The sequence below is a fragment of the Dermacentor silvarum genome, chromosome 8, assembly GCF_013339745.2.
Source record: "Dermacentor silvarum isolate Dsil-2018 chromosome 8, BIME_Dsil_1.4, whole genome shotgun sequence".
Taxonomy (NCBI): Eukaryota; Metazoa; Arthropoda; class Arachnida; order Ixodida; family Ixodidae; genus Dermacentor; species Dermacentor silvarum.
In genome coordinates, this window is record NC_051161.1 from 145451022 (window position 1) to 145583901 (window position 132880).

General features: G+C 48.1%; 2 protein-coding genes across 2 annotated transcripts; one reads left to right on the forward strand and one right to left on the reverse strand.

Moving 5' to 3' along the window:
* Nucleotides 1-31400: 31400 nt before the first annotated feature.
* On the reverse strand, nucleotides 31401-93732 carry LOC125947419 (thiol S-methyltransferase METTL7B-like). The gene is made up of 3 exons (XM_049672112.1): nucleotides 93581-93732; nucleotides 75702-75851; nucleotides 31401-31742 (listed from the first exon to the last, which is right to left on the reverse strand). The coding sequence occupies exons 2-3, from the start codon at nucleotides 75810-75812 to the stop codon at nucleotides 31527-31529; spliced, it is 327 nt and encodes a 108-aa protein (XP_049528069.1). The 5' UTR covers nucleotides 75813-75851; nucleotides 93581-93732; the 3' UTR covers nucleotides 31401-31526.
* Nucleotides 93733-118523: 24791 nt separating this feature from the next.
* Nucleotides 118524-121093, forward strand: LOC125947737 (uncharacterized). The gene is made up of 3 exons (XM_049672997.1): nucleotides 118524-118725; nucleotides 119807-119920; nucleotides 120613-121093. The coding sequence occupies exons 1-3, from the start codon at nucleotides 118538-118540 to the stop codon at nucleotides 121091-121093; spliced, it is 783 nt and encodes a 260-aa protein (XP_049528954.1). The 5' UTR covers nucleotides 118524-118537.
* Nucleotides 121094-132880: the final 11787 nt, after the last annotated feature.

A 132880-nucleotide genomic window follows, 5' to 3' on the forward strand; every position in this document is an offset into this window, starting at 1 on the left:
TTTTTTTTTCAGCCAAACGCACTCGACGTCTTTGGAGACTCTTTAACCCTCCGTTCGTGAGCCATGCATATGCCGTCGATAGCGGGATAGCACAACGGCACCGATGGCGGGAATGCACCATGAGCTTCCATTTAATTGCTATGACAATAATAAACTGTATTGGCCGCCATATTGGCCTGATAACTTTTGATTCTCTTATAAATTTCGTGCACTCGACAACCTCCTTCAGAGCTTGAGCGGGAAACATATGAAAAGAGAGTTGAAAACGCAAGCCCATGTCACTTGTGTCCGATAAACAAAGGCATGTGACCGGCCACGACCACACAAGCTTTTGTTGGCCGACCTCTCGGATAAGCCATTTGAAGTCATACATGTCGACTTCGCCGAGCAGAAAGGAAAACTGCACGACTGCGCAAGACTCAGTCATTTTCAATTGTAGTAACTTGGTGTAACGAAACTATGGGGCAGCGCGCTGACCATAAATACGGAATAAGTGTCACAGCTCGCCTTGACAGAAAATATATTCTCAATTGAAGGCTGTAATAAAGGAAAAACTAATTTCCCTAGCGCAAGCATTCAGAAGTGGGCAATCAGCCATGGCGTCACAATTCGGAGTTCCGCTCCTTATCACCAGCTGGCAAGTGGGCTGGCATAGAGGGTCACATATACGCAATTTAAACAATTCAAATCTGTATACATAATTTTCAAAGGCGACGAGAAGCAGCTGTGGCTCCCCGTAATAGCACCCATTAAAAGTACCCTTGGGTACCATGTATATTTTGGTGCTCATGATGAGGTTTCATACATGACTAGACGCAGAGCAGAGAATTTCAGACAAGTTACTGCTTACAGAGAGCTGTAGAACCTCTGCGGAGAGATGCAGATTTAGAAAAGACATGAAATTTTACTTTGGCATGCGGCGTCAAGGTCATATACTGAGAAGTTGGACTACGAGATCTACTGGACATTCGGAAGGGACTACCGGCCAGCGAAGCGAAGATTCTAAGAGCTATTGACGTTGTAAAGTTATCAGTATACAGCAAGGTGCACTTAAGATTGTGGAGTACAAGAATAATAAACATTCAGAGTTTGCAGCCATGAGCAACGTCCTTCGTTATCACCCCAAGATAGGTGACGCCGATAGTAAGTGTAAGCAGCTATCCGAAGAAGAAGGTGAAGCAGCGCTAGTTAGGTACACATAAACAGCCATGGCCGTCCAGCTGGCCTTGCCATTTTTGATATACAGGGCTTCCCAACTTTCATGCACCAATATTTAAAAATATGCAAATGTTACGCAGCTGGACGGGTAAGGTTGTTTGTCGTGTCTTGGAGATACTGAGATTATTTCTTGCATTCCGCCTAATTGCACAATTAGTCTTCTTTATTAATCAACTTCTCAAATATTAGATGAGAATAATTACCACTGATAAAATGGTAGAGTAACATGAAAAACTCCCGATAAAGCTTGCTGTTGCTACATAAAGTTTCATTTCCGAGCGTGAAAGCCCACGAATGCACGCAATCTTGCATTTGCATAATTTTAAATCTTTGTGCATGGGACCCGCTGTATATATATATATATATATATATATATATATATATATATACAGGCTGTTTCAGCGAATACTTTCATAAATTCTTCAAGGTTGCCTGTGGCAGATAGCACAATTCGACTTCATGAGCTGGTCTACTCGAAGAGGCGGGCATTACTTGCAGCAGACATTGAAATGCATACTCGAATAATTAGCAAAAAAATAACTAATTAAGTTTTTAACTAATTCCCTGATGGCTCATATTGCAATTTACAAATTGTAGCTGTGGAGTTCGCAAGACGGATCCACTTGGACAAAATTCTCGGGATGACACCCGTTTCGAGATATTAATTCCCGAACTTTGCGGAGAAATGCATTGGCGTTCCAGTAAGGTTATTAACAAAACCTCGCTTTATGCATTGAAGCACAAAATTAACTCTCGCCCTGGCTTCCGTCGCCGACATGATTCGGCACTGTCGCACTTTCGAGCAACTGAAGACGAGGCGCATCACGCCGAAGTTTAGCAGGCTAGCCAATGTGACGACAGTTGCAAGCGTAGAGAGCAACCAGCCCCTCGATCTTGCATCAACGATCCGACAAATAGTTCGGGAAGAACTCAGCCTGCACGCGCAAGTGACACACCCAGGCACTCATAGCTTCCGCCTACCACCAGATTTCGAGCCAAACGTGGCATCCTTCTCCCCGTATACTGCGGCAAGGGGCATTGAGGATTATGAACTCGCGCCCCGACAGCAGCCACGTCTCTACGACAGAGGCCCTACTTATGACGCTCAGCCACAACGAGAACAGCCGCGTTTTTACTCCCGAGGCCCTGCGACTTCTATGAGGCCGCGCCAAGAACAGCACCGACCCTATTACCACGACGTGGCTTATAACCGATATAACGGATTTCAGCGAGCAGCAGAGACACATTATTCACTAGACAACGAACTTTCTCGCCGCCCGCCGCAGGCTAGCATTGGCTTCGAGGAAGATGCTGTCAAGCGCGACCCTCCCGTGCGCTACAACTGCGGTTCCACAGGCCATATTGCTCGGTATTGTCGCCAGGGCCGTCAATCACGAAGGACACCACCGATGTTCTCGCCACACGGAACCCGTACTTCATATGGCTTGCGAACGACCGATTTGCTTCCAATGCACCGCTTCTCGCGCGCGACCAGACGCAGCGATTCGCCAGCATCTGAGCGCAGTTTGACGCCACCAAACAACCATCCCCGTCGCTCTTCGTTCCCTCGGCGCCGTTCTTCCTCACCACCGCCGGGAAACTAGCATCCGCAGCCAATGGAGGTGAGGTCGCCGGACGGTGTTCGGAAGAAATACCTCTGCCTGTTGTGATGCACAAAAACAAAGTGAATGTGTTTATTGACGGAATACCGACCATGGCGTTAGTTGACACTGGAGCAACTGTGTCTGTGATGAGCCTCGCTTTCAAAAACCGTCTAAGCCACAAAGTTATGTTTTCTTGGAACGGCGGTATTACCTTTCGTGGAGTAGGCGGCGAGTGGCTTCATCCCCTTGGTGTTTGTGCTGTGAGTGTTTTGTTGGCTGGGATTCCTTGTTCTTTCTCGTTGTTCACACGATGTTATTCTTGGTATCGATTTTCTTAAACAATGTGGTGCTTCCGTGGACTGTGGTTGTGGCGAAATATCGTTAAACAAGTTATTTATACCAGCACGTCCCGAACAAAGCTCGCGTGGGGAAGATAGGGACACAGACACACTCAATGTTCTTGATGAAGTGATTGCACCAACGTGGTGCCTGACGTATGTTCGTGTTTTTGCAAATACTGTTGACGCTGATTGTGTTGACCTTGTAGTTAGGCCTCTCCACATAAACTGTGCTAAAAAAAGTATACTTGTGCCCTACTTAGTCGTGTGTATGACGAAAGGAGTCTCCAAATTGTGGGCGCTGAACTGTTCATCCACGCCGGTTGTCCTCCCTCGCGGTATGAAAATCGCTCTATTCGATGAAGCCGCATGTAGCTCAATAGCGGCACTAACTGCGGACGTCTCTACAGCTTGCTATCCTTGCGATAGATCTGGCTCGATCCCGATGCTAGTGAGCACAGCATCTCAAAGTACCAGCTGTCGCAAGGTAAGAATGCAAGAAAATGGCACGTGACACATGTGCCAAACTTTTCGAAGAGCGCCTGTGCGCCTTTGGCATGATATAAGCATGCGCGTGATCGCGGCCTAATTTTTTACAGCATTGGGATGCTGTGCAGTAAGACCGAGGCTGGACGTCATCACGGGCCTCACATTTCTGTATACCATTAAAGGTGGCTTTCAGCCGCTCTGTGGGTATCTGACAGAAAACAACGCGTGATGAACGTACACGAACACGGGCAAGTGGGCTCTCAGAATGAAGTATTTCAATTTGTGAATATTAACCGAACATTTCCGTGGCTAAAGAGGGGGTATGCCTCGGAAAGGCATACCTCTCAATACCTTTCGTACATGTGACAACTCCAGAGGCTTTTTGTTTGTTTGTTTTTTGTTCAGATGTCAAATGTTTAGGCACATTTCCTTGTGGTCGTCGTGTGCGAATAAATGCAAGGCAAGAAATGTAAATCGTTTTTCTTGACTTACTCCTGTCACACGTGAATATTTGTTATCACTTGTATCTAATGGCATTAGATACATCAAATGTAATTATGGACCTTGCACTGCTACATGACAATATATTACGTCACTTCCAGACGATGGCAATCACGATGCATCGGGACAAGAAGGCATACAAGAAGCTGCACTGAATGTGCTCAAAGTTCTTATATATATATATATATATATATATATATATATATTTGCGGATATATAAATATGTCCACGAACCTTGTAATACGTTTTGTGCTCGCGCTGGCTGCACTCACGATACAGCGCTAAACGTGACCAACAGTGCTCTTGACAACGTTGCTAGGAACAACAATTCTTATTTGTTCAAGGCCACTATTCGGAGAAGGTATTCATTTGGTGCAGAAAAACTGTCGAATGAGTTCATCGAAGTCATTCGTTTACAAAAGTAGTTGTCCTCTTATGACATTATATATCTCAGCGTAGCAGCCGACCAATGTCATCAAATGCCAATGTCATTAGACACAAATGACAAGAAAACTTGTCGAGTCACCCAGTTTTTCTTTTTTATGTCTATTTATGGTATAACCGTTGTTCCAATGTCTCTTTTCGATACCACTGATGGTACCACAACAACGGGTTTCAATTTCTGTTTGCGGCCCTTGCTATCGCATTTAATATTTGCTTCAAACACTCTGCATCACGGCATTTGCGGCATTTGAACCTCTTACTCTTCGGCGACAATTAAGTTTCCTTCCGTGGTGATGGGGGTGTCGCCGCTCAAGTTCAGGTCGTTGCTCGTCCGTCGCTCCTGATGGCACCCTTGTTGATCCGGGCTCCTAGCCCTCAATCTTCCGTTCGTTGTCAGGCTACACGTTGCATACAAGGCTCGCAACAACTCCTCCGTATGTACACGTTTATTTACATATGTACATTTCGCCAACAGCTCGCGGAGTCATCGACTCCAGCTCTCTCATTGCTATCCCATCGCTCTCTCCAAAACATGGCCGAATTCCCCCTTTTAAGCAATTCGGTTCACACAAAAATTTCATTCCTCCGCCCCTCGGCAGCGTAGGCCGGACAACTCTAACAATCACAAGCAGTTTTACAAGCACACAACTGTCACGAACCAATGGTTATCTCCAATCAGCCCAACAGTTTTCTTTCAGTCACTCCTATTGGTTCATTTCGCTCTTTCCCGTTTTCCTCTGGCCAATCCTTACATTTTAGCTTCACTTCAAAGCAAACACGAACAAATCAAAATAAACAAACCAGTAACAGCAAACAGCAACAACAAAGTACACCAACAAAAGCCAGGAAACGAATTTCCCTTCCAATTTGAATCCGTTTGTTACCCGGCCCATGCACTCGAGCAAGCTGCAAACTAGAGGATGCGCCGTGTAATTGCTTGACCACAGGCGGCGGCCTGCTCTACGCGACGAAGACCACCTGAGCGACGCGACTCCCATCTGCCCATTAGCCTTACAAGGAGCGCTGCCGGCGCGTGCCCTTTTATCCTTTGTCCTGCTCCCCCGACACCGTGGGTGGGGGGGGGGGGGGGGGCGACAACAGTGACGATCGGCAAGTGACGCGTTTGTCGGCACCCGTTTGCCATGGTTGACGGTTCAAAACATCCTGCACATGTGGTCCATGACCATCGGCTCAGCGGCGCCCGCCACCCCGCTCTAAACGGCCTATCTTGCTAGCCGATAGCGCGCGGCACTCCCCGGGCCTACACACATATGGAAACGTTTCTGTAACGTCCTCCTAGTTAGTTTTCATGCATACCTACACACACATGGAAACGTTTCTGTAATACCCCCCCCCCCCCTGGTTAGTCTCCATATATACAAATAAAATATCCAAGTAAAGGTCGTCGAACTTAACACCTCCCCACCCAGAATGCTGTGGGGACACCTGATGTACACACGGCATTGACACAGAATGTTCGGCGACCGCACAGGTAATCCGAAATCATGCAGACTGTTGAACATCATCAAGGCAACTACAGGTGTATTAAACTACTCCTGCCCTCAGTAGCAAAACAAAGTAATACACACAAATAAGGGAAACAAACACACTTGACAAGAACAGTTGAGCATGAGTGTATGCTCCTACACGACATGTACACAGTCTGGGTACCATCTCGCCTGTCTAGTGGAACACCATGTCGTCACTGACACATCTCCCCTTGGGCAAAACAAACCACCCGAGCAAAACTATATGGTTGTACCACTCGTCTCTCGGCGTACATGAAGTTGAGAATGTACACCACCGTCACTCCGCTATGATGTGGCAGACTGCCTACTGGCGCTCCATCCTCGACAGGGCATCTGCACATTTGTTTAGCGTCCCTTTAATGTGGGGGGATTACAACTCTTACATTTACATTGAACAAGGCCAAGCTCCACCGTGTGAGGCACGCTGCCCGTGCGCCCTCTGAGACTCGCCAGTCAATAGAAACTCCTCTGTCCATGTCTGGGACAGCCAACTCACTTAACTTGCTTAGGGCTTTCTTTACCTCGCCAAACGCCCACTCCGCGTCCTGATTCCACGGTATAAGGTAAGGCTCGTCCTTGTTCCCAAGGTCGCTTAACTGACACCCCATTATGGAGTAAGATGGAATATACTTGCGATAGTGGCTGGACATTGCAAGCATGCTTCGCAAGTCTTTCTTTGTCCTTCGAGATTTTAGCTGCGCTATTGTGCTTATTTGTATCGGATCCGGCGATTGTATAATGGGCCGTGCATGCTCCCATGCTTCCGCTAGCGACCCATCACTCCTTTGCTCTTCTGCAAAATTAGAATCAATGGCAGACGCTGGCTCCACGCATACAGCCATCTTCTCCCCCCTTTGACTTTCTTTTGATTGCACTGCAAACGCAGTATTCTCCTCCCCGTGATGCCGTGTTATTTCGGCCTCTGCCCGTACTATTTTCACCGCAAGATCGGCTGCATGGTTACTCGCCTTCTTTAAAGCATCGTACACGTCTGGCGTTAGCAAGGCGTCCACGTCTTCAGCCAACTCGTCAGTCATAGCACATAGTACGGACAAGCACGGGTTAGAGCCTACATCGCCTGCAGCCAACGCCAACGGTACACACCCCATCTCTGCTGAGACTGAGTGTCCGAATGCCCCTTGCAGGTGAACCGTTCCACTGGCTTCGATACCCACTGCTTTGGCGACAAAGCTCTTTCGAAGGACTGTTATGGCGGCCCCGGAATCCACAGAAGCTCGAAAATGGTGGCTACCACACACAACGTCTATCCCCAACCGGTTCGACGCCCTGCCAGCATCCCTTTCTCTCTGCTCATCTCTTGGCGTCTGCTCGCACATAGCCTTAGCCGTCAACACCTTATATAGTTGGCTACTGCCTAACTCCTTCGGTTTAGTTGTTAGGCAGTTCCATTGAACATGGCCAAGTTCATCCGACTCTGGCATTGGGGACAGAACAGCCTTGAGCTCTTCCGCACAACGCCCCAAATTTGTACTATTAGCACGCTTCCTCCCCTCGATGACTTGGCACTGCAATTTCAGTTTTTCCAATTCGATTTGTAACTTGAGAGCTTCAATCTCCAGCCTTTTTTCTTTTATTCTCATGCTAGCTTCGTCGCTGCCACTGGTGCGCGGAGTGTGGTGGTCGTCCGAGATTGGTACGCCTCTCTGATTCCAGAATTCTGAGTTTACCCCCGAAACAACATCGACTCGAGTTTCTGAATTTCCCTCGGTGACCGATACCCCACCTGCCAGTAAAGCCTGAGACCGTGTAGCGACAGACATGAAGGCCCACAAGACACAACAAGAGGCCCACCTGAATATGCTGTGCCACGAACGTTCCGCAGTCCTTCAGTTGATCCCACGATCTCGACCACGTCGAACGGTCACTGGACAGGCGCTAGTCCAGGGAAAGTTCAGGCCACCATCACTCGGCAACACTCGACGGGTCGCTGAGTAGCTCGCATCCAATGTCTCGTTGGTTCTCTTAACGCTGAATCTTGCTTTCGAGGCCTCTCTCTTGGATGTCGCCTCGTCAATGTGGTTTCTCTCCCGTGATTCTTCCTCTTTACCAGCTCTAACTCACAGAACTTCGCTCTTGCTTGTAAAAGGAAGTTTTGATGCTTGTCGAGCCGCAGCTCTCGGGACCTCTCACTTAGATGACGTCCCGCTCACTTGTCGAGCCGTAGCTCTCGGAACCTCTCACTTAGATGTCCCGCTCACTTTTCGAGCCGCAGTTCTCGGAACCTCTCGCTTAGATGTCGTCCCGTTCACTTTTCGAGCCGCAGCTCTCGGAACCTCTCGCTTAGATGTCGTCCCGCTAACTTTTCGAGCCGCAGCTCTCGGGACCTCTCACTTAGATGGCGTCCCGCTCACTTGTAGCCGTAGCTTTCAGAACTTCTCACTAAGATATTGTTCCGCTTACTCCAGAGCTTGCATAAGAGGAGTGTCGCTCACCGAGTAGCAGAAAGTTGCCTTGACGATCCTGTCGACTGCGCCAGTTAAGTTTCCTTCCGTGGTGGTGGGGGTGTCGCCGCTCGAGTTCAGGTCGTTGCTCGTCCGTCGCTCCTGATGGCACCCTTGTTGATCCGGGCTCCTAGCCCTCAATCTTCCGTTCGTTGTCAGGCTACACGTTGCATACAAGGCTCGCAACAACTCCTCCGTATGTACACGTTTATTTACATATGTACATTTCGCCAACAGCTCGCGGAGTCATCGACTCCAGCTCTTTCATTGCTATCCCATCGCTCTCTCCAAAACATGGCCGAATTCCCCCTTTTAAGCAATTCGGTTCACACAAAAATTTCATTCCTCCGCCCCTCGGCAGCGTAGGCCGGACAACTCTAACAATCACAAGCAGTTTTACAAGCACACAACTGTCACGAACCAATGGTTATCTCAAATCAGCCCAACAGTTTTCTTTCAGTCACTCCTATTGGTTCATTTCGCTCTTTCCCGCTTTCCTCTGGCCAATCCTTACATTTTAGCTTCACTTCAAAGCAAACACGAACAAATCAAAATAAACAAACCAGTAACAGCAAACAGCAACAACAAAGTACACCAACAAAAGCCAGGAAACGAATTTCCCTTCCAATTTGAATCCGTTTGTTACCCGGCCAATGCACTCGAGCAAGCTGCAAACTAGAGGATGCGCCGTGTAATTGCTTGACCACAGGCGGCGGCCTGCTCTACGCGACGAAGACCACCTGAGCGACGCGACTCCCATCTGCCCATTAGCCTTACAAGGAGCGCTGCCGGCGCGTGCCCTTTTATCCTTTGTCCTGCTCCCCCGACACCGTGGGTGGGGGGGGGGGGGGGCGACAACAGTGACGATCGGCAAGTGACGCGTTTGTCGGCACCCGTTTGCCATGGTTGACGGTTCAAAACATCCTGCACATGTGGTCCATGACCATCGGCTCAGCGGCGCCCGCCACCCCGCTCTAAACGGCCTATCTTCCTAGCCGATAGCGCGCGGCACTCCCCGGGCCTACACACATATGGAAACGTTTCTGTAACGTCCTCCTAGTTAGTTTTCATGCATACCTACACACACATGGAAACGTTTCTGTAATACCCCCCTGGTTAGTCTCCATATATACAAATAAAATATCCAAGTAAAGGTCGTCGAACTTAACAGCGACCATTTATGTACGTGCCCATGAATCCCTCCACATTTGAATTCCTTACACGAAGCGGTGCAATATTTCCTCATGATGAATTCTGATAAGAAATACTGCCAACAAAATATGACAACGTCTTAACTTTGTCTGTCTTTTTTTTTCTCTTCCCCCGCTGCCCCGTGCACAATTTCTATTCGTTCCCTCTTTTCTCTCTACCTACGTCCACTTGCACGAGCATCGGGACGATGCCCGCTTTTTTTAAGAGAGGGAAAATGCCCCCAGGTCACCAGGTGCGGCGAGCGCTAGCAAGCATTCAAGCAAAGAAAAGAGAAGTTGTTCTTAGTTCGACCATCTTCTCGGCTACTGCTCGTCTCTGCCACTTCAGCACTTCTCATAAAGACCTTCTGTATTACGTGACAATATATACATTCACCTCCCCTTAACTTACATTCAAGGGCTGCTGGATATCGTATCTGGTCCACTCAATCGGTCCCCTCTTCGTCCCATCTTCTACAAGCACGCCCAAAAAACTTTGCAGACAGATTTCAATCGCTCGATATAAGTAAAAAAGAAAGACCTCATCGGGCCTTGAGCAGTTTTTTATTTTACTTGCTGATGGCATTTGATCGTCTGGCAAGCAATGCTTGGCACTTTTCTTGAATAATTGCGAAGTTAGTTCTATGTACATTAGGCAAGTTAATGGGTGTTTTTTTAGGCGTGCTTTCGAGAAATATTGTTTTATGTGAATATGAGAAAGGCGCGTTGCCAGTATTGCGCCTGGACAGTTTCTCACAACAGCAACGGAACACTTTTGAAATACAGAGGTTATTGAATGCTGTCGTTGCCTGACAATGGCATTCAGGGCCAAGGTAAGCGTTAAGTGCAGTCACGTTGAGCGGTGGGCGTCCAACAAGCAAGGAATAGACAAGTCCCTCCAGACCCTGCCAGACCCTTGCAGCGACAAACACGTCTTTCCTGGCATGTTTGAACTGTACCAGCCTTGCCGTAGACTTGCCTTCAAGCAAAAAAAATGTTGGTAGTCCTAGAACCGAGTACAATAATGCAGCAGCAGTGTGGCGTTTATCAAGAAAGTGCTCCACGTTCTTTGTACCGATATACAGGGTGTTTCAGCGAACACTTTCAAAATTTCTTAAAGGGTTGCTATGGCAGTTAGCACAATTCTAGTTCTTGAACTGGTCTACTCGAAGAGGTGGACATTAGTTGCACAAGAACTTGAAATGAATAATCGAATAATTAAGATAAATTCTCTAATTAAGTTTTTATCTAATTACCCGATGGCCCATATTGCAATTTACAAATTGTAGCCGTGGAGTTCGCAAGGCGGTTACCATTGGAACGAATTCTCGGGATGACACCAGTTTCGAGAAATTAATTCCCGAACTTTGCGGAGAAATGCATTGGCGTTCCAGTTAGGTTCTTAACAAAACGTCGCGTTATGAATTGAAAGACAAAATTAACTGAAACGCCAATGCATTTCTCCGCATTGTTCGGGAATTAATATCTCGAAACTGGTGTCATCCCGATAATCCGTTCCAATTGGACCCGCCTTGCAAACTCCACGGCTACAATTTGTAAATTGCAATATGGGCCATCAGGTAATTAGTTAAAAACTTAATTAGATAATTTCTCTTAATTATTCGATTATGCATTTCAATTTTTTGTGAAAGTAGTGTCCGCCTCTTCGAATACACCCGCTCATTACCTAGAATTGGGCTATCTGCCACAGACAACCTTAAATAAATTTTGAAAGTGTTCGCTGAAACACCCTGTATATTAAGCCCAGCGTTGTACACGTTCCTCTAACACAGGAAAGAAAGCTCGTTCCTCGTTCCTTCGCAATATTGAAACGAGTTCCTGTTACAAGTTCGTTTAGTGCGAAAGGAATGCGTTCCAGTTACACTTCGAACATTAGAACGTATCGTTACATTAACGTTACATTTTATGATTATTTTTTTAAATGTAGTGTCGGATAATCCTGACGCGAAATAAAATGGGCAATTTAAAACTCTCATCGAACTACGAATGTTATACCAATTTGTACATCGCCGGCAACAGATTATTTGGACATAAAAAGCATCCGAGGAAGCTCCTGTAAGAATTTTTTCAGGGAGCACCGGATATACTCGAGAGATTTCTCACTGCAACTTTTGGGCTTGTCTACTACAAGTGCAAAACATATGGCCCTTTCCACTTCGGTCTTCAATTGCGCAGTCAGGATACTGTGCTTGAGATGTGCAAATAGAAAGTTACTCACATAAACCAATGTGATTAAATTTCTTGCGTAATAAACCACATCGTAAGAAACAATACATAGGCGTTTAATGAATGCTAATTCAATATTGCAGTATGAGTGGGAAGAATAAATGTCCAGAATACATAGTCGCAGCTTAGTTACGTCCCTTCTTTGAACTCAGCAAGAGTTGCATCTCGATGTTGTTGCCTGACAGACGAACCCGTTTTTCAAGCGAATTTTGCATTTCCTCACAAGTGTTGGCGGTGGTGGTGTCACGTTAAAACCCTATCGAAAACGTGTCGAAAACTCGCGTCTCGTTCGCTTGGCATATACCAAAATTTGCCGGAAGGATACGAATGTATTACTAACATGACTGATACGCCATGACATCAATAACATCACACACTCATCAGTTACGTCACGATTAACGATAATAAAATCACGCATGGCGCATACCCGCATTAGATACGCGCGTATGAGCCACGGACAAGAATGAAAGGAAGGGTGGAAGGAAGGTAAGAAAAAAAATAAAGAAAGGAAAGAATGAAGGAAAGAAGAAAGAAAGAGAGAGAGAAAGAGAGAACGACAGAAAGGATATCCCGTGTGGCTCATACCGGGGCCGCACATTTACGCTCCGCTCCCAGACTAGAGCAGGTGCGGGGAAAGCTGCGCCGGTGCCGGATCATGTGACGCGGTCGACCAACCGAGGTTGTTTGTTGTGTCACGGGGATGGAAAGGAAATGGGCTTGGCGCGAGCTCCGTGGGGCTTGCCTCGCCTCACATCAGTTTCGGCGTCCGGACGGGAAGGCCCACGCGTGGTGCGTTCCATCGAGGAACAGGCTGCGTTTGAGCGACGGCGCTGCGACCTCGCTCGCGAAAGGGGTCGTCGTCGACGGGTCGATTTTAGCGTGAGGGCTTCCGAAGCCCATGCGAAACGTCAGCGGAGAGCCGTGCACCGTGAGTTTAGGGCAAAAGAAGCGGAACGCCTGCGACAGCGTTGTCTTGCCACAAGCTTCGCTTACCGCCATTTTCTCGACAGGGGAAAGGCTGATGATTTCTCGTTATCACTTGGTTGGCATTGTTTAAGAGCCGTTCCACCGAAGCGCTTGAGGGTACTGCCGTGTTGTCCTTGAGGAAACTTGGTTCAATCCCTCGAAGTTCTTCATCTGCGACAGCGGGTACTGAACTGGTACCACCAAGTACCACGACAGCTCATCCTGTGCCTCAGCTGGAAGGGTTTGGTGCCTGTGAGGACTGGAAACTTTCCATCCGCTGCGAAGTTACTCGAGTGGCGGTGCGATCCTGACATCATGGTGCTTTTGCGGCAGGCCCCGGCATGCTGGCTTGGAGGAAATAAGCTACAGGAGGGAGCATCCAATCTTGAAGCCTAGCAATAAAAACATAAAACAGAGTTCTCACGAAAGAAATGTCTAACAGTCACGCGACAGGCAAGCGGTAGATCTTTGCGACTCACGTGGTCGCCCATCCGCCCTGCATGACGTGCTGCGTAGGTGCGTGCGTCTGTTCAATGCCGTGAAACGTTTTCAGAAGGAATGGCGCCCCCTCTGCCGTTCCTTCATAAGCGTAATGAGTTACCGTTACTGTTCCACCAAACCTTAATGGAACGGTGGCGTTACTCCGTTCCTCCCAAAAGGAATTGGTTCCAGGAACGTCGTTCCTTGGAACGCCGTTCCGTACAACACTGATTAAACCTTAGTGCTTGAGAAACAATGTTACGTGTTCAATTTTTTGCCTGGCCAATGGTGTTACACCTCATCGGCAGGTTTGTGACGGAATTGCGCTGCTTAGAATCTGCACAGGAAGTTGGGTTGTGGTACTGTAAATCTCTGGAAGCGTTGCTTGTTCTTTTCGTTCTTGAAAGCCGCCTGAAAAGGTCTGCGCAACTCTTATGATAGAGGAATTTTATTGTGTTTGTTATTCGCAACGTGGTGAGCCGATAAAAGATATGCGCCTTCCGTGTGAAATTCAATACACCTCTTTATCGTCAATGTTCTTGTGACGTAAGAGATACTAATGACAACAAAACAGAAATGATAAGGCTGCAGAGGCTAAGCACGTGGGGTTACGGCTGTCTGTATTTTACGCCCCGCAGGGCCAACTGGAGTTCCCTAGGTGTGGGTGTGTGGCGTCAGCACTGACCCAGAGCTCCAACACCACACCCGTAATCCACACCGTGGCAACAGGTTGAAAGATAGAGGGATAGAAACTGGGAACTGTCGAGGGGGGGGGGGGGGGGGGGCTCAGCCGACGGGTCCTCTGCCTGCCGGTCAGGCAAAGCGTTCCGGGGCCTTGCTGCGTCTACGAGGGTGAACCTCAGCTATGTTACAGAACCCTTAATCTCGAGCAAATGGTATGGATCATTCACTTAAACCCAAAACATGATCGGCCCCTAAAGAGGGGTCGCACCGCAGAAGTTCACAAAGAAAAGAACCCTGTGTACTTTACGGAATTGCTCATAATTCTCTCAACCATCGCTGAAGTTCCAATCACCACAAAACCTGTCTTTTTCGTAGCAAGACGCATTTAGAGTGTTGCAGGTCCTGAATGCAAAGCCAGGGAACTCGCTTGACACTGGGGAGCAAGTCCCCGCCGAAGTCCGCACGCCTCTCGTACATAGATGAGGCTAAGATCATCTAGCCTAGCTTCTAAACTGGTTGGGAACGAAGCATTCCTCTCTGATAAGCCTGCCGGCCCCCTAAGCTCTTTGCAAGAGCCTATGGAGGTAACGGCTGGCCCATTGGCCTTAGCGCCGAAAGAACGGCACGCTGCAGTCGAGTACGGAAGAAAGGACAGGCAGCGAGTTACTGCCCCAGATAAATATTCCGCTCAGTTTGAATAACATACACAACACTCTTGCTTTTAATTTTTTTTCCTTATCCGCAATGACTACACAAATAGTAAAATACAACGTTAGAGGTGTCTCATGAAACACTAATGACATTCAACAAATTTCATCCGATTTTAAACCAAAGGTATTCTGTCTTTAAGAAACTCACCTTCGTCTACAGCGTACCAATTTCTTAAATCAAAATATGTTGTTTTAGAAAGATCGCATAAATTGTGTCTATCCCTCAGGAAGAGTGGGAATTGTAGTAGGCAGATCCATTCCATGTCAACATGTGAATCTGCATACGCCACTTCAAGCTGTAGCCTTGCGAGCGATTTTATTTAGGAAGTGATAGCAGTTTTCTACTGACCTATACCACGAGATCCGCAGTTCGCAATCTACGGTCTCGACAATCGGATCCATCAGCTTACTTCCCCATGCATTCTTGTCGGTGACTTAAGTGCTCACATTGGGCAGGTCAACATGCGATACTAGAGGCAAACTTATTGAGAATCTTCTGATGTGCTCCGGGGCATGTTTTTGTTTTTTCAAACACGGCTTGCATTTTACAATCATACGCACAACAGCTAATCCTTTCTCCAATTTCTGCACTAACCAGTAATTAAACATTCATATGGAAGTGATCATTTCCCGGTGTTACTAGCGACAATTGAAGAATATATATATTCAACACATGCAAAGCGTTGGTGTCTACGTCGTGCAAACTGGGATACATTCAAGAAGCTTTTTCCACCCTTGCGCTTGACTCAGTACGACCTCTGGGAATACAAGAAATGACCACATACCCGACAGACCACATAACGCTGCATGCGAATCCATCCCTCAATCTTCGGGCACTCCAATCTACCCGAAGCCTTGGTGGGAAGATGAATGCGAATAAGCAAGATAGGAGCAGAATAAGGTGTGTAGTTTACTCACATGGTTCCCAACTCTTGAAAACCTAATAGCTCTTAAACAATGCATGACGAGTGGGAGACGTGTGCGTCGCACATCAAAAAGGAATAGTTGGTCCTGATACATTTCATCCGTAAACTCATCTGCCGACCCCAAGAAGGTATGCGACAGGGTGCGCAGGTTGAAATTGCAATCCCCCAGCGCCCTACCACTCGAAAATGTCGCGGGCAATACAAGACAAGATCAAGTCGATACACTTGGCGCACATTTTAAGCTCTACAAATAGAAGTGTATTGAAGACAAACGTGCAGGAGAATCAAAACCGATTCACCCATTCAGATGATCAGCAGAGAGTTACAATAAGTGCTTTACAATGTGTCAAAGGAAAGTGGCACTTATTGGCTGTAAAAGCTCAGCTTCAGGAGCAGACCAAATCACCTATAATATCATTATGAATCTGTCGGAAGAAACACTTGAATGAATGCTTTGTCTGCTTAATAAAATGTTCTCAACCAGGCTCCTTCACTGTGGAAAGAACCTGTTGTCGCTCCAATACTGAAACAAGGTAAATACCCATCAGTGTAAACAATTTGCAGACCAATAGCACTAACAAGCTGCTTATGTACACTTCTTGAAAATATGATAAACCGCTGCCTCAAGTCACTTCTTGTGTATAATGGCTTCCTTGAGCCACATCCAATCAGGCTTTCGAGCAGGGAGGTCAACAACGGACAACCGTGTCCTCCTAGAATCGTACATCAGAGATGCTTTCCTACATAAACAATACTATTTGTGCATATTTTCTAAACTAGAAAAAACATACGATACAACCTGGTATCAGGCAAGGCCTACGGATTCTTTGGTAATAAGTGCAATATCCTGAAAAGCTACTTTTCTGACACAGGTTATCTCGTCCAGGTTGGCAATGTTCTGTTGCAGATTTTTGTTCAAGAAAATGGCGTTCCGCAAGGCGGGGTGCTGAGCTGCACACTGTACATGGTAAAAATGACATCGCTCTGAGATGTGCTACTTCTAACACTATCCTACTCAGTATATGTTGATTACCAGTTTGAAATCGTGTAATTAAGCTATTTGTGAACGCCAAATGCCCCCCGGTGTGAATCTGTTGTCGAAATGGGCAGAAGAAAACGGCTTCATGAATAATGCAGAAGAGTATATACGTGCGCTGTTGTGAAAATTTAGAGATATGCTTGCAGATCCTAGTATTAGCATAAATGATCAGAGCCTGAATATTGCCAAGCAACGTAGGTTTTATGGCATCATTTTTGACCAAAAGTTCTCCAATATACCACACATTTCGCAAGCGAAAAATAAATGTATAAAAATGATGAACCTCTTGAAAATCATCTATCATCAGTCATAGGACAACGGCAAAAAGTCCCTCCTCTTTCTATGTAATAGTCTCATTTGATTGCGAATGGACTATGGCTGCATAGTGTACCAGTGTGAGACAAAAAAACCTTAAATATTACATAATCTCCCCGTACGGGCAACCATGGTGAGATGCGAAAGCATCGCGGGAGGTGCGCATCAAGTTTCCGTTTTGTTTCACTTGGCAACACAACCCAATGAAAGTTAGAGTGAGAGAATGTATTGAGAAGAGAGGAGATGTTTGTACAGGGTTGTTGCGTCTTTATTTAGAGAACGTACGTGATTTCTAGCGTCGGTGCGCGCGGTATCTTGAAGACGATGGCTTTGTGATCGGTGAAGTGTAGCGTGAATGGGTCTTGCTGCAGAGGGTATCCCTGGCCCGAAGTTCGGGGTCCGCTTGCCGACACTGACGTTTACGTTAGCTTCCCGAGCCTTCCTCTATTCCGCGGCGGTGGCGCTGCCGCTGCAACTAGCGCCGACGTTGACGTTGTTCATGGCGTTTCGCACATCGTTGCAGAGAGGGAATGACGGAAGCACAGCGCACGCGTGCTTTATACTGCGCCGCGACACTTGCGCCACCTACCGGCGTACCCTTCGAGAGAGTGAGAGAGAGTTATATGCAATCATTTGCTGCGCTGCACCTGTGGGGAGAGGGGGAGAGGGGAGGAGGAGAGCGCAAACCTGCGTAGGAGAGGAGAATGAGGGAGAGTTGCGCATGCGCAGTATGGGTGTGGACGCCGCAGAACGGACACTGCGCCGAGCATAAGATGCTCTCGCATCTAAAAGGTAGACACTGTACTTCACCAGGGCCTCAGGCTTACCACAGGCGCTTTCCGTACAAGCATCGTGGAAATCGTTTATGTAGAGTGTGACCACTGATCTTCTTAACGCATTATATAGAGTATTGTAGCCTGATTTAGGCCCTCAAAGTTCTGTCAGCTTCTGAGTACCCGCCCCTGTAATACATTTCTTGAAAACTAGTCTGTCACTGGCCTGTTCACTAAGAGCCCATCACTACCAGTGCCCTTATCGTTAAGAGTGACACAGCTGGTCTCCGACAGTCATATACCTCTGTTTGAAACATACTCAGAGGACGTGAGGCGGCTCGCACTGCCTTTGAGCATTTCTCTCATTTAGTGTGACATATAATTTGCTAAGTAAACGCTAACTTTGCACCAACAACAGCAATCACACAGCATTTTATGTCCCTAAATTACAAACACAATGCCGCCGAATTCTGCACAGATGCATAGAAAAGTAGTGGTTCTTGCTGCCGCTATAGGACTAGACTTCTTTGATGTCCACAGGTTAAATGTTCGCTCAAGTATATTCATAGCGTAGGCATGGGACATAAATATGGCTGTCGAACACAGGCAAGAAAAGTGCATACCGAAATCAGTTGTGTACAGAGTGCCTGAGCGTTGTGCGAGGGCCACACACGTGTAAAGCACATCATAATCCTGTGCTAAACACTGTAGTAAAAGTAATATCTACAGCATATAATCAGAAACTCGGCATAACCATCTGTTGGGTCGGAACATTGGGGTATAGCTGGGAATGAGAAATCCGATGCTATAGCTGGGTCAGTCGACATCAACAGCCCCTTTGCATCACGCTAGGTTCCATACCAAAACACTCGAGCACTAGTGCGCAAGAACTTGCTCGTGCACTGGCAGAAGGAATGGGATCTCCTATTCAGTAATAAGCTCCACACTATGCAACCACGAACTAGCTCTGGATACACTCTGTTCCACCAGAGATACGAGGAAGTGATTTTTAGTCGCTTGAGAACCGAACACACTTTTGGTGCACACTCGCACCTCCTCGCGGCTGATCCACGCATCTGCAGTAAGCGTGGTCATCCGATCACCGTTCTGCATGACACAATCGAATAGGACAAAATCGAGCAAGAAAGGATTCAACACTTTAGTTTCCTCTATGAGTCACATAGAACATTGTATCATGCATGCTGTTATCTCATGAACCCTCGATTCCTTTTAAACATGTTTGTGATTTTCTCAAGACTGCGGATTTTTAAAGGTAGTTTCAGAGTCTGCTTAATCCAGTCCTGCGTCATTGATGAGGCAGGTACTGGTGTAGATCAAATCATTTCACATGACACTGGGCATCGTTACTCTTGCCGACGCAAAGGCTAATGAATTCTCCTTCGTCACCACCACTGTAGCTATTTTAGCCTTCAGAGATAAAAATTTCATCTCCACCAATGGCGTTATTGAACTCTATAGTACTCTATTTTATTTTTGATGTGTTACTCAACGCTACGGTTTTTATTCCGACTTGAATACGCGGACCATCTTATTGCCATTGCCTTGAGCGGACCAATCACCATTGCTGTGGCGCTTTATGACCATAATAATCTTTGTTTAATTAAACACCAGAAATCATCATCATCATAATCATCACTGTATTTTACCATGTAAGAATGCCCTCATGAAAAGTTGGATTGGCACCCTAAGGAGCACTTCTGCAAAGATATTCGCAGCACTGTCGTCCCTTATTTTGTCGCGTATTCCGAAAATTTTTTCAGAAAAGCGCTCTTGAATCCTTCAGGTATCCATGTCTGGATGTAAATATATTAAGGACGCCAATATGAGGCATGACAATCTTCCGACCTCTAAACTGAGGATTATTTTAAAATGTACGGTGGTAGTCAAATATCACAAAACCTGTTTACAGTCATCCATACCAATCACTAGAGAATGTAGAGCCGAAAGTGGAAAAACTGCAATTTTCTTTTCAGAAGGAATGCTAAAGATTGTCATATGCTAACGGTAAATACGCACTTAACTTTGTAACACATGTTCAATTACTTCGTATAATTCGACAGATAAGTGTGGTCGAGGTAGAAATTAAAGTCGAAAGAACACCATAATTAATGCTTTTTTACTCTTATGCTCAAAAACTAAGAAGGCACTATTTTCTGAGTACTCGTTTTATTATGTTTTTGTTTTCAGTTGCTGGGAGCCTCAGAACAAGACTGCAAAGAGAACAATAGCCGGATGTGTGCGAAGAGGAGATAGAAGTGCGTATCGCGTCAATCCCGCTAGTTCGATAATTCATATTTAACCTTGCGCGTTGACTCTACACCAGTGTCTGGAAAACAAAAAAATGCGGGTGTCTGTCCTCTCAGTATTATTGAGGAAGCTTGGCTTTTGAAAACTTGTCGCAAAGTTTGAAGACTTGGAAATCGGACACCCCCGCTCCCCCCCCCCCCTCCCCGAAGAAAAAAAGGCAGAAAAATCCTGCGTTTTCCCGAACTAGCAATTAGGCTTCAGTAGCAAACTGCCGGCAACTTGGGGATATCGTAGAAATGCAGACAAATATACACGCGCAAGTTGACATCAGCTAGCGCAAGACAAGGGTAGTTGGAGATCACGCGGAGAGGCCTTTGTCCTGCTGCAGACTTAAATATAGGCTGGTGATGACGATGACAAGAGTATATGACGAACATAAATGATAGGTCATGACATGAATACCATTAAATGTGTGTCATGTAGGTCATGAAGTAGCCGTCTACGTCTCGGTGCTCTCATGGGTCAAAAATAAAAATAAAAAAAACAAAATGGCAGAGAGCCTGGAATTAATCATGGTAATCAATGCAACTATGTTATGATAGTAGCGATAACGATAGTAGAATACAGTGAAAATGACAATGACTCTGCGAAACAAAATTAACACTGAAACCGCTGCAACGGGTTCGGACATAAATAATAGGTCATGATATGCGTGTCATGTAGGTCATGAAACAGCCGCCTAGGTCTTGGTGCTCTCATGGTCGTTTCGTTAACTTGGTAGGCTACCCGCACACTGCTTCGCATATCATCGATTCCCACAGGGCGTGGGATCTGCCGTTCCTTTTTTTTTTTTTTTTTTTGCAGTCGTAGGTCATGTTAGGTCATGGTTCGCACTTTGAAATAGTTTTGAAGTTTTTTTACAATAAGTGCCAATTTACGATATGGCATACCAGCAGCTTTGTACCAGCCATCCACTCTGGCAGCACAATAGGATGTCTTTCGTTGCATGATAATCAACTTTGAAGTAGCCGACCTTTGTGACTTATCAGACCTTGCTCATCTTCAAAGACTTCCGTGCCATGAAGAAGCATCCTTGTCTTCGGAGGAATGCTCTTGCTCTGTACGATGTTTTCAAGTATGTGTTGTTGTTCTAGTTTTATTATTGTCTCAGAATTCTTCAGTTCCACAAAATTGAGATCTCCGATGATCGGTCTGTTTTTTCGTATATTCCGGATATACCTGAGAACCAAAGCTGGACTCTGAGTAAACGTATATATGTGCCATACTTCTCCGCGTTAGTCACTGTCGCATCTGACGTGCATGTGTGAATCACATAACTTTCACCATGCTAAAGGCACGTTCACACCGAAAGGGAGCGTCTGAGCGGCCAAGCAGGTTTTCAACGCGGCGTGTCGGCGAGCGCGCGGGCCTGTTCAGACCAGACGGCTTGCCTGGTTGACCGCGCCGCCGAGGAGGCGGAGCATCGAGCGCTCTCGCGGGGGACGTGTCGCCATCTCGTGGCGCCGGTCATCCGCCCGCGCGCAGATTTCGCGCCGAGATACACCAGCACTAGAGTGTACTAGAATATGGTCGAGTGGGACGAGCGGCTGGGGCGGCGCATGCTTTGCAGTGAGGCGCCCGACGTGGAAAAATACTGGGGCGGCGCTGCGGTCGAAGTGGATTGGGCCACATCAAGGTCGCGCCGTTCGAAACTGCTGGCGATAGGGCTCGGCAGGGTCATTCCTACTACTTCGCGCGCTGGTATTTGCGTTCGGGCCGATCAAATGGGGTTCATATTTGCATATGACATGTATTTATGCCTCAAGAATAAATTGCTGTTCTTTCTCTTATTTATTTCTTTTTTATTATTTTCTAATGCCGCTCGGTGATTGCGCGTGCATTGCGGCCACAGTGTCGGCTTTCATTCTACTATGTTATTGTCTTTGGAGAAAAAATATTTTCTCGTTCTTCAAGTAGCATGTATCTCTCGTGTGTATTGTTGCGCATATAGTTTTCCATCAGTAGGTCTCGTGAAACGCAGACGGAGAAACGAATGTAACCTTTCTGCTTGCCGCTTCAAACAAGTAAACAGCATGTATCTGCCCCATGCGGCGCTTTGTACTCAGATTTACGGGAAGCATTGCTTAGATAAAAAAGAGTAAACTGCAGCGCAACATTCCATTCAAGTTTCCGCCTTCCTCGCGTAACAGAGTGCGGAGTAATAGGTACGGGGTCATTTATTGCGGTAGGACCTCGAGCGCCGAAAACAGTTTTTGTTAGTCATTCTATATGCTCATCTGTGACCATAAAAGCCGTACGTGGAAATTGTTCCCCCTGTCAGTAGTTCGAAAAAAGAAAAGAAAGAGAAGGAAAGAAAGAAAGCAGAGTAAACAGAATGCAGAGTAATTGGTACGGGGTTATTTATTGCAGTCGGCCCTCGAGCTCCGAAAACGGTTTTAGTTGGCCATTCTATATGCTAACCTTTGGCCGTAAGCCGTACATGGAAATTTTTTTTTCCAGTCGATACTTCAAAAAAGAAAAAAAATGAAAAAAAGCCTGCGCGGTAGCCTAATTAGTGCATATATCATGAATAAGGCGTTGCGCTGCTAAACTGGAGCTCGCGGGTTCAATCCAGGTCACGGAATTCGATGGGAACGAAATGGAAAAAAGACTCGTTTACTTCTATTTAGGTGCACGTTAAAGAATCCCAGGTGGCAAAAACTAAACCGGGTGCCTCATAATCATATCGTGCATGGTTTTGCCCCGTAAAACCGAAGAATTTGCTTATATTAAAAAAAAGAAAAGAAAAAAGCAGGTGACTGCGTTCTTCGGCTTATTTCTGGGGGTGTAAACATAAATTATTCTCGGGTCTGATTTCCGAGAAACACATGTTACGCTTATCCTATATTTCATGCATAAATGTAATGCCGTTCCCAAATGTATGACCGCTCAACTCTGCAGCTTGTATAATATAAACGGCTGCGTTCCGTTATATATATATATATATATATATATATATATATATATATATATATATGTGCGTGCGTGCGTGTGTGTGTGTGTGTGTGCAAGTGTCATTGATATACTGTACGACGTCGCATAGTAATTTCCGTTCGAGTGTAACGCACAACAGCACTATTGAAATCTCAAAGGTCAGTGACTGCATGCAAGTGAGGACTGTTATTCCTAATGATTTTGCTCCCGGAGAGCCGTGGCTGTTGCGCATAGGCGCAGTTCCTGAGAGAATTAACGGACGGGTGTTAATAAGTCCTGCTTAACAAGTTCCTAGCTCTCATGCAATATAAACGTCCCGTTTTGGGGCAGCGTGTAAATCTGCTAACTTGAATCCGACAAGGAAAACTTTTTTGCCAGTCTCACCATGTTTGCAACCCATTAAAACTGGGTGCCCCATGTGGTACATACTTCTTCAACGAACGCAACAGATCTGCACATATCTGTGCTTGTATGTGAAACCTGCCGTTCGTTTGTTTCATTATGGTCGTTATGATAGTGCACCGGCTAAGTGAACGCAGTCGTTCAGTTATATATGTATCTATATAAAGATGGTTTTGCCTGCTATGAATATTATTGCTGCGAATGAGAGTTTTATTTGAAGTATTCACTAATAAGTGTGTTTGTTACTGCAAACACGTGCGCTTATTCCGGTCGGGAGTTCTCACTTTTTAAATTATTCCATTTATCATATTTGTAATTTTTCCCTTACATATATATATCGTAAATATACATGTCTATGTATACCCTTTGATTTAATTACCTAGAACTACATTGGTCATTTTTGGCGCCACGCAGTTAATAAACCTGGTTTATTTCACTCTAATATTGTTTTCTTCGATCATTGTCCCTGATCAATATGCACCAAGAAGAAGCGCGTGTAAAATGACACGATACCCATAATAAAATTTTCTTACGTAGCCTTCATGGTGCGGAGATACCATTTACTTTTAGAAGACAGTGGTAAAAACAGCAGTTCACCTGGCTAAAACTACATTTGGCACCGGCCGTGAAGAGTCATGGGCGCACCGAAGCAACTAAACCATTAAAAAATGTACTGCACAGAGGTTCTGCGAGAAAAACTGGGCGTCCGCCAGCGTCCGCGTAGCGAACGCGCGCTCGCTAGCAGACGACGCGCTTGACAACGACAGCAAAATTGAAGACGTGGCGTTGTATAATCTATGCCTCAATTATATATGTTTGGCAAAATGGTGTAAACATAAATTTACAGTTGAAATAAAGCGCTATTTTAAGAGCGTACTATGCGCAATCGGCCTCGGCGCCCGCAGCGAAAGTAGGTTGAATATGCCGCAGAGCGCGCCTCCACCCCAATCCAGTTCGCTCGCAGCGCCCTCGCACTATTTTTCCACACGCGGCGCCTCAGCGGCAGAGCGCCGTTCGGCCCACTCGACCATTGTGTAGTACACTCACCAGCACCACCGTCGTCTGGCTTTCTGATTGGCTGCGGCAAATCGGGAAGTTCCGGCGGGGCGGAAAAAATCGGTCCGAGAGCGAACGGGCTCGCCGCCTCGTTTTCCGCCTAGTATACCCGCTCGGCGAGGAGGTTTTCGCCGCTTTGCGTGCACCCGCCTGCCCGCTTTGGCCGCCCCGCCTTTATTTATTTGTACCTCAAATACCCCTTTCGGGGTTTTACATGAGGGGTGGGCATATCTAGTAGGTTACATTTTCGATGAACGCCTTGAACGATGAATGATTGGATTGGTGCACCGCTTCGGCAGGTAGTCGATTCCAGTCCTTCGCTGTCTGTACGAAGAGTTAAGATGAGCGGCGGTGCGAGCTGGGGGGGGATAAACAGCCTTTGAATGGCTATGACGGGATGAAGTTCGATGCGCAGGTATGATGTCGGTCTGGTGAGGCAACGAGTGATAAAACTTGTAAAAGAGACATAGCCTTGCTGTTTTGCGGCGGTGCTCGAGGGTTGGAAGGTTCAGAGATGACTTAAGTTTAGTGACGCTCGAGTGGTAAGAGTCGTCGGAGTGAATGAACCTTGCTGCGCGATTCTGTATAGATTCTAGTGCTGTCGCCAGGTTAGATTGGTATGGGTCCCACACTGAGCATGGGTATTCCAGTTTGGGTCTAACAAATGTTAAATATGCTAGTAGTTTTACTGAAGGGGATACGAGGCGAAGATTACGGCGCAGGTAACATAGAACACGATTGGCATCATTGCTAATGTTGCAAATGTGTGAAGACCAACCGAGGTTTCTCGATAGGTTAACACCTAGGTACTTATAAGAAGTGACGGCACATATTTCAGCACCAGCGATAGCGTATTTAGCTGAAATAAATTATTGGCGACGGCGGAAAGTAAGTAGCGACGTTTTTTTGATGTTGAGAGACATTAGCCAGTTATTACACCATGTTTCAATGATGTTAAGGTCGGACTGGAGTGAACGAGAATCAGCGTCGTTAGTAATAGGACGATATATTACGCAATCATCAGCGAACAAACGAATTTTCGAAGAACAACCTTTCGGTAAGTCGTTAATGTATATTAAGAAGAGTAGTGGTCCTAGGACCGTGCCTTGCGGCACACCGGAGATAACGGGTGATAGATTAGACGAGCATTGGTTAGCGAAAATGAACTGTTGACGGTTAGTCAGAAAGTTGCGTACCCATTGGAGAACAAGAGGGTTAAGATTTAGACGCGATAGCTTTAGGAAGAGTCGTTCATGAGGAACCTTGTCGAATGCCTTTTGGAAATCTAGAAAGAGGGCATCTACAGGTACGTTTTGATCAAGATGTGAGCTTATGTCATTAACGAACAGAGCTAGTTGAGTCTCGCAGGACATGCCGTTCTGAAAGCCGTGTTGATTAGGATTGAAAAAATTCGCGTATATTAGCAACTTTACAATATGAGAGTAGATTATATGCTCCATTAGTTTTGAACAAACACTGGTGAGGGAAATTGGACGGTAATTGTGGCACGATGACGATGGTCCTTTTCTTGGCACTGGAATTATCTTACCTATTTTCCAGTCCTGCGGCAACCCTCCAGATGATAATGATTGCTGAAAGATGTGACACAAAATTACACTAGAGATGTGTGCAGTGTTCTTAAGCATTTTGGAATTTATTCCATCGATGCCGGCCGACGATGTTAATTTGAGGGATTCTATTAGCTTGGTGATGCCGTATGCGTCAAATGTTATGTCTGGCATGGTTGGGTGGTTGAGGCAAGGACAATCTGGGAGGTCAGTGTTAGGCTCAGAAGTGAAAGCGGAAGAAAAGACAGAGTTTAGTATTTAACATGCTTTATGGTCAGGAACACGGTTATTGTCGTCATCATACAGCCTTCGGTGTGAACGTGCCTTCAGTGTCTTCTTCTGCTTCAGTTCTGTAGTTTTCTTTTTCAGAACGGACCATTTTGGACCATTCCACCATAATTCTGAGTTTATCAGACGCTCGACGCTTATACCTTTAGTCATCAAATCAGCTGGGTGTTCTTCACTTGCAACGTAATTCCACTCTGACAATTTCGCTTTTTCCTTTATCTCCTTCATCTGTGTCGCGTTTTTTTATTGCGATAGCAATTATATGGACACTTCAACCAGATTTCTGCCGTCGGCGTCGCCGTCGCCGTGAGCTTCCGTATAGATTCCAAGGGCGATAAAATCGTCGCCGCGCGCCGTATGCGCGAGCGAAAGCGCGCGTGGGACGCACGCTATCACGGAGGGCGAACTCCCCCGCGCGCTATCACGGAAAGCGAACGCACGGTGGAAAGCAAACGCGACCGTCGCGCGAAAATCCGAGGGGGTATGGCAGGGAGGGAGGCGGGGCGGCGCTGTGCTCCGGCACCAAAGGCGTATCTTGCCACTCAATCTCCCACGCGAAAGCAAGAAACGGGAAGAGGGGTGAGGGGGGGGGGGGGCAGCTTCTCCTCTGCCAACAACTTCTCTGCCCTTTGCCCGGCGGTGCCGGTCGCCCGCACCGTCTTATCTCCACACGGCTCTGACCTTTGTATTCGCTGTGCATTCGCGGCTCAGTTTCCGTTGAAGCGATAGACCGCGCGTGCCAGCGTTTTGACAGTCGTTGGCTGCGGTCATTCAGTGTGATCTATTCATGTTTGCTTGTGCGCGCTGACACCACGATTGTTATTTCAGTTAGTAAGCCAATGTGTCCAAGTTTATGTAGCCGATAAAACTACTGTCCCTACTCCGAATAGCTCTCTACTAATTTGCTATCGCAATGGCGAAACTGCGACATTTTTTTTCTTTTCGCCTAACCAACTTAGAACAACGGTCGAGTATGTCCAATATCTTGTTTCCTTTAGTTTTCATACATATCCTCTTTTGATATATTCAGAAAGGCGTGCTGATAGCGTCGCAGCCATCAGGTCGAGTCTTGCAAATACATTTCTTTCATGTGAGCTATTCGTCCTTTTGCTATGAGTAGCTCAGACTATTTTTAGTTTTCGTAGGAATTTATCAAGTAGGCTGCTGTTCCGTAAGCTTACGGGCTTGCATCGGAAAACAAATGAAGATCCGTGTGAAGAGGCTGGCTACCTTGGTTAATATCAAACCACCAAGGTATGCTGAAGTCCTGTATTAATCGCAGCTCTTGAATCCAGTTCCTCCACGACGCCGTTTCCTCTTCTGGTAGTGCGTCATCCCATGATGTTCCCTTCCTCCACATGTTTTGTATTTCTCGCTTAGCTGTCACTGTGAATCGAGTCAAGACGCCCAGCGGATCGTAAATTCTTGCTGTTAGCTGTAACATTTGCCTCTTCGTAATTGGACGACTCGTATCGATGTCCTTTATGTAAAAAGATGGGAGGTACATTCTATCTTCCTCGTAATTCCATCTGATGTCAAGTACCTTTATCTGGGTGGAGGTTTCCATGCCTATTGTATGTTTATATTTCGCTGTAATCGAGGCTCATTCGTTTTGAACTTTGTGAGTGTCATTGACGCCTCTTGAAAAATTTCTTTTCACTCTTTATAAAGTTTTTCGGCTTCTTCTGGTGAGTTGGCTCCAGTATTACGTCGTCGACGTAAATGTTCTTCTTCAGCTGCTTAATCGTTTCCAGAAAGCTACCTTCCAACTTACTTAGATGGTTTTGCACAGTTGCTGCAAGTAAGAAAGTACTTGGAGCTGTTCCAAACCTTACTCTTGACATTTTCCATGTTACATTTGCGTCGCTACCACTTGTAATTTTTTCCCACCAAATAAAACGCAATGCGTCTCTATCTTCTTCGTGTATTGAAATCTGCAGAAATGCTTTCTCTATATCAGCTGTCATTGCTATGTGATGGTGTCGGAAGTTAATCAGCATATGCACCAGATCACAATTGAGATTCGGGCCTGGTTCGAGGTTATCGTTGAAAGAAAACCCTTTTGACGACGATGAAGACGCATCAAATACATTTCTTTTCTTTGTGGTCTGTCGATCTTCCCTTATTAGTGCCTGATGCGGCATGTAGTAGCACTGTGCCATCGGTCTACCTTTTTCTTCGGCTACTTCTGCTTTCCAATATTTAAATAATCTCTAATCGCACTGTCGTAACGCCGGAGTATACTTTTGTCCTTTTGTGGCCGTCGAGTGATTTGTCGTTCTGTTCATAGCTACGTTCTTGTTTTCTTCAAATTCCATGTTATCTTTCCATGAAAGTGTGACAGAACATCGCATCTCTTCAAATTTTAGGTGCCTCTTGAAGTGCTGAATGACCTCCTCTTCTATTTTGGTTTCTTTCTCAGGGCACTTTATGCCTAGAGTTTCAATATCCCATAAATTACTGAATTCTGTCTCTATGTCAGAGTTATCCAAGTTGACGTTAAGTACCATTACGGTTGAGTTCTCCATTATTGTTGCTAATATCTTTGCTTGACCTTGTACTGTACAGCCGAATCTGGTTTCTGCTGCTGTCAACCTTTCATCTAGTCTTCGGATCCCACCAGTCATTACTTGCCAATACTGGTCTGATCCAATAAGTATTCCAATTTCTATGCATGATGTGCCTTTACATGAAACGTCAGCCAGCTTGAATCCGTCCTCTTCATACTTCTTTTGCAGTGAAATAGGCAGGAACGGTAATCTTTCTTTTGAAATTATGTCTACCTCCAGTGCTTCCAATACCACGTCATCACTACTGGAGGTACTTTTCAGTTTAACTTCAACTGAATTCATGACTTTCATTTTTACCTCCTCCGAAAGAGCCTATCGTGAGTCCTTTTGTTTTAACTTTACAGCCAAGTTTCTCAAATAGGCTTTTCATTATGAATTATCTTTGGCTGCCAGTATCCAGCAGAATACGATAATAACATGACTGCCTCATACCTTCTGCTAATGCAACTGCAGTCTGCAGAAATACACTTGATGAGATGTTCATAAACTGGCAAGTAGATGTTTTTTCTTCCTGATTTTCACTTTCACCCAGAGTACATACTGTACACTGTGCTGTCAGTTCTTTGCTTCGGCACATAGACGTCGCATGCCATCTTCGACACTGCTTGCACCTCATGCTTGCCTTACATATTTTAGCAGTATGGCAAGGCCTGGTACAGCGGAAACATCTGTTTGCCTCTTTGAGCTTCATTTTCTTATCTTCATAAGGCATAGTTTTGAGTTTTCCTACAGTCATCAGTATTTTGAGTAGTATTCTAGCAAAATATGCAAAACTTTGCAGCTGTACTTTGAAAATGAACAGTTCTTGTCTGCTGCTTACTCTCAGTTCTGTTGCCGTAGCTTTCTCTCCTGTCTGTTGACAATTCCTCTCTGCACTCTACATGATCTTCTATGTATTTCGTCAAGCGCCTAAGAATATCTTCTTGACGTAAAGCCACATTCTGATCTTGTGCTGAAGATCTGATCACTTCTCTTTGTTTTAACTGGAATGCAATGTACATATCCACTGGCAAAGCTCTTTTCAGGATCGGAATCAACATCGATGCATATGACTCGCTTTTCAATCCTAAGGATTCCAATCAACGTATGTGCGCTTGCACCTTTTGTGACAGCTTTCTGAAACCGTCGTGGTCGTTGCAGCTTGCTACTGTATTCAAGTTAGTTCTTTCATATGCATTTCTACCAGCACGTCATCTTTTCCATACCTCTGCTTGAGTAGATCAATGGCATTCCCATAGTTACTGTCGGAAAACTGTAGTCCCTCCACGACAGCTGCCGCTTTTCCGGTCAGTGGTGACAGAAGGTACGTAAATTTCTGATTTTCGTTCAAGTCGGTTTATTCGTCTACAGCTGTTTCCAATTTCCGATAAAATCTCTGCCATTTCATTTTATAGCCGTCAAACTTCATTATTTCTAGCTTTGGTAGCTTCACTATTGTTGCTTGCTGCGATTGTCTATCTTCGCCATTAAAGTTGGGTAGCTGCCTTGCTGTTTCCCGTATTTCTCACGTAGAAAAGTACGTGTTGATGCTGTGTAGAGCACTTATCTTTAGCTGGTACTCAGTGGTTTTTGCAAACTCCGAATCAGCTGTTTCGGGTGTTATGAACTGCTCCATCTGCTCGTCCGCTTTCTTTAGCGAGTCTGCAATACCTTTAATCTGGCTGGCTATCAGCGACATCACTGTAGGATCCTGATTCTCTTCCAGTTTCTTTTCAGCATCGCTCACTAGGTTTGTTATTTGCGTCCTCAGCGTTTTTCGCTTCTACAAAATCACTTCTCTGTTCATCTTGAATAACTGAGGAAACGGATAGTCGCTTACAGATTCTAGCGGCGAGACGTCATCTGAGTCTTGGTCGCCCTCTTTGTCCGTGCCGCTCCTTGCTATCGATGTGCCGTCTCACTGCCGTTGGTACGCTCTCGGTCCTCCTCTTCGACCGTCTTCTGTGGCCAGTCCGTCGTTCTGGTAGTCCGTGGCCAGTCGGAAGAGGAGTAGCCGCTAATCATGGTCACTGCACCATGTCGCAGAAACGAGACGAGACAGCTGCATTCTATGAGAACGAAATAAAGATTCTTCTTTTTTTCTCTTTATTGCGTTTTTAGCGCGCGTGCCTTTGGAGCCCGCCGTCTTCTTTTTTCTCGTCTTGTCCGCTCCCAAGAGTTTCAATAGCATCTACATTTATTTGAAATGTAAAATTTTGCAACGAAGGCATCTCGATATCTACACAATCTCAAGTTAGGCTTTTCATGGTGCCCAGAATTTTGTTGCAGTAGGCCTTTATTGCCGTAAACATGTTCAAGAATTATTATTCGTTAGGGCATGATAAGTTATGTCGTCTTTGTGCTAAAGAAGCTTTTATTTCGCTCTGTAAGATATATTTCCAGAAAATAGTAGTATACAATCGGCGTTGCAGTCAGTGGACGAGCATCACAACTTGATCCTGCGTTCATTATGAGATGACAATTCCTTACGCCTGACGGCGCAATATAACGTCGATGTCTGCATCAATGTAGTAGGCCATGACACGCGAGAATCCAGCATCTTCTATTTGCTGAACAGAGTCTCTATTCAGGTGACCGTTGCAGCACGTTATCGTCCACAGGGGAGTTACCGCATTTTGAACAAGCCTTTGCCACGTGCCACGATGAAAAGCTACGTGCTCCAGAAAGATGAGGGTACCGCCCTGAAATAACGAACATACATACATACATATATATTTATACATATATCTACTCTAATATCATGACAACATAAAAGATGCCGTAGTGAACTGCACGAAAATGCGTCTGTTAAGCTTTGGCTTGGTGGATTATTATGCCCCAACCGTGCTTATAGAGCGCCCTCCTCCGTAACAGACGTGATTTGCTTACTGAGCGTCTATTTTTGCAAGATAATGCTGGCACCAAGCGTGTTTCACGAAGCTTTCTTTCTACTAGAGAAACTATGATCTTTAAATTGAAGTGCGCAGTAAATAAATAATTTGCAGGAAGATTAAGAAATAATGAGCATTTTTAACATCAAAATCAGCCCAAGTAAATTTGTTGCATCAAATTTGTCTCACGTTTCCTCGTATTTTTTGTCCTGTGAGGTCTTGACAGCTGCAAGCTCAAGTAACGAGAGTTTTAAATAACAGTCTTTGCCGGTTGACACCAGTGGACACAGTGTTGCAAGTCAGGAGCAACATCCATGTGTGAAATTAAGGTACCGACGCATAACGTTTAGTATTGCTTTCTAGAACAGTGCAATATTGTCATGTAATATGCATTATTGCTCGCATTATCTGTATTACTGTTAATTTCCGTTTATGCAGAGCGGCCGATGCTTGAACAAAAATACGGGAGTAGTAATACAAGTAAATTAGGTCTTCCTTGAAGAGCCTGTTATGTGAAAAGTGGTGACGCAGAATGTTGTTGAACACTACATATTGTCACCCAGCTAGTACAGCTAGAATAGTTCACCAGCAACAGATAGGCAAAAAAATACGTCAGCCTTTAATAATGGCTGGACCTCGGAGAGCGCGCGCGCAACCACGAACTTCGTCGTTTTCGCCTCAAGGAGCCAGCGTCACCACGTGCCAACTTATTTGGCGTCATTGCTCCCCTCTCAAAAGCGACCGACCCGGTCCCTTCAAGGGCATGGGGCGAGCAATATGGGAAAGGGTGATAACATGGAAAGAAAAAAAAAACATACAGGAATGTACACAATGCTGAAGCGGTTTGTGAGGGTTCCTTATCCCTCGCGTGCGTAGTACGGCTTCATCCGTACTACGTGGACGACTTCAGCACGGGGACGGCGTCGGTTCGAACCAGGATCAGAGCTTTGAGGCACCACCTCATAGTTCACATCACTAAGGCGGCGTACAACTTCGTAGGGGCCGAAATAGCGGCGCAACAATTTCTCCGAGAGCCCACGGTGCCGGATAGGTGTCCACACCCACACGCGGTCGCCTGGTGAGTACTGGACGTTCTGTCGGGTCCGGTTGTACCGGCAGGCGTCGGTATTCAGCTGGGTGCGGATGTGATTCCGAGCAAGCTGGCGAGCTTCCTCTGCTTTCTCGACGAACTCTTCGGTGGTGCCATTCCTTATGGTTCCGTGGTTTACCGGGAGCATGGCGTCTAAGGGGGTTGTAACGCGACGTCCGTAAACGAGCTCGAATGGTGTAAGCTCGGTGGTCTCCTGCACAGCGGTATTGTAAGCAAACGTCACGTATGGCAAAATTTCATCCCATGTCTTGTGTTCCACATCAATGTACAGTCAACCACAAAAGTTTGCGGACCACGCGAGCGCGTGGCCAAGAGCCTCTTCGCGACACTTCCGCTACGTCACCAGCGATCGACAGCAGCGCTACGTTGAAGACGCATCCCTCCTTAAATCTATGGCCTGTCTATTTTCGCACTGTGCGCAAATATTTTCTACCTATCTCTTTCAACGAGACGCGCTCTTTGTTAGCCAGGGCTACTTGCTTATATTTTGAGAGCAGAATATCAGTACAAGTAATCAGACAGCGTATTCTTCGGCTGTTATCAGTTCTATTTTCGCGTAGCCACGCTGTTTTTTTTTTTTTTTTCGTGAGTGCGTGAGTGAGCGGTGAGGCAGCCATGGGACACAGATGCTTAGTCAGTAGGCAGAATTTTTCCGTTCCTCCCCCATCGCTAAGTGACAGTAGCGGCCGGGATTTGATCGCCTGCGCCCAGGTTTTGCTGCGCAAAGCCCGAACCACCGCGCTGCTATAGTGGTTACATTTAGAAAAATAAGAAATAATCGGGTGCGATGACTCTTTTTATAACCCTTTGCGACACGGCGTCCTCGTTTGGGGACTCGAACTTCGGAGGCGCGTCCCACGCCACGTGTTTCTTCAAATGACCTAAAACTCAGTGTGCACATTCGTGTCCGCTTCCTGATGGGACAACTAGCGGTCAGTTAACTTCATTGTCCTGCGTATTGCTGCAGATGATCACTTTGCTGGAGACACTACCATGTTAGACAATCGTTCGACGTGCCGCGTTTCAAGACCAACGTCAAGAGTATTTTTTTTCTCCGGTCGACACGAATACAACCGAAAAAGCAAGTGTGCATGCGTTTCGGGCCTAATAGTTGATTCTTTTTATGCAAGCATTGAAGCTGACGGATTTCAGAATAATTAGATAATGAGTTATACGCTAATTAATTTTTTTACTGAAACTCGCACAAAACAGCACATTGCTTCGTCTTCTTTCTTGGAATGTAATAGTTAGCGTCTTGAAATGATGCCATGCGTATTTGACGCATTTGCAGACAGTGCATCATAATTCGTGTCTGAAGGGGATGAATTTATTCACAAGACATTTACAGAAGTGTCATGAAACATAGGTCTCTCAATGATCTAGTAGGAAGTGAAATGTCCGCCGTTTTTTAGCACCTTATTGATGCGTGTGGGCATCGACTCGTACAAAGATTCAGTAATCTCCGGTCGACCGCGCAGGCTTTCCCATTCTTGTGCGATCGCTTGCCACAGCGTATCGGCCGTGCGGCCGCGGTTGGCTCGTGTGGACAGCCGTTTCTTCAACATGCCCCAGACATTTTCTATGGGATTCAAGTCGGCGCCACATGGAGGCCACTCAAGCTGGCAAACAGCATGTTCTTCTAGCAATGACTGGACGATACGTGCTTTATGGATCGGGCTGCGGTCGTGTTGAAAAAAATAGCAGCCGTCGCTGAAGGGACCGTCCAGCGCATACGGAACGAGATGTCTAGTGATCGCGTCGCAGTACCGTGACGCAGTGAAGGGCCCTTCCAGACGCACAAGGGGACCAAGTCCATATTTGCTGATTGCTCCCCACACGCTCACGGAACACCGTCCACTGGATAGAACACTCTGTGTGTAATTAGGCAGATATCTGCAAGAAATAGCATACAATTGGGTTCCAGCGGCGCGTCTAAAAATGTTGTGATTTCTCTTGCGTATGAACTTTATAATGCTGTTATAGAGTTGCAATAGAAAACGTGCAAACATCATTAGATAGTACTGAAAGACCCACTGGCAGCTTTTAATTAGCTTCAGAGTAAGTAGTACTATGAAACAATCGTTAATGTTTTCAACATAATACCACTACAGAAAAATCTCGTAATGTCCAAAAGCTCATTTTACGTAAAACATGTTGTGATGCAGAATTAGCTTCGTGAATTAACTGCCAGTACACTGTAAACACACCTGCAGTTTAGTGGACGCCAAACCCGCTTCCGTTGGTCCCAGCGCGTGGAAAAAGTTGACTCGTCGCTAAAGATGACATCGCCCCATTTCTCTGTTGTCCAATCTTTCATTGCTGTAGCGAACATGAGTCGTTCTTGTAGCTGGCTGTCTGAGAGGCAGGGCTTCTGTGCTGCTACGAAAGACTGCAGGCCAAGCTCACTCAGCCTTATTCTTACAGTCTCAGACGATACCGTGAGCGAGAGCGCTTCTCGGATATCCTCTGCACTTTGAAAAGGATCAGCCACGATGGCGGCCGTAATCAGGCAGTCCTCTTCCTCAGTCGTGGCCCTTGGACGCCCACTGCGCTCCATATCTGTGAATCTGTCATCGTCGCGGAAAGCTTGAATAATCCTATTCACGTCAGTCCGGCTCCTGTTGGTTCGGCGGCAGATTTCGCGCTGAGGTATTCCCTCTATAAATAAACGCACAATGTGCCTTCTTTCGTCAAGTGGAACACGCAGCGGCATCTTTCCAAATAGGCAATCACCACGTGGCCTGAAGCAAGTCTACTACGTTTTCAGCGACTGATGCGAAGATGCGCCTATGTGTGAAAGAAAATTTTCTATGGATCCGCTTTTTCTTTATTTTTGATGACAGTGAAACACCTCCCTACCCTTTCTCTCAAGACGCAGAAGCAGCAACACTCATTGGACCAAGATGCTGCCAACCAAAGTGCGCCAGTAAACGTCGCGTAAAAGAATCGTCGCAGCGCTTCGTGAAACTTATCTACCCACTGGCACACCAGTCGACAAAGGTTGCAGTGATTGCTCCGATACTGCTATCAAGACAGATATGTGGCGGTCTTATCGCAGACAGCGCTCTGCGTCAACACAACGAACTAACAATGTCATGCAGGGGAATAAAAAATTAACAGGCAGGCGAGTACCAAGAGGGCTCATATCCGGGAGAGCGCCCCTGTCGCCGCTAGGTGGCGTACCGCTAGGTGGCGCGGATAGGCAGTCTGGCACGCGCTCGCGTGGTCCGCAAACTTTTGTGGTTGACTGTACATGGATAGCATGTCGGGCAATGTTCTGTTCAGGCGCTCTGTTAAGCCGTTAGTCTGGGGATGATAGGCTGTGGTCCTTCGGTGGCCAGTATGCGTCAGCGTGACGACTTGTTGCAACAACTCCGCTGTAAACGCTGCACCGCGATCAGTAATGAGCACAGCGGGTGCACCGTGACGAAGGACGATGTTGTGGACGAAGAAGCTGGCGACTTCAGCAGCAGTTCCCCGCGGCACAGCTTTTGTCTCCGCATAGCGAGTTAAATAATCGGTTGCCACGATTATCCACTTGTTTTGCAAGGAAGACGTGGGGAACGGACCAAGAAGGTCCATTCCCACTTGCTGGAATGGCGCCGGAGGCGGATCCAAAGGCTGAACGAGGCCCGCAGGCTTGACTGGTGGGACTTTACGCCTCTGACAGTCACGGCACGTTCGAACATAGCGCTGAACCGACGAAAATAGGTGTGGCCAATAGTATTTCTGCCGTATGCGCGCTAATGTCCTCGCGAAACCTAAGTGGCCGGCACAGGGATCGTCGTGATACGCCTGTAAAACTTCCTCACGCAGCGCCGTCGGAGCGACGAGAAGGAACGTTTCTTAACTGTTCTCGAAATTTTTCTTGTACAGGACATCGTTCCGCAGGCAGTACGATGTCAATCCTCGTGAAAGTGGGCGTGGGACAACAACGTCAGCTCCCTCGAGATACCGGATGACTGGAAGCAGTTCAGAGTCTGCACGTTGGTAGTCAGCCATGCGCACCACGTCGACGACACCAAGAAACGGCAAATCGAGCTCCAAGTCGGAGGATGTCAAGGGAATAGGAGAACGTGACAAGCAGTCAGCGTCGCTATGCTTACGGCCCGATCTGTAGACAACAGTCATGTCGTATTCCTGGAGGCGGAGGCTCCAACGAGCGAGGCGACCTGACGGGTCTCGTAGATTGAGCCAGCAGAGCGAATGGTGGTCACTGATCGCTCGAAATGGCCGGCCGTATAAGTAAGGTCGGAACTTGCTGATGGCCCACACGACTGCTAAACATTCTTTTTCGGTGGTTGAATAATTAGCTTCTGCTTTTGTGAGACTACGGCTCGCGTACGCAATTACACGTTCTGCGCCGTCTTGACATTGAACCAGAATAGCCCCGAGTCCTACGTTGCTTGCGTCTGTGTGAATTTCAGTTGCCGCGGTGTCATCAAAATGCGCCAGCACTGGAGCGGATTGAAGGTGTTTGCGCAATTCGGTTAAGGCCTGCTCCTGGTCTGCCGTCCACGCAAAGGGCACATCTTGTCGCGTCAGTCTCGTGAGAGGTTCAGCAATCCTCGAGAAGCCTTCAACGAAACGGCGGTAGTAAGCGCAGAGGCCCAGGAACCGCTGAACAGCCTTCTTGTCATTAGGGTGAGGAAACTCGGCAACGGCAGCCAGCTTTTCTGGGTCTCGTCGTACTCCTTCGGAGCTGACCACGTGGCCTAAAAACTTCAGTTCCTGGAAGCCAAAGTAACATTTTTCAGGCTTGATGGTGAGGTTTGCCTTGCGTATTGCGGTAAGGACACTTCGTAGTCGGGTGAGATGTTCATCGAACGTGATGGAAAACACAACAACGTCGTCAAGGTACACTAGACACGTCTGCCACTTTAGTCCGACGAGTACAGTGTCCATCATTCGTTGAAACGTAGCAGGAGCGGAACAGAGACCGAAAGGCAGGACTTTAAATTCGTATAGCCCGTCGGGAGTCACGAAGGCAGTTTTTTCACGGTCACGCTCGTCCACTTCGATTTGCCAGTACCCTGACTTTAGGTCTAACGAAGTAAAGAACTCTGCATGACGCAGACGGTCCAAAGCGTCATCGATCCGTGGCAGGGGGTAAACGTCGCGTTTGGTGACTCGGTTAAGCCGTCTGTAGTCAACGCAGAAGCAGAGCATGTTGTCTTTCTTTTTTACTAGTACGACAGGCGACGCCCACGGACTTGTCGACGGCTGGATGACGTCATCATTGAGCATTTCTTCAACTTGACGCTTAATCACCTCCCGCTCCATAGGTGACACGCGGTACGGAACAGGCCGCGCCGACTCCTCTGTAACTATTCGGTGTTGCGTAATGGAGGTGCGCTGGACTCTAGATTCTGTGGAAAAACAGCCAGAGAATTCTGTCACTAGGCCCAGTAGCTGATCCTTCTGTACATCTGCTACGTCAGCATTAATGTGGACGAGGGTACTCAGGCTGGCGTGAGTTGTTGCATCCGGTGAAGTCACTTGTAACGTGCCGACGACGGAGAAGTCAGCAATGCCATTCAGAAAGGCCACAGCTGTACCTTGAGCGACGTGCTGATACTCATGGCTGAAGTTTGTCAGTAAAACTTGCGAGCACTTATTCTGTATTCGAACAAGGCCCCGGGCGACGCAGATGTGTATTTCGAGCAACAGCGGGATATTAGCCTCGGCAATACCCTCATAGTCGTCGAATGCGTCGCAGGTTACGAGGGTCAATACGCTGCTCCTTGGCGGCACCGTGATGTTCTCGTCGACAATCCTCAAGGCGTTGACATACGTGTCGTCAGTGCTGCTCCCTGCTAAGGCCTGCGCCGTTGAAAACGTTACCAGCGACTTTTGTAAGTTTATCACGGCTCCATTAGCCTGCAGAAAGTCCACTCCCAGAATTAGGTCCCTCGAACAGCTTGGGAGGATAACGAAATCTCCGAGGTACGTAAATCCACGAATGCTCACTCGCGCTGTGCATCTTCCTACCGGGGTTACCAGATGGCCTCCTGCAGTGAGAATCTGCGACCCAGTCCACTCGGTAGAAACTTTCTTCAGCTTGCAGGCAAGGTCCATGCTCATAACTGAGGTGTCCGCCCCAGTGTCGATTAATGCGGTTATGTCTTCGTCGTCTACGGTGACGGGAATGTTCGACGTTATTACCTCTCCTACGGTGTTTGACTGCGTCTGTACGTCTGCGTCGTTCTGTTTTCGTCGTTGTCGTCGTAGTGGAGGATCTTGCGCACAGTCGACGTCAGCGGCCTCACCTCCGGAGGTCGCTGAACTCAGTTTTCCCGAGCCGCCGGGCTTGGCGAGCGGCGTCTGAGAGCGCCGCGAGAGAAGGCTTGGCTTGGTGATGGTGACCTGTAACGAGCAGGAGACGACGAACGGGGCTCGTGCCATCGTTGATCACCATTGCGACGATTCGCGACGAAACTCTCTATTTCCGGCGGCCGCTCACCACGGACGAGGTCCCTTTGGGGCGAATCGTCTGAGCCCCACATGACGATAAGGACACATTCTGTAGATGTGCCCGGCTTCGCCACAATGGTAACAAAGGGGCTTGTAGTCTGGGGTGCGCCAGACGTCGCTCTTCCTAGTTCTTGCTTCAGCGATGTGCGGTGTGCTGCGAGGCCTGAACTTAACGTCCAATTGCTGAGCGGGGTGTACCATGCTATACGCGCTTGAGGGTGGTGGACGGCGTACTGCTTCTGCGTAACTCATTTCAGGACGCGGTCTCTGCTGTGGTGCCTCGTACTGTTCAGGAACATGGACGGCCTGTCGCACCTCGGCGCGCACCATTTCCGCAATGGAAAGTTGTCCCACAGAGGCAGCGGTCGTCTGCATCTTCTGCAGTTCCTCCTTGATGACAGCCCTGATGAGTTCTCGCAAGGCGCCGACGTCGTTGCCGAGAGTAACGGCAGAGAGTTCCCTTGAAATCACGGCGTCACGGTTGTATTGCCTGGCCCGCTGTTGAAGGGCCTTTTCCATGGTGGTGGCTTCGTCGTGGAACTCTGCCACTGTCGTCGGCGGATTTCGAATGAGGCCAGCAAAGATTTCCTCTTTGACGCCGCGCATTAGGTGGCGCACCTTCTTTGCTTCAGTCATAGAGGGGTCCGCACGTCTGAAGAGCCGATTCATGTCTTCTACGTACGCCGTCACTCGCTCATTCGGGCCTTGAATTCTCGACTCCATTGCTAACTCCGCCCTCTCCTTCCTGTCCGCCCTGGCGAAGGCATTGAGGAACTGCTGACGAAATTCTTCCCAAGACGTCAGTGTCGCCTCGTGGTTCTCAAACCATATTTTAGCGGAATCTTCAAGAGCGAAGTACACGTAGCGAATCTTACGCTCGTGGGTCCAGTCGTTGACGTTGGCGACCCGGTCAAAATGGTCAAGCCAGTCGTCGGCGTCCTCTGAAGCATTCCCGTGGAAATGATTCGGCGTCCGAATCTGATTGACGACCACGTGCGATGCTGCAGTAGCGGCAGGAGGTGGTTGGTTCGTCATTCTACTTCGTTCGGGTAGCAGACCGTGCTGTGGCTGGAGTCCCTGGAGACGTCGGCTGGTACGTACGTGCACAGGGGTAAGCTTGTCCGAACTACTCGCCGGGCTTAGGTCTGGGGTACGCTCCGGAGATCTTAACATCGACCGTACCCAGCACTTCCACCAGAAAATATCACCCAGCTAGTACAGCTAGAATAGTTCACCAGCAACAGATAGGCAAAAAACACGTCAGCCTTTAATAATGACTGGACCTCGGAGAGCGCGCGCGCAACCACGAACTTCATCGTTCTCGCCTCAAGGGGCCAGTGTCACCACGTGCCAACTTATTTCGCGTCAATATTACGATCTTACTGCTTGTTTCAGAGGGGCGACAAATTTTGAATACATTTGTTGAGCTTTTCCCCTTCTACTGAGCATCTCACCATAGTATTTCTGGTATTTATAGCACAGCAGTCTTCCTCCACCTAAGCTAATACCTCGCCACAATATAAAGCTGATGTTGACATATGGGTTCTTATGGCACATCAATAAAGCTGTGAAGCTTGCTGGCCCCGCCGCCATGACAGGTGCCTGCCATACATTGTTCTTTACTGTAAGTACTGGACGTTCCGAAAGTAAGTTTCGTCATTTTTTTAATGAGGATATGGTACACCAGGTGACACAAACAATCGTCATAAGAATCCATGTTCCTTGCTCGTTGAACGGTGGAAGGAGCGTCAGCGGAAGAGGAATGACGCATGCGCAGAGTGCCGAAGTAGAGAGAATATCAGCAGACCAGTGTGGCCGAGGTTATTCGAGAACAAATCAGTGGCATGCCACTAAGTGTCTGAATGGCAATCAGTGTGCTGACAATGTGGTCGCCAATGGTAGTGTGTGCTGTTTTCCGTTATGAATGGGCACATGGGACTAGTGCGTGTGTCCGTCATCCATGAACATCTACAGATCGTGTAAGGTGAAGATGTCATGTCACGTCAAATGGTTGGTCGCTGGTGTCGCATGTTCAGTGAAGGATGTGGAGGGACGCTGGTGGATTTGTGGATGTGGAGGGACGCTCGTGGATTCATGGATTTGGAGGGACCTTTATTTCGACCTTCGTCCTCCACATCCACGAGTGAAAACAACATTACTAAAGTACAGGACAGACCACACTCTTGGGACGTCACTTCCAAAACAATGCTGAGCTGGAGCAAGCAGTGCGACAATTCCTTGCATCGCAGGGTATATGAGTTTTGCCAAAGTGGTTCTTTCAGACTTACTGCACACTACGACAAATGTCTCAATGTCGGTGGCGACGATGTGAAAAAATAGTGCAAGGTGTGTAGTTCATGATGCCATGGTGTATTAAATGCGAAGCATTTCTTGGTGAAAATTTTCTACTTGGACACTGTCTATCTGTCTATCTATCTATCTATCTATCTATCTATCTATCTATCATTCATTCTAGCCGCCTACGTCTTTTTGCTCTCATGGTCGTTTCGTTAACTTGGTATGTACCAAAATTGGCATACTATGACAAGAGTCTATGACGAACATAAATGATATGTCATCACATGAATGTCATGATATGCGTGTCATGTTGGTCATGAAACAGCCACCTACGTCCTGGTGCTCTCATTGTCGCTTCGTGAACTTGGTAGGCTCTTCGCACGGTGCTTCGCATAATATCGACTCCCACAGGACATGGGATCTGCCGGCTTTTTTCTTTTTCGCAAAAAAGTTTCCGTGTGAAAATAAATGACCAAACTTACTTTCGAAACGTCCCTCGTATTTCTAATACAAGTACGACACCTCTTCAAAAATGTTTGTTCGTTTAATGCTTATGAATAACCTGACATTAGGCATTAGTCATTCCGAAAATCTACAGCCCCAAAGACCATTTTAGGTCTATCACTTTAAGATGACAAATATTTCCTGTATAAATAAAGAGTTATATTATCTTCTTATGATCATCTTCGTCAAAGTATCCGTGTACAGAGTTTCACTGCTAGTGACATGCGGCAGCGCATAGTTCAAACAACCCAGGGTTCCGGTGTTCACGCACATCATTGGAGAATCGAGGATGCGACATGCATTGTCCAGTGGGATACTTAAGAATAAAGTTCAATGAATCTGGGGCAACATGCTGTGGTAGTAGAAAACAAAAGTGCGAAGTACAACTTTACTAGATGCAAGTGGTCCGGCAGGTGGTCCTGCCTTCGGAGTATGATTTAGTTTACTCTCACGAACGCAGGTCCATCTGCCGAAACTGTGATATCGTATTAGTGACGTCGTGCAGTGACGTGCCAGCGTCCGGGCGTCAGTTATTACAGTGGCGACGAGGGTGGGATGAGGAGCACCAAAGGGCGTTCAAAAGCCTAAAGAAGTTGCTAACTCCAGAGTCCTTGCTGGTACATTTTAACGAAAGTGCTCTCTTGATATTGTCATGTGATGCGTCCCCGTAGGTGTAGGCGCAGTATTGGCTCACTGTGACAACTCGAGAAACTAGCAGCCGATTGCCTGCGCATCGAAGGCACTCACGCAGGCTGAACGGAATTACGCTCAGATTGACCGAGAAGCGTTAGCCGCTGTGTTTGGTGTTCGTCATTTTCACCAATACTCAGCCGGGCAAAAATTTGTCATTTTCACAGACCATAAACCGCTCCTAGGAATATTCTGGATGGAAAAACAGATTCCCGAAGTTCGGTCACCTCGAATGCTGCGTTAGAGTTTAATGCTGTCGGCGTATGAGTATCATCTCGAGTACCGCAAAACGCAGGACCACGCTAGCGCGGACTGTTTGGGCAGGTTCCCGGCCCCGGGATTTCATCAAGACGAAGAGGTTCCAGGCGATGTCTTACTCTTAGAAGCCGTAGAGTACCCACCAGTCACCGCTGGGGATATAGCATCGTGCACGCCCAAGACTTCCTGCTATCAAGCGTGATGAAATGGGTCGTTGACGGCTGACAAATCCTTGACGCATTGTATCCTGCTGTTGTGCACCGAAGAAGTGAGCCGCTGGCTGCCGAGGCAAAGGCGGAGGAGAGAACAACAGCTCGAGCTCGGGTCTCGCGCCGAAGCGATGGCAGTGCCTACAGCGCTACATGCATATTCCCCACTACAATATTATTATATATGCTTTCCTTAGCTTCATTGTCTGATGGCCTTCGTACGGTCATGATTAACAAACATTGAGCCCCTCGGTTCCCTTCTTCTCTAGTTCATTCACAGTGAGGGTCTCAAATCTGGCAGCTTGATGTCATTAGGTAGCATAAGAGGGTTCTTTAGCCGCGTGCCCCATATGCGACGCCTGCGGCACCCCGGGACATGTAGCCCGCTTCTGCGGCCGGCGTTTCCCGGCCTTCATGAGCACCGCGCGAGCCCCCAGCTACGGATACCGACCATTTCGTATGCCACAACAGCCGCCACCGGAAGTCTATGTTGTCGATGACGTAACAACTCCGAATTCACAGCCCTTTGGTGCTCGTCGCTCCCCTTGCCCTCGCCGCCGCTCTCTCTCACCCATGCGTCGTCGGCCCAGTGCCAGCATTACTGAGGCAGAAAACTGATTTCCGCAATTCCTGAGGCATGCGCGAACTGCGTCGTGGTCGGAACATCGAAGTCCTCGCTTCTCCCCCGCTAACATTATTGAAGTGTCAGTGGATGGCATCAAATCTTTTGCTGTCATCGATACAGGCGCTGCTGTATCCGTAATTAGTGAAAAGCTTTCTCGTTCATTGCGGAAAGTGACTATGACGCCTTCGGTACTCTCACTTAGAAAAGCCACTGCTCAACAAGTTCAGCCAGCCGCTATGTGCAGTGCCAGGGTTCTGAGTCGAGACATTTTGTGGTCGATTGAATCCTTTGTGCTATCCTGCTGCTGCCACGATGTGATTCTCAGGTGGGATTTTCTTTCGCGCCATCACGCCGTCATTGACTGTGCACGTGCTGAGGTTCAGTTCTCCGTTCTGTGCGATTTGTTATCTCACGACTTGCATGTTGATGATGTTAGCAGGATCTGTGTAGCTTCAGGTACTGACCTTCCACATCACATGGCTGTATTTGTCCCTCTATCATGCACATCGCTTGCCGACGCGATGGTCTTGTTCACACCCGCTGCCGTCTTCAGTCGCCGCAACCCTATATTGTTGTTTTCGCCCTCCTCAGGGTTCACAATGGTGCTGCAGAAATACTGGTTTCTAACCCAAATTCGCACACTTCGGCTTTGCGCTGTGGCGAGACTATTGGCATCATCCAGACTGTGGACGCTGACGTTATTGTGCATTTCCCTGCTGCCGACGACCTGGCTACATCTACCGTAACAGCACTGACGCCCCATGAGCCATCTGACCGGATCTCACCGGATGTTTTTTGTCGTTCTATGACCTCGACCCAACACAACGTGACCGACTCTTGACTTGAACAACGTGAGTGCCTCTTTTGACTTGAACCAAGCGTGATTAGGCCACACAAGTACCGTTTCTCACCACATTGATACAGGACGTCCCGCACCATTACGCCAGCGACCTGGCGTCATAGTGCGGGAATTACTGAGCAAGTTGAGGGCCTGCTTGAACGTGGTGTTATCAGAACTTCCTATAGTCCTTGGTCGTCTCCCGTAGCACTAGTTAACAAAAAAGATGGATCGATTCGTTTCTGTGTGGACTATCGTCGCCTGAACAAGATTACACGAAAAGATGTCTACCCTCTACAGCGCATAGATGACGCCCTGGATTGTCTACATGGTGCCGAATTATTTTCTTCTTTTGACTTGCGATCGGGCTATTGGCAAGTCCCGATCGACGAGTCCGCCAGCTCGAAGACAGCTGTGATTACGCCTTACGGCCTGTAGGAATTTCCGGTGATGCCATTCGGCCTTTGCAATGCACCCGCGACATTCGAAAGAATTATGGACAATCTTTTGCTACAGCTGAAACGAAAGACGTGTTTATGCTACTTAGACAACGTAGTCGTTTTCTCCCCTGATTTCACCACTCATCTCACTCGTCTACGCGAAGTTCTTACTTGCCTTGCCACCACGGGCCTTCGACTTAAGTTGAAAAAGTGCTGCTTCGGAGTCCGCCAGCTGACCATACTTGATCACGTCGTTTCCAAAGACGGCGTCCTTCCCGACTCTGACAAGCTTCGTGCTGTCGCAGAATTTCCGCGGCCGTCTACAGCGAGAGAGCTCCGAAGTTTTGTTGGTCTTTGATCTTATTTTCGTCGCTTTGTGCGCAAGTTTGCCTGCATCGTCGCGTCGCTGAAGAAGCTCATGACCTAGTGATCTACATGATTGAACTCCGGCATGTAACAAGCCTTCATCACTCTGCGTCGTCTACTTACCTCACCGCCCATTCTCCGTCACTACCACCCGAGTACTCCGGCCGAAGTTCACACCGACGTCAGCGGCGTTTGTCTTGAAGCCGTCCTTGCGCAACGCAGCCTCGCTTCTCGCAATATGTGGTTGACTCCCGGTCACTCATGCAATCCGACGAGACGCCACACTCGTCCAGACAGTGCCCGGTTGCTGCGCTTACTGTTTCTGACATGCCTTCCGAAGAAAGAAAATATCCGTGGATTGCATGTCTCATTGACCTTCTCACTACTTCTTCAACGGCTACATGCCCTCAAGCCCTTCGTCGCCAAGCCACCCACTTTGTGCTACGGAACGCCATCTTGTACCGCCGAAACTATCAGCTATACGGTCGCAAATGGCTGCTCGTCATCCCTCGCCATTTGCATTCCGACATATGCACGTATTTCCACGCCGCCCCATAACAAGCTCATGCTGGCGTCCTGAAAACGTACGAGCGGCACTGCCAGCGCTACTACTGGCGCAGCATGTATTCTTATGTGCGCAAAAACATTCGGTCATGTGCAGCCGGTCAGCTACGCAAGACAACTCCTCATACGACAGGCCCACTGCAACCTTTACCGTGTCCTGCACGTCCTTTTGACCGAGTTCAGATTGATCTTTATGGGGCCCTTCCATGCACCGCTGATGGAAATGTTCGGATAATTTTCGCAGTAGACCATCTAACGAGATACGCCGAAACTGCTGCACTTGCTTCGGCTGCTACTTGCGATGTCGCAGCGTTCATCTTACGGCATTTCATCTCACGGCACGGCGCACTGCGTGAGCTGCTCAGCGACCGAGGCCGTGTCTTCTTGTCAGACGTTATTATTGAGCTACTGGCAGCGTGCCGCACTATTCAGCGCACCACTACCCGTATCACCCACGGACTAATGGTCCAACGGAACGGTTCAACCACACTCCTGGTGACATGCTTACAATGTACGTTGCGTCGGATCACTCTAATTGGGACGACGTCCTCCCTTTTGTGACTTACGTATACAATACCGCCACTCAGGCTACCACAGGCTTCTCACCATTTTTTCTTCTTTATGGACGTCAACCATCCTCTACCCTCGACACCTTCCTTCGGTATCACCCGCACGCCTCCGAATTTACCCCGCTTTCAGAAGTTGCTCGGCATGCTGAAGAGTGCCGTCAATTGGCTCGCTCATTCACGTCGGATACCCAAGACATCCAAAAAATCACCGCTACCACGATCAGCCAACATAGTCCTTCGCCGTGGATTCTCACGTCTTGCTTCGGCTGCCATTCTAATTTCCAGGCCTTACCCCAAAGCTTGGTTCAAAATATTAGGGTCCGTCCCGGATCGTCGAATGTACATCGCCTGTGAACTATGTGGTCGAACAGGGGACACCATCTTCGGACAAGCGCCGCCGTGGCCGCGAGACGGTTCACATCAGCCGCCTGAAGCCGTACCACGACCCCCTCGTCGGGTCATCACCTTAGGTCCCCAGCATGGCTCATCTTTGCCGCGGGGGCAATTGTAGTGGGGAATATGCATGTAGCACTGTAGGCACTACCATCGCTTCGGCGCGAGATCCGAGCTCGAGCTGCTGGTGCCAAGAGCTAGGACTGTGCATAGGAAGCCACTTACGATCCCTCGCACGAGCTTCAATAAATGCTCCTTTCAATATATGTATATTGTAATGCGGTTTATTGACACCTCAAAAACGCAACCGTCTCAGTTGAGTGTCAGACATCGAGAGCGCGAGCCCATCTTCGTCGGCGTGCCGATGATGATAGTGCGTCCATAGAGCGCGCCAGTCTTCTTCGCTACAACTGCCCCCTGGATGAAGAAGGAGCCATCCTGGCCACTCAATGAGAGGAGAGGACAAGGGGGTCGTAATAGGGTTTAAACCTCTGGACGTGCACTGTCTCGCGTCCACGACGCCTCAAGTCAGTAATGATGTTAGCGGCTCGACGACGTAGTTGACTGGCGCCGTCTGTTGTACGAAGCGGTAGGGACCGTGGTATTGAGCGAGGAGTTTAGAGGATAGACCAGGGGTGCTTGAAGGTATCAGGGAGGTCGGTCATCATCGCGACAGAATTTTTATAGACTCTGCATGTCTTCCGCCGTGAACGAATGGGCCAGCTGACGGCATTCCTCGGCATACTTGGAGGCTTCAGACAGAGGCGTGCCCTCTGACGGGTCAGGCCGGTAGGGGAGAATGGTGTCGAGTGTACAGGTAGGTTACGGCCGTATACGAGAAAGAATGGCGAAAATCCCGTTGTGGCCTGTGAAGCGGTGTTATAAGCGTACGTAACATATGGCAAAACGAGGTCCCAGTCCCACCACAACGTCATGTGCTTTTGTTTTCTTGCGGTCGCAGAGCACTCGTCTAATGAATGTAACAATGTGCCTTGAGTCTGCTTTAGGATAATTTGTCACTCAGAGTCGCCGCTAGCCAGTGTGTCATTCCGTTCAATATCGACGAAGGGTTGAGCAGCATTGTCGTCCCCCCTACTCGCCGCCGACTCGCCGCGTGAACCTGGAACGGCGGAGTGACGGACGAGCATCGGAGCAGCTGGGCCCATCTCGCAACAGCCCCTACGAAGTACTTACAAGGACCACACAAGGAACCACTTCTGGCCACTGGACCCTGAATTGGATCGCCTTTGCGTTCCGTTCCTGTTTCGGCCAGATCAAGTGCTGGTCAGCGGCCGCATTGTGAAAGAGAGGGACATCACCGGCTACTGAAATTCGACGAGGGGCGGTCCCCGTCATTTGGGCAGCAGCGGCAGCAGCGGCAGCGCTCGACGGACACAACTGAGCTTTACTCTGAATCATGCAGGTTGGTGGCTACTTTTGCCTTTAAGTGCCTTGCTCTCTGCCGCTGCTGCCACAAGTTGTCTTATGTTGAACAGTGTCTAGTATAGATATTCATGCCTCAGTTGCGCTGTTGTATGTGCCGACTAGAACTTGACGAGGATGGCCCTCAACTAAGCTGCTGTGAGTGTAAATTTCTTTTCCATCTGGGCGTATGTTCAGGTGTCACAGAAGAAATGTTCAGTGCAAAAAGTAATAAAAAAAGTCATGGAAATGGAAATGTGGTACATTTAAAGGTGATAACTCAAAGTTGCATACGGAAGGACAAAAAATGGAAAAAACCATAGCGGAACACCTACTCTCATGGATAGGAAAATGGATACACTCTTGACTTTATCCAGCAAAGTGGAGGGTTTGAAAAGTTCTGTGCAGTTGTCTGATAAGTTTGATGAATTCCACACACGGTTGATTACTCAAGGAAAACTTACGAAGGAATTGACGAAAAGAGTCGAAGAACTTGAAAATGAAAGCCCTAGTAGGGATTTGACCCAAATCAAGCAAGACATAGATAATCTGGAATTTCGCAGCCGGCGCCTAAACCTCGAAATTCATGGTATCCCTGCTAGCGAAAATGAAGATCTCATGGCAAAAGTGAATGAAATAGCACTGAAACTTCAAGTGCCGACGGTGACTCGAAATGACATCACAAATGTACACAGGCTACGAGCCAAAGTAGGCAAGACACCCGGTGTAATAGTGCGGTTTCAGAACCAAGAAATGCGTGATAAATGGCTCTCAAAAAAGAAATTGCTGAACCACGGAACTGATAACTTATACGTGTGCGAAAATATGACTAGGCACTCCCGCAATCTACTCACAATGGCAAAAGAATGGGCAGCCGTGTCTGGCTATGCGTTTGTGTGGCACGTAAATGGAAAAGTGCTAGTGAGGCGCGCAAACGGTGAAAGCGCGGTTGTTGTCCGCGGGAAAGAAGATCTTGCACGCCTCAGATCATCTAATCTCTTGATGCAATAAAAAACAACCCGTCACGATTGTAGCCTAAAATGTTGCTTTCAGTTTCAGATTTTTCTCATGCTGTTCCGGAATTCAATACCAATAGTAAACTATCACTGTTTCACTTAAATGCTAGGAGTTTACGTAATAAATTCGATGAAGCGCAGTTAATTCTGTCTGACATAAATCATCCTTTTGACTTGATTTGTTTCACCGAGACATGGTTCACTTCCGACCATTACTTTTCACTAGAAGGTTACGACTGTGTCTCAGCTTCCCGATCTGGAAAACGGGGTGGCGGCGTGTGTATCTATATCCGCTCTGACTTGCCGTATCGAATAATACCAGAATTCAAAGTAATAAGTGACAGTCATGAATGTACAGCGTTAGAGTGCTTAGATATATTATTTTCTGTTGTTTACAGGCCACCGTCAACTTCTTTCAAAGATTTGTTGTCCTTCACAGAAAGATTGTTAGAAAAAGCTTCTCAGTTAAACCTTCAAACGGTCATGGTAGGGGATCTTAATATCAATGTAACCTCAGGTAATCCAATGTATAAAGATTTCAAAGAGATTTTAGACACACATAAATGCTGCAATGTAATGAGTGTCCTAAGAAGAGTTACGCAGACCACTGAAGCGACACTTGACCTCTGTATCACAAGTTTGGGCATTGATGATGTAAAACCGGTTGTTTTAAAATCAGACGTGAGTGACCATTTACCAATTTTTTTGTTTCCTACCGGGGAATTCATCACCTTGTTCACATGAAGAACACTTGGAATGAATTTACTCCAAACGTAACGTTGTAAAGTTTGCTGATCTTGTGTCGAATTTCAACTGGACTGTTGTAATGAAAGAGACTGACTCTAATAAGTCCTATAATATCTTCATATCTTCATTCATGTCCCTATATAACCAGTGTTTTCCACTGAAGCCTCGGAAAAAGCGCAGAAAACTGCGGAAACCGTGGATAACTACTGAACTATACGAAAGGATTAAATTTCGGGAACGCCTCTTCCAACTGTTCTTAAACACAAAAGATGAATGTGATCTTCGTGAATATAAATAGACGCATAATAAACTGAACATGGACATTAAAAGAGCTAAACCTGAATACTATATAAATAAATTTCTTAGTTCTGCCAGCAATTCCAGAGTCTTGTGGGATACTTTCAAGGAAATAGTAAACAAAAAACCAATGACCAGAAAGATTCATTTTGAGAAACCTGGTGTTACTGAGAGGGAGATCTCAAACTTGTTCAACAAACACTTTCTCACAGTGGGCTCCTCGTCAGATGATTCGCCTGACATACCGTGTGAAAATTACATCGCTGTAAATTGTCCCTCAACAGTCCTCTTATTCCCAACAGACCAACATGAAGTGCAGAGCATAATTATGTCTATGAAAGATAATTTCGCCTCTGGCCCCGACGAAGTTAAACCAAAACCACTAAAAGAGGTAAGTGGTGTAGTTGCAGTCCCACTGGCACACATTTGCAACCTTATTATGACAACAGGCGAGTTTCCAGACAAAATGAAGCAAGGAAGAGTTTCTGCCCTTCATAAAGGAGGCTCCTTTGACGACTTAAACAACTATAGGCCGATTTATATCCTCTCTATATTTTCAAAAATAGCAGAACACATTATTAACAAAAGAATAACAGGCTTTTTCAATACTCACAACATAATCACGAAGGAACAATACGGCTTTTGTAAAAATAAGTCGGTGGAAACAGCCCTTCTTAGAATTAAAGAGGAAATTATCGAAACCAGAAAATAAACTATACACACTAATTATCTTTTTAGACTTCAGGAAGGCGTTTGACTGCGTGCAACATGAACTCCTCTTGCGTAAATTACCCTTTTACGGTATCCGAGGTATAGCACTTCATCTAATTCAAAGCGACTTAACATCTAGATCACAGTTCACAGTAATAAACAAAGTCGAATCGGAGATGGAAACTATTAAATATGGAGTACCCCAGGGATATATTCTCGGACCTGTACTATTTTTACTATATATAAATGATATAGTAAATATTAAAGGACGTAAAAAGATGGTGCTTTACGCAGATGATACAAATGTATTTTTCCCAGGAGTAGACGCACATGAAATATGCGCTGAAGCAAATAAATGGCTTAAAAATCTAAATAAGTGGTTAACATCAAATAAAATGCAACTAAATATAGAAAAAACTAAGTATTTGTTGTTTAGGTCGAAAGGACCAACAAATGTACCAGCCTTACCTTTGGAATTTCAAGGAGTACCTATCCAACACACATCTACGATCCGATTTTTAGGTGTCGTGTTCCAAGAAAATTTATCATGGTCCCCTCAAGTGGATGCGTTAAGAACCGACGTATCTCGAGCCATTGGAATGCTAAATAAACTAAGATCCCTCCTCCCGCCTGAAGCAAAACGCAAAATCTACTATGCACTTGTACACTCTCGTCTGATTTTCTGCTCCTTGGTATGGTGAACAACAACCGAGACAAACCTTAATTATCTTTTATCGTTGCACAAGCGAGCTATACGAGCAATTGGAAACGTCCCCTACACGGAAAGCACTGCATCGTACTTTACCAGATATAGCATACTTCAAATAAAACAATTGTTGAAACAAAAATTATCTCTGGAAGCCCTACGTCAATACCGAGAAAACAGAATAAATTTTCAAGAAACCTATCCAGTTAAGCAGTCCCCTTATGAACTACGACACAGTTTAATAGTTAACACAAGATCACGCACAAATTATGGTTTACAGAGGCTATCATCTCTAATACCAGAACTCCTCAATAAGTATCCTGACATATTAAATCTATTTAATTCGAGAGTTTCTCTAATTCAATTCAGAAAGCAAGTTAAAGCCCTATTACTATTTGAGCAGATGTGAGATGTTAGCCCCTGAACCAATTCTCGGTATTAATCTTGTGTATTGTGTTGTATTTCATTGTGTATTGTGTAGATTTATTTCATTATGTGTGTGCATATGTATTAGGTTTTGATTCTCGTTCTGAAAAAGGAACTGCATATCATCTCTGTATTTGCATTGATGTTATTGTATCTGGGTCGGCCTATGATGTGTAATCAAAACAAGACTTGCTGCCTACGCTGTCAGGGTGGCACAACCTAGTCAGGCTCTCTCCGGGCCTTTTGTTGTGCCTCCTGAGCCAATTTGTATGAAAATTGTCTCGAATAAAAGAGAAAGAAAGAAAGAAAGTATGATCCGATGTCATGAACATAGGAGGTCGCCCAAAGTACGATTGAACCGCTCTGTTATGCCGTTCGTTTGAAGATCATAAGCTGTAGTATGGCTGTAGTATGGACGGTATGGCACGCAGTGAGAAGGGCGTTAAGAACTTCGGAAAGAAACGCACGCCCTCTGTCACTCAGATGTTCCAGCGGTGCCCCATGACGTAGTATGAAGTGATGCAGGAGGAAGGTCGCCATGTCGCGGGCTGTTGCTGTTTGCAGTGCCGCAGTTTCTGCATAGCGGGTATGGTGGTCGACAGCGACAATAATCCAGCGATTTCCAGCTGATGTGCAGGGAAGAGGGCCGTAGAGATCGATGCCGACGCGGTCGAATGGTCGGGACGGACAAGGAATGTGCTGCAAAGGACCAGAAGGACGAGGAGCAAGAAGCTTGCGTCGTTGGCACGCTGTGCACTAGCGAATGTACTTTCGCACAAAATTATACATGCCACGCCAATAAAAGCTGGAGTGAAGCCTGGCGTAAGTCTTGAAGAGGCCGGCATGGGCGTATTGCGGGTCTGAATGGAGAGTGGAGCATACATCTGTGCGCAGATGGCGGGGAACAACTAACAACCATTTGCGACCGTCGGAAGCGTAATTTCGACGATAGAGAACACGATCCCGCAACTCGGAATGAGAAGTTTGGCGGCGGATAGCGCGTGAAGGGCGTGTTGTTGAAGTGCCAGAAATGCAATCCATACGTGCCGCAATCCAGGGATCATTGCGTTGCTCCACAGCCATGTTGACGTGCACAGGCGAGGAAAACGCCGATTCGATGACTGAAACGCAAGTCATGTCACTTGGTGTAGGCGACCGAGAGAGGGCATCCGCGTCGGTGTGTTTACAGCCAGCCCGGTAAAGGACGCGTATGTCGAAGTCTTGTAACCGTAGAGCCCATCGCGCAAGGCGGTCAGACGGATCTTTTAAGGTCGATAATCAACATCTGTGATCACCAACATGGTGATCTGTAACGACGTCGAAGGGGCGGCCGTACAGGTAGGGTCGGAATTTTTCAAGGGCCCAGATGATGGCCAGGCACTCATTTACGGTGACGGAGTAGTTGAATTCCGCTTTCGTTAGTGTTCGGCTGGCGTAGGCTACTACGTATTCATCATGCCCACTTTTTCGCTGTGCAAGCACGGCACCAAGTCCTACGACGCTGGCGTCGGTGTGGACTTCCGTGGGGGCCGTGGGGTCGAAATGGCGCAGTACGGGAGGCGAAGTGAGCAAACGCCGCATAGGTTCAAAAGCATCGTCGCAAGCTGTGGGCCAAGTAGAAAGTCGTGTTTTGCCGCGAAGCAGCTGAGTCAACGGAGCAATGATAGAAGCCAAATTTCGGATAAAACGACGAAAGTAGCACCAGAGCCCGATAAAGCCCGATAAATTCTTTCAGGGACGCGGGTTTCGGGAATTCGGCGACGGCGGGAAGTTGGGAAGCATCAGGTAGTATGCCATCTTTCGTTACGATGTGTCCGAGTATAGACGGTTTCATCCAGCGCCACCGCGCTCTGGCAACGTTGTGCGCCGGCATCCGGCGCCCTTAGGAAACTTCTGGTAGCCGCTCCTTTTGCTCGTTTTTGCTGATATTTGTTCGCTCGCGATCTCGTCCTGCGCATATTCTGTGTTATTTTTCGGGTATATCGATATAAGTGCGACTTGCGGCATTCAGTGTGTTGCGTGACGGTGAGTAGCTCTTGGAGCATCGACTGTTTTCATTACGTTTACTCGTCAACGGTGTTTTTCAAATCTGGGAGCCTACAAAGAGCTCCCAGATTTGCTCTGCTCACTTCATCCAAGGTACGTTACTACGTGAAGTAGCCGGACTGCTATAATGCTGAGTAATAAAATTGCTACATCGCGATTGTTCTGGCCGTATGTCGTGTAACTCACGCGAGAGCAGCTCCACTCTCGCCCCGAGTTTGCCCGCTTGTCCAGTTTCTTGCCTCGACGTGGATTGCCATGCTACGAACATGAGTTTAAATTATTGTTTAGCGGGTGCCATGCTGCCGCCGTTTTATTTTATTGTTTTTGTATCTGGGGCACAAGTGCACTTATGCAGCTTTACTACCTAGGTACATGTGCGCATTGGTTTATCATGTTTAACGTCCCAAAGCGACTCCGGCTGTGACAGACGCTGCAGTGGAGGGCTCCGGATAATTTCGACCACCTGTGGTTCTTTAACGTGCACTGACATCGCACAGTACGCGGACCTCTAGCATTTCGCCTCGATCGAAATGCGACGGCGGGGGCCCAAACGGCGTCTTTCGGGTCAGCAACCGGGCACCGTAACTGCTGAGCCATCGCGGCGGCATGTGAGCATTTGTATCGGTATCGCAGAGCAGAATCGCCGAAAAGTTAGCGATTTCCGTGCATGCATGTAGGAAGTTTCGGCCACATTCTAAAAGCATTTACGAATTAACTGAGGCCAATTATGGATTGCAATCTCGTGCCCAACACTGCAGGTTTCATTTCGTTAGAAGTGTGGTAAATTCGTGAGCATTTAAGTTAGTCCCAATTCAGTTGACTTAGGCTTCTTGCACTAAATGACTTTTGAGAATGTACAATTATTTGTGAATGCATATTCAAAAGCAGAAACAAGGCAGATGACGCAGAAAACATGCTCACAATATACACATGCACAGCTTACCACCTCATCCTCCATTTTGCAGCAATAAAAGTGCCATTGCGAAATGCAAAAACGCCCGTGTGCTTTTGTTGTAGGGCACGTTAAAGAACCCCAGGTGGTCAAAATTAATCCGGAACCCTCCACTACAGCGGGCCTCATAATCAGAACTGGTTTTGGCACGTAAAACCCCAGAAAGAAGAAAAAAGTGCCATTAAAGTTTTTCTAACTTTCGGCAGTCCCATTACCTGTTTTGAAGACAACAGTCTGCGTTCATTGCATGTCCTCACTAAGACGCTCCGCTTGTGGGTCCGGGGTTGTAACTGAGTGAAGGTGTTTGGAGCCCGGTGAAAACGAAAATCGCACGACATAATCGTCCAGCGGATCGGGCAGCTCTCTGCCTCTAAACATCAGCTTTTGGTGATACGGTCTTTTGCTTCGGTGCTAAGCGCCTTAAAGTAGTCGCTCGTCATCTCAACAATATTCACCATGCAGAATCAGCTCATCACAAATTCCACGTACCAAGCAGTGCAAACATCGACACGCCGGCGTCACGTCGCGCATGCCTTCAAACAATATAGCCGGAAGTGCTTCTAGCTCTCCTGCCGGAAGTTCCGATAGGGCAACCAATCAGCGGCAAGCGAGGTTTGTTTGTAAACAGTGAAACCGTCTATAACAAGCTGCTTGGCTCCAAAGCGGCATTTCTTCAAGTTGAGTTGGAGGCCTGCCTCGGTGATGCAATGCAGCACTTGTTCGAGACGGTACAGATGTGTGGGAAAATCTGTAGAAAAGACGATGACATCGTTAAGGTAACATAGGCATGTCTTCCATTTTAGCCCATGAAGAAGATTGTCCATCCTTCGTTCAAATGTAGCAGGGGCATTGCAAAGCCCAAACGGCATAACGTGAAATTCATATAGGCCATCTGGTCACGAAGGCTGTCTTCGGGCGATCGGCAGCAACCATAGGCACTTGAAATAGCCTGAGCGTAAATCTAGCGAAGAAAAACACTCCACGCCTTGCAAACAATCCAAAACATCGTCTATGCGCGGTAAAGGGTAGGTGTCTTTGCGAGTTATCTTATTAAGACGGCGGTATTCAACGCAAAATCGAATTGAGCCATCTTTTTTCTTTAACAGGACTACAGGCGAGGCCCAGGGACTATTATAAGGTTGAACCACTCAACACTCAAGCATTTCGCTTACTTGGTTTTCAATAAAACGGCGCTCCGCGGGTGACACACGATAAGGCCTCTGGCGCAGTGCTGCGTGGGCACCGGTGTCGATCTCGTGACGTACAGTCGATGTGCGGCCTAGTGGGGCGTGTTGAAAGTTGAACGTAGATTGGTATTTCCGTAGAAGGCTGAGAAGCTGCGAACGCTCCGTAGGGCTCAAGAGGGCATCTACTAAACTATGGAAGACGTCTTGCGTAGGCTGGGAACAAGGCAAGCTATAAAGCTTGACTTGTTGCCATTCAACGAGTTCATGTCTGAACAGGTGTTGTCAAGAGGTGCGTCAAAGAAGGTTATTGAGTCGGCAGAGTGAAGAGGTCCAAAGCACTCGCCACGACGTAAGACGAGGGGCGTGACCTTAGCGTTGGAAACGAGCAGCCGCGTGCAGCCACCGCTGACCGCTAGGACAGCGAAGGGAAGGTAACATCGTCGGCGAACAAAAATGTCCGATGGGACAAACAGGGCAGTAGTGTCAGTGGCGAAAGTATAGCTGGCATTCGCAATCACCGAAGAGACTGGAGGGATCGTAGTGTCTTCTGTAACGACAAGTTTGTCGCTGAGATCGTCGAGGTTATGTGGATGGGTATCGGGAAGCGGAGAAAATTCAACTTCGGCGCGAGAACAATCAATGACGGCCTGATGATCGGGAAGTAAGTCTCAGCCCAAGATGACGTCGTAGGAACAGGATGAGAGGATGTCGAACTCGACTGTATACGTGTATCCTTGAATGACGCCGTGGGCGGTACACGCGGCAACAGGGGTAATGCACTGGGAACTTCCTGTCCGGAGTGACAGCGCAGATAAGGGCGTCATTAGTTTTCGAAGCTTGCGGCAAAGTTCTTTCGTAACTTGTGAAACAGCGGAGCCTTTGTCGACTAATGCCAGTGTGACGACTCCTTCTACACATACTTCGATTAAGTTCGTCGGAAGACAGCGAGGCCTTGTGCGGTTCGACTGGAATGCAGTTCTCACCTCTTGAACTGCGGTAGCTAGTTTTCGTGCTCCGATGGGCCTGGACGCCACCGCAAGGAGGAAAATGAGCGGCGACGGTGGGATGGCGAGCGGCGATCACGGGCAAAAGGAATGACGTTGCGCGTAGACGGCAAGTGCGGATCATTTGGTGGCGAGAAGGACGAAGCTGGCGAAACGTAGGAGGAGACAGGTTGGTCATGACCTTGAAGCCACAAGCGACGGCGACAGTGCCATGCCACGTGACCAGGGATACCACAGAAAAAGCACACGGGCAATTGACGGGTGTACGCCAGGGTCCCGTGCTAGCTGATGATCTGGTGGTGTACACTGGAGGGATTGGACGGGGCGGTGCAGCAAACGGTAGTGCTGAAAAATTCGATGGAGGTGGCCGTGCTGCAACCTCGACGTAGCTGAGAGGTACAGGCAATGGTGGCGCTGCACAAGGGGACTGTATAGCTTCGGACACTTGTTCCTGGAGGATTTGATGCGAGGGAGGAGCCAAGGACGACGTGGGCCCGAGGACGGCGGTGAGCAGGGGTAGCTGGCGGGCGACTTCGGAGCGTAGGAATTTCTTGATTTCGCCGAGCAGATAATCGTTCTTAGTCACAGCGGCTAAACTTGCAATGGAAGTATCGGGGATAGAAGAACGTCAAGTGAGCAGACGTTGCCTCCTGAGTTTGTCGTAGCTCTGACAAAGTTCAGCGACTTAGACCACGGTCCGCGGGCCCTTTGGGGGTGGAATGCGTCGTCTTCGATTCCCTTCACGACGTGACGGATCTTGTCACACTCAGTCATCGATGGATTTCCGCGCTTGCAAAAGTCCACAACATCTTCTATGTACTTGGTGATGTTTTCACCGGGTTGCTCAGAACGGCTGCGCAAGCGCTCTTCGGCACGGAGCTTCCGCACCGCAGGGCCACCGAACACTTGCGTAATGTGCGCCTTGAAATCTGAGCAGGTGGTGAGGTCGGATTCGTGGTTGTGTTACCACACGCTAGCGACACCCGTGAGATAGAAGTTCGTGTAGCTGAGCTCCGCAGCATCGTCCCATTTATTGTGGGCACTCACCCGCTCGTATTACGAGAGCCAATCTTCTACGTCGTATTCGTCGAAGCCGTTGAAGATGGTAGGATCGCGTTGACGCATTGAGCCAGGACAAATCAATGGTGGCGATCCCGGAGGTGTTGTTTGGCTGGCGTCGTCAGGCATGATGGCCGGCAGTTTCCGATTGCGTAGTTCCAGGGTTGGGGAAGTAGAACCCAACGCAGCTCCACCAAATATGTACTGAGGTTTATTGACACCTCAGAAACGCAACCGTCTCAGTCAAGCGTCAGACACCGAGTGCGCGAGCCCATCTTCGTCGGCGGGCCGATGATGATAGTGCATCCATAGAGCGCGCCAGTCTTCTTCGCTACAATATATATATATATATATATAGAGAGGGAGAGAGAGAGCTAGATCGATAGATTGATTAAACATCGCATTCCATTAGCCCACCCGCAAATGTAGATCATGCCACCACCCTCTTCCCCTCTGTCGTTGGGCCAATGAGCTTCACAAGAACCACGTGCGGTGCTCTTTAAGCGCAAAGGTGACTTTCTTCTATATTTTATTTATTTGGTATATACTGCAGTCTGAAGACCAAGCTGGTGGGCGTACAACAATATACAGAAGAACATAGTGCAACGCCTGATTCAATCGCTTGTGAAAAATGAGATCACCCTATAGAAAAACCAACATTGGTGAATCGTTAAAAAACAACGTCGATATAAAGGAAAATAGTTCAATAACGCTTCAATAACATATTTTCAAACACTTACACATTATCAATCATTCGCAGGCATTCAGGCGAGGCGTTCTATTGTGAGATAGTTGGAAGGAAAACCGAATGCTCATAAAGCTTAGTGCTGAATGCTGATAAAGCTTAGAAATTTTAACTGGACTGTTGTAATGAAAGAGACTGACTCTAATAAGTCCTATAATATCTTCATATCTTCATTCATGTCCCTATATAACCAGTGTTTTCCACTGAAGCCTCGGAAGAAACGCAGAAAACTGCGGAAACCGTGGATAACTACTGAACTATACGAAGGATTAAATTTCGGGAACGCCTCATCCAACTTTTCTTAAACACAAAGTATGAATGTGATCTTCGTGAATATAAATAGACGCGTAATAAACTGAACAAGGACATTAAATAGCTAAACCTGAATACTATATAAATAAATTTCTTAGTTCTGCCAGCAATTCCCGAGTCTTGTGGGATACTTTCAAGGAAATAGTAAACAAAAAACCAATGACCAGAAAGATTCATTTTGAGAAACCTGGTGTTACTGAGAGGGAGATCTCAAACTTGTTCAACAAACACTTTCTCACAGTGGGCTCCTCGTCAGATGATCCGCCTGACATACCGTGTGAAAATTACATCGCTGTAAATTGTCCCTCAAGAGTCTTCTTATCCCCAACAGACCAACATGAAGTGCAGAGCATAATTATGTCTATGAAAGATAATTTCGCCTCTGGCCCCGACGAAGTTAAACCAAAACCACTAAAAGAGGTAAGTGGTGTAGTTGCAGTCCCACTGGCACACATTTGCAACCTTATTATGACAACAGGCGAGTTTCCAGACAAAATGAAGCAAGCAAGAGTTTCTGCTCTTCATAAAGGAGGCTCCTTTGACGACTTAAACAACTATAGGCCGATTTCTATCCTCTCTATATTTTCAAAAATAGCAGAACACATTATTAACAAAAGAATAACAGGCTTTTTAAATACTCACAACATAATCACGAAGGAACAATACGGCTTTTGTAAAAATAAGTCGGTGGAAACAGCCCTTCTTGGAATTAAAGAGGAAATTATCGAAAACAGAAAATAAACTATACACACTAGGTATCTTTGTAGACTTCAGGAAGGCGTTTGACTGCGTGCAACATAAACTCCTCTTGCGTAAATTACCCTTTTACGGTATCCGAGGTATAGCACTTCATCTAATTCAAAGCTACTTAACATCTAGATCACAGTTCACAGTAATAAACAAAGTCGAATCGGAGATGGAAACTATTAAATATGGAGTACCCCAGGGATATATTCTCGGACCTGTACTATTTTTACTATATATAAATGATATTGTAAATATTAAAGGACGTAAAGAGATGGTGCTTTACGCAGATGATACAAATGTATTTTTCTCAGGAGTAGACGCACATGAAATATGCGCTGAAGCAAATAAATGGCTTAAAAATCTAAACAAGTGGTTAACATAAAAAAATGCAAGTAAATATAGAAAAAACTAAGTATTTGTTGTTTAGGTCGAAAGGACCAACAAATGTACCAGCCTTACCTTTGGAATTTCAAGGAGTACCTATCCAACACACATCTACGATCCGATTTTTAGGTGTCCTGTTCCAAGAAAATTTATCATGGTCCCCTCAAGTGGATGCGTTAAGAACTGACGTATCTCGAGCCATTGGAATGTTAAATAAACTAAGATCACTCCTCCCGCCTGAAGCAAAACGCAAAATCTACTATGTACTTATACACTCTCGTCTGATTTTCTGCTCCTTGGTATGGTCAACAACAACCGAGACAAACCTTAATTATCTTTTATCGTTGCAAAAGCGAGCTATACGAGCAATTGGAAACGTCCCCTACACGGAAAGCACTGCATCGTACTTTACCAGATATAGAATACTTCAAATAAAACAATTGTTGAAACAAAAATTATCTCTGGAAGCCCTACGTCAATACCGAGAAAACAGAATAAATTTTCAAGAAACCTATCCAGTTAAGTCCCCTTATGAACTACGACACAGCCTAATAGTTAAGACAAGATCACGCACAAACTATGGTTTACAGAGGCTATCGTCACTAATACCAGAACTCCTCAATAAGTATCCTGTCATATTAAATCTATTTAATTCGAGAGTTTCTCTAATTCAATTCAAAAAGCAAGTTAAAGCCCTATTACTATTTGAGCAGATGTGAGATGTTAGCCCCTGAACCAATTCTCGGTATTAATCTTGTGTATTGTGTTGTATTTCATTGTGTATTGTGTAGATTTATTTCATTATGTGTGTGCATATGTATTAGGTTTTGATTCTCGTTCCGAAAAATGAACTACATATCATCTCTGAATTTGCATTGATGTTATTGTATCTGGGTCGGCCTATGATGTGTAATCAAAACAAGACTTGCTGCCTACGCTGTCAGGGTGGCACAACCTAGTCAGGCTCTCTCCGGGCCTTTTGTTGTGCCTCCTGAGCCAATTTGTATGAAAATTGTCTCGAATAAAAGAGAAAGAAAGAAAGAAAGTATGATCCGATGTCATGAACATAGGAGGTCGCCCAAAGTACGATTGAACCGCTCTGTTATGCCGTTCGTTTGAAGATCATAAGCTGTAGTATGGGTGTAGTATGGACGGTATGGCACGCGGTGAGAAGGGCGCTAAGAACTTCGGAAAGAAACGCACGCCCTCTGTCACTCAGATGTTCCAGCGGTGCCCCATGACGTAGTATGAAGTGATGCAGGAGGAAGGTCGCAATGTCGCGGGCTGTTGCTGTTTGCAGTGCCGCAGTTTCTGCATAGCGGGAATGGTGGTCGACAGCGACAATAATCCAGCGATTTCCAGCTGATGTGCAGGGAAGAGGGCCGTAGAGATCGATGCCGACGCGGTCGAATGGTCGGGACGGACAAGGAATGTGCTGCAAAGGACCAGAAGGACGAGGAGCAAGAAGCTTGCGTCGTTGGCACGCTGTGCACTAGCGAATGTACTTTCGCACAAAATTATACATGCCACGCCAATAAAAGCTGGAGTGAAGCCTGGCGTAAGTCTTGAAGAGGCCGGCATGGGCGCATTGCGGGTCTGAATGGAGAGTGGAGCATACATCTGTGCGCAGATGGCGGGGAACAACTAACAACCATTTGCGACCGTCGGAAGCGTAATTTCGACGATAGAGAACACGATCCCGCAACTCGGAATGAGAAGTTTGGCGGCGGATAGCGCGTGAAGGGCGTGTTGTTGAAGTGCCAGAAATGCAATCCATACGTGCCGCAATCCAGGGATCATTGCGTTGCTCCACAGCCATGTTGACGTGCACAGGCGAGGAAAACGCCGATTCGATGACTGAAACGCAAGTCATGTCACTTAGTGTAGGCGACCGAGAGAGGGCATCCGCGTCGGTGTGTTTACAGCCAGCCTGGTAAAGGACGCGTATGTCGAAGTCTTGTAACCGTAGAGCTCATCGCGCAAGGCGGTCAGACGGATCTTTTAAGGTCGATAACCAACATCTGTGATCACCAACATGGTGATCTGTAACGACGTCGAAGGGGCGGCCGTACAGGTAGGGTCGGAATTATTCAAGGGCCCAGATGATGGCCAGGCACTCATTTACGGTAACGGAGTAGTTGAATTCCGCTTTCGTTAGTGTTCGGCTGGCGTAGGCTACTACGTATTCATCATGCGCACTTTTTCGCTGCGCAAGCACGGCACCAAGTCCTACGCCGCTGGCGTCGGTGTGGACTTCCGTGGGGTCCGTGGGGTCGAAATGGCGCAGTACGGGAGGCGAAGTGAACAAACGCCGCATAGGTTAAAAGCATCGTCGCAAGCTGTGGCCCAAGTAGAAAGTCGTGTTTTGCTGCGAAGCAGCTGAGTCAACGGAGCAATGATAGAAGCCAAATTTCGGATAAAACGACGAAAGTAGCACCAGAGCCCGATAAATTCTTTCAGGGACGCGGGTTTCGGGAATTCGGCGACGGCGCGAACTTGGGAAGCATCAGGTAGTATGCCATCTTTCGTTACGATGTGTCCGAGTATAGACGGTTTCATCCAGCGCCACCGCGCTCTGGCAACGTTGTGCGCCGGCATCCGACGCCCTTAGGAAACTTCTGGTAGCCGCTCCTTTTGCTCGTTTTTGCTGATATTTGTTCGCTCGCGATCTCGTCCTGCGCATATTCTGTGTTATTTTTTGGGTAAATCGATATAAGTGCGACTTGCGGCATTCAGTGTGTTGCGTGACGGTGAGTAGCTCTTGGAGCATCGACTGTTTTCATTACGTTTACTCGTCAACGGTGTTTTTCAAATCTGGGAGCCTACAAAGAGCTCCCAGATTTGCTCTGCTCACTTCATCCAAGGTACGTTACTACGTGAAGTAGCCGGACTGCTATAATGCTGAGTAATAAAATTGCTACATCGCGATTGTTCTGGCCGTATGTCGTGTAACTCACGCGAGAGCAGCTCCACTCTCGCCCCGAGTTTGCCCGCTTGTCCAGTTTCTTGCCTCGACGTGGATTGCCATGCTACGAACATGAGTTTAAATTATTGTTTAGCGGGTGCCATGCTGCCGCCGTTTTATTTTATTGTTTTTGTATCTGGGACACAAGTGCACTTATGCAGCTTTACTACCTAGGTACATGTGCGCATTGGTTTATCATGTTTAACGTCCCAAAGCGACTCCGGCTGTGACAGACGCTGCAGTGGAGGGCTCCGGATAATTTCGACCACCTGTGGTTCTTTAACGTGCACTGACATCGCACAGTACGCGGACCTCTAGCATTTCGCCTCGATCGAAATGCGACGGCGGGGGCCCAAACGGCGTCTTTCGGGTCAGCAACCGGGCACCGTAACTGCTGAGCCATCGCGGCGGCATGTGAGCATTTGTATCGGTATCGCAGAGCAGAATCGCCGAAAAGTTAGCGATTTCCGTGCATGCATGTAGGAAGTTTCGGCCACATTCTAAAAGCATTTACGAATTAACTGAGGCCAATTATGGATTGCAATCTCGTGCCCAACACTGCAGGTTTCATTTCGTTAGAAGTGTGGTAAATTCGTGAGCATTTAAGTTAGTCCCAATTCAGTTGACTTAGGCTTCTTGCACTAAATGACTTTTGAGAATGTACAATTATTTGTGAATGCATATTCAAAAGCAGAAACAAGGCAGATGACGCAGAAAACATGCTCACAATATACACATGCACAGCTTACCACCTCATCCTCCATTTTGCAGCAATAAAAGTGCCATTGCGAAATGCAAAAACGCCCGTGTGCTTTTGTTGTAGGGCACGTTAAAGAACCCCAGGTGGTCAAAATTAATCCGGAACCCTCCACTACAGCGGGCCTCATAATCAGAACTGGTTTTGGCACGTAAAACCCCAGAAAGAAGAAAAAAGTGCCATTAAAGTTTTTCTAACTTTCGGCAGTCCCATTACCTGTTTTGAAGACAACAGTCTGCGTTCATTGCATGTCCTCACTAAGACGCTCCGCTTGTGGGTCCGGGGTTGTAACTGAGTGAAGGTGTTTGGAGCCCGGCGAAAACGAAAATCGCACGACATAATCGTCCAGCGGATCGGGCAGCTCTCTGCCTCTAAACATCAGCTTTTGGTGATACGGTCTTTTGCTTCGGTGCTAAGCGCCTTAAAGTAGTCGCTCGTCATCTCAACAATATTCACCATGCAGAATCAGCTCATCACAAATTCCACGTACCAAGCAGTGCAAACATCGACACGCCGGCGTCACGTCGCGCATGCCTTCAAACAATATAGCCGGAAGTGCTTCTAGCTCTCCTGCCGGAAGTTCCGATAGGGCAACCAATCAGCGGCAAGCGAGGTTTGTTTGTAAACAGTGAAACCGTCTATAACAAGCTGCTTGGCTCCAAAGCGGCATTTCTTCAAGTTGAGTTGGAGGCCTGCCTCGGTGATGCAATGCAGCACTTGTTCGAGACGGTACAGATGTGTGGGAAAATCTGTAGAAAAGACGATGACATCGTTAAGGTAACATAGGCATGTCTTCCATTTTAGCCCATGAAGAAGATTGTCCATCCTTCGTTCAAATGTAGCAGGGGCATTGCAAAGCCCAAAGGGCATAACGTGAAATTCATATAGGCCATCTGGTCACGAAGGCTGTCTTCGGGCGATCGGCAGCAACCATAGGCACTTGAAATAGCCTGAGCGTAAATCTAGCGAAGAAAAACACTCCACGCCTTGCAAACAATCCAAAACATCGTCTATGCGCGGTAAAGGGTAGGTGTCTTTGCGAGTTATCTTATTTAGACGGCGGTATTCAACGCAAAATCGAATTGAGCCATCTTTTTTCTTAACCAGGACTACAGGCGAGGCCGAGGGACTATTATAAGGTTGAACCACTCAACACTCAAGCATTTCGCTTACTTGGTTTGCAATAAAACGGCGCTCCGCGGGTGACACACGATAAGGCCTCTGGCGCAGTGCTGCGTGGGCACCGGTGTCGATCTCGTGACGTACAGTCGATGTGCGGCCTAGTGGGGCGTGTTGAAAGTTGAACGTAGATTGGTATTTCCGTAGAAGGCTGAGAAGCTGCGAACGCTCCGTAGGGCTCAAGAGGGCATCTACTAAACTATGGAAGACGTCTTGCGTAGGCTGGGAACAAGGCAAGCTTTATAGCTTGCCTTGTTCCCAGTCAACGAGTTCATGTCTGAACAGGTGTTGTCAAGAGGTGCGTCAAAGAAGGTTATTGAGTCGGCATAGTGAAGACGTCCAAGGCACTCGCCACGACGTAAGACGAGGGGCGTGACCTTAGCGTTGGAAACGAGCAGTCGCGTGCAGCCACCGCTGACCGCTAGGACAGCGAAGGGAAGGTAACATCGTCGGCGAACAAAAATGTCCGATGGGACAAACAGGGCAGTAGTGTCAGTGGCGAAAGTATAGCTGGCATTCGCAATCACCGAACAGTGTGGAGGGATCGTAGTGTCTTCTGTAACGACAAGTTTGTCGCTGAGATCGTCGAGGTTATGTGGATGGGTATCGGGAAGCGGAGAAAATTCAACTTCGGCGCGAGAACAATCAATGACGGCCTGATGATCAGGAAGTAAGTTTCAGCCCAAGATGACGTCGTAGGAACACGATGAGAGGATGACAAACTCGACTGTATACGTGCATCCTTGAATGACGCCGTGGGCGGTACACGCGGCAACAGGGGTAATGCACTGGGAACTTCCTGTCCGGAGTGACAGCGCAGATAAGGGCGTCATTAGTTTTCGAAGCTTGCGGCAAAGTTCTTCCGTAACTTGTGAAACGGCGGAGCCTGTGTCGACTAATGCCAGTGTGACGACTCCTTCTACACATACTTCGATTAAGTTCGTCGGAAGACAGCGAGGCCTTGTGCGGTTCGACTGGAATGCAGTTCTCGCCTCTTGAACTGCGGTAGCTAGTTTTCGTGCTCCGATGGGGCTGGACGCCACCGCATGGAGGAACATGAGCGGTGACGGTGGGATGGCGAGCGGCGATCACGGGCAGAAGGAATGACGTTGCTCGTAGACGGCAAGTGCGGATCATTTGGTGGCGAGAAAGACGAAGCTGGCGAAACGTAGGAGGAGACAGGTTGGTCATGACCTTGAAGCCACAAGCGACGGCGACAGTGCCATGCCACGTGACCAGGGATACCACAGAAAAAGCACACGGGCAATTGACGGGTGTACGCCAGGGTCCTGTGCTAGCTGATGATCTGGTGGTGTACACTGGAGGGATTGGACGTGGCGGTGAAGCAAACGTAGTGCTGAAAAAGTCGATGGAGGTGGCCGTGCTGCAACCTCGACGTAGCTGAGAGGTACAGGCAATGGTGGCGCTGCACGAGGGGACTGTATAGCTTCGGACACTTGTTCCTGGAGCATTTGATGCATGGGAGGAGCCAAGGACGACGTGGGCCCGGGGACGGCGGTGAGCAGGGATAGCTGGCGGGCGACTTCGGAGCGTAGGAATTCCTTGATTTTGCCGAGCAGATAATCGTTCTAAGTCACAGCGGCTAAACTTGCAATGGAAGTATCGGGGATAGAAGAACGTCAAGTGAGCAGACGTTTCCTCCTGAGTTTGTCGTAGCTCTGACAAAGTTGAGCGACTTAGACCACGGTCCGCGGGCCTTTCGAGAGGTGGAATGCGTCGTCTTCGATACCCTTCATGACGTGCCGGATCTTGTCACACTCAGTCATCGATGGATTTCCGCGATTGCAAAAGTCCACAACATCTTCTATGTACTTGGTGATGTTTTCGCCGGGTTGCTCAGAACGGCTGCGCAAGCGCTCTTCGGCACGGAGCTTCCGCACGGCAGGGCCACCGAACACTTGCGTAATGCGCGCCTTGAAATCTGAGCAGGTGGTGTGGTCGGATTCGTGGTTGTGTTACCACACGCTAGCGACACCCGTGAGATAGAAGTTCGTGTAGCTGAGCTTCGCAGCATCGTCCCATTTATTGTGGGCACTCACCCGCTCGTATAACTAGAGCCAATCTTCTACGTCATATTCGTCGAATCCGTTGAAGATGGGAGGATCGCGTTGACGCATTGAGCCAGGACAAATCAATGGTGGCGATCCCGGAGGTGTTGTTTGGCTGGCGTCGTCAGGCATGATGGCCGGCAGTTTCCGATTGCGTAGTTCCAGGGTTGGGGAAGTAGAACCCAACACAGCTCCACCAAATATGTACTGAGGTTCATTGACACCTCAGAAACGCAACCGTCTCAGTCAAGCGTCAGACACCGAGTGCGCGAGCCCATCTTCGTCGGCGGACCGATGATGATAGTGCATCCATAGAGCGCGCCAGTCTTCTTCCCTACAATATATATATATATATATATATATATATATATATATATATATATATATATGTATATATAGAGAGAGAGAGAGCTAGATCGATAGATTGATTAAACATCGCATTCCATTAGCCCACCCGCAAATGTAGATCGTGCCACCACCCTCTTCCCCTATGTCGTTGGGCCAATGAGCTTCACAAGAACCACGTGCGGTGCTCTTTAAGCGCAAAGGTGATTTTCTTCTATATTTTATTTATTTGGTATATACTGCAGTCTGAAGACCAAGCTAGTGGGCGTACAAAAACATACAGAAGAACATAGTGCAACGCCTGATTCAATCGCTTGTAAAAAATGAGATCACCCTATAGAAAAACCAACATTGGTGAATCGTTACAAAACAACGTCGATATAAAGGAAAATACTTCAATAACGCTTCCATAACATATTTTCAAACACTTACACATTATCAATCATTCGCAGGCTTTCAGGCGAGGCGTTCTATTGTGGGATAGTTGGAAGGAAAACCGAATGCTCATAAAGCTTAGTGCTGAATGCTGATAAAGCTTAGAAAATATGGTGCTATCTAAAGAATATATTATATTATGAAACGGCATTTTCTTCAGTAGAGATACCAGCCGTCATAGAGTCATTGCGTAATCACGGAGTACAGGACGCATAAGTGAATATCTTGGCAAATATCTACAAAGATTCCACAGCTACCTTGGTTCTCCACAATAAAAGTAGAAAGTTACCTATCAAGAAAGGGGTCAGGCAAGGAGGCAGAATCTCTCCAATGCAATTCTCTGCATTCTTAGAAGAAGTATTCAAGCTCGTAGACTGGGAAAGCTTAGAAGTGAGGATAAACGGCGAGTATCTCAGCAACTTTCAATTTGCAGATGACATTGTCCTATTCAGCAACAATGGGGATGAATTACTACAAATGATTGAGGACCTTAGCCGACAAAGAATAAAAGTGGGGTTGAAGATTAATATGCAGAAGACAAAGATAATGTTCAATAGCCTGGCAAGGAAACAATAATTCAGAATCACCAGTCAGCCTCTAGAGTCTGAAAGGAGTACGTTTATCTAGGTCAATTACTCACAAGCGACCCTGATCATGACAACGACATTTGGGTGTGTGTGAGTGCATGCGGCAGACATTGCAAAATCCTCCCGGGGAACTTACCACTGTCGTTGAAAAGAAAAGTGTATCATTGCATTCTACCGGTGCTAACATATGGGGCAGAAACTTGGAGGTTAACAAAGAAGTTCGAGAACAAGTTAAGAACCGCACAAAGAGCGATGGAACGAAACATGTTGGGCCAAACGTTAAAGACAGGAGGGGTTGGGTGTAGATCAGAGAGCTGATGGGGATAACCGATATTCTAATTGACATTAGGCTAAAAAAAATAAAGCTGGGCAGGCCATGTAATACGTAGGATGGATAACCGGTGGGCCGTTAGAGCTACAGAATGGACAACAAGAGAAGGGAAGCGCAGTCGAGGACGGCACAAAACTAGGTGGGGTGATGAAGTTAGGAAATTTGCAGGCGCAAGTTGGAATCAGCAAGCGCAAGACAGGGGTAATTGGAGATCGCAGGGAGAGGCCATCGTCCTGCAGTGGACACAAATGTAGGCTGATGACGATGAAAGAATATGAGCTTGCCGTATTGATCATGATCAACGAAACGTAAGTATGAGTTGGAACTGATAATAAATTGATAAGAGTGCCATAAAACAATAACTGTAGTGTAGCGAGAGCTTTCCTCTTATCTAAAGACTATGTTGTTTTATTGCGATAGCAATTATATGGACACTCAAAAGCAGATTTCTGCCGTCGCCGTCGCCGTGAGGTTCCGTATGACGTCATTTGGAGAAGAAATCGTCGCCGCGCGCCGAACGCTGTATGTGCGAGTGAAAGGGCGCGAGGGGCGCGTCTTTCACGGGGAGTGAACGCACGGCGGAGAACAAACGCGCGTTCTGCGCCGTGCTCGCTTAAGGGCTGCAGAAGTAGGCGTCTCTGTTCTCCGTTACAATCACCATGTATGTAGAGCAAACGCGCCTTCTTCCGACGCGCGAGAGGCCGTGGGGGAGGAGAGGGAAGGGAGGCGACGTTTAGCTGCGGCACGCAGTGCCTATTTATATCAGAGGCTCCGGCAACAGTCACCAACGCCGCACGCATTTTGAGCGAACGCGGGCAAAACGCCGATGGCGTCGACAACAGTTCTGCGTGTTGCCGATGCTGCTGCATGTCCAAGTTTATACAGCTGATAAAGCTAATATCATTACTCCGTATAGCTCTCTACAAGTTTGCTATCGCAATTGATGTTTCGCCTTTCAGGTGAAACTGCGACAACCTTTTTACACAAGAGCTCAGTTTTTGAATCTTTGCGACGATAGGAGTTAGAGATGTAGCTAAGTGCCTTCATTTGAATCATGTCAAGTTTGTACATATCTTTTTTTAAGTAACCCATGTCGGCATTAAACAGGCTCGTTAAAGAGCGGCACACGTGTACACATTGCCACATACTGAGTGACTGAAGTTCGCCCGATGGACAAACGATTTCTTTTTACATGGCAACTAGCGGCGTCCCTCAAGGGTCAGTGTTAAGACCACTCCTTTTTTATTTTTACTAATGACGTTCTTTCTGCTATACGGAGCTCTTCTTTCCTTCTATATGGCGATGACATGAAGATCTTTAAGAAAATTCACACTGTCTGACCTGTTTTCTTTTTCTAAAGGATACAAAGATAATATCCTTACTTTGAATGCAGCTAACACCAAAGTCATGACTTTGACATGCAAAAGGACAAGTATTTCTTTTTCTTTTCTTATTGTGTAGATTCTGTACTGTTGTGTAAGGTCTGCGAGATCAATGATCTCGGTGTACTTTTTGAGGCAACCTTACACTTTTCTGCTCACACTAAACTTGTTGAAAATCGGGGTATGCGCTTACTTGGCTCTTGTCTGCAGATTATCGAGGGAATTCAAGCCTCCTACACCGTTCAGCAAGTTTTACACAACCATCTGTATTCCTCCACTCGAATATGCGTCGGTCGTCTAGAATGGCTCTTCCAGACTCAACAGTGACATTATAGATCGGGCCCAGAAAAAGTTTCTAAGCATATATAATCACCGCTTTGCAAACCTGGACATTGAAACTTCTATTAGCACTGTAGGATTGCTGCAATTGGCCTTCGCTTCCGACGAAATCGCGCTGGCGTTCTGTTTCTCTTCACACTCCTTCAGGGTAACCTCACGTGTCCCGAACTCCTCAGCTATATCATGTTTCGTATTCCACGCAAGATCACCAGATAGCAGAGATCTTTCCATGTTCCTGCCTGTCATCACGAACACTCAACCGTCCACAAAATACAGAGTCTTCATAACGCTTACTTTCGTGATCTTGATGTCTTTCATGACTCGTTGTCATCGTTCTTTTCCGTGCTTTGGCTTGTTGTGTTATAATTTCATGCATTGTTCAAGTGCCCTTCTCCTCTGTTTTCTTTTGTATTTACTTTGCGCTTTGTTGTAGGTGCCCTCTTCTTATCACAATTTTTTATTCATTTATTTTTAATCATATTCCCCTGCAGTGTTTTGTTTGTGGTTTTTAATGTAGGCGTCTTTGACTCTGTATGGAGTCTTTAAAACGCCCACTTTCATGACCTTGATATGTTTCATAACTCGCTGTCATACTGTTCTGAACTTTGCCCGGTTGTTTCTTAGTTTCACATATTGTTCAACTTCCCTTCTCCTCCTTCTTCTTATGTATGCATTTTCCGCCTTGTTGTACGCACACGTTTCTTTTCAAGATTGCTATTTTTTAATTCATTGTTCTTTAACGCCATAACGTTTACGGCCCCGTGTCGCAGAAAATCCGGCGTCGGCATTGACGCCCGTGGCCGAACAAATTATCCCCAACCACGTTTAGGTATGCCACACTATTATTTCATTAATGTTGCTCGTACCTTCTCTTGCATTCTTGGCAAAGCTATTCCTCGGAATGTTGCGAATGACAATCCACAAACAAATGTCATGAAACAATACACAGGGCATGCATTTTATGTTAAATCCTCTCAGACTGAAATATTAAAAGTGCCAAACCAATGCGGAAACCTGAAAATGATGTAATTTCCTTGGCGCGGTTGTACACTATCTCCGGGATCGGCCCCCGCAAGAGGCCGCGTTTCCACCAGAAAGCTCACCTACGTGCGTAGCGTTCGCCGCCAGTGTTTTCCATTAATGAACTGCGGCTGCATAACCTGCAGTCGTCGGCAACCATGAGTAGTAGTCAGGGATCTTTGAATGCTATCGCGTTCCACTCTTAAAAGCGAAGCTTAAGCTTCCTCCCAATTTTTTTACTGTTATTCTCCTGCTGTATTTCTTTTTCTATGTAAACGTGCGCCAGCAATTAGACCTCATGGTTGTCCCTGGGCACGATAAATAAATGATTGAATGATTGATGGATTTATCAATTATTATTATTATTATTATTATTGCGCAGTGACAACATGTAAACACGCCCGAAAAAGCGCCTCTATTAGCCTGAATGCATCAGGTATGTGGTTTTGTGTTAGGTGTTCCTTATATGCGACTACCCGTGTATTTTATTTGTTAATTCCGTTGTCATCCACATCTCCAACCGAAGTGTGCCTGTCAAAGAACTCCTACATTTGCTTTTTCTCAAACGAACATCGACTGTGCGTCCGTGACGATGCATGTCACAGGTGGCTCTAAGCTCCCGCCTCACCCGGAGGCTGCCAACGTCGGTGCATGTGGCCGCTGTCACACAGCTTTTCATTACTTCAAAACCGAAGATCACCATCAAATGATAAACACATGACAACCACAAATCATGTCACTGAGCTGAAATCTCTGCGATTGGTTGTTTGTTGTGTGTGATGTCACTCAATAAATCAGGTATGATATTCCATGATTAAGTGCTGTCAAAAAAGGGGGCTTGCTGAGACAAGCCTACTATAATCCGAATTTGTCTGTATTTTTAGGTCGTCACTGTTTTCCGTGCCATTTCCAAAAACACTTAACAGTTTAAACAGAATTGCTATTTCTACAAATTACGTAAAAGTAAATGAAAGGAGGACTTGCAGAGTCATGTTTGCTATACAATTAAACGCAATGCGTGCATTTATATTTTTTGTTTTCATCATATGGCACTTGCAATTTCATTAAACACCTATGTTTATGCACGGCACTTATCCAAAATTTATTCTAATGCAATGTTTGTGTTTATGCACGAAGAAATATAGGCTTTCAACATCAGATGAGCGAGGCCATGCCACCATCACGGCAACCATGTTTAGATACATATATGATTCAAACGACATCATTGTTTACCAGTAATTGAAAAAAAAATGTCAAGCGAATGCACACAACTTTATTATGCAAAAGTAAACCTGAGAGACACTACGAATAGGGATTAAGATACCCGTTTTGTTGCAATTCTTTCTCTTATTTTCTCTGTATTCCTCGCCAGCCAGCTCATCCACTCTCTGATCCCGACGATAATAAAGCCGGTGTTTTGCGTCAGTTATTAGCGAAGGGCAAACAGACTAGAAAAACAGTCGTTACGAAACTCAACCACAGCATTTACAAGCATATTATTACGTGAAGAATACATCAAATTGAGCCCGCCTTCCATTACAAGCTATAGGCGCAGAGAAACTGCCATAACAAATGTGTTTACCACAAATGACGCAATTTTTCAAAGCTACTATTCCACTGCAATGGCGACCAGAGCCTACACTGAGCGCCAGAACCTGGCCTGCTAAAGGCATCGAAAGCCTGAGCAGTAGAAGATCACATCAACTTTATTTAGAACTGCTCTTCAGAACTTTTTTTCCGTTTTGTTTTTGTGTGCGTTGACATAACCGGTAGAAGCGCCCCGGGACGCAACCAAACGGCTAAAAAGCTGCCGAAGGCACGCAAGTAATTCATCGGAGTGCGCGAACAAAGCGAAACAGACGAAATTATCTTAATTTTGGTCAGATACCTAACTTGGGGCGCTATAACGTGAAATGGTTCCATGCTGTTTTGATTCCAATTTCTGCAATCAGCCTCCACGATTGGTCAAAACATTTTCGGGCCACTCCGAAGGTCTGTCTGTTACGCGACGTCACGAAAACCACGATAGCTCCCCATCTGATATAACGTGTACACACTGATTATGCATGATTAAACCGCACAAAAAAGTAATAATTCCTGATTCGACGCCTTTTCACCATTAGCCCTCTGCTATTGGTCCAATGTTTTCTGGCTACGCTAACTTCGCCAGTCTGTCACGCGACCTCACAAAACCACGAAAACTCACCACGTCAAAGTGACGTGTACGCGGAAAAATACATTAATATGCCGAACAAAACTGAAAAATTTTCTGAATAGCAACAGACTGTCCCGTTCCGAAAGGAATAGAAGATGGCTGCCCGCCGATGGCTCAGGCCCTCGCTACTCGCACCTGTCGGTGGGCATGTATTTATCTCCGCATTATAAACCTTTTTGCGTGGCAGTAAAACGTTATCGAGCCCTTTAGGCATGCATACGACATCGCTCTAACAACTCTTCCTTGTTGAGGATCCGTTTTAGCGGCATTCTTATCCTTCCGGTGCACGCTGCCGCGATTTTCGACCAGCCACCGCAAGCTAAGGCGAAGTGGACCAATCGGAGAAGCCGGCACCACCCTCTCCATGCGGTTATCTATTTTCACTGCGCTGGCTCGGCCCCATCGAAACCATCTCCACTAGAGCGTGCTCCTCACCTCTTGTCAGCAAATTAGATTAAAAAAACCCGCTGAATGTAGACAATGTTATTGGTTTTGAAAGCGAAAAAAGGTGACCTCCTATAAACGAGGAGAGTGTTTGATTGGGTTGCTCAGACAACGCTGCGGGTCACCGCCCGATGCTTGCGTCAGTGGTTACGTAAATTTGACGTCAAGAGTTTGGTATCAAAACAGTTTGGAATCATTTTACGTTATAGCGCCCTTGATCGCGGTTACCTATGGCTACCTCGGTATATGATTTCGCAAGAAATAAACGAAGCGACTGTTCGCTCCCTGCGTAATTTACATTGTTTATGGTGTCATGATTAGAAAGGTGTCAGTGCGTTGCAGCCTATTACTTCATTTGTGCGAAACAACTTGTCTCTAAGATATGGCAACGTGTTATTCTATAACGGTGACTTCTCTCTCAAGTATTCATCCAATGTTCCCTGTTTTTCGTATACCGCCATACTATCACTGTATGATTAGTCTCGCATTCACGTAGCTTCAAACATTATTGGTGAGAAACTTTGAAATGTGCATTAAGTGCTACAAGAACATTTATTTAAAAATACTTTTAGACCCGCCACAGCCACACTGGAATCACTTACTTTCACCATAACCCGCTTGGCTTTTTCTAGTACTTCTCTCGGGTTCTTTACGGAGCAAAGGAGGTAGGTGAACATAACGACGTCGAAATGGCTACTTGCCAGCTCACTCATGTCTTCACCGTATCCATGAATCCACTGTTCGAGTTCAACCTGTAAAAGTAAAATACTTGATACGGTACATCTAGTATTTGATACAATAGGGAGGTTCACAGAAAAATGGAGACGATGCTTTTAGCATTGACCGAACAAGGTGTGCTTCTAGAGCCAAACTTTCAACAAGGATACTGATGATACAAAATGTCTGAGAAGCTTGAGTGGGAGCAAAAACATAGGCTTTTTGCCGTTATTCTTTTCTTTTCTTTCTTTCTTTCTTTCTTTCTTTCTTTTTCCTTTTTTTTCTGTTTTTGCGCGAATACGCGCAAAGTGCCTCGAGCGGTCAGTCGCGCGGCAATTTTGCGTGTACTCGCGGGCTTCATTCACGCTCTTAAATACTCTAGTTAGCTCGTATTGAGCCACAGAAAGCTTTATCCGGAGTTTTTCATGTTGTACTTCGGTATTGTCATTGGCACTTTTTATCTAACTATAATATTTAAGAAGGTCATGTTTTAATTAGGACTTATTATGTAATCAGCCGGAAGGCAATAAATAGTATGACCATCTCAAAGCGACGGCAATCAATATTATCATGGTTCTGTCCAGCTACGTCGCATTTGCATATTTTAGAGCGATAGCGCTACTACTCCAAGTACAAACCCCGAAAACGCCCGGTTCCCTAAGTATGAGCTTCAAGCTCAGCCAAGGTCAAACTGGGACTTAGCCTGCCACTATAGGCGGCTTCCGTGTACGCCGCGTGGGTGCCCATATCTTGACAGCGATCTGCTATGTGGACAAAGTGCGCGGTCACATGGGCTCATCTTCAAAGCGATCGGCGATGTGTACAAAGTGTGCCGAGTACTGGTAGCTTCGTATGCGCCGCGCTTTCGACGCTTAATTCGCGTTGAAGCGAGACGCAGCATGAAGGTCAATTTGCTCGCTGTTGATGCCGAGCAGCGTCTGTGTCCTTTCCCATAGAAAGCAAAACCGTGCTATCGCTCGAAAAACTTGGTTTAACCGCGTTCAACCGCGGCAAAATTTAAATCTTGCCGCATGATTGTTGTTTAATCATTGCAATACATTACAAGCGCCTGTATTACGCTAGTTTTGTTTCCTGATTTCGTAAATATCACTGATTCTGCGAACCACGTAAGAGAATGGAAAAAAAACTATGTTGGCTCAACGCACCATTTCAAAAATATGTGGAACAACGCTGTCGTGAAGCAGTCAATGAAATACTATAAATTAGCCATTTCAATACCTGAATCTTTGGCTTGAATTAGGGAAAATACTGCTACAGAATGTCACAACTCTTGCATTAGTTTGCATTTATTCATTTCTTCTTCTTTTAGGGGTTTTACGAGCCAAAATCAGTTCTTATTATGAGGCACGCTACAGTGGATGGCTCCGGAATAATTTTGACCACCTGGGGCTCTTTAACGTGCAGTACAACGCAAACACACGGGCGTTTTTGCATTTAGCCTCCATCGAAATGCGGTCCCCGCGGCCGGGATTCGATCCCGCCATCTCACTCATTTCTTCATTTCTGCTGGCTTAATTTATATGTAGCACCTACTTTCTGGTCAATCCCGCGCTATAAAAATGTGTCATAATGTGGAAATTGTAATCATAATAAACACAGGGAAAACACACGGCAATTACCTCCAAAAGATCGCAGGGAGAGGCCTTTGTCCTGCAGTGGACATTAATACAGGCTGTTGATGATAATGAAGAACAAAATTGTGGCCTTATGGTCGGAGCATCGAGATGCTGTGCTGCAGGGTTCTGGTTCTATCCCATCATCGGGCACGTAGTCCAATTTTTTTGTGATCTATTGGGCAAGACGGCAGCCATCAGAGCCCACCCAGAAGTCAGGGTCACTAAACTCCGCAAGGCTTTGCAAACAAAAGCTTCGATTTAAAAAGTCAATATCTTGGTTAGTAACTTCTCAACCTGCTTCTGAGAAGGCAACTGAGCAGACTAACGCACAGAAGCAGAGCTAAATTCATTGTGACGTGTCACTCTTTGCTTGTGGCATAATGGGAGTAATGATGCTTTATATTCCTGTGATGGCAAGAGCTGCAGCTCGATGGCTACGTAAATTGCTCTTTATCTACGGCTTCTTGCCTCTTTCCAAAAGCTGCTGAAAATCTGGGTCTGTATTCGCCAAACAGCTCTGGCGATTGTATGTCTTTAAGACCTGATACAATCCAGTAGTGAAAGCAGCAGGTAAATGACGCAGTTTTTATGATCACCACGTCCTGGGAACAAGATTGTATTCATTCTATTACGTAAGAAATCTCTCAAAATAAATTAAAATATGAGCCAAAGGAAGCTTGCTCTATTTTTCCTGTAATATAATTAATCTAATGGAAACCTTAATGAAAACCTCCAGATTGTTTCAAAGGCAATATTTCTTTATGAAATGCTAAAAACAATCATCAGGGTCCTAAACATGCTGCTCATCGCGATCAATTTTACGGTGAAGGCGGGATGCCTCTGCACATCACTAACTGCTAGCTCTTGCATCTTCATCCGGCGGGACTTATCGAAAATATATAAAGTACAGCATTATGAAATATTCCACCAGTGCACATACTAACCAACCAACGCTGTTTCGGAAAGCACAATTACAGCCAGCACGTCACGTAACAAAGCCCTCAAACAAACATAGTTTACTTATATTGGGTAACCGTCTATCTATCGTTAAAATTGATTTAATACGCCCTGTGTTTACGCGTGTAAAAAATATTGATTTCGCAGGTACCACACAAAAAAATAAATTCGCCTCCATTCCACCCTGTGAAAGTGGATGTAGAGCGAATCTGGTTCGAGCATTAGACAAGTGCTACCACCCCAACTGACGTTACACGACGTTACACAAGCACCACCACCACCACGAGCGACGTACGTCTTGCGCAGACGCGCGTCTGTGGAACTGCAGCGTACAGCCTCATTCTTCTAGCCCGTCCGCCAAGGACAAGTCTCTTATAATTGAACTCAATTAATGTTGAAAATGAAATTGCGCCAGAAAATGCGTAGAGCACGACTTACACACAAGCTATAGGTATGATAGCCTCGGATTGTGGTTCAAATATACGCGAAAACGTCATTCAATTAAACGGAAACTAAAAATCAAAGCATTCAACTGCGGTTTATTTTTGGACCTTTTGCTTGGCACAACTGCGTTATTGAACTAACCGAATTTCTCAAACAAAATGTGTTCGAAAGTCGTAGAGTACAACTTACGCGCCACCTATAGACACGATAGCATCGGAATCGGATTGTGATTGGAATGTACGAGAAAACGTAATTCTCTTACGCCGAAACACGAACACAAACCTCTATTCCAGCTGCCGTTGTCTGAGTGAGCACGCCATGAAAAATCCCAACTAGAGACTAATAGCTTGGCTGTAAAATTTGGCAATTTCACCAGACAGACGAACCACTGAGAGCTATAGCAATGTATAGCGTGGCGCTTCAACATTTCATACAGGTGTTCTAACTATACACGGATGTGACATGGCAAGAGCCAGCATGCAAGGCATCCCCGGCTGGGCGTCGCCGAACGCTGGCGTGATGAGCGCCGCCGTTGGCGTTGCAGGCGATGCACCTTGCTGGTGCACGAGGGGAAACCAACGAGAAACCTTCGGCTCTAATCGGTGCGCAGTGAAATATTATCTAATGTTAGCGTAACGTTTGCTGTTGACACCAGAACATACACACAACCGCTCAGGATTAACGGTAAGGTGCCCATAGTGCCTGCGAGGAAACGCTCATGCGACAGCGGAAGACCGAACGTTGCCCTTGCTTCAGCACTGAGGCGATTGGTCTTCGCTTTAAAGGTGTAGTCATATGTGAGAGGCCGCCAGCGGCGCAAAAAGGAAGAAGAGCACGAGAAATGCGTAGCAGTGCGAACGGCACGAGCCCTGGAGGCGCGTGACCCGAGCTGTAATCAAGGGAAGTACGGCACTGTCCGTGGATTATCGACGTGGCTCTCGGCCACTAAGGTCGCATCGTCAGCTACGCTCTGGCGACGGGAGACTTGGGGGTACGGCTGAGTCCGTGACGTTGGCCGTCCAAGGTGTGGCCTTGGACCTCGGTGAAGTTCGAGCGAGGCTCCTGGGACTGGCCGCAGCCTCTCACGGCGGGACCGGGCACCCCAGAGAGGATCCCTCTCCGGCGGCAGACCGGCACGTTCGATAGTCCTCGGGACGCCACGTCGGCACTCACGTAGTTGCGACGCATCCCGACGTTAGGCCTATCCAGGTGGGCCTAGGCAATGCCGTGTCACGTCACCGACGAAGTTCGGGACACCGGCACCTAATACCCTTGTTACACAGGAAACCTAAACCGCGGTTAACGTAACCGCGGTTACGCGTAACCGTGGTTCACGTATGTTACACGGCATACGAAACTGTGGTTATGCCGCTAACGGCGGTTACGGTCAACCGCGCTTGGCAACCTCGGTTTACTGGATAAATGAGAAAATGGCCGCCTCCATGGAGGAAGGCTGCACGCCGGCGCCGGTAGGTGAAAAACGAATTATCTGGTCAGCTGCCGCTACAGCGAGCCTCATTAAGCTTTGGGAAGACAACCTGGGTCACCTGCGTGGCACGACACGCGATGCACAAGTGTACGCTCGGATTACGGCGGATTTGAATGCCGTACTGCCGTCGGACGTAGAGCATTTCACAACAAAGCAAGTCCGGCGGAAGATGGAAAATTTGAACAAAAAGAACAGGTAAGTACAATGCAATGGCACATATTCTCACCTGTAGTAGTGGGAATAGGGCAAGCGCAGAGGCGCAAGAAGAAAGAAGTGCGCCTGCTAACCGCCACCGCTCGATAGTTAGCTCTCGCCGTCATTTTCTCCAGAGCCCAGCTGCTCATAAATAAACGTCGTTAGCCCGCTTTGAAGGCGTGTTGCAAAGTGGTGGAGGTGCAGGGTACTTCTCACTCATGCCGCAGACCCCTCCTGGGAGCAGAAGCACCAGCCCTATGTCCATACTCCCGTCCATCGGACCAGCCGCAGGATCCGGGGACTGCCTCCTGAAGACACCGCAGCGCTTCAGACTAGCCCAACCAGTATGGAACGTGCAATGACGAATCGGTATACGCTTCAGAATCCACTGGTGCCAAAGTCGCTCCATGGTGACGTCCTTGAGGACGTCGAAGACTGGATGACCGACTTCGAGTGCGTCGCCGAATGCAATGAATGGGACGACGCGAATAAACGTAGGAATATCTACTTTTGCTTAGAGGACAGCGCGCGTACATGGTTTCAAAACCGTTAGGAGCAACTGACGTCGTGGCGCGAATTCCGCCGTCATCTACTGGGCACCTACGCCAGTCCTGATCACCGCGAACGAGCCGAGCGAGCAATTCACGTCCGCGTCCAGCTTCCCAACGAAAGCGTTACGGCGTTCGTCGAAGATATGACGCGCCTCTTCAGACGAGCAGACCCTGGAATGACCGAGGACAAGAAGTTGCATCACCTGATGCGAGAGGTGAAGGAGCCACTCTTCGCTGGTCTGGTGCGCAATCCTCCGAAGACTGTCACCGAATTTCTATCTGAGGCTGTCAGTATGGAGAAGACGCTTCAGCAGCGCTCTAACTTTTACGAGCGGCAAGTGAACGTGACTACGGACATGTCAACGGCCATCGGAAGCCACAATGACAACTTTCGAGACCTCATCCGCACAGTTGTGCGCGAAGAGATACTGAAGGTTTGCGGCACCCCACACGCCACGGTGAGCTCCATTGCGAGTGTTATGAGAGATGAAGTGCACCAAGCGCTCCGGTCCACCGTTCCTTTTCCTAACACCGCGCCTGCACCTTCTGTACACTACCGTGTGACCTACGCAAAAGTCTTCCGACAGCCTGCTTCGTCCCCGCCGCTGTTTGTTCAGGCCACTGATCCAGTTGCGCTCCCACCAGCCCAACCGGTTCCGTACATCGAGGAACGACGCACGCCTCCACCGTTTCCCCATGCCGCTTCTCCGGTTGTGCTTCCGCAAGAGCAACCGGTACATTACGCCGACGATCGACGCATGTTCCCTCGGAAGTCAGACGTTTGGCGCACTCCGGATCGCCGTCCTCTGTGTTTCCACTGTGGTGAGGCAGATCATTTGTACCGCCAGTGCCCATACCGACGCCTCAGTTTTCGGGGCTTTTTGGCCTACTCGCCGCCACCCCGACTGGCCCAACGACCTCGGGACATTGAGGATTATCTGGCTGAGCAACGCATGCCACCGCCTACCAGGCGGCAGTCACGCTCGCCGTCGCCAAGGCGATTTTGACCATCGCCCCAGCGGTATTCGAGCGGACGGTCGCCAAGTCCCCGCCGGGAAAACTAACTACAGCGACCTTTGGGGGTGAGGCCGCTGGCAATCGACGCGCTGAAGACCTCCGATCGACGCGAGTAAAGAAGGGTACCGGTCCGACATCAACTGCAGCTGAACGGAAGGACCGGCTTTCGCTCGACATACTGGTGGTGATTGACGATTACGCGTTTAGCGCTTTAGTGGATACCGGAGCGGACTATTCTATATTAAGCGGGAAGATGGCGACGTTTCTGAAGAAAGTAATTACCCCTTGGCATGGCTCGCAGACTCGTACGGCTGGCGGTGACGTCGTAACTCCACTGGGATCCTGCACGACAAGAGTTCGAATTCGAGGATCGACATACGCGGCGAGTTGCCTTGTCCTACGCGAATGTTCTGAGAATGCTTTCGCACTGCGACGTCATTCTCGGAGTTGACTTCCTACAGGAATTCGACGTCACCATAGTTTATAAGTCTGGCCGCCAGCACGAAGACGCCGACACGTTGTCGCGTGCTCCCACCGAATCTGTCAGTCGACAGTCAAAGGACGACGACGGCTTCCTGGGCGCCCTTACTACGTCGGACTTGGTCAAGTGGCAGCGTGACGACGCTGAAATTCGACCTCTCATCGACCACATAGAGGGCCGTCAAACAACCATACCACGCCATCTAGTCGCGTCTTGACGTCCTCATGTCTACGAGACAATGTCCTGTACAAGGACAACGCCCGCCCGAATGACCGAGCCTACCTCCTAGTAGTTCCCAAAGCCTTGCGGGACGATATTCTTTTCGCTTGCCACGACGAGCCTACATCTGGCCACCTCGGCTCCTCACGAACGCTTGCTAGAGTGCGCGAGATGTAATAGTGAGTGAGTGAGTGAGTGAGTGAAACAACTTTATTTAGACCAGCCGATTGAGGCCTGGGCCTAGGCTGCACCAGGGGAGGTAGAGAGACCCTCGAGATGTATTACTGGCCCGGACTTTTGGCAAGCGTCGAACAGTATGTTAAAGGCTGCCGTGAATGACAGCCACTAAAGTCACCACCCCTGAAGCCCGCTGGTTTATTGCAACCCATAGAACCACCTCATAAGCCATTCGACCAAGTCGGCTTGGACATTCTTGGGCCTTTTCCTCTGTCAACCGACGGCAACAAGTGCGTGATTGTCGCCACTGACTATTTAACCCGCTATGCCGAGACAGAGGCGCTCCCACGAGCCACGGCTTCAGAGGTAGTGCAGTTCTTCATGTGTCACATTGTATTGCGCCATGGTGCCACAGCCACTGTCTGGAGAAAACGGCGGTGAGAGCGAGCTATCGAGCGGGGCGGTTAGCACGCGCACTTCTTTCTTCTTGCGCCTCTGCGCTTGCCCTATTCCCACTACTACACGTAACAATATGGCATCTTTCGCTGGTTGTCGCTGTATCTATTCGCAATTTACACACGCCAGGGGCTGAATCTTTAAGCTTTCAAACGGAAACGTGCAAAGCTGGATGTTTTGCTTTTGCGAGAGGAAGTTTTAGCTCCCCGCTCCTATCTAAATGCATGTAAAAAGAGAATTAGCTTTTCTCGGGAACCGCTGCACGAACTTTCATGAGGTTTGTTGCATTTCAAAGAAAACTTGAAATGTAGTGACTGTTGGTTTCGAATTTCCGATTTAGGTCGTCATTTTTTATTACAAATTGCCAAAATTCGCTATGCCTTCAGAAAACGATACTATCAAGTTTACAACTCTTAACTCAGCAGTGAGAAATGATATCACAATTCTGTGAATTGCACCTAATAGTACTTCTAAAGCGGACAAATTGATATTTTACACATGAATCTCAAAAAATTTAGTAATACGGAAATATAGCTTTCGCAGAACCTTTGCACACAACGTAACAACTTCACGTAAGATATAAATTGACATGTCAAATTTGTCCGCTTTGAATGGTCTAATAGATGCCGTTTACAAAACCACGATATCTGTTTTTGATGCAGAGCTATTAATTTGTAAACTTCGTGCTTTTATTGTTTTGGAACTTTCAAATTTCTGAAAATTTGTTTTAAAAATTTCAGGCCCTAAATCAAAACTGCGCTTCCAACAGTCACTAGAATATAACTTTCTCTCTCAAATGCATGTCTGTGTTTCACATTTATTTGAATAGGCCGCGTCGGTGTTGGGCCTGAGCTAAAGCTTCCTCGTAATATTGCTACGAGAGAGACATTCAGCCTGGGGCAGACGACGAAGAAGTCGGTTCTCTCTGGTGCTGGTGGCTGTCCACCATCTTGGCTACTGTGTCTCTCCCATACTGTAAATACAGTGTCAATATATAGTCCCGCCTTCTGTCGTTTTACGTAACATATTTTGGTGGAGGTGCTGGGTAGTTCCCTGTTTCGATCACGGAGCTCCGCAACGGCCACCTCATCACGCTTGCGAACATGTCAGTTGGTGCAGGCACATCGTCTTCAGCCCCTGCTCCTCTCGTGGCTCCGACCTACATCGTTCTGCCTCCTGCTCGTGATCCTGGCGTATTTTCCGGCCATGATGAGGTTGACGTCGACAAATGGCTCAACCTTTACGAACAGATCAGCGCCGGCTACAGGTGGGAACCAACCCTTATGCTCGCCAACGTGCTTTTTTACCTCGATGGCCCACCGCGAGTGTGGTTCGAGACGCACGAGGCGGACATTACCAGCTGGGACTCCTTTAAAGAGAAGATCCGCGACCTTTTCGGTGACAGCACTGGTCGGCAGCTTGCTGTGCGGAATGAACTTGCGACTCGTGCACAGACATCCTCCGAGTCATACGTCTCGTACATTCAGGACGTTATCGCTCTTTGCCGCCAGGTTGACGAGCACGTGCCTGAGTCTGAGAGGGTTTCTCATGTGCTCAAAGGTATCGTCGACGATGCTTCTAACCTGCTCGTCTATACCAACGTTGATACCGTCGACACAATCATCAAAGAGTGCCGGCGGTTTGAACACGCGAAGAGCCGCCGTATTACCAAGAGATTCACCCGGCTGCCCAATACGGCTGCAACTTCATCGTGTGATGCCGTTCGCCAGCCGCCCACCTGTGACCACCTTACTCGCATTGTTCGTCGCGAGATTGAAGCCACCTGTCCTGCACCTATTCAACCCCCCGTGTTTGCAACCCACGCCAGTGACCCATCGCAGCCATCGGTGTCCCTCATTCAAACTGTCGTCAGGCAGGAGTTTGCCAATCTTTGCCTTCCATCAGCGTGCCCACTGATTCGTCCTGACGCTCGGCCTTATTCCTCTGGACCCGATCGACGCTCCTACACCCCTCCCGTTTCCTTCCGCAATCCTGCGGAATGGAGAACGCCCGACGATCAGCCCATCTGCTTCTCCTGTCATCAGGCCAGGCACATTGCTCGTTATTGCATCGCCGTTGGACCTACGCATCTCGCCAGACCTCCATGCACCCTACTCCTTCTAGACGTTCAGCCGCTAGTTCCCCTACTTACTACTCGTCGTCCTCCCACGAGCCTCTTCCCTCTGATGCCACTGCTCCTGTTCGCCGCTTCTCCCGCTCCCCGTCGCCACAACGTCGTCAATCCCGCTCTCCGCAGCCTCGCCGCTTTTCCTCGCCGTCCTTCTCTGGACGATCGCTGCAGGTAAACTAGATAGTGCAGCTTATGGAGGTGAAGCTGCAATGCCATCGTCCCCTGAAAATACTCTACTGACGCTCCCCACTCACCTTAGCCTCCTAGAAGTCAAATTCCACAATGTTCCTGTGACCGCCCTCATCGAAACTGGCGCACACTTGTCCATTATGAGCGCCCCTTTACGCCGCCGCCTGCAGAAGATTATGACGCCGTCTACGACACAGAGAATACGTGTTGCCGATGGTGGTGCTGTTCAAGTGATCGGAATGTGCAGCGCCAGTGTCAGCATTGCCGGTCGTCACACTGTTGTCCTTTTTGCCGTCCTTTCTCACTGCCCCCATGACCTTATCCTTGACCTTGACTTTCTTTCGGCACACTCGGCCTTAATTGATTGTTCTTCGGGAACGCTCTGCCTTGATCTTTCTCTTGTATCAGGTGCCTGCGAAACGCCCGTCAGCCGCTTAAGCCCCACCGATTTTGTTCGCCTACCACCGCGAGCCTTCACGTACGTGTGTTTGTCATCGACCCCTCCCGTTCCTGACGGCGACTATATCGTCTCTCCGATTACAGACGTCCGCCTGACGCGCAATGTTACTGTGCCACATACCGTCGCCACATTAGCCGATAATTGTGTGTTCCTCCCGCTACTAAACTTTGGTCTGACCCCCCAAGTGTTGCCCCACAAGATGTCGCTTGCCCACCTCACCGCTGTAACAGACCATGACGTCGAGGTTGTCGCCATAACTGCACCTGAGGAAGCTGCAGTTTCCCAGTCACCAAGTTCCGACAACAGCATTTTTCGCAACATGATTGGATCAGACCTTTCGCCTGACCAGGCCGACGATCTTTGCCGGGTTTTGGCCTCATGCAGCGACATTTTCGACATTCGTGATCGACCCCTGGGCCAGACTAAAATTGTCGCCCACCGAATCAACACTGGCGACTCTTTGCCCATTCGCCATCGACCTTACCGTGTGTCCGCATCAGAGCGCGAAGTGATTCAAAAAGAAGTGGCTAAAATGCTTGCGAAGGACATAATCGAACCATCATCGAGACCTTGGGCCTCTCCCGTCGTATTAGTAAAGAAGAAAGACGGTTCCTGGCGTTTATGAATTGATTATCGGCACCTCAACAAGATCACCAAGAAGGACGTGTACCCTCTTCCACGTATTGACGACGCCCTCGACTTCCTCCATGGTGTCACCTTCTTTTCATCCCTGGACCTTCGATCTGGCTACTGGCAAATCGCTGTAGACGACCTGGATCGCGCGAAGACCGCCTTCGTGACCCCTGACGGCCTTTACCAATTCAAGGTCATGCCTTTCGGTCTCTGCAACGCACCAGCCACGTTTGAGAAAATGATGGACGCACTGCTTCAAGGATTTAAATGGTCGACGTGTTTATGTTACCTGGACGACGTGATAATTTTCTCCCCCACTTTCGCAACACACCTGGAGCGCCTTTCGACCATTCTAGCAAGCTTCCGACGAGCTGGCCTCCAGCTAAATTCCTCGAAGTGCCACTTCGCTCTTCGTCAAATTACTGTCCTGGGCCACCTCGTTGACGCTTCCGGTGTCCGACCGGACCCAGCGAAGGTACGCGCTGTCACGAACTTCCCCGTTCCACGGTCTGTCCATGACGTTCGTAGTTTCATGGGGCTTTGTTCCTACTTTCGCCGTTTTGTGAAAAACTTTGCGGCGCTCGCACGTCCACTCACTGACCTTCTCAAACAAAACGTCCCGTTTTGTTGGGGTCATCTACAAGCTGACGCCTTCTCTGAGCTCATCGCTGCCCTAACGACTCCACCTATTCTTGCCCATTCTGACCCAGCTGCTCCCACGGAAGTGCGCACAGATGCTAGTGGTCACGGCATCGGTGCAGTTTTAGCCCAAAACCAACGAGGCGTTGACCGTGTTATTGCGTACGCAAGTCGTCTCCTATCGAAATCTGAACGCAATTACTCTATTACGGAACGGGAATGTCTTGCCCTTGTCTGGGCGGTTTCGAAATTCCGTCCTTACTTGTATGGCCGCCTTTTCCGTGTTGTCACCGATCATCACGCTCTCTGTTGGCTTTCTTCACTGAAGGACCCTACTGGACGACTTGGTCGTTGGGCGCTGCGCCTTCAGGAGTACTCTTACTCAGTTACCTACAAGTCTGGCCGCCTCCATCTGGACGCGGACTGCTTGTCCCACTACCCTGTTGCCCAACCAGAGGGACCGGACATCGAACCTAACCCCTGTGTTATGTCTATGTCTCAGTTTCTCCAGATTGGTGACGAACAACGCCGTGATGCTTCTTTGCGATCGCTCATTGATCGGCTGCAATCCGCACCTAACGACGCCTCACTGCGCATGTTAGTCCTCGTGAATGGCACACTTTACCGTCGTAACGTCTAATCAGAGGGCCCTGAGCTGCTTCTCGTTGTGCCTAAACAGCTGCGTTCAATGGTACTGCGTGAGCTTCACGACGAACCAACTGCTGGTCACCTTGGTGTGTCCAGCACGTACGACCGTGTCCGGCGCCGCTTCTTTTGGCGCGGTCTCGCCCGGTCTTTTCGACGTTACGGGACCTCTTGCGACAAATGCCAACGTCGGAAACATCCTGCCGCACCCTCTGCTGGACTGCTTCAGCCGCTCTCCATCCCGACCAAACCATTCTTCCGTGTTGGTTTGGACCTTCTCGGCCCTTTTCCTTAGTCACGATCCCGGCAACAAGTGGGTCGCCGTTGCTATCGATTATGCGACCAGGTATGCAATCACTCGAGCGCTCCCCACCAGCACTGCTACTGACGTTGCCGATTTCTTGCTCCAAGATGTTATTTTGCACCATGGCTCCCCTAGCCAATTGCTCACAGATCGAGGCCGCGCATTTTTATTACGAGTAATTGACGATCTCTTGCGCTCCTCCTCAACGCAGCACAAGTTGACCACTGCCTACCATCCCCAAACAAATGGCCTCACCGAGCGACTAAATCGTACGCTCACGGACATGCTCTCAATGTATGTTTCATCTGACCACCGTGACTGGGACCTGGCGTTACCTTACGTGACCTTCGAGTACAATTCATCGCGTCACGATACCGCCGGTTATTCACCCTTTTATATGCTCTTTGTTTGTGAACCGACGTTACCAATGGACACCCTACTACCGGCTGCTGCCGCGCCACCTAGCGAATATGCACGTGATGCCATCGCTCGTGCCGATCACGCGCGTCAGATCGCCCGCTCTAGGCTGTAGGCCTCGCAAGCGACCCAGAAGCGCCTCTATGACAGCCGGCATCACGACGTTCGCTTCTCACCCGGTGCCTTAGTTCTCCTGCGGTGTCCATTTCGTCGTGTTGGCTTATCCGAAAAGTTGTTATCTCGATACACGGGTCCTTACCGAATCGTCCGCCAGGTCACGGACGTCACCTACGAGATTGTTCCCGTCTCTCCGACTTTACCGCCTGCGATCGCTCCCAGTGATATAGTTCACGCCAGCAGACTGAAAGCCTACCACCCTCCTCCTAACGACAATGTGTGAAGTGCGCCGAGACGGCGCTTCCACCGCCGGGGGTAATGCTACGAGAGATACATTCAGCCTGGGGCAGACGACGAAGAATACGGTTCTCTCTGGTGCTGGTGGCTGTCCACCTTCTTGGCTACTGTGTCTCTCCCATACTGTAAATACAGTGTCAATATATAGTCCCGCCTTGTGTCGTTTTACGTAACAATATTGACCCCGTTTTTGACCGCGGCAGAACAAGGCATGGTACGAGGCTGTTTCGGACAAAAAGGCGTTCTTTCGCTTTTAAGGCGAAGCGGTCGTTGCGATATAACACGCCCAGATAGGCAAAGCAATTTATTAAGCAGTGTTGTGGCAAGTTATATTGTTCTAACAAGTGATAAACTGACCTGGTTGTTGTGGCGCGCACAGGCAATTACAGAGATATTAGGCAATGCTGTGGCAGTTCATATTGCGCTAACCAATCGCCTACTGATAAACTGACAAGGTTCGCGTAACGCGCACAGGTCAATGGATGATCTGGCGTGTTGACGAAGGAAACTCGCTGTTGTAGTTAACATTATGTAGATGCAGTTTTGCTGCAGTTCTCACATATTTTCACGCATGATGTTCAGCAAGCATGCCTAGCTGTTCACAATGTGCCGGTCTTGCCTCAGTGCATTGAACGTGTGCTAATATTTATGTTTTATTTGTTTACGAAGATCAGACGAGAAGGCACATCAACTGGATCATAAGGCATTGAGTGGGAGCATTACTGGATCCTACACAAGTTCTTGGGTGCTCTGGCGATTAACGACGACATGTTGGTCGAAGAAAGTTTCCAGGTATCGTGCATTTACTAAGTTAGAATATCTTTACTACCCTTTTACCACTCTGAATAAACATTGTTAGCAATCTCAGCACGCAATGCAACACTATTCTTGCTGTATGACAAATTTTGGGTGATGTCCAGCTCAGGCATCATACAAAATGGTACACCAAACATGTAGGCAGTCGTATTGCAAAATGTTGTTGATAGTGGTGATAATATAATGGCAAGCATATGACCAGATTGAGTGCAATGATGCCGTTAAAGTTGCAGCCAGCCATTTTTTTGCAAGGTATTGTTAAGTCGTCCATATTCACTTTGTATAAAAGTGTACATGATTGCATGTGCATGAGCAATCATGATTGTCTTACACGCTAATGAAATCTTATGAATGTGCAGGCTGATGTAGTGCAAGATCTACCTGAAGGGTCAGAGCTGCTGGCCTCATGGGATGACACCGTCTATACTCAAGCTAGTTCGGACAATGAAAATGCAAGTCAGAGCATCAGTTCCAGCAACTTCGTCCCTCAACATGACTGCAGTGCCAGCAGCAGCAGGGAGGCAGACACGCGGGATCGTGTTGCAGAGGATCAGAGAGCCACAAGCGGTGGGAGAAGAAAATGGCCTGCCACCTCTATTTTGCAGCAGCTGCTTGACTTACACAAGGAAGAGGCAGCCACTGCTGCGAAAGCCGCCAAGAAATCCAGGAAACTCATGAAACAAGGGCTAAAGCTTCAAAAAGAACTGAATGTCATGCAAAATACTACGGTGCAGTTAATGCAGCAATATTTTGCAGCAAGAGATAATAAATAGCATAAATTGCTTTGCAGCATTGTCTATTTATTATCCATATATATTTATTAGTTGTAGTCACAACAGCAAGTTTATGCAAATGCCAAGTTAATAATTTTTATTACATCATAAATTAGTTTACAGAATTTCAAGCTTTCTACAAAGGAACAAATACAATGTTACAGTAATATTCGCAATGTAGATACACGCCCTGTAGATGACATACGATTTCATGGCACATACATTTCTTTCATGCCAAGTACACTGATACTGCAAATAGTTCACCCATACGGAAACACGTATGCACATCTGAAAATACAAGAAATCACGGCACAAATATAATTGCCTGTGGAAACATTCATGCAGTTGAGCGCAAGAAAGTGGCCTAGGCGACAAAATTCACGGGATTCTTTGGGCTATAAATGCTGCTAGAGCATTTCGAACCTCTTCGGTACTTGGTGAAGACCGACTGGCTGTGTGCCGTGGCTGAGGTCTGCTCTCATCGACGAGTCGAAAACTCTCCATCCAGTTTGTATCACATCTGTCACTCAGCTCTTCACAAATGTTGTGCAGCACACAGCATGCACGGATGATGCGCCTCACATTGGGGATGTCGTTTTCCACGCCTTTGTGTAAAATTCTGAATCGCGCATTCACCCATTGCCAAAGGCATTTTCCACTACTCCCCTGGCACTAGATAGGTGATGATTAAGTGTATGTGTCGTAGAGCCTACATCCCCTGCTTGTGCAAATGGCTTCGTGATTTCTTTCTGAAGCGGAAACGTCTGATCTAGGAGCAGGACAGGCCAAACTGACACACCGTGGAACGTCTTTTTTTCCCAACTGGAACAAGGCACTTGATAAAATCTTAGGGAGGCACGACCTTTGTAATACATCGCCATCATGACTCCTTCCTGGTGTGCCCACATTTGTTAACATAAATTTATAGCTGTGGTCTACCACAGCCATAAGTATCATACTGTATCACCCTTTATAGTTGCAGTAGTCGCAAGCTTGTTTTTTGGGTGGACATACCTCCATGTGACACCCATCTACAGCTCCCACACCTTGGGGAAATCCAGTCACTGCTGCAAACTACCTCATGTGCTCCGCTTGCTAGTGTTGTTTTGGGAAGCGCACAAATCGAGGATCCAGTCGATGAACGGCTACTTCGCAAAACTCACGGAAGATAATGTTTATGGACGCACGGCTTACGCCGAGTACGTTAGCTACCGTTCTGTCTTCCGAAGATGTGGCTAAGCGGTAAATCCCGATTTCTATCCTGTTCTCCAAAGGGATGGCTTTGCGTTTGTTGGCGTCGACGCGCCTCATTGACTCACACGCACTTATTAGATATCGGAATGTGGTCCGACTCATTCTAAAATTTTCTCTGAAGGCTTGTTCTAAGAGATGAGGCTGCGTTGTCTCCCACCAAGATGAATCCCGTGGGTACGACCACAGGCGTCTTTCACGCGTACACAGTCGCACAGACACCACCATAAGACGTTTGCATCGTCTTTCTGCTTTTCGTCGCTCCTAATTTAGCATATACACTTATATGAAAATGTTTCGCTCCCGGATGCGCCGCTGTTGCCGCAGCGCTTGTCGAGCAGCAAAAGACACCAAGAAAGTTTCCTCCTGTCTGCCATTGGGTGCAGCATCAAACGCTGACTTGCCTAAAACCATCGCCGCTCATACATCACCAATAACAATAAATTCGACGGAAACAACCAGTCACTCATACATACAAGCGATGAGATTGTTGCAGCACACTTGGCACCACTCGCCAGCAAAACAAGAGCAATGTTGTAAAGACTGTTTTTGCGTGCCGCCCAACGTGTGGCTATACTTAATCATGTCGCGGAACAAACTAATCCAAGTTGTAGTTAACAGCCCGATGGGTGCTATTTTGCATAAAAACACGTTTTAAATATACTGTGTTTCCCATAGCTAACATAATTGGATACGTACCTTCGTTCCGGTAATGACGGCGTTAGCTTGTTGATTCCACACGAGATGGCGATTGCTGCCGTAACTGAGGATGCTGGTGCAGCGTGTAACATCGGCGAACCGCGATTCACGACAACCGCAGTTAAATGCGGTTGATCGAGGTTGCTCGTAACTGCAGTTATATCGGCTGTGTAACAAGGGTATAAGACAAGCGAGTTGACGGGCCGACGGCAACACAGGTACGATTACAGAATCAACAGGGGTACTGACTTCTTGGAGAAAGATCCAACGGACTTCGGACCGGAAAAATATGTGTGACGACGAGAGAAGTAAGACGACTCTCTTTTGTAGCCTCACAGACGTAGGCTAGGGTTGCCTGACTTTTATATAGAAAATGCCAAGAACTAAACGTAGGCGGAAATAAGGACACGTTTAGTGTTTACTAAGTAGGTTTTATTACTGTTAGTGTCATGTATTAGGTTGATTTGAGTTTTCTTTTCAAGTTTTGGGGTTTGGTTGTGATTAAAAAATATGTTTGCTCTGCCGACATGCGGCTTCCATCTCCATCTCTTATGACACCCGCACACCCCCGAGATCGGTGACATGCGACAGTGCGTCAACCTGGCTTTGTCATTGTTTGCAGCTTGAACTCCGTGTCCCGGGAGACCTACCCCGCAAGGAGTGAGCGGAGCATGCGCCGTCAACAGAACATCACGAGCATGGCAACGGCGGCGGTGCATATACGCCTCGATACGCCCTGTAATTTTCATCGCAATAATATGCAGTCATACCTTGGGGTTCTGTTGGAGCTGCCTGAGAAAGGCCGAGGCAAGCTTCACATTTGGATCGACGTTGGTGTACTTGACGGTGCGGGTGATGTGCTCAAAGTTGCCACCCAGTCCAGCTCCAATCTCGAGTACTCTGATTGCATCCTTTTCTCTGAGCCGTGGGTCATGACTTGAGAGACTGCAGAGGCTTCAGGGCGCAGCGCCGAGACTTTTCGAATGTTTCGCAAAAGATGGTGGTCACCATCCAAAAAAAAAAAACAGGACGAAGAAATACTCACGTATTTGGCGTGACAGTAGTAAAAGCGGGAAGAGGATAAGTCCCAATGCAAGCATTGACGCAATGCATAGCGACGCCAACACACGCATGAAAAATGAGGCCATGAGTAGTCGACTGATTTATAGTCGGCGGGAGTAAGCGTTGGGCAGGACACCGAAACTGAGCAATTTATTGGAAAAAACCGTGATAAGCAGGAAGTCAACGGCAGTTGCGTCAGCTACTTACTGGCGCTAGGTGAATTGGTATACCGACGAAGTGACGTAACTTGACGCGCGCCTACCTTCGGATTAGTCGTAGCCTGAATACGGTTCTGTATTGGCCATGTGGTCTGATAATATTGCACCAGCAGGGACCTGTGCTTGACCGGCATGCAGCGTTATCAAACAAGGTGCGCTGCTGTCCGGAATAAACGTACTCTTTAATTGTGTTGCTGCCACTGATGCGTTGTCTGCTGCTTAGAACAGAACATCTGGCGACGAAGATGGGATCGGCGCGAAGTTAACCGCAACCGATCAGCAGCAGTGACGAGGCTGAACCACTCACAGTGCAAGGCGACACGGAGCTCTTGCATCGACGGCCTGGAGTCACGCAAGGACGCCGGGAAAAAGCAAGGTGTCACGGAGCCCTTGCAAGGAATTCAGCGGCTGGCTGGAGCAAGCGAACAAAAACCAGCAATGCTGACAACGCTCATCGAGGAAATCAGCTCTGCTGATAAGTGAACTGTGCTCACTATGGCAGCAGCAGGCAATGGTCCAGAAGACCATGGTCCTGAAGACAAGCAGCTGAAATTGTTTCTGAACTTACTCGGAGCGGAAGCTTATGAAGAGCTAAAGATAGTCGTGCCTCATTTGCCTTCCCAGAAGACTTCTGAGGACATTAAACAGCTTCTAAAAGCTCATTTCAGCCCAGTTCACTGAATCATCGCAGATCGCTTTAATGCAAAAAGAAAATGAAAGCGTCAAAGATTTCATCACTGAAATGAAGCATCTTGAAAGAGATTGCAATTTTGGTACGTTTCTAAATGAAACCTTAAGGGACAGACTCGTAGCTGGCTTGCGTGACGAAGAAATTCAACGGGCTCTTTTCGCAAAGGCAGGCCTGACGTTCGAGCTGGCATGAAAAATGGCGCAAGAAAAAGAGCTAGCTGAACAGCGGGAGAAGCAAATGCATGAGTTGGACGGAAAACTGTGCAGAGTCCACGTCATTCGCGGCAAACGAGACCGTGAAAGGGGAAGCAAAAAATTTGCCGCGTATCTGCGTGCTTCGCTGCAAATGTCGTCGAAAGACGATAGTCTTCTGCCGGCCGTACTACATGAGTGCTGGTCTGATCCGTGGCCACCCGTGATGCTCTTCTCGTACCATTTCCGTCCTGGCATGAAGGTTTGTTTGAACAGATTTCATTTTACCGCATTATTTCATCAAGCGGCCATTTATGTTTTGCCCTGCCTCAGACAGCGCTTCCTTTATGTTGAATCGGCCGCATCTGGCTGGCATTGATAAAAATTTGCCGCGTATCTGCGTGCTTCGCTGCAAATGTCGTCGAAAGACGATAGTCTTCTGTCGGCCGTACTACATGAGTGCTGGTCTGATCCGCGGCCACCCGTGATGCTGTTCTCGTACCATTTCCGTCCTGGCATGAAGGTTTGTTTGAACAGATTTCATTTTACCGCATTATTTCATCAAGCGGCCATTTATGTTTTGCCCTGCCTCAGACAGCGCTTCCTTTATGTTGAATCGGCCGCATCTGGCTGGCATTGATAAAATTGAGGAGCCGCTGCGTGAGACATGGACGCCATCTGGCAATACATCGGGAAACATGAGCTTGTGCAGAGGGTTTCCTTCCTCCATGGCATAGGGCGCTCGTCGGCGCGCAGTCGGGGAACGCCGTTCGTCGGCGCGCATAGCATAGCATTTTAAGCGCAGCTTAAGAAACTAGGGTCTTTAGAGTTATGTATCTATGTATTTTCTATTAAAGGAACACACCTCGTAATACTTACCTAGTGATGTTGCGCCTCAGATATGCGTAATATTTACTTTGTGATCGATAACGTTCACAAGTATGAACAGCCGTAACAGTTTAAGTAGTGTGGGCGGTAAGCAAGTGGTCCAACTTTGGCCGGGTGGCTGAATCGGGTGACAGACAGACAAACAGACAGACAGACAGACCAAATTTTCAGCGTTTAAGTTCCCCAAGAAAGACTATCGTCTTTAAAATTGAGGAGCCGCTGCGTGAGACATGGACGCCATCTGGCAATACATCGGGAAACATGAGCTTGTGCAGAGGGTTTCCTTCCTCCATGGCATAGGGCGCTCGTCGGCGCGCAGTCGGGGAACGCCGTTCGTCGGCGCGCATAGCATGGCATTTTCAGCGCAGCTTAAGAAACTAGGATCTTTAGAGTTATGTATCTATGTATTTTCTATTAAAGGAACACACCTCGTTATACTTACCTAGTGATGTTGCGCCTCAGATATGCGTAATATTTACTTTGTGATCGATAACGTTCACAAGTATGAACAGCCGTACCAGTTTAAGTAGTGTGGGCGGTAAGCAAGTGGTCCAACTTTGGCCGGGTGGCTGAATCGGGTGACAGACAGACAGACCAAATTTTCAGCGTTTAAGTTCCCCAAGAAAGACTATCGTCTTTAATAAGATACAGTTGCACGGTCGAATAATAAGTAAGATAACGAGCAACGAAGTGCTTGTTGGCATTGCGGAAAGAGTCATGAGGCAGAAAAATGTTGGTATCGGAATGTATACACGTGCAGAAACTGTAACAAAAGGGGGCAGTTGCAAGCCGTCTGCAAGAAAGGAGCCAAAACAAAGGTTGTCAGATATGTCAACACCACGGACAACGAATCCGAAGATTTGAGTTATCAAACTGTGTTCTACTCTGGCCAAAATTTAAGTGGCTACAGCGTAGACCTCAATATTGAAGGGAAGACTGTTTCTGTGATAATTTATACAGGTGGAGCGGTCACGATCGTACCAGAGCGTTTGTGTAAACAGTGTTTTCTGCATGTCAACGTGAAAACAAATCTGTCATTGCGCACTTACACAGGGGAACAGCTGAAAGAACTTGTAAAGGCAAACGTCCTAGAAGAACAGGAAAGAAACGAAATTACCGAAGTGGTAGTGCAAGAGAACGGAACATCAGTGCCCGCTCTCATGGGAAGAGAATGGCTAGAAAAACTAAAGATAGACTGGAAAGCTGTATACAGCCTGTCCACGGATAGACCAGTGCAGCAGAGAGTAGACGCTCTACGGAAGAAATCTCACGAGGTATTCAAGAGCGTCCCGCGCATCGTCAAAAAATTCGAAGCTCGCATCCTTGTAAAGGAAGGGGCACGACCAGTCTTCTCAAAAGCACGGCCAGTAATGTTTGCTATCAAGCATGAAGTAGCAAATGAGCTAAAAAAGCTCGAGCATGCTCGATCACTGATCAGGGTCGCGAAAAGCGATTGGGCAACGCCGCTGGCGATGGTCGCAAAGAAAGGTGGTGCAGGCCTAAGATTATGCGACAACTACAAAGTCACAGTAAGTCTTGTTCTGAAAAGGACCATTATCTCTTGCCTTTGCCTGAAGACTTGTATTCCATGCTTGCCGAAAGCAAGATCTTCTGCGTCCGAGACGTATCGCAAGACTATCAACAGTTGCCACTTGCTGAGGAAATCAAAGCGTTGTTAACCGTGCACACGCATCTCAGATTATTTCATGTTTCAGCATCTTCCATACGGCATCTCTAGCGCCCCCGCAATCTTTCAGTCATTAATGGATGAAGTCCTCAAGGGATTTCAAAAGTATTGTGCTGTATTGTTGACGTCATCGTCATAGGTTACAACGTAGACGACTGTGAAGAAACAGTGGAAATTGTGCTTCGGCAATTTGCAAAGTATAATATTACCGTAAAAGAACAGAAGTGTGAATTTTTTAACCAGTCCGTCGTTTATCTTGGGCACAAAGTGACAGCAGATGGCATTTTTCCAACCGCGACACAAAAAGCCATCTTGGAAGCGCGTCAGCCATGTAATATAACTGAACTGCGAACCTTCCTGGGCCTCCTGAATTTCTACGGAAAATTCATTAAAGGCTTGGCTAGAGTTGCTGCACCGATGTACGACCTGCTCAAGAAGGACGAAAGCTGGGTGTGGACAGACGCATGTTCAAGATCGATCGTGGAATCTAAGCAGCGCCTCATCGGCAGTCAAGTTCTGATTTTTTACGACGTGACAAAGCCAATCGGTTTAAGCTGCGACTCGTCCGCCTATGGACTCAGCGCCGTAATTTTTCATGTCATGACTGAAGGTTAATAAAGGCCCATCGCTTTGCCCCCAGAACACTGAACGCGGAGCGCCGCTATGCGCAAGGCGAAAGGGAAGCCCTGGCCATAATTTTTGGTCTCAGCAGGTTCCATAGCTAGATATCTGTACGGGTGCAAATTCACGCTGTATACATGCCACTACCCAATGTTAAGCACCTTGGCATCGGATAATCTGCAGCAACGATTCAGCGTTGGGCTATCTCGTTAGCAGCTTATCAGTACTCCCTGCGGTACAGAAATGACCAGAACATGAAAGTTGCCGACGCCCTTTCAAGTCTGCCACTTCCAGTCAAGCATAAAGACGACACTCAAGAATGTCTAGCAGTTTTTTTATTCAACGCCTCCCACAGCCAGCCAGGTTGCTGTTGCTACTAAAAGGGCCCCCATTATTTCCTGAGTCGAGCAGTTCACCTTATCTGGCTGGCCCGCGCACTATGACGATCAATTTCAGTCGTTTCACGTTCGTCTAAACGAACTTTTTACGAACAAGGCTGCGTCACATGGGGCGAGCGAGTCACCATTCCGGATGAGCTTCGAGAAGCGGTGCTAACATTGCTGCATGAAGAGCACCCAGGAATGCAAAGAATTAAGATGTTCTCTAGTTTGTTTAATGGAAGTTGATTGAGAAAGAGATTGAAGCCACTGTACGTCAATGTAAAGTCTGTCAAACAACCGTGCCTGCGAAAGCAGCAGGACCATTGCATCCATGTACTCATCCAGCTCGCGTTTGGTACAGAGTCCATGTCGATTTGGTCATGAAGGATGGATCCATCTTATTTCTTCTAGTATACTCTCACTCTAAGTGGATAAAAGCAAAATGCCTCTGCACTACAAGGACGTGAAAAATATTTGACTGTCTGAAAGATTTATTTGCAGCGTATGGCTAACCGGAGGATATGATCAGCGATAATGGACCTCACTTTACTGCACAGGAGTTCTCCGATTTCGCCTCTTATCATGGGATTCGACACACACGTACGCCACCGTACCATGCTTCGTCGAATGGGGCAGCGGAACGGTTACTTCAAGCGATGAAAGCCATTCTACTCAAGCAAGTGCTTCACGATAACTTGACAGGCCAGCACAGAACTCTGCTTCAACGACTAAACGACTTCTTGCTTACTGACAGGAACACTCCAAATACCGTAATGGGATGAACGCCGGCTGAGTTGTTCCTGAAAAGACAGCCTCGAGTGAAGCTTTCCCTCTTGAAGCCAAGTATTGTGTTGGATATGAGGAGTCATGAAGGCCGAGACGCGACCCATCGCAATGAGGGCCGAGGAAGGGACCCGCAGATGGAAGCTGGTGATGCTGTTTTCGTGAAGACTACGAGAGGGGAAACCCTGTCGTGGGAGGAAGCTGTCGTGGTACAACGAGTAAGCACCTCCACGTTTGTAGCCAAACTCAGAGATAATATTCGTTTCGTGCATATCGACCACTTGAGACCCAGTTTGATGTCCGGCTCAAAGTCATCACTCCATCGGACATCACAAAAGCTTATCGTGAGTCCACTCCACGCACCCGTAATCAGCAGCACATTCCAACAACGCCCTCAGGAAATGGTTCCTCTCGTGACTCCATGGTTAGTGGTCCTACTGCAGACCAGCTTGAGGATGTACGCTTAGATGACGTCACTTTAATGGAGCAACCGGCACCACAGCCGGAGCCAGAACACTCGGCATTGCAACCTGCAAGCATCACCACGGCTTCAGCCATGGCATCACCCGAAGAGGCCCCTTTGCCAAGACGGCTCACATCGCACAAGGCGGCTGCCTTACTGCTATCAAGCTCCCAATTATGATCGCGCAAAGAAACGTGTGTAGTTTGATATTAAGGACGAAGGAATGTTCTGTATCGGCCACGCGGTCTGATGACGTGGTACCAGCGATGACGTTGGCTTGACCAGCTTGCAGTGTTATCTGTAAAAGTGCGCTGCTGCCCGGAATAAAGGTTATCTTTTTTGGTGTCGCTGCCACTGATCCATTGTCAGCTGCTTAGAACAGAACAGCGTCAGTTGCGCTGACGCTGCCATCATTGTGGTCAGCAACCTTTTTTTGCCCACAGCAGGCCGTGGACCTTTCCAACCGCTCGCCAATTATGCGCCGACTTCCTCCTATGAATGAAAATTTGCAAACCTCATCACTCTGAAATTTTCTCAGGCTTTCCCGTATGATTGTTCTCAATATGACACAATGGCAACCTGTGCAAAAGGTGGGTTTCTTTTACTGCTGCTAATTTTCTATTTATTTCCTTGATTTTAGATAGGACAAAAAAGTGTGGATTTTATTTTCAAATTCGGGCTTTTCCTTTGTCTGCAGCAGCGATAGCAGCTACAGAGCCTTCTCTTTTTGAACTAGTAGGCAGTAAGTAAAATGTTAATCACAGTAACAAAGGTACTGAAGTTTGGTAGAGAAATTACTAAGCACTGAGAATCCTTAAATTTCCCAAATAAAGATACTGCTGACCATTATGGTTATGTTAGGGCCAAACAAACTGTACACGTTGCAGAACTATTATGTGGGTGATTACTACATATCTGTAATCAAGCGTTCGCCACAGGTAGTTTTCCAGAAGGCATGAAAATTGTTAAAGTAGTAGTCATCAACAAAAGTGGCTCTCACAATGTTTTAAAGAACTACTCACCTATTTTGGCCCTCCGTTTGTTTTCGAAAATGCTTAGTTTTGCAGGAAATCACAAATAAACATGTTCCTCAATGAGCCGTAAATACCTGCAAGGGAAATATTTAATTTGTGTAAAGAAAATCAACAAGAATGGAACCACTAATCATTAAAAATACCAATAATAATATTCAGTACAAGCGATACAACCTTGAAATATTTTTGCATATAGACAAGGCATTTGATTCTATCAAGCATGCTATTTTGTTTCGTGAACGTTCGACGTTGCTCTCTATCTCAGGTATGGGACAAGATAAATCAGTTGGTTACTTATCTGACAGGTTACAGTATACTTGCTTAAACGGCTACAACGCCCAATTGCAGCCTGCAAACTATACAGCGTGGGAGAGGTCTATCCTGGGGCCACGATTTTTCATTATTTCACACAATGACACCAATGATAGCGTAATTACTTTACTGACTAATCTAAATAAAGAAATGAGAAATTAATGCAAAGGAAAATGGAGGAAAAAAAATGTTGCAGTGGCTTAGCTCGGCTATGCCAGGATATACGTAGCGTTAGCAAAGGTTCAGCTGATTATTCTTAGCTTTCCTGGTTGTCTAGATTGTCAAGGATTAGCTTGATTGTCATGCTTACTGCTGCTCCAATGACACACACAAACGCCAGTCAGAAGCGCAGCGGCTCCAGCGCAGTGTCAGACGGCGACTGCACAGCGAGCGAGCGCCGGCGCCAGTGCGTCTACCACGGCTACGACGTCACTCCTCTGGAATGCGCAGACCGGCGCCGGTGAGCCGCGCGCGGCGGCGGCGGAGTGCGCGAGAGGTGCCGGTTCCGGTGGCTCCGGTGCGCAAGCCGTGTGATATAACTGATCCTTGCGCATGCGCAGCACGGCTCTTGATGTGCCGCGCGAAACGGGCTTGGCTAGGCCAGTGTAGCTAACGCTACAAAAACAACTGGCCGCCTGTGGGGAACGATCCCACGGCTTCGCATTGCGCGTGCGATGCTCTTACCATTCAGTTACCGCGGCGCCGGTCTCCCATCAACTTTCTGGGATATATATATATATATATATATATATATATATATACATGTGTGTGTGTGTGTGTGTGTGTGTGTGTGTTTGTGTGTATCTATCGTGTTAATGGATAAACCACTTTACCAGGCTACAGGCTCACATGTACTGTAATAATTTCTACGTTTAGGGGAAGTTCTTCAGGAATACCTTATATAAGAGAATATAGGGCCTCACGTCTGTAAGCCCTTTGTGTGGCTAGATAAAAAAAGTTGTCGCAGTTTCACCTGAAAGGCGAAGCATCAATTGCGATAGCAAATTTGTAGAGAGCTATACGGAGTAATTATAGTAGCTTTATCAGCTGTATAAACTTGGACATGCAGCAGCACCGGCAACACGCATAACTGTTGTCGACGCCGTCGGCGTTTTGCCCACGTTCGTACAAAATGCGTGCGGCGTTGGTGACTGTTGCCGGAGCCTCTGATATAAATAGGTACTTGGTGCCGCAGCTAAACGTCCCCTCCCTCCCCCCGCCCCTCCCACGGCCTTTCGCGTTTGCTCTACATATATGGTGATTGTAAATGAGGAAAGACACGCCTACTTCTGCAGCCCGGAGCACGGCACAGAACGTGCGTTTGTTCTCCGCCGTGCGTTCACTCCCCGTGAAAGCGCGCGTCCCTCGCGCCCTTTCACTCGCACATACAGCGTTCGGCGGCGCGCGGCGACGATTTCATCTCCATTGACGTCATACGGAACCTCACGGCGACGGCGACGGCGACGGCGACGCCGACGGCAGAAATCTGCTTTGGAGTGTCCATATAATTGCTATCGCAATAAAAGAAATCACGTGTCAGATGGAGGCTCGTGAGCGGCGGGGAGTGCGGACGTGTGAAGACCGGCTCCCGCTTCTGAAATGCTTTCGGTGATTTAATTTGTGCCTAGTTCGACGATTTTGATGCCTACGAACACGTAAAGTTATAGCCATCACGTCGATACCCAATTTTGGGAGGCGGGGGGCCTTTTTGCGATTTTATTGCCCTTTTTCGCCCGGACCACGCCGCTGCGAAGCCAACGCTAACCGCGTTTGGGCTAGCGCGGCCAGGTGCAGCTGCGACGCCCGCCGCGTTTCTCGCCTGTGCGGACACTCTAAGACTGTGCAATCATGGACACTGAAGTGGAAGGGGAGCTTCTGACTCCCGAAGAGTTTTCCAAGGATTCCGGATGGCAAACAGTTGCTGTCAGGTGCTCCGGAGCCAAATCGGCACCCGTTGAGCGAGTTGGTGGCATTTCAACCGGCGCTAAGCCAAACGACAACTTGTCCGCCAAGGGTCGTCGAGACCGGGGCAGGGCGAAAGCCAAGATTATTCTGGGTGAGAGGATGCCCCCGCTGCCCAAAGAAGACGCGAAGATCATCGTCAGGCCAATGGGAGGACTGAACATCAGCAAGGTGGGCCCGATAGTTGTGGCCGAGGCCATATGGAACGCGGTCGGCATCGACCCGGCGAAGCGGGACTCGGACACGATGTGCCCGAATTTTCAACAAAACATCATGGTCGTCAGTACTCCCTGCAGAGAGAACGCGACCCGATACGTCAGGGTCGAGTGCATCGCCGTTGGCGGTCAGCAGCACGACGTCAGCGCGTATGAAGCGGCGCCCCACAAGGGCTTGTTTGTTTTTGGGTCCCTCTGAAGAATGAAAACAACCTAAATGAAAATGAGGGTAGCCCGCACCACAAACGTATCGCAGGCTTAAACCAATCAAAGAAAAATGAATAAGGGTAGAACCCAAAAAGTAATTTAAGGAAAAGCCAACTGGAAAAAAAAATTTAAAGAATGCCGAGGGTGAGCTGACCCAAAAGCAGAAAAGAAATTCGGCCAGATCCTGTCACAAGGTGGAAGCTAGGTGTCTGCCATGGCATGGCATGTCGCGTCTCAGCTGTTTATTTGAAACACACACGTAGTTCACAGACATACATACATAGAGTAAGAAAAGGGGAAAAAGAAATATAGAACTAGATAGAGAAAGGAATGACATAGATCGAACAGCAAGGGAAAGAAAAAAGAAAGAAAGAAAAAGGAAAGAAAAGAAAAGAAAGAAAGAAAAGGAAAAAAAAATTACAGCAAACACCAGCAGCAATGGTCCAGATAGCACAGTTGGCGTGTATGAAGAAGGCGTCCAGGAGGCATCAGCAGTACCGCCAGTCCGGGCCCGTGACATCGAGCAGGACCCAATGACACCAATGACGGACGGCCTGGAAGGCTAGTTCAGGGATGACTTTAGGCTCAAAGAAGGAGTCATGAACAGAAAAAAAGGTGAGAGAGAGTGATGATGATGGTATGGACCAGACATTCCGTCCCAACTGTCCCCGGAGGCAAGCTCCACCTTTGTTGGCATAACCAAGGACAGCAGGAAACGAAAGCTGAAAGTGAGTAAAAAAAAAAAAAGAAAGCAAAAGGGGGGGGGGGGGGGGGGGGCACGCGCTTGAAGATGGTTAAATTACGCAGTTGCCGGGAAAGTGAATGAGGCAATGAGGTGGTACAATTGAATGAGTATTGCTCTCTTCCGCCTATTAATGAGCAAAGCATTATAATGATTAGTTGTTATTCTCGTTTGAGAGTTGTCCTTTAACAGGCGGGCGAGATGATGGGTAAGAGGACATTCATTAAAAAAGTGTTGCACGTCGGTGCATGGCAACCCACACGCACAATTGCTATGAGGGGAGAGGTTGAAGCGGAAATAGTAAAAAGGCATCCTGCCATGTGCGGTAATGAAGTGTGCAAGTGGATTTGGAGGTGGAAAAAAGGCCGGTATATTGTTTATGTTGGGAATCCACGGAAAAAGTTCCGTGTCCGTGTTGTCACGCGTCCACGCCACGTTCCACTGCGCGTAGGAGGAAGTGCGCATTTGAGATTTGATGGTGGTCGGAGAGGCGAGGACGAACCGGGACAGACCCCGCGAAGCGGCAGAATTCGCAAAGAGGTCGGCCAATTCGTTTCCTTCAACTCCACAATGCGCGGGGACGTGAAAGAGAGCGACGGGACGGACCGAGGGCGTCATCCGCGGCATCGCTCCGTGTGACCGCCCGGAGGAGCTCGACCGCAAGATTGTTAACTCGAAAAACCCGCTGGCCTTAGGGGCCAAACGAATCAAGAGCACGGGCACCATGGTTGTGGTCTTCGACGGCTACAAGGTGCCAAACTACGTCTCGTACGGCGGTACGCCCGTCAAGTGTACCTTATATCGAAAGCAAGTGGAGGTGTGCTACGCCTGTGGCCGCCTCGGCCATCGAGCAGACGTCTGCCCCTCTCCAGATGAAGCCGTGTGTAAACGATGCGGCGTCGCCAACCCCGACGAGCAACACAAGTGCGACCCCAAGTGCAGGCTGTGCGGTGGCCGACACTTCACCACCGCCAAGGAGTGCAACCAGAGCTACCAGATGCCATACCTCGTCAGACGCAGGCGCCGGGTGCGATCCCGAGCCAATAGAAGCAAGTCTCCGGCCTTCGAAAAGGGCGAGCGACAGCTCCCGGATATCGCCGGTCGCTCCGGGGCCTGCGGAAGCTCCAGATCCAGGAACCCCTCTGCGTCGGTTACCCCTGGGCGTTCCAGGTCCCCGTCCAGGGAGAGATCCAGGTCCAGGGGCACATCCAGGCGCCGCTCCGCGAGTCGCTCCGGGAGCCGCTCCGTCTCAAGGGCCCCGTCTGGTTCCAGCGTCGGCCAGCAGATGAAGAGGAAGTCGACCCTATCCTGGGCCGATAGGGTTCGTGGCGGCGGCGAAACGGGACCCTCCCGGGGCCCACGCGACCCGCTCCCAGAGCAAGCTAGGGACGCCGAGATAGCGCGCCTTCAGAAGGAAAACGCAGACTTAAAAGAAATGGTGAGAAAGATGGCTAGTGAAATGATGGAGATTAAGAAATTGGTAATCAGTCAGAGTGCTTTGATCAAAGCGTCGGCCCCGACCGCCATCGAAGTACCAGTTCCGGTCAGCGACTCGGCCGGGGCCTCCAAGCGCAGGGCAGTTTCCAGTAAGGAAGAAAAAGTTTCGCAAACGAATCAGATCAAGGACATGTTGGCCACGCTCACTACGAGCGTGCAGCAGTTACATAAAGGCTTAGCACAGGTGTAGGTCGCCCCAGGAGACCCGAAGAAAGGCCTAGGCGCGCTGGGTGATCGATTCGACGCTCTCGAGCGTCTGGTGATCCCAAGTACTACGTCCACAACTCCGATGCAGGTCGTTGATCCGAACGCGTCGTCGACTATAATCGGTGCTACGAGCACATCGACGCATCAGACTGGGGGGAACTTTTTACGTGCGGCTTTGCTTACAGCAGGTAGCACGGAAAACGTGTCTATTCATGGATAGTTCGAACGAAGCGTTCAGAATTTGGCAATGGAACTGCAGGGATACTCCAATAAGAGGGCTCCATTGCAGCACGTCTGGAAAGGCCAACACTGTCGCACTCTGTTCGCGCAGCTAATCAGACCGCTAAGCACGACTGTGTTGGAACGCGAGCGATTTGGCACTTGCGTTGCGGGCTGTATTTACCGATTCGCAAGGGCGCACAAACGAGCAACACGACGAGGAAGAGCAGAAAGCGCGCGTACCTGCTAGCAGACTAACCGGAAGTCGTAGGTTCTTGTTCAATCAACGGACATCGTTTCCGCAGTTGACATCACCCGATTCCCCCTGTTGACATCGTGACGACTGCTGGGGATACCGGAAAGGCGAGGGGAGGAGAACGGCATTGTTTCTTTTTTTTTTTTTTTGTGGCACTCTCGCAGCGCGTAGCGCTGCAGTGTTTGTCATCGTTGATCGTGACGGCATTCTGAACTCGATGAGCGTTTACTTGAAATGTTCAAAAAATATCTGAGATGGTTTAGGGGCCCTTTAAAGACACGGAAGTCCATCTTCCAAGTGTTATTGGACCAGCGCACTATGTGCGATCGGTGAGAGTCGTGCGACATCGTTCGAACAGCAGCAGGCAACGAACGGTACCATCCTTTGCCAATTAAGACTTCTTTACTTCTCCCCTCGGTGGCATCGGGCGCCACCACCATAAGACGCACAAGAAACCAAGGAGACTTCTGCGCACACCACACACACTGCGAGCGAGTACCAGTAGCGCGAGTCGGCCCACACCGGTCACCATTCATCGGTCAGAAATCGAAAAACATCGAAACCCAGCAGAAGACCCAGCTCTGACGGAACGGTTCGGCACGGCTCATTCAAGGATAGAGAACCGGCTTCCTCACTCCGAAAGAACCGCCGCTCACGTACTGAACCACGGCTCTCTCGGTCTTCAAAAGAGCGGCCCGCTCCTGAGCGCTCAGGAGCGAGCCGGGTCTTTTGAAGAGCCAGGGAGCCGTGGCGAAAAGAGCGGCTGGCTCCTGAGCGCTCAGGAGCGAGCCGGATCGTTTGAGCCGCTCTTTTTAAGAGCGAGGAAGCGGTGGTTCAGTGAGTGAGCGGCGCTTCTTTCGTTCTTCAGCCGAAGGCGAGGGGGTGAAGGCGACTCTTGCGAGGAAGGGCGGGAGGGCAGTTGCTTTCTCGTACCGCTAATAGATGTCGACTCTTGCGAGGAAGGGCGGGAGGGCAGTTGCTTTCTCGTACTGCTAATAGATGGCGCGGAAGTCACACCCAGCAGAAGACCCGGCTCTGACGGAACGCATCGGCACGGCTCTCTGAACGCGAGAGAACCGGCTCCCTTTCTCCTACAGTGTACTAGTACACTGTACTTTCTCCAAAAGAACCGCCGCTCATTTTTACTGAACGACCGCTCACTCGCTCTTTAAAAAGAGCCGCTCACAAGATCCGGCTCGCTCCTGAGCGACCCATCTCTAGCCGAGAGGACGGAAAACGCTGCCGCTAACAGTCGGCAGACAAAAATCGGTGTCATGTCCGCCTAGTGTGACCGGGCATTTACAAACATTTGCAGAGTGGATAGTACACACAGCAAACAAAACAGGAGTGTAATAATGAATGTCTAACATATATTGCAAGGTCGATCCACATAGGTCGCGAAGCTTCAGGCGAAAAGCGGTGCAGAACGAATTGTCACCGACAACAGCAAGGGTGGTTACGGGAGGCGGGAGCAGCGATTGAAGCGCGACTATATTTGGAGCGAACAAACAGTGGGAGATAAAAAATCTCGCAGTTTCACCTGAAAGGCGAAGCATCAATTGCGATAGCAAAATTGTAGAGAGCTATACGGAGTAATGATATTTGCTTTATCAGCTGTATAAACTTGGACATGCAGCAGCACCGGCAACACGCAGAACTGTTGTCGACGCCGTCGACGTTTTGCCCGCGTTCGCTCAAAATGCGTGCGGCGTTGGTGACTGTTGCCGGAGCCTCTCATATAAATAGGCACTTGGTTCCGCAGCTAAACGTCGCCTCCCTTCCCTCCCCCCCCTCCCCCATGGCCTCTAGCGCGTCGGAAGAAGGCGCGTTTGCTCTACATATATGGTGATTGTAAAGGAGGAAAGAGATGCCTACTTCTGCAGCCCTTAAGCGAGCACGGCGCATAACGCGCGTATGTTCTCCGCCGTGCGTTCACTCCCCGTGAAAGCGCGCGCAACTCGCGCCCTTTCACTCGGAGGAGACGCGCGGGGAACGCGGAGTGATCGGCTCGAACCGCGGAAATCTATACGTATCCCCTACGAAACCTGCACGGCTGCATCCGGGAAGTCAGCAGGATCCTGGGGAGACCGATCTTACCCAGGTACGCCCAATTCTCGGCCATTTAGAGCAACTTTTCGCATCACCACGTAGCGGCCGAGCTGGACCTAACGGCTCCCGCCCCCACGCCGCTGGCTGCGGAGACGCCCGCCGGCCAACCTCTCAACATGGCGCTGCTTGAACAACGCGGCTACGACCCCACGACTCTGTCGTGGTCGTCTATTCCTGCAAACCAACCAGAGAATGGCCCACCCAACATTTCGGCGGAGCAAGCCGTCATTTTTCAAGTTGTCGAGAGCCGGCGTCGCCCCCGGCAGAATGCACGAGGAGCAGCCACGTCCAAGACTCCTCTCAACAATTCAGTCAAGGGAGACGCTCGCGCTCCGTCGTCGTCTTCTAAAGCTCCACAGAAGACTTCTTCACCAGTCTCCAAGTGGACGCCAAAGCCAACGGTCAGGATGAATCCCGACGATTACGTGATCGTGCTCAAGCCGAGCACTACGGTCGCCCTCAAGACAACGTTTCAGCAAGGTGAGCTCGGCGCTGCCATTTCCCAACTCATCAGTAGGCAGCACATGAACGCCATCACAATTTCTCCCAATTGGGAACAAAACATCATCGTCTGTGGCACGCAGAATCCCGAGGTAGTTCAGAAGCTGCTAACGGATTTTCAACTTAACACCAGCAAAGGACCGCTCCCGCTTCACGGACACCTCAAGCTCACCGGTGACGTATGTCGTGGAGTGATTTCTGTGCATAACCTCGAAACCAGTGAGTCCCTGAAACATAAGGGCCGTTTATAGTCCAACGTAACGCACGCGCGTGCGCGCGCGCGCGCTCGCTACGTTACGTTGGAGAAAACAACCCCTCTATAGTCGGGCGCACCGGCGCCGCCAACGTAACCGGCGGCTTCCGACGTGCCCCGACGTGCCCGGCGCCGAAACGGCTCCGGAGCCATTCGCGCGTCGGAGGCGACGGCACCGTCAGCCCACAATGCATCGCGCGACGAAAATGGCCGCTGCCTGTGACAGCGGAGCGGTGCAAACGCGATGTCTGACCCGATAACATTGTTGAGCGGCTGCTGGAAGCCATTAAACAACACACCTGTGTCTATGACACAAAACGACTAGATTTCCGCGACCAGCAGCGCAAGGCAAACGCATGGGAGCAGATCAGGCAGAGCAGCGGTCTCGCCACAGGTGAGCTGTTTACGTCTGCTTGTGTTCGCCTTTGCACGTTTCGAGCCCAAAGCGCGTTTTCTTGCGGCATGCACCGTCATGTTTGCTTTTTTTTGTTTCCTCCGTTGCGGTTTGTAGTGGAGGAATGCCACAAGCTCTGGAAGCGGTTAAGGGACCGGTTCACCTGCGAGCTCAAAGTTATCGAGCTCGCGACGAGGAGCGGCAGCGGATACGTGCCGAGGCAAACGTGGGAGTTCGCCGCTGCCATGGAATTCTACAAGCAGTGTGGCCGTCCGAGGAAGTGAGTAGTTTTATGTCTCCGTTGTTGGATCTGCCAGCTACGTGGAGTTGTCAGCGTGTGTGTGTGTGTTATGTGCGCATGTGTGTGTTACGTGCGCCTGGGTGCGTGTGTGTTGTGTGCGCGTGTGTGTGCGTTGCGTGCGTGTGTGTGTGTGTGTGTGTGTGTGTGTGTGTGCGTGCGTGCGCGTGTGTGTGCGTGCGCGCGCGCGCCGAGAGGCGTGAAGCTCACGCGCTTGCTGCCGAGAAACGTACATTTCACGGGTCCTGTGCTCTTCGCGCGCGCCGTGCATAATCTGGCGCTGCTTATTATATTCCGACGCAGTGGCACCTCCATAACAGCGCACGAGGCCTTCGCCTCCTATTTGTTTGGCTCCTTGCAATTGAATGCATTGCTGCGCTTTATAAAAATTAGCATTAGGAGAAAGCTGTCGGCGTTGCTCGCATTTTTTTGCAAATTTCATAGCATTTGTCTAGTATCATTTTATCTAGTACCTAAATCAAAAGTTATACCAACAATGTCATAGAACAAACTTGTGGGACTATCAGACATCTGATGCGTGAATTCTGCAGATGTTGATGCTTAGACAATTGAGCTGTTGCGAGTGATTTTGTGGGTGGATTTTTAGATGTTGTGGGGAGGTAGCCGGTACTTCTGGAGGATCGATGCTTTACTCACCGAGGCTTCACGGAGGCAGCACCAATATTTTTGCTTTGAGACAAGGGTCATCATGTGAAGGGTTCGGCTTGTGAATCTTGTGGATTCTAACAGCTCTACTCACAGGGATGAAGACAAACCAAATGCATGCATATCAGTTGAAATGCAGCACCTGTATGTTTGTCTTGCTTTCGTCTTCGTCCCTTTGTGTAGCACTGTTCCACTTCACTGAAGGACACTGGCACTTTTTTGCAGTACAATAAAAGAAGCTAGAAGGAAGACAAGACGCAAATTAACTCAATTCAATCGACTGTTTATTTTTTTTAGAACGACCAGCAACGTGGGCTCGGCGGGCCTACCAGGAGAGGAAGATAGTGCCTCCACTCCAGAGGCAATTTTTCATACAATGGTAGATGGAACGACAACGCCACCACCCACCAGCAGCAACGACGTTAGCCTGGAAGCCCCAGCAGCAAATCCTTGGGAACCTGCTTGCCAGGGAGATCGCACGGTGGGGGAGCCACCCTCAAAACGACCCAAAAAGTCGCAAAGTTGCGACTACTTTGAGCAGCAACTCCTTTCCCAACTTGGCAAGCAGATGACTGAGAATGAGGCATTTGCACAGTCTATAGCCTGTCAAAAAAAAACTTGCCTTGACAGAATGCCAAGGGCAGTTGCTTCTAGGTGCAAGGCAAGAATAATGGCGCTCATCGCCGAATTTGATGACTCTTAGGTTTAAAACATGCCTTTTTGTGCTGCAACAAAGTCATCTGCACTCTTCATTTCTTTTCATAACCTGGAAGGTATTGGTGAAGGAGCAGCAAAGGGACAAGAGAAAAGGACTGAAACATTGAGAGACACATAGGCCTATGTGTGCCTTTCCATTTTCAGTCCTTTTGTGTTGTTCTTTTCGTTGTTTCTGTAAGAATACCCTCCAGGCTACGAAAGAGAACAAAGAGTGCAGATGATTTGTTGCCCTTCACCGCATAGACCCAACTAGCCCCTGTGAAATCACTCTTACAGATCTCTGCAAGAGTGATTTGCTTTTGTGATACCTTGCGTGTTCACTTTTTTTGCGTTCCCTGCAATGTTTTTTTTTTTGTAACCTGGAGGCATTGCCAGTTCACATTTTAAAATTTCCTGCCATTCAGTACAGTTTCCTAATACCATTGCTTTCATGTTGTTTTCACGTTGCCTGTTGTTTTAGCCAGCCCTATAGTTAAAAATTTTTAACTGCAAGTATTGTATGTTTCAATGTGTGTTAGCCAGCCCTATAGTTAAAAATTTTTAACTGCAAGTATTGTACGTTTCAATGTGGTTAGTAGTGTCGCCTGCTACTTCCACTGCTGCAAATTTTTTTTCGTAGTACAGGACGTCTGTGATGTCATGCGAATGGTATTTGTATTGCTCAAGGAGGAAAGAAAAGGGGGGGAAAAGTGTTCAGTGCTGAAGTTCCCAGTAAGTATTTATTCACGAAGCACACATTCATTCACATATCAAACATCTTGTACGATATAGTCCGCATCACCCTCATGTGTTCAAATGAAACATTAAACATGAACGCAAGTCTTGAAAGGGGTTGAGACAAAATATTTATTTATATATTTCTGCTTTATAATACGTAGGGCATGGGCCATCTCATAAACGCCTGTGGTCAGTAAATCATTTACAGTTGGAATTTCTTCTCCCATGCAGCTTCAGTGTCAGATTGCCGAACAATGTTTCTGAAGTCACAAGCGAGTATGAGATCATGTGAGGCGCATAAAAAAGTGCAATAGCTGTTTGTCCAGTCACTGTCATTTCGACTTCTGGAACGGTTTAATGCAATCATTGGTATGAATTAAAACTACAAAGCAGCCATTATATTTCATTTGCGTACGTATCCTATAATCACATACTCAGGACATCACAACCATTGTTTAGCAACCTGAAACTGAAGCTGGAAAGAAGAAATTAAACTGTAAATTATTTACTGACTGGAGGCTAATTTCATGTGGGGATATATGTTCACTAATGTCTTACACATAATTATAAAGCGTCAAGCGTCAAATTTTGTGTCAATCCGTTTATTATGGTGTACAAAACAAATACACACTTTCTCGTGATATGCTTGTACAGAAAGCAGATGTGCAATGACCTGGCATGAAGGAACACAAGTGTTGCAAGAACGCACACCCTTTGTCGAAAGTTCAGAGCCTGAAGGGTTTGCTTATAAGCAGTGTGGTGGGGCCTCTGCGGCACTCTTGGAAGACCTACACAGTGTAGCTGGCAGGACTAAATATCTTCTTATCTCCACGAGATATGGAATACTGGGGATACACCATGAGTCGCACAGTGTGCCGCAGAAGGAAACCCCCGGGGTCTGAACTTTTGTCGAAGGCTGTATATGTGATATGTCACTAGTGCAATACAGCTGAATCTCGTAAAATTAGTGATCACCAGATTGTTAATAAATGCTCATATTTGATGTGACTTGTGATTTTTGCCTACTTTGAAGGGAAAAGAAATAAGCTTACACACAGAGTTAACAAGTTCATACTATGCATTAGCACCGCCTGACCACCCTCAGCTGCCATGGCAAGGAACCTGTTGGCGACATGAAGTAATCTGCCAAGGTGTCCCGGATTTGCATGGCGTCTACAGCAGAGTGGCTGCCATTGCCAGCACTCTGATGGTTTACATGCGCTATGGTCTGCCTCCAGGATTCTGTCACCACTGACCCTGTCACCATAATCATTTGGGCAGTAGGCATTGTCAGACAGCAGAAAGTTGTGCAAGCAAACCGCCGCCTTAACCATGTCTGTAAGCAACTCTACGTCACCGCTGACAGTTCCGAGGAAACAGCGCCATCGAGACACTAAAATTCCAAACGCGTTTTCGACGCAGCGGCGGGCACGTGACAACCCATAATTAAATACTTTTCTTGTTTCATTCAACTGCCTGCCGGGGTGTAGGGGCGCATTAAGTAGGGCCTCAGTGGAAACGCCGCATCTCCAACGATGCAGAGTGGCAGGCCATTATGACCCGAAGGCAAGTCAAGTGTGGTATTTTCAAAACTTTTTTTGATATCACTTTTTCTGAAGAAAGAGCCATCAGACAGTCGGCCCTGGGCACCAATATCAACCAATATGAAGCGATAGTGTGCGTCTGCAAGAGCCAGCATGATCAATGAATAAAAGCCCTTGTAATTGTAAAACTCTGAACCACTGCCATCAGGACAAGTAATAGCAAAATGTTTGCCGTCTATACACCCCACAGCATTCGGAAAGTTCCACTTGGAATCAAAGTCCTTTCTAATGGCCTCCCATTCACCTTTGGTTGGCTGTCTGAGTACAACTGGGGAAAGGCAGTCCCAAATGGCAGGTAAGGTTTCTTTCAGGATCCCGGACACAGTGGACACATGCATGCGGTAACTGAAAGCTATGTCCAGCATGGAGCCGCCGGTTGTCAGAAACCTGTGAAGGATAGAAAGAGCCAAATTGAAGTTACAATTATGGATACGATTTGGGCAAGTTGACACTTATTCATGTTTGTAACAGCTTGGAAACAAAGCATGACGGACGAAGAGCACACAACACAAGTGCTGACTCGCAACACATTTTTATTAAGAGAAACATTACTTAAATGTTTCTCTACTATAATCGAACACTGCTGTTCATTTGAAGAAGCCCAACTCTTGAGAAGAGTAGCACGATTGTAAACTGCAACTCAGTTGACATAGTTTGTTGATATACAATTGGGCTGACTCAGCACTTCAATTAGATTCAACTGTGGAATCATTTGCAGGCGTACTCTTTCTAGACAAAACTTGAGCGAAACGTGCAACATGCAGGTGGTAAGGAAAAAAGTACGAACTATGCAAGTCAACTAAAGAGCAGACAACTGGGCTAACCAGTCAGAGTGCATTTAGAAAAATCAGTGCTACAAGTGGAGAAACAACACACAGTCGTTTTCCCAGCTACTGTGATGGATAAGGAAAGAACATTCGAAAAAAGAAAAAAACTAAACCTTAACTGTGTTTGTCTTCGGCATAGTTAAAAGTCAAGGCAATACACCGCGGTGACCTCGTAGGTCGAGCATCATGCCAGATAAGACGGTCACCGGTGAGTACTGCGATTGAACGCAAATAAAATCTAGAATATTTACCGTATTGTGACTGCTAGCCTTTCTGCTGGGCAGATTAGGTTCCTGTGGTTTGGTGGATGGATGATGCGGTCGTAGAGAAGGCTCAAAAGTTTGTCAAAAGAGGCCTTGGTCATCCTGCGGGCAAATTGATTAGAAGTCAACATTTCTTCAAAATAACGCTAAGCAAGTCCAGAAGAGTACCGAATCTCATTAGAACAGGTTGTGGAACAGCAAAATTTAACAAATCGAGAACATAACACGACGGAGTGTGAACACACTCGGTGATGCAAAGCATAATACGCATTCAATTTTTATTTTCGGGCATTTTTGCAAAATTCTTGCGCGCAAACTACTGGCCTAATCGGGTGCTAACACTGCTCATACTTGAGGTAGCATATTACAGTCTGTGTTCTTTTAGATGTAAGTTCACATCGGTACTTGCCTATGTTTTCTGGGTGTTTTTTAATTAAGGAGAGAGAGTAGACTAGATTACTCTGATAAAAGAGGTTGGTGCGTTTTTAGTTGCGTACCCCTGCGGCTCGAGCTATAAGCTGGGCCCGGTTGACGAACTTTCGGTGAAATCCAAGTCCGAGCTTGACAACGACGCCTCCCAGAAAACTGCTGTCGGCTGCGAGTACAGTACTTGCAGACGCGAGCCAAGCAGCTAGCCTCGAAAGGCTCCCCACCTGCCGATCGAAGAAGAAGCCGACAGATCAGCTCGGTGGGCAGGTGAGTTGTGCGGTTATGACGGTTACCACAGCATGTTAAGGGTGTTTTAGTGGGAGAAGCGGTGGCTCTTTCCTTCTGACTGGAATGTTCAAGGAACCGCACAACTTGCCCACCCACCGAGTTAAGCCATCGCTTGCCTTTACAGCCGGCAAGTGGCGTAGCCCGTCATTTCAGCTGCTCAGCCAGAATTTTTTTGATAACTGTACTTGCTGGGAACCCCAACTTATCGTTAATTAGACAACATCCAGGCAAGTGCCAATGGCAAACGATCTCTGGAAGCATGTAGACAATAGTATGCTACTTTGTGAGCGGTGTTAGCTCTCCAATAGGCCGGTTTAGCGCAGATGAATTTATTGTTTGAAGTCTGGCACCCAAATACGGTAGTCTCTAACAATGAAAAGAGCGGCTCGCATAATTCACAGTGAGCTAAAAGGGGACATGCAATCTCAACAATAATAAACCACACCCTTTGTGCGAAGTGCGGTTACCTGAAATACTTGAGATGGTACTCCGGGTCCTTCTGCCGCAGTTCTTGCACTAGCTGGTGGTACTCGCTATAGACGTCTATAGACGTTTTCACGAGGGCGCTTCCGACGGTCTGGCGTGGAGAGTATGTGTCAGTGTTGCCTGTTCGGTCTGGACTGTGAGCTTGCCTTGCGCTTGCATGGCGGAGTGGTAGCTTTCCCTCGATGTTTCCGTTTATTTTTGTCACGAATTACTTACGCTCGTAAATAATGGCATATATACTCATCAAAAGGCTACAGGCCAGCACTGTGCAGTTTATGGGTGCACAAACAACCAGCGGAAAATAACGATTTTGGGGACTAAAAGTGTGTCCACAACACAGCACTCCGCGAGACTACTGCCGCGATGTGGTATGTTCACGCTTCGCCGGTTTCCTGCATCACCTGAGGACTTGGCATTTCAGTCTAATGTGAACCAATGCACACATAAGTAAAATAACGCATTTTGGTAAACTCTTTTCAGCACATTTCCCAACAGGTTGCAAGAATTGTCAGCTCTTCGATGCAATATTTTCTCGTATGTAGTGGCAGAGGCTACATTTGTTATTCTTTCAAACACGACTTCATTCCAGTGCCTAATACGGGGGTCACACGGCACACTTTTTATCGTGATCAAGCCCGATATGGGTCGAATTTCTTGGTCGCGATTGGCTTCTTTGCTCAATCTGCGGAAGGGAGCCAATCGCGGTCGAACATTCCCATCTAGATCGGTCTCGATCGCTATCAAAAGTGGCCGTGTGACACCGGTATAAGGCAAACTGGAGCACTCTGCGAGAGAACTAATCGGTAAATACACTTCGCAACGATCTGGAAAAATCGTGTCCTATAGAAGATGTATGCAGAACCTGTGTCCACCAGAACATTGTCTCTGCGTTCACACGCACCCTGCGCGGCCCTGCCCATAATGGTAATTAACTTCAACAGTGTGGTGCTGCATCGAGCTCACCCATCTTTGAGCATTGTTTATGTGCTTGGGCAGCAAAAGAATGCAAAAACGAACGTGTCAACCTCATCAGTGCGGCCTAGCGCCAGTGTTAGAGTTCGGGAACCGTAATGCGCTAACTGTACGTGGCGCAGAAACGCGCTAAATGAGCCCGCGCAAGTAAGAACGTAAAAAAACGGTATTCGCATGGGTACGCGGACAATAGCATCATGCTTGCAAGAATAACAGTAACGAAAAAAATTAATTCGCACAGTCGATCAAGTGAAATACTTACGTGCGTGCAGAGACTGCTTCGCTGACCACTAAGCGCTTTTCACTCACGGTCAGTAGTGGTTTAGTCATAAGCATATGCATTTATTAGACAATTGTTAAGACTCGACATTACTTTATTATGAACATAGCACAGTGAGACGACGTAAGGGAAACAAGAGAAAGAGCAGAGATGGCCCTAACGCTGCAATATTATTGGCTTATTTCGCTTCAGAGATAGCGCACACGAACAATTCTTGCCGTACGCGATATCTTCAATACAAACTTCGCGCACGATCTACGTTAAGGTTCACCGTGAGCGAAGCTTGTTCCAAATTCATACATTCGAAAGAAAAGCCATTCCAGGTAAACAAACGTAAAAAATAGGTAAACAAATATATCTTTATAACAAGACCTGTTATAATCCCTATTGGGATTGACAGTATGTATAAATAAATAAATACTAAAAATAAAAATCTAGCACCTGGGCTGTATCAGTCGCGCTGGCATCTTGTGATCACTGCCGCGCGTCAGTTCGCTGCAGGTACCGCGCTGCTCGATCGCCACGCTTTATGCTTTGACATTTGGTTATAAGCACCCTGCGCCGCACTAGATCCAATAAATTTTGCATCATTGAGCTGTCAGTTGCGTCGGAAGCGTATAGAGTAACCACCGCATATCTACCAACCACTGACACGCGTCGTCGGGCCGCCGGCGCCTGGTTCTATAAGCATTGCCCGACAGCTACGTACGCGCCTGTTTTCGCTAAATGAGGCAACCCTCAATCGCGAAACGTAATGGTGATCAGATTCAATCGACGATACGGTCACATGTGCCCAGAAATAACAATGAAATATACCGCTGATTAGCACGCCAGGTCTCGACGAAGCAGACGCCGCTGCCGCCGCTACCGACGAACATCACATCCACTGGCTGGGCTTGCTGTTGCCATGGCACACTACACTAAGCGCTCACGCGAGCACGTGAAACATGTAACAAGTCAAGCGGCACAAGACAAGCGAAGCGGAAGAAAACAATCGAAATAATGCGCGGCGAAGATCACACAACCGAAGTGCGGCCGGCCTGCTCTCGCTAGGCGCACAGTCCAAAATGGCGGCGACGCTAGACGTCGCTCGTATCGGCCAATGGCGCTGCTCAAACGTCGGTTTGTGAAAATGTCTATACTCCAACGCGCGCGCCGTCGTCTGCTACCTTCGGAGCATGCGCAGAACGACCCCCAAGTCGCGCGCCGCCCGCAAAAGCCGTCTGCGAAGTTGCGTTGACGCCTGTTTCTTCGCAGACGGATCAGTTTCGTGCTTCTCGAACGAAACATGGCTTGGACATTATCCGTGCGACAGAAACTTGCACTTGCGTTATTAGTACACCGTCTGCGACGGAAGCGCAGGCGCTCCATGTACGTTCGTGAAATTTTCGCGGAACGGAGAACCGCCAGCGAGTACCACCAGCTAGTGCAAGAACTGCGGCAGAAGGACCCGGAGTACCATCTCAAGTATTTCAGGTAACCGCACTTCGCACAAAGGGTGTGGTTTATTATTGTTGAGATTGCATGTCCCCTTTTAGCTCACTGTGAATTATGCGAGCCGCTCTTTTCATTGTTAGAGACTACCGTATTTGGGTGCCAGACTTCAAACAATAAATTCATCTGCGCTAAACCGGCCTATTGGAGAGCTAACACCGCTCACAAAGTAGCATACTATTGTCTACATGCTTCCAGAGATCGTTTGCCATTGGCACTTGCCTGGATGTTGTCTAATTAACGATAAGTTGGGGTTCCCAGCAAGTACAGTTATCAAAAAAATTCTGGCTGAGCAGCTGAAATGACGGGCTACGCCACTTGCCGGCTGTAAAGGCAAGCGATGGCTTAACTCGGTGGGTGGGCAAGTTGTGCGGTTCCTTGAACATTCCAGTCAGAAGGAAAGAGCCACCGCTTCTCCCACTAAAACACCCTTAACATGCTGTGGTAACCGTCATAACCGCACAACTCACCTGCCCACCGAGCTGATCTGTCGGCTTCTTCTTCGATCGGCAGGTGGGGAGCCTTTCGAGGCTAGCTGCTTGGCTCGCGTCTGCAAGTACTGTACTCGCAGCCGACAGCAGTTTTCTGGGAGGCGTCGTTGTCAAGCTCGGACTTGGATTTCACCGAAAGTTCGTCAACCGGGCCCAGCTTATAGCTCGAGCCGCAGGGGTACGCAACTAAAAACGCACCAACCTCTTTATCAGAGTAATCTAGTCTACTCTCTCTCCTTAATTAAAAAACACCCAGAAAACATAGGCAAGTACCGATGTGAACTTACATCTAAAAGAACACAGACTGTAATATGCTACCTCAAGTATGAGCAGTGTTAGCACCCGATTAGGCCAGTAGTTTGCGCGCAAGAATTTTGCAAAAATGCCCGAAAATAAAAATTGAATGCGTATTATGCTTTGCATCACCGAGTGTGTTCACACTCCGTCGTGTTATGTTCTCGATTTGTTAAATTTTGCTGTTCCACAACCTGTTCTAATGAGATTCGGTACTCTTCTGGACTTGCTTAGCGTTATTTTGAAGAAATGTTGACTTCTAATCAATTTGCCCGCAGGATGACCAAGGCCTCTTTTGACAAACTTTTGAGCCTTCTCTACGACCGCATCATCCATCCACCAAACCACAGGAACCTAATCTGCCCAGCAGAAAGGCTAGCAGTCACAATACGGTAAATATTCTAGATTTTATTTGCGTTCAATCGCAGTACTCACCGGTGACCGTCTTATCTGGCATGATGCTCGACCTACGAGGTCACCGCGGTGTATTGCCTTGACTTTTAACTATGCCGAAGACAAACACAGTTAAGGTTTAGTTTTTTTCTTTTTTCGAATGTTCTTTCCTTATCCATCACAGTAGCTGGGGAAAACGACTGTGTGTTGTTTCTCCACTTGTAGCACTGATTTTTCTAAATGCACTCTGACTGGTTAGCCCAGTTGTCTGCTCTTTAGTTGACTTGCATAGTTCGTACTTTTTTCCTTACCACCTGCATGTTGCACGTTTCGCTCAAGTTTTGTCTAGAAAGAGTACGCCTGCAAATGATTCCACAGTTGAATCTAATTGAAGTGCTGAGTCAGCCCAATTGTATATCAACAAACTATGTCAACTGAGTTGCAGTTTACAATCGTGCTACTCTTCTCAAGAGTTGGGCTTCTTCAAATGAACAGCAGTGTTCGATTATAGTAGAGAAACATTTAAGTAATGTTTCTCTTAATAAAAATGTGTTGCGAGTCAGCACTTGTGTTGTGTGCTCTTCGTCCGTCATGCTTTGTTTCCAAGCTGTTACAAACATGAATAAGTGTCAACTTGCCCAAATCGTATCCATAATTGTAACTTCAATTTGGCTCTTTCTATCCTTCACAGGTTTCTGACAACCGGCGGCTCCATGCTGGACATAGCTTTCAGTTACCGCATGCATGTGTCCACTGTGTCCGGGATCCTGAAAGAAACCTTACCTGCCATTTGGGACTGCCTTTCCCCAGTTGTACTCAGACAGCCAACCAAAGGTGAATGGGAGGCCATTAGAAAGGACTTTGATTCCAAGTGGAACTTTCCGAATGCTGTGGGGTGTATAGACGGCAAACATTTTGCTATTACTTGTCCTGATGGCAGTGGTTCAGAGTTTTACAATTACAAGGGCTTTTATTCATTGATCATGCTGGCTCTTGCAGACGCACACTATCGCTTCATATTGGTTGATATTGGTGCCCAGGGCCGACTGTCTGATGGCTCTTTCTTCAGAAAAAGTGATATCAAAAATGTTTTGAAAATACCACACTTGACTTGCCTTCGGGTCATAATGGCCTGCCACTCTGCATCGTTGGAGATGCGGCGTTTCCACTGAGGCCCTACTTAATGCGCCCCTACACCCCGGCAGGCAGTTGAATGAAACAAGAAAAGTATTTAATTATGGGTTGTCACGTGCCCGCCGCTGCGTCGAAAACGCGTTTGGAATTTTAGTGTCTCGATGGCGCTGTTTCCTCGGAACTGTCAGCGGTGACGTAGAGTTGCTTACAGACATGGTTAAGGCGGCGGTTTGCTTGCACAACTTTCTGCTGTCTGACAATGCCTACTGCCCAAATGATTATGGTGACAGGGTCAGTGGTGACAGAATCCTGGAGGCAGACCATAGCGCATGTAAACCATCAGAGTGCTGGCAATGGCAGCCACTCTGCTGTAGACGCCATGCAAATCCGGGACACCTTGGCAGATTACTTCATGTCGCCAACAGGTTCCTTGCCATGGCAGCTGAGGGTGGTCAGGCGGTGCTAATGCATAGTATGAACTTGTTAACTCTGTGTGTAAGCTTATTTCTTTTCCCTTCAAAGTAGGCAAAAATCACAAGTCACATCAAATATGAGCATTTATTAACAATCTGGTGATCACTAATTTTACGAGATTCAGCTGTATTGCACTAGTGACATATCACATATACAGCCTTCGACAAAAGTTCAGACCCCGGGGGTTTCCTTCTGCGGCACACTGTGCGACTCATGGTGTATCCCCAGTATTCCATATCTCGTGGAGATAAGAAGATATTTAGTCCTGCCAGCTACACTGTGTAGGTCTTCCAAGAGTGCCGCAGAGGCCCCACCACACTGCTTATAAGCAAACCCTTCAGGCTCTGAACTTTCGACAAAGGGTGTGCGTTCTTGCAACACTTGTGTTCCTTCATGCCAGGTCATTGCACATCTGCTTTCTGTACAAGCATATCACGAGAAAGTGTGTATTTGTTTTGTACACCATAATAAACGGATTGACACAAAATTTGACGCTTGACGCTTTATAATTATGTGTAAGACATTAGTGAACATATATCCCCACATGAAATTAGCCTCCAGTCAGTAAATAATTTACAGTTTAATTTCTTCTTTCCAGCTTCAGTTTCAGGTTGCTAAACAATGGTTGTGATGTCCTGAGTATGTGATTATAGGATACGTACGCAAATGAAATATAATGGCTGCTTTGTAGTTTTAATTCATACCAATGATTGCATTAAACCGTTCCAGAAGTCGAAATGACAGTGACTGGACAAACAGCTATTGCACTTTTTTATGCGCCTCACATGATCTCATACTCGCTTGTGACTTCAGAAACATTGTTCGGCAATCTGACACTGAAGCTGCATGGGAGAAGAAATTCCAACTGTAAATGATTTACTGACCACAGGCGTTTATGAGATGGCCCATGCCCTACGTATTATAAAGCAGAAATATATAAATAAATATTTTGTCTCAACCCCTTTCAAGACTTGCGTTCATGTTTAATGTTTCATTTGAACACATGAGGGTGATGCGGACTATATCGTACAAGATGTTTGATATGTGAATGAATGTGTGCTTCGTGAATAAATACTTACTGGGAACTTCAGCACTGAACACTTTTCCCCCCCTTTTCTTTCCTCCTTGAGCAATACAAATACCATTCGCATGACATCACAGACGTCCTGTACTACGAAAAAAAATTTGCAGCAGTGGAAGTAGCAGGCGACACTACTAACCACATTGAAACGTACAATACTTGCAGTTAAAAATTTTTAACTATAGGGCTGGCTAACACACATTGAAACATACAATACTTGCAGTTAAAAATTTTTAACTATAGGGCTGGCTAAAACAACAGGCAACGTGAAAACAACATGAAAGCAATGGTATTAGGAAACTGTACTGAATGGCAGGAAATTTTAAAATGTGAACTGGCAATGCCTCCAGGTTACAAAAAAAAAAACATTGCAGGGAACGCAAAAAAAGTGAACACGCAAGGTATCACAAAAGCAAATCACTCTTGCAGAGATCTGTAAGAGTGATTTCACAGGGGCTAGTTGGGTCTATGCGGTGAAGGGCAACAAATCATCTGCACTCTTTGTTCTCTTTCGTAGCCTGGAGGGTATTCTTACAGAAACAACGAAAAGAACAACACAAAAGGACTGAAAATGGAAAGGCACACATAGGCCTATGTGTCTCTCAATGTTTCAGTCCTTTTCTCTTGTCCCTTTGCTGCTCCTTCACCAATACCTTCCAGGTTATGAAAAGAAATGAAGAGTGCAGATGACTTTGTTGCAGCACAAAAAGGCATGTTTTAAACCTAAGAGTCATCAAATTCGGCGATGAGCGCCATTATTCTTGCCTTGCACCTAGAAGCAACTGCCCTTGGCATTCTGTCAAGGCAAGTTTTTTTTTGACAGGCTATAGACTGTGCAAATGCCTCATTCTCAGTCATCTGCTTGCCAAGTTGGGAAAGGAGTTGCTGCTCAAAGTAGTCGCAACTTTGCGACTTTTTGGGTCGTTTTGAGGGTGGCTCCCCCACCGTGCGATCTCCCTGGCAAGCAGGTTCCCAAGGATTTGCTGCTGGGGCTTCCAGGCTAACGTCGTTGCTGCTGGTGGGTGGTGGCGTTGTCGTTCCATCTACCATTGTATGAAAAATTGCCTCTGGAGTGGAGGCACTATCTTCCTCTCCTGGTAGGCCCGCCGAGCCCACGTTGCTGGTCGTTCTAAAAAAAATAAACAGTCGATTGAATTGAGTTAATTTGCGTCTTGTCTTCCTTCTAGCTTCTTTTATTGTACTGCAAAAAAGTGCCAGTGTCCTTCAGTGAAGTGGAACAGTGCTACACAAAGGGACGAAGACGAAAGCAAGACAAACATACAGGTGCTGCATTTCAACTGATATGCATGCATTTGGTTTGTCTTCATCCCTGTGAGTAGAGCTGTTAGAATCCACAAGATTCACAAGCCGAACCCTTCACATGATGACCCTTGTCTCAAAGCAAAAATATTGGTGCTGCCTCCGTGAAGCCTCGGTGAGTAAAGCATCGATCCTCCAGAAGTACCGGCTACCTCCCCACAACATCTAAAAATCCACCCACAAAATCACTCGCAACAGCTCAATTGTCTAAGCATCAACATCTGCAGAATTCACGCATCAGATGTCTGATAGTCCCACAAGTTTGTTCTATGACATTGTTGGTATAACTTTTGATTTAGGTACTAGATAAAATGATACTAGACAAATGCTATGAAATTTGCAAAAAAATGCGAGCAACGCCGACAGCTTTCTCCTAATGCTAATTTTTATAAAGCGCAGCAATGCATTCAATTGCAAGGAGCCAAACAAATAGGAGGCGAAGGCCTCGTGCGCTGTTATGGAGGTGCCACTGCGTCGGAATATAATAAGCAGCGCCAGATTATGCACGGCGCGCGCGAAGAGCACAGGACCCGTGAAATGTACGTTTCTCGGCAGCAAGCGCGTGAGCTTCACGCCTCTCGGCGCGCGCGCGCACGCACACACACGCGCACGCACGCACACACACACACACACACACACACACACACGCACGCAACGCACACACACGCGCACACAACACACACGCACCCAGGCGCACGTAACACACACATGCGCACATAACACACACACACACGCTGACAACTCCACGTAGCTGGCAGATCCAACAACGGAGACATAAAACTACTCACTTCCTCGGACGGCCACACTGCTTGTAGAATTCCATGGCAGCGGCGAACTCCCACGTTTGCCTCGGCACGTATCCGCTGCCGCTCCTCGTCGCGAGCTCGATAACTTTGAGCTCGCAGGTGAACCGGTCCCTTAACCGCTTCCAGAGCTTGTGGCATTCCTCCACTACAAACCGCAACGGAGGAAACAAAAAAAAGCAAACATGACGGTGCATGCCGCAAGAAAACGCGCTTTGGGCTCGAAACGTGCAAAGGCGAACACAAGCAGACGTAAACAGCTCACCTGTGGCGAGACCGCTGCTCTGCCTGATCTGCTCCCATGCGTTTGCCTTGCGCTGCTGGTCGCGGAAATCTAGTCGTTTTGTGTCATAGACACAGGTGTGTTGTTTAATGGCTTCCAGCAGCCGCTCAACAATGTTATCGGGTCAGACATCGCGTTTGCACCGCTCCGCTGTCACAGGCAGCGGCCATTTTCGTCGCGCGATGCATTGTGGGCTGACGGTGCCGTCGCCTCCGACGCGCGAATGGCTCCGGAGCCGTTTCGGCGCCGGGCACGTCGGGGCACGTCGGAAGCCGCCGGTTACGTTGGCGGCGCCGGTGCGCCCGACTATAGAGGGGTTGTTTTCTCCAACGTAACGTAGCGAGCGCGCGCGCGCGCACGCGCGTGCGTTACGTTGGACTATAAACGGCCCTTATGTTTCAGGGACTCACTGGTTTCGAGGTTATGCACAGAAATCACTCCACGACATACGTCACCGGTGAGCTTGAGGTGTCCGTGAAGCGGGAGCGGTCCTTTGCTGGTGTTAAGTTGAAAATCCGTTAGCAGCTTCTGAACTACCTCGGGATTCTGCGTGCCACAGACGATGATGTTTTGTTCCCAATTGGGAGAAATTGTGATGGCGTTCATGTGCTGCCTACTGATGAGTTGGGAAATGGCAGCGCCGAGCTCACCTTGCTGAAACGTTGTCTTGAGGGCGACCGTAGTGCTCGGCTTGAGCACGATCACGTAATCGTCGGGATTCATCCTGACCGTTGGCTTTGGCGTCCACTTGGAGACTGGTGAAGAAGTCTTCTGTGGAGCTTTAGAAGACGACGACGGAGCGCGAGCGTCTCCCTTGACTGAATTGTTGAGAGGAGTCTTGGACGTGGCTGCTCCTCGTGCATTCTGCCGGGGGCGACGCCGGCTCTCGACAACTTGAAAAATGACGGCTTGCTCCGCCGAAATGTTGGGTGGGCCATTCTCTGGTTGGTTTGCAGGAATAGACGACCACGACAGAGTCGTGGGGTCGTAGCCGCGTTGTTCAAGCAGCGCCATGTTGAGAGGTTGGCCGGCGGGCGTCTCCGCAGCCAGCGGCGTGGGGGCGGGAGCCGTTAGGTCCAGCTCGGCCGCTACGTGGTGATGCGAAAAGTTGCTCTAAATGGCCGAGAATTGGGCGTACCTGGGTAAGATCGGTCTCCCCAGGATCCTGCTGACTTCCCGGATGCAGCCGTGCAGGTTTCGTAGGGGTTACGTATAGATTTCCGCGGTTCGAGCCGATCACTCCGCGTTCCCCGCGCGTCTCCTCCGAGTGAAAGGGCGCGAGTTGCGCGCGCTTTCACGGGGAGTGAACGCACGGCGGAGAACATACGCGCGTTATGCGCCGTGCTCGCTTAAGGGCTGCAGAAGTAGGCATCTCTTTCCTCCTTTACAATCACCATATATGTAGAGCAAACGCGCCTTCTTCCGACGCGCTAGAGGCCATGGGGGGGGGGGGGGAGGGAAGGGAGGCGACGTTTAGCTGCGGAACCAAGTGCCTATTTATATGAGAGGCTCCGGCAACAGTCACCAACGCCGCACGCATTTTGAGCGAACGCGGGCAAAACGTCGACGGCGTCGACAACAGTTCTGCGTGTTGCCGGTGCTGCTGCATGTCCAAGTTTATACAGCTGATAAAGCAAATATCATTACTCCGTATAGCTCTCTACAATTTTGCTATCGCAATTGATGCTTCGCCTTTCAGGTGAAACTGCGAGATTTTTTATCTCCCACTGTTTGTTCGCTCCAAATATAGTCGCGCTTCAATCGCTGCTCCCGCCTCCCGTAACCACCCTTGCTGTTGTCGGTGACAATTCGTTCTGCACCGCTTTTCGCCTGAAGCTTCGCGACCTATGTGGATCGACCTTGCAATATATGTTAGACATTCATTATTACACTCCTGTTTTGTTTGCTGTGTGTACTATCCACTCTGCAAATGTTTGTAAATGCCCGGTCACACTAGGCGGACATGACACCGATTTTTGTCTGCCGACTGTTAGCGGCAGCGTTTTCCGTCCTCTCGGCTAGAGATGGGTCGCTCAGGAGCGAGCCGGATCTTGTGAGCGGCTCTTTTTAAAGAGCGAGTGAGCGGTCGTTCAGTAAAAATGAGCGGCGGTTCTTTTGGAGAAAGTACAGTGTACTAGTACACTGTAGGAGAAAGGGAGCCGGTTCTCTCGCGTTCAGAGAGCCGTGCCGATGCGTTCCGTCAGAGCCGGGTCTTCTGCTGGGTGTGACTTCCGCGCCATCTATTAGCAGTACGAGAAAGCAACTGCCCTCCCGCCCTTCCTCGCAAGAGTCGACATCTATTAGCGGTACGAGAAAGCAACTGCCCTCCCGCCCTTCCTCGCAAGAGTCGCCTTCACCCCCTCGCCTTCGGCTGAAGAACGAAAGAAGCGCCGCTCACTCACTGAACCACCGCTTCCTCGCTCTTAAAAAGAGCGGCTCAAACGATCCGGCTCGCTCCTGAGCGCTCAGGAGCCAGCCGCTCTTTTCGCCACGGCTCCCTGGCTCTTCAAAAGACCCGGCTCGCTCCTGAGCGCTCAGGAGCGGGCCGCTCTTTTGAAGACCGAGAGAGCCGTGGTTCAGTACGTGAGCGGCGGTTCTTTCGGAGTGAGGAAGCCGGTTCTCTATCCTTGAATGAGCCGTGCCGAACCGTTCCGTCAGAGCTGGGTCTTCTGCTGGGTTTCGATGTTTTTCGATTTCTGACCGATGAATGGTGACCGGTGTGGGCCGACTCGCGCTACTGGTACTCGCTCGCAGTGTGTGTGGTGTGCGCAGAAGTCTCCTTGGTTTCTTGTGCGTCTTATGGTGGTGGCGCCCGATGCCACCGAGGGGAGAAGTAAAGAAGTCTTAATTGGCAAAGGATGGTACCGTTCGTTGCCTGCTGCTGTTCGAACGATGTCGCACGACTCTCACCGATCGCACATAGTGCGCTGGTCCAATAACACTTGGAAGATGGACTTCCGTGTCTTTAAAGGGCCCCTAAACCATCTCAGATATTTTTTGAACATTTCAAGTAAACGCTCATCGAGTTCAGAATGCCGTCACGATCAACGATGACAAACACTGCAGCGCTACGCGCTGCGAGAGTGCCACAAAAAAAAAAAAGAAACAATGCCGTTCTCCTCCCCTCGCCTTTCCGGTATCCCCAGCAGTCGTCACGATGTCAACAGGGGGAATCGGGTGATGTCAACTGCGGAAACGATGTCCGTTGATTGAACAAGAACCTACGACTTCCGGTTAGTCTGCTAGCAGGTACGCGCGCTTTCTGCTCTTCCTCGTCGTGTTGCTCGTTTGTGCGCCCTTGCGAATCGGTAAATACAGCCCGCAACGCAAGTGCCAAATCGCTCGCGTTCCAACACAGTCGTGCTTAGCGGTCTGATTAGCTGCGCGAACAGAGTGCGACAGTGTTGGCCTTTCCAGACGTGCTGCAATGGAGCCCTCTTATTGGAGTATCCCCTGCAGTTCCATTGCCAAATTCTGAACGCTTCGTTCGAACTATCCATGAATAGACACGTTTTCCGTGCTACCTGCTGTAAGCAAAGCCGCACGTAAAAAGTTCCCCCCAGTCTGATGCGTCGATGTGCTCGTAGCACCGATTATAGTCGACGACGCGTTCGGATCAACGACCTGCATCGGAGTTGTGGACGTAGTACTTGGGATCACCAGACGCTCGAGAGCGTCGAATCGATCACCCAGCGCGCCTAGGCCTTTCTTCGGGTCTCCTGGGGCGACCTACACCTGTGCTAAGCCTTTATGTAACTGCTGCACGCTCGTAGTGAGCGTGGCCAACATGTCCTTGATCTGATTCGTTTGCGAAACTTTTTCTTCCTTACTGGAAACTGCCCTGCGCTTGGAGGCCCCGGCCGAGTCGCTGACCGGAACTGGTACTTCGATGGCGGTCGGGGCCGACGCTTTGATCAAAGCACTCTGACTGATTACCAATTTCTTAATCTCCATCATTTCACTAGCCATCTTTCTCACCATTTCTTTTAAGTCTGCGTTTTCCTTCTGAAGGCGCGCTATCTCGGCGTCCCTAGCTTGCTCTGGGAGCGGGTCGCGTGGGCCCCGGGAGGGTCCCGTTTCGCCGCCGCCACGAACCCTATCGGCCCAGGATAGGGTCGACTTCCTCTTCATCTGCTGGCCGACGCTGGAACCAGACGGGGCCCTTGAGACGGAGCGGCTCCCGGAGCGACTCGCGGAGCGGCGCCTGGATGTGCCCCTGGACCTGGATCTCTCCCTGGACGGGGACCTGGAACGCCCAGGGGTAACCGACGCAGAGGGGTTCCTGGATCTGGAGCTTCCGCAGGCCCCGGAGCGACCGGCGATATCCGGGAGCTGTCGCTCGCCCTTTTCGAAGGCCGGAGACTTGCTTCTATTGGCTCGGGATCGCACCCGGCGCCTGCGTCTGACGAGGTATGGCATCTGGTAGCTCTGGTTGCACTCCTTGGCGGTGGTGAAGTGTCGGCCACCGCACAGCCTGCACTTGGGGTCGCACTTGTGTTGCTCGTCGGGGTTGGCGACGCCGCATCGTTTACACACGGCTTCATCTGGAGAGGGGCAGACGTCTGCTCGATGGCCGAGGCGGCCACAGGCGTAGCACACCTCCACTTGCTTTCGATATAAGGTACACTTGACGGGCGTACCGCCGTACGAGACGTAGTTTGGCACCTTGTAGCCGTCGAAGACCACAACCATGGTGCCCGTGCTCTTGATTCGTTTGGCCCCTAAGGCCAGCGGGTTTTTCGAGTTAACAATCTTGCGGTCGAGCTCCTCCGGGCGGTCACACGGAGCGATGCCGCGGATGACGCCCTCGGTCCGTCCCGTCGCTCTCTTTCACGTCCCCGCGCATTGTGGAGTTGAAGGAAACGAATTGGCCGACCTCTTTGCGAATTCTGCCGCTTCGCGGGGTCTGTCCCGGTTCGTCCTCGCCTCTCCGACCACCATCAAATCTCAAATGCGCACTTCCTCCTACGCGCAGTGGAACGTGGCGTGGACGCGTGACAACACGGACACGGAACTTTTTCCGTGGATTCCCAACATAAACAATATACCGGCCTTTTTTCCACCTCCAAAACCACTTGCACACTTCATTACCGCACATGGCAGGATGCCTTTTTACTATTTCCGCTTCAACCTCTCCCCTCATAGCAATTGTGCGTGTGGGTTGCCATGCACCGACGTGCAACACTTTTTTAATGAATGTCCTCTTACCCATCATCTCGCCCGCCTGTTAAAGGACAACTCTCAAACGAGAATAACAACTAATCATTATAATGCTTTGCTCATTAATAGGCGGAAGAGAGCAATACTCATTCAATTGTACCACCTCATTGCCTCATTCACTTTCCCACGGAGGAACATCTTTTCTTTTTTGTAGGTGGGGTGGAGGTTGAGGTTTCGGCGGGAGATGAACTCTGGGTGTCTAGGGGTAAAGGGTGACCAGAGGGTGGTTGTGAGGGTTGGGTGATGGTTTGGGTGACGGGTGATGGGTGGGGTTGTGTGATGGCCTATCGCAAGCTTCTTACCTCCTTTCGAAGCCGGATCATCTCCTCGTCCCGGGGGTCTGGTTTGCGGATGATTCTTTCTGCCCATGTGAGCTCCTCGGGGGCCTTCGGGGGGGCTGATGGATTCCATCTTGAAAAATCTTCTGTATGTAACTTGTGTCTTCCGGTTGTTTCCCTGTTTAGCGGTGGCTTCGTTGTTTGTTGTCGCTTCGTTTCTTTACACCATCCTGTTCCTGTAAGGTGCTCTCCGCCGCACAGAATGCATCGGGCACGCACTGACGTGTTCTGTCTTCGCCGTGATCTTCGCCGCATCATGGACATCTGGGTGTTTTCGGTTCTGGACACACATCATATCTGTGTCCTGGGGCGCGACAGTTCGTGCAGGCCTCTGGTCGCGCCCTATATGGCGTGCACAGGTGTACTCCCCCATAGTAGATGATTCTACGGGGGCTGGGTCCCTGGGCAAAGGTTATAAGGATGGATTTAGACTTGCCCATGCGTCTTGCTAGTATAATGCCTGCTTCCGGATTTCTCACTTGTAGATCTTGCAGAAGCTCTTCTTCCGCTCATTCTCAAAAAGCATTGGATATCACGCCTCTTACTGTGTCCGCTGCAGGGACTATGTACGCTGCCACCCCATATGCTTTTGCGTTGAGGGTAATGCTTCTGTTTTTAAATAGGTTAAGGGCTGCTTCCTGGTTAGTGGTGGCTACTGTGCACGTGTTGTTCATTGGGTGCACGCGTAGTTGCACTTCTCCCATCGGTATCTTCGCTGTTTCACAGAGGCAACGGAGCAGCAGCTGCGGCTGTATGTTGGGTAAGAATAGCCCTCCCTGTGAGAGGAAAACTACCTTAATCGCATGTTGTGGCAGAGGAGCCATTTGGCGACTTTTGCGCTTGACTTGCTGCGTTGCACGCAAGTGCGCGGGGTTTGGAAGCACTTGCGCCACGTCGACGCGGGGAGCGTTTCGGTGCGTTCCTCAGATGCCTTCTGTTTTCCGCGTACCCCGTTTGCATCCTGCATTCGGGCTTTTGACTGGGACTTGCCTTGATAGGTTCCGATGATCTTAGTCCAGTCTGCTGGGTCGTAGTCCTCTTCCCGGAGGGTAATTCCTTCGACTTGTACTTCCATCTTCGTGGGCTGCCTGTGATTCACCGAGCTAGGCCTCGCGCCTGGTATGGCGCGGCCTGTACGGCGTGTCAGGCTTCTCTGTCCAATAAGTCACGTTTGCTGGGCGATATGGTCGCTAAACTTGGTGATAGGCCTCCACTCACCTTCCGGTAGCTGCACGGCAAGATTCTTGAAACTAGCTAATGATTTACCAGAAGGGCAGCATCGGTTTCACGGAGCCGATGTTGCATGCGTCTGCACTCGCCCGTTACCTGGACGCCTCCAAGGGTGTGGACAACTTACGCGAGGTGTCTCCTCGGGTGCACATTGTGGTATGCACTGTGCCGGAGGTACCTGTACGTGACATTAACGTACAAAGAGCAGTTGCGGCCACTAATGAGGCGATTTGGCAAATGAGCCGAGAGAAAGGTTTCGAGGTTGTGGAAGTCAACAGGGAAGTGAGAAGGTATATGGTGGCTTTCAAAGAGACGGAATCCACTTCCATCACAGACTTGGACGTGAAGTGGGCTGGCGACTCGCTGGTCGTGCAATTGCTTTTTTGGGGGGCCCACGGGCGCTAAGGAGGCCAGGGTAAGTAGTAATGAAGGTCCCTTAGGGCAACCTCTGACTAACAGCACCGGTAGCAAGAGAAAAACGAGAAAGAAAAGAGCTCGCTGTGCAATAGGTTATATAAACATGCAGGGCGGTAGGAGAAAAGAAACATGGTTAGAGATTGAGGAGCAGTTAAATAGAGAACAAATAGGTGTGTACGCGTTTACAGAAACTCACCTTAGAGACTTAGAAGAGCTACCAATAATTGAGAATTACGTTTGGGAAGGGTGCAACCAAACCAAATTGGAAACAAAGGCAGAGGGAGTTGGAATGCTCATACATCAGGGGGCCAAGTAGGAAAGAGTAAATTCAAAGTGTCAAGAGCATCTTTGGCTATCAGGCACAGTTAGTGAAAAGAAAACTTGGCTGGGAGTGACGTATCTATGGACAGGGGAAAATTGCAAAGACAAGAATGAAGAGTTAGTGAAATGCCTAAGTGCGAATATTAAGAGTTTCGGAATGAAGGGCGAAATTATCCTGTTGGTTGACATGAATGTCCACATGCAGGATCTAGATGGTTAAACCGACAACAACGGGAGGTTAGTGCTAGATCTCTGTGAGCAACATGCCCTCGTTATCGTGAACACGGGGCCAAAATGTGATGGCCAGATCACATGGGAAGGCAGAAATAGAGAATCGG

Bases quoted from the DNA above. Each gene is read 5' to 3' on its own strand.
- LOC125947419 (XM_049672112.1), bottom strand. From the start codon at position 75,812: ATGAGTGAGCTGGCAAGTAGCCATTTCGACGTCGTTATGTTCACCTAC. The intron at 31,743-75,701 runs GTAAGTGATTCC...TCGTTATTTCAG, and splicing joins CCAAGCGGGTTATGGTGAAA to GGCGGTACCCTCATCTTTCT.
- LOC125947737 (XM_049672997.1), top strand. From the start codon at position 118,538: ATGGCTTGGACATTATCCGTGCGACAGAAACTTGCACTTGCGTTATTA. The intron at 118,726-119,806 runs GTAACCGCACTT...ATTTGCCCGCAG, and splicing joins TACCATCTCAAGTATTTCAG to GATGACCAAGGCCTCTTTTG. The intron at 119,921-120,612 runs GTAAATATTCTA...TATCCTTCACAG, and splicing joins AGGCTAGCAGTCACAATACG to GTTTCTGACAACCGGCGGCT.